This window comes from Acinonyx jubatus, chromosome A1 (assembly GCF_027475565.1).
Source record: "Acinonyx jubatus isolate Ajub_Pintada_27869175 chromosome A1, VMU_Ajub_asm_v1.0, whole genome shotgun sequence".
In the NCBI taxonomy this organism is placed as follows: Eukaryota; Metazoa; Chordata; class Mammalia; order Carnivora; family Felidae; genus Acinonyx; species Acinonyx jubatus.
Window position 1 is genome coordinate 182566489 of NC_069380.1, and position 144179 is coordinate 182710667.

General features: G+C 37.9%; 4 protein-coding genes, 1 long non-coding RNA gene and 1 pseudogene across 8 annotated transcripts; 2 read left to right on the plus strand and 4 right to left on the minus strand.

Moving 5' to 3' along the window:
• Positions 1-12631: 12631 nt before the first annotated feature.
• Positions 12632-30515, minus strand: MAT2B (methionine adenosyltransferase 2 non-catalytic beta subunit). 2 transcript variants are annotated; one of them, XM_015067011.3, is made up of 7 exons: positions 30354-30515; positions 21478-21672; positions 19051-19165; positions 18711-18863; positions 15644-15837; positions 14183-14296; positions 12632-13558 (listed from the first exon to the last, which is right to left on the minus strand). In XM_015067011.3, exons 1-7 carry the CDS (start codon positions 30381-30383, stop codon positions 13388-13390), a joined length of 972 nt encoding a protein of 323 aa, XP_014922497.1. In that variant the 5' UTR covers positions 30384-30515; the 3' UTR covers positions 12632-13387. The 2 variants fall into 2 exon arrangements, with proteins under 2 accessions (XP_014922497.1, XP_026889599.1); XM_027033798.2 differs by lacking the exon at positions 30354-30515 and adding an exon at positions 27932-28099.
• On the plus strand, positions 27702-30359 carry LOC113592592 (uncharacterized). 2 transcript variants are annotated; one of them, XR_003412488.2, is made up of 3 exons: positions 27702-27841; positions 28344-29527; positions 29735-30359. It is a non-coding gene; the product is annotated as an uncharacterized LOC113592592 (long non-coding RNA). The 2 variants fall into 2 exon arrangements; XR_008300474.1 differs by having other exon boundaries at positions 28344-28465; positions 28742-30359.
• Positions 30516-45202: 14687 nt separating the features above from the next.
• HMMR (hyaluronan mediated motility receptor) lies at positions 45203-80711 on the minus strand. 2 transcript variants are annotated; one of them, XM_027033785.2, is made up of 18 exons: positions 80491-80711; positions 76363-76461; positions 75818-75897; positions 72403-72447; positions 68868-69056; positions 67330-67416; positions 67141-67241; positions 65527-65601; positions 65215-65393; positions 64435-64583; positions 59777-59991; positions 56444-56560; positions 53815-53961; positions 53394-53546; positions 53204-53303; positions 52344-52520; positions 46568-46730; positions 45203-46065 (listed from the first exon to the last, which is right to left on the minus strand). In XM_027033785.2, exons 1-18 carry the CDS (start codon positions 80534-80536, stop codon positions 46046-46048), a joined length of 2142 nt encoding a protein of 713 aa, XP_026889586.1. In that variant the 5' UTR covers positions 80537-80711; the 3' UTR covers positions 45203-46045. The 2 variants fall into 2 exon arrangements, with proteins under 2 accessions (XP_026889586.1, XP_014922495.2); XM_015067009.3 differs by having other exon boundaries at positions 72403-72450; positions 80491-80710.
• Positions 80712-80934: 223 nt separating this feature from the next.
• On the plus strand, positions 80935-89356 carry NUDCD2 (NudC domain containing 2). The gene is made up of 4 exons (XM_015067010.3): positions 80935-81378; positions 83557-83605; positions 83811-83962; positions 86305-89356. The coding sequence occupies exons 1-4, from the start codon at positions 81190-81192 to the stop codon at positions 86386-86388; spliced, it is 474 nt and encodes a 157-aa protein (XP_014922496.1). The 5' UTR covers positions 80935-81189; the 3' UTR covers positions 86389-89356.
• Positions 89357-94251: 4895 nt separating this feature from the next.
• On the minus strand, positions 94252-101279 carry CCNG1 (cyclin G1). Its single transcript, XM_015067008.3, has 7 exons — positions 101049-101279; positions 99699-99962; positions 97724-97977; positions 97076-97154; positions 96898-96996; positions 96474-96668; positions 94252-95678 (listed from the first exon to the last, which is right to left on the minus strand). Exons 2-6 carry the CDS (start codon positions 99960-99962, stop codon positions 96477-96479), a joined length of 888 nt encoding a protein of 295 aa, XP_014922494.1. The 5' UTR covers positions 101049-101279; the 3' UTR covers positions 94252-95678; positions 96474-96476.
• An 11045-nt stretch (positions 101280-112324) lies between these two features.
• On the minus strand, positions 112325-114831 carry LOC106970379 (keratin, type I cytoskeletal 18-like; annotated as a pseudogene).
• Between the last annotated feature and the right edge of the window lie 29348 nt (positions 114832-144179).

The window sequence follows — 144179 nt, forward strand, 5'->3', positions numbered from 1 at the left end:
AAGCACAGAGATGTTACTTAATTTTCCCAAGGCAAAACAGCCAATATAGGTATCAGGATCTGCCTGTAAGCGCAGGTCTATCTTACCTAAAGCTAATGTTCTCCCCACTATGAGAGCCAGTGAAAAGCAAAAGTGAACAGTGTGGGTGGGCTCTGGGGCCAGATCACCTGGGCAGGAACCCTGACTCTACCAACTGCTGGCTGCAAGGCTTAAACAACATGCTTATCATCACTGTGTCTCCCATTCCTCCATGTGTAAAATGAGCACAAGAACAGTAAATACCCGAGAGGGTTATTTTGAGCCTAAATGGACTTATACAAGCAAAACAGTTAGAAATGTACTTAGCAAGTATTTTTACTATTATTATGTCAAATGCTGACTCTGGAGAGAATCAGGACAATCATACTTTGATGACAGATGAAAATTAACATGATCAAGCTGTAAATCAGAAGAAGGCACATCAGAGTTAGAAATAATGAGGTATGTACCTGTGATGGGATTTGAGGATGGGAGCGGGGAAAAGCTTACCAAGAGAAAACACGAACCGATGAAAGTGGATGAGAACATTAATGAAAACAAACTTAGAAATCAGAGTCGTCCTGCAGATAGGAATACCCTGAAGTTTGTTTTTCATTGGTTTGTTGTTCCTGTTCCCTGTTCTTTAAACAGAAAAGACATCACTTTGTTGAATGATCTCAAAAGCAATTGTGTAAAAAGTAAAGTCTACACAATGTGAACTCCTATGAGGGATTTAGTCCACCTTCCTCAGCTCAGGCAAAGGCTTCCAGAAACAAAGCACCAACTTTGATTCCTAAATGAGCATCAGTCCCTGTGGCTCAGTTACTCAAAGCTTCCAGCAGCACAGAACCTAATAGTTCGTGCTCCACAGCTGGGTTCTGAGCCTGGGGCTCCCAATGACTTTTTACAGAGCTTCATGATTGGTTTGCTTCCATGGGATTTGGATCAAGATGAAAAATGAGCCCAAGGTTATTTGGAAACAGTTCATATTTAAGAGACCTTCAAACACTTCACAAATAAAAAGTGGTCTATAAATATTGTATAATAACCCTAGATAACTTCCCACTTGCTAATGTTTATCACTGGGGGAAAATTAGCAATGGGCACACTCATACTTCAAAAGTTAGGAAATTGAGGATAAAATCCAAGTAGTTTGAAGAGTTGAAATCATTTTATTCACAGGGGAATAGCAGTTCATAAGGGAAGGAAATTGCGTTTGAATTTCTCAGCACTGTGATAAAAGTACTCTATCTAGATGATACCTATTTCTCACTGAGTATCCCTAGCCTCCAGCACCCAATCCACCAACCTCTGACCCTATTAATTCATTACTGGCCATCCATGGAGCTGGTCTGTAGTCACGGGGATAGGGTTATGTAGATTGAAGATCATTTATCTTTAATACATAATGTAAAAACCAAAGACAACAATCTTGTAAACACATAACTGAATGTCTTTTCAGTCACCATCCATCACCACCCTTTTGTGGCACTGCGGTTGACCCTGACCCTTTATTCTGGAACGAGCTGCCTTGTAGGGCCTGTTCCACATTAGGAAGTCAAATCGGTCATTTTTTCATTGCAGACCTGCTGGCTTAAAAATCAGCATTTACAAAGGAACTTGTGATGCAGTGAAGAGCCCAGAAAGAGATGTAATAAACAATGTTTTGAATTACATTTTGGACATTTTAAAATGCTCTGGGCTCAGTTTCATAAGGCATTTGCATTTGTAATGAAAAAAAAATACATCTCTGAGCTTCCAGTCTCAGGTTAACAGCCTCTTTTATGTTGTAAATTTTTTTCAGGAGCAATTACAAATTGTACACGGATTCATTATTTCTCAAGTACTTTATCAGGACATTTCCCCATACATCTAATTTGTCCTGTCTGAAATGTAACTTGACATAAGGGATTTTCTTAATTGCTTTTGAAGCCCTTCCAAGATAATCAACTGCTTTTTGGAGCATGATAAAAGACAGTAGACAATATTGCCAGTCTGTCTTAGGATCACATGCTGAAGTTTTTGAAGTTTTTGGGTAAGAGCAAAGAAAGGCAACATTTGCCTCCTAAACCATTCAGTATCTCCATTTTAATCTGACTTCCCTTACATGCAGCGGCTAAGAATAGAAAAAAGAAAATGTCCCCACCATTTTTATCTGCCCCATTGCAATGGCTGTCACTTTGGGAGTAGATGCAGTCAATATTTATGAAAGGACAAAAGGATAGTCTTTGTTATTCTCAAGAATCTTAACCAAAGATTAAATAAAGATTAAAGCAAAAATAAAATAACCAAATATGGGGAGGAGAAGAAATACTGTCAAAAGGTGGTTCCTTTTTTTTTTTTTTATTTTTATTTTTTAATGTTAATTTTTTTTTTTTTTTTGAAGGAGAAAGAGACAGAGTATGAGCAGGGGAGGGGCAGAGAGAGAGGGAGACACAGAGTCTGAAGCAGGCTCCAGACTCCTAGCTGTCAGCTCAGAGCCCTACACAGGACTCAAACCCATGAACCAAGAGATCATGACCCGAGCCGAAGTCAGACGCTCAACTGAATGAGCCATACAGGTGTCCCAAAAGGTGGTTGTTTCTGCTACCCTCCTTTAACATATGTAAGTAAATGATGGAACACTTATTTACATTAAGGGAACATTTTTACTTGCATTTTCAACTTGCCAATTCTAAATAATTTCATTTTTTAGTTACAGAACAAAACTGTGGTTTAATGACAGGCAGGATTATGGTCACCCACAGATGTCTACACCCTAATCCCCAGAACCTTATATGGCAAAATGGACTTTGTAGATGTGATTAAGGCCACTGACCTTGAGATGGGGAGATATTACTGGATATTAGGGGATATACAATCTAATCATATGCCTCCTTAAATTTGGAGAACCTTTCCCAGTCAAAGAGGAGACAGAGGGTTGGAAAAATTCAACATGAAGACTCAATCCACTGTGACAGGCTTTAAAGATAGAGGAAGGGGGCCACAAGCCAAGGAGTGTGGTGGCCACTAGAAGTTGGGAACAGCCATCAGTTTACAACTAGCAAGAAGGGACTAAATTCTATCAACAACCCAAATTGGCAGGAAACTTATTCTTCCCTAGAGCCTTCAGAAGGGAATATGGCCTGAAAACACTTTGATTTTAGCCCAGGGAGAGTTTTGTCAGACTTCTGACCTACAGAACTGTGAGATAATACATTTGAGTTGTTTAAGCTACTAGATAGGTGGTAATTTGTTAAAGCTGCACAGAAAAATCAACACATTGTCTACATAGTATAAGATCCAACTTTTTTTTTTTTTAAAGTAAACTCTATGTGCAACGTGGAGCCTAAAGTCACGATTCCAAGACCAAGAGTCATATACTCTACTGACTGAGCCAGACAGGTACCCCTGTAACATCCTTTTTATATATCCAGATCATACTTGAAGTATCCAACAAAAGATTTAATATTAATTGTATTATCATACAGCATTTAGCCCTGTGCAATGGAAATTCAAATACTGTTTGGTAAAATCAAATTAAATTATAATCTCACAGGGGCGCCTGGGTGGCTCAGTCGGTTAGGCGGCTGACTTCGGCTCAGGTCATGATCTCGCGGTCCGTGAGTTCGAGCCCCATGTCGGGCTCTGTGCTGACTGCTCAGAGCCTGGAGCCTGTTTCAGATTCTGTGTCTCCCTCTCTCTCTGACCCTCCCCTGTTCATGCTCTCTCTGTCTCAAAAATAAATAAACGTTAAAAAAAATTAAAAAAAAATTATAATCTCACAAATGGAAAACAAAGAATCTAGTGTCCTTTCAGGAAGCTGGCATTATTAACTTAAGGACACTGATTGGGACATTGGGTAAAGGATGAAAATTATTGGCTTTGTTTTTAGATCAACACTGTTAAGATGCCCTGCTGACTCTTAATCATCTCCTAAGAACTGCTCTTGGAAGGAATAGAACTTTTGTTTCTCAATTTTAAAGCTTAGCCTTGGCATTCTGTAATAAGAGGTCCACAGGACTTCAAAGAATTCTAGGTCTTTTCAACTAAAAAACAGTCCAAATACAATAGGAATCATGACTAACAACAGCATCACCTTTTCTAGGTGAATGCAGGCAATATTAATAACCAAAAATAAAATGGTTAGTTTGGTGCTTCATTTATATTAAATGATGGATAAATTCATCTAAGATACTTTTGTTCCTGTTGAAGCTAATCAACTTTCCCAAATACATATGGCAAAGAATAGCCATTCAAGTGAGCCAGGACATCACAAAATCTGTTATGGAGGCATTAAGCTAAAGAAAACGTGTTCAGTTCATAAAGTGGGTCAGGAAGAGATTCATGATCCAAGCCTATAAAAATCAATACAAGTAAGATGTTCCATTTTAAGATAGTGGATTGAAGACACGTATCAAATTTTGTTTCCTCCCAAAATCCCAGTGAAAGAAATTTTTGAACAAAAGTCAAGATAGCAAGGACAGAGAGAACAAGGAAGCAGACAACAGTAAAAAAATTTTGGAAGCTAGAAGGCAAAGAGGACTAATAGCTAACAATTTAACCAACCCCCCAAAACTGAATTATAGCCAATGGCTGGGAGAGCTAAGAACAAACATAATTTACTCTAAAAATCCTCAAAGTCTCGGGACCAGATAGATAACTCTGAATTCTAGGTGAGAGGGAAGGGGAAGAGTAAAGAGAAGTGGGTTAAATTAGATTCCCTGATCCCCTCCCCAACAACCCCAGATTAATGGACTTCTATTCTAGAGAGACTGGTCTGGAAGGGTGTGAGATGGGCAGGGTGAGGATGGAGGAACTGCAATGAAAAGGGGAGGATTAAGTGAATTTATGAAGGTTCAATGCTAATCACAGGAACTCTGAACTGTGAGGGAACTCACATCATCTAGCAAGGAACCCAAAACTGCTTAACCTGTATCTTGAGACTAGATCTCTACTGGATGAATTGCACAATCTTAAGAAAGCCTGTTACATGTAAGGTAAACTTGGTTCTATCAAAGGCCCTCAACAATTACTAATTATGGAATCTCTAAGATCTAATTAACGTAGTAGAACAGGATGGTGTGAGTGAATTCCTGGGTAGTTACGAGTGCCACCACCAGCCCCCAAGGCTAGCTTCCCTTATAGCTTTTAAAGTACAGTGCTATAAATATATTTTCCTCATTATTTACAAAACATTTTGTTCACTCTAGTTTACTGTATTTTAAGAACCCAGTATACAAAACATGTAACATACATGTTTGTAACATACATGTTTGTATTTGTAACATACAAAATACATATTAATCGGCTGTGTAATCAATAAGGCTTCCAGGGACATCTGGGTGGCTTAGTTGGTTAAGTGCCCAATTCTTGATTTTGGCTCAGGTCATGATCTCAGTTGAGATCAAGCCCTGAAAGGGGCTCTGCACTGGCAGTGCAGAGCCTACTTGGGACTCCCTTTCTTGCTCTTGCTCTCTCAATAAATAAACATTAAAAAAAACAAAACAAACAAACAAACAAACAAAAAAAACCCAGAAAATAAGTTTTGGGAAAAAAAAAAAAGACAGAAATTGGAAGTCTTGTGCACTATTGATGGGAATGTAAAATGACACAGCCACCATGGAAAACAGTATGACAGCTCCTCAAAAAACTGAAAAACAGAATTACCATATGATCTAGCAATTCCACTTCTCAGTATGTACTCAAAAGAAGAGAAAGCGTGGTCTTGAAGCAACACAGGACATCCACGTTCACTGCAGCATTATTCATAACAGCCAAGAGTTGGAAGCATCCATGGATAAATAAACAAAATGTGGCATATACATTACATTGGGGTATTATTCAACCTTAAAAATAAAAGAAATTCTGACACATTACAACAGGGCTGAATGTGGCGGATAAGCTTAGGAATCCCCTGGGCTTACACCAATGGGTTGGCAAGGCATAAAGAAATACAAAGTCATAAAATGCTCACACCCGAGTTTGGGTAAACCAGATTGGCATCCCAAGAATGGGAGGTGCAAAGGTGCCAGGATTAGGGAGGTGCAAAGGCACCCAAAATAGGGAGGGGGTGCAGAGCCCCCAAAAGACAGAGGGAGAGGCAAAGGCCTGAAATAGAAATGGTACAAAGGTGCCCATTACACAGGTATAGGAAATAAACAAGATTACATGTTCAGGGTGGAAGCACCTCCAATTTAGTACTGTAACAGAAAAGTTCCTTTCACAGTAGCATAGGGGCAGGTTAGGTAAATTGGTGAATTAAACTATGGACTGGACCACTGCACTGCAGGCAAAGCAGCCCAGAGCGGAGATGGTTAACAAAAGAAAAAGTGCTTTGTCAACCCTGAGGTTATATCCCCTATGTGTCTCATCCCCGGCTAGCTAAGATAAACAGAGGTGCTACCTCATGTCCGCTGTGAACAACCTTCCTCCCGACTGCCCAGCGCCCAGATTTTGTTTTGTATTAACCCAAACCCCTAACCACAAATATCCTTAAGATCCCCTTTCCCGGACATCCACAAGTTAATATTCACAGATTCATTATCCCTTTGTGCATGTCCATCGCCACGTTTGTAAGCCTTCTGATCCTAATAAAAACGGGGCAAGGACCCTTATTCAGGGCTCTTGTCTTTTCCTGGACATTAGCCATCTCTCGCTTTAATCCTGAGTCCACTCTTCTGCTGGCCAAAAGAGAACTTAGACTTAGAGTCTATGACAGATGAACCTTGAGGACATTAGGCCAAGTGAAAGAAGTTGGTCACAAAAAGACAAATACTGCATGGTTCCACTTATATGAAGTACCTAGAATAGTCTAGTTCATAAAGAGAGAAAGTAGAATGGTGGTTGCCAGGGCCACGGGGAAAAGGAAACAGGAAGTTGTTTAATGGACATAATTTCAGTTTTACAAGATGGAAAAGTTCTATAACTTTGTTGGTGAATATACTTCACTACTGACCTATACACTTCAGAATGGTTAAGATGGAAAATTTTGTGTTATGTGTATTTTTACCACAATTAAAAAAAAGTTTTTTTAAGTGAGTATAATGGTTAACTCTGGAGGGAGAGGTGGCACTGTAGTGGTTAATTCTGTGACAATTTGTCTAGGCCACAAAGTGCCCAGAGCAAACGTTATTCTAGGTGTTTCTGGGAGGGTGTTTTATTTTATTTATTTATTTATTTGGTGCAAAAAGGTGATTTTATTAAAGCAGGGGGACAAGACCCATGGGCAGAAAGAGCTGCCTATGAGGGTGTTTTAGAGGAGATTAATATTTAAATCAGTGGACAGTGAGTAAAGCAGACTGCCCTCCATCATGTGTGTGGGCCTCAATTCAAGTGACCAGCAGACAGCCTTCACACTCTATCTGCAATATCAGCTCTTCCTGGTACTACAACAGACTGCCTTTGGACTCAAACTGAAAGATTGACTCTTCTGGATTCCAGCCTGCCAGTCCACCCTACCAATTTTGAATTTGCCAGACTTCATAATCGTAGAGTCCATTCATTATCATAAGTTCTCTCAACGTATGTACACACCATATTGTTTCTGTTTCTCTGGAGAACCCTAATACACGTAGAATAGGAGAAAGGCATACAGTAGTTTCCCTTATCCAAGTGGGATATGTTCCAAGACCTTCCAGTGGATGTCTGAAACAGCGGACAGTACTGAATCCTATATAGTTTTTCCTATACATACATACTCGTGATAAAGTTTCATTTATAAATAAGCAACATAAAAGATTAACAATAGCTAATAACAGAACTATAATATACTGTAAAATAAGTTATGTGAATGTGGTTTCTCTCTCAAAATGTTTTACGGTACTCACCCTTCTTGTGATGATAGATGAGAAAATGCCTATGTGATGAGATGAAGTGAGGTGAATGACATAGGCATTGGGACGTAACATTAAGCTACTACTGTCCTTCTGACCATACGTCAGAAGGAGAATCATCTGCTTCTGGATCACGGTTGACTGCAGGTAACTGAAACCACAGAAAGCGAAACCGCAGATAAGGGGGGACTACTGTATAAGAGACTTGCTAAGGGATCCGTAATGTTCTATTTCTTAACCTGGGTTGTTGTATATGGTATTTATCATTATTCTTTAAACTGCATACACATTTTAAGCACTTTTGTATGTATGTCTTATCACAATTTAGAACAATTTAACTTAAATTCTAAGATTGGGATGAAACCAATCTATTTACCAAAGTTCATATCTAGGTTTCTTAACCCTTCAAATTTTTAAATAAATAACCTGGGCCTGCTAAGCCCATCTGTACCTGGAGATGATCTTAACTTAAATTGGTTTAGCTGACTTAAGTGGATCATGTGTGATGGATCTATAATGAATCACTAACAGTAATGAAGAATGCTTTGAGTTTGACATTTTTAAAGATGATTATCCCTCATGCTGCTGAGAGATGTCATCAAACTAGACAGACAACGGTGCCATTTCAGACTTTTTCCATCATCCATCCTTGTCCTCTAGTTCCTCTAGAATACTTCCAAAGGCCAGAACCCTCATCACCCTTTCAACTATCCAATAACTTAGTATGTACTAAGCACATAAAGCCTGATGGAGAGAATAAAAAATTATTCCCAGACCGTCAACATGCCCAAGTGTTTAACCTATCCTGGGTAACTTTTAGCATCTCACATTAAAACATTCTATAACCAGGACGCCTGGCTGGCTCAGTCACAACAGCATATGACTCTTAATCTTGGAGTTGTGAATTCAAGTCCCATATTGGGTAAAGAGATTACTTAACAAACTTACTTAAAAAAAACAAAAACAAAAAACATTTTGAAACCTCTATACCAAGTTTACATTTCAAAGGCTGCTTTTTTTGAGTTCTTTAACTGGGGGAAAATTAAAATTATTCAATATGTTGTATGTTTGTCAAAAATCAGAATGAAGATGGGACCCATGGAAAGCAAAACAATTGTGGCAATGAGCTGAGCAATTTCATGGCCATCTTTTGATATTAAGCCAATTGCAAAAAAAAAAAAAAAAAAAAAAGCCCACCCCACAACAATTTTTAAAAAGTGGGACAGGGGGAGCACCTGGCTGGCTCAGTTGGTAGAACATGAGCTCTTCATCTCAGGGTCATGTATGCAAGCCCCACGTTGGGTATGGAGCCTACTTTAAGTAAAAAACTTCAAAATAAATCAACTGCAAATACAGGAATTTTAACTTATCCAATTTCCAGAGATATAATTAAGTACATATAAATTCAAGTATTTTGCATTTGTGTGGCAAAATACAGAACTTCAGAAGCTGTTACACTAAAGAGGGTACAAGAATAATTTATCTTATTTAACATCTTTCAGGGGCACCTGGGTGGCTCAGTCAGTTAAGCATCCACTCTTGGATCTCGGTTCAGGTCATGGTCCCAAGGTTTCTGAGACTGAGCCCCACAGCAGGCTCTGGGCTGATAGCACATATGAGCCTGCTTGGGATTCTGTCTCTCGTGCCACCCCAAAAATAAATAAACTAAAAAAAAAAATCTTTTAAAATGTATTTCCAAAATACTAAGCATATGCTCACTGTATAAATTTGGAAAATATAAAAAATCACTAAGAAAAAACTACTCGTAATCCTACTTCTGGAGGGAAACTCCTATGTCTTATGTCAGAAAGTGCAGCTGAGAGTGTCTAAGCATAGGTTCCTCCACACACTCCCAAGCTCTTCCCCCAGGGACTTGGTTGAGTCCACTGCTGCTTTTACTAATTATCTGTGCTCTAGGCATTTCCACAACAGACCTGTGAAACAGGTATTATTCCCACTTAACTCTAAAAAGAAACTGGAACTCAAAGGAAAAATAACTTGACAGGAGCAAGTGTTAGAACCACATTGAAATCCAGATTTAAAGGTTCCTCTTCATCTACATTAATACTGCCCTCAAGCCAGAAAATTCTCTCTTGACTAACCTCCACAACTGAATTAAATCTGGCTTATTTACTACTAAGTATGATTTGGTTTTCAAAGAGATAATTTAATTTAGACTCCAACAGTAATTTCTCCTAAAGGTTTTATTGGACAGTTGGATGTTTCCTATTTCCACTTTTCTTCATACACTCAGATCCATTTCAAGCTCTTTTCCTATTTTGATAATGAATTTTTTCTGAATGTATTCTTATTCCACAGACTGATATATCCGGTACCTGCAGAATATACCTGTGGGCTTACAGGTCTGTGGACATATAGTAGAAAAGAAGGTCTCACAAACTTAAGTGCTTTATACACTGGGCTCACTGAAGGCATGCTCTAAAATTCTGACAACCTATAGCACATCATCAAAAAACAGATTAAATAAATTCTGGTTCATTCACTGATAGAATGGAATATATATGGCTATGGAAGAATACCTAGTTCCTTCTTTGGTGCTCTGCAGGTATGTGGTACTTCTGTGGCTGTTGGTGCAGTGCCTCATCAGCTGGGGGAGGGACGGGGTGGCCTCAAACAGGCCATGGCCTAGAGTTCAGGCATGCTCAACTGGCTCATGGAGGTCTATGATGAGGGTAGCAGAAGAACTTGGTGTGATCAGAATTGTTCTAATCAAAAAAATTGTGTTTTTTTAAGTTTATGTATTTGGATAAAGGGAGAGAGAGAGAGAGAGGAGAGAGAGAGGAGAGAGAGAGAGAATCCCAGGCAGGCTTGGTGCTGCCACCACAGAGAGCGATGCAGGGCTCAAACTCACAAACTGCGAGATCACAACCCTGAGCTGAAATCAAGAGTTGGACGCTCAATCGAGCCACCCAGGCACCCCCAGACGAATGGTTCTTATAGGTGACTTGAGCCAATTAGTAAGCATATTAAGAACAGTGGAGCTAGGTTTCTGTCAGAGAATGGAGCTACAAACACAGGAAAAAAAAAGAAAGCTAAAATAAACCCTGTGGGGCAATATTGGCATTGGAAGTATCAATGTGAATTTACAGTTTCTTATACGGAGAGATGTCAGAAGTCAAGATCATGAAGAGAAAACAACACTGAGGAACTGTTCCAGGTTGAAGCTGAAAAACGGTAAGAAATACTAGGAGTTATCGTAGATTGCATACTTATAAAGGACATTACTGGGAACAACTTATGTGAACAGGGTCTGTGGACTGGGTAATAATGTATCCATATTAATTTCTTGATTTTGAAGGTTACATTATGGGGTTAAGTAGAAGAGCATTCTGATTTTTAGAAATTATACACTGACGTTTAGATACTAAGTGGATGATTAAAAGGCATGTCTCTGCAACTTACTCTTAAATGGTTCAGGAAAAAACCATACTCTGTGTTAAGAGAAAGAAAAAATGATAGGATAAATGTGGCTAAATGTTGATAATTGGGAAATATGAAGGGGGATACAGACTTTCTTTGTGCTATTCTGGCAACTTTTCCTGAAGACTGAAATTTCAGGGGAACTGGTTGGCTCATTCGGCAGGGGCATGGAACTCCTGATCTCAGGGCTGTGAGTTTCAGCCCTACGTCAGTAAAGATTGCTTAAAAATAAAATCTTAGAAAAAAAAAGATCAAAATTTCACAGTGAATTGTAAAAAAAACAAAAACAAAACCAAATATAGACATTCTTTATAATATAGAATAAAGACATATTAATTTTTTTTAATTTAGTGCAGAAAAATGTGTATTAGCTACTATTTGTAGGAAGGGACAATTACATACATGTATGTACACACACATAGGTAGTGAGTGTATTCTTACAGATACAGAGTGTCTGCAGAAACATACAAGGATCTGACCTACATTGGTTTCCGCCACAGATGGAAAGTCAGTAGCTAAAGAATGAGAAAGGTTTTTTACTCTGAAACTTTTCAATTTCATACTTTGTGAAAGTAACAAAAAAAAATGCTTTAATTAGGTGGGTGCTTAAATTTAAGTGCCAGGCTGGCTACTTTAGAAGCATCCAGGGAAATTTTAAAACTAGATTAGCAGGCCTCAATTCCAGAAATTCTATTTCAGTGGCTCCAGGTTAGGGGTCAGATATCTCTAAAATTTCCTAATTTGAAAATATAACATGGTTTGGGAATTGGTGCTTTAACCAAATTACCCAAACCAGATTCTCTCTAAACTAAAACTCTAAGTAATTAGGAACTTAGAAACAAATACTTTTTGTCCAATGAAGGATACGATCATAACCTAGGGAAAGGATATTCTAGAAACGAAATCAGAAAATCTAAACCAGGGTTTGCACTGAGTCTTGAGTTGAAGTCAAGGCATTTACAAGTCACTCCACCATTCTGAATCCTTATTAAGGACCAAAAATATCCTTGAGGCTAAGGTCACCTGAATACTAGTTAGTATAGATAATACATTCAAATACTCTGTATTCCTCAGAAGGAACATTCTATGTAAATATGTAGCAAGACTACATAGTTATGTTTAGTTAAAAAAACAATCAGTTGGCAAAAGTAGACACAAGATCTGTAACATTCTGCATCTCATGTGGTGAGTTCACCAGTGTTCATTATTGGTTTATAAACTTCAATAGTAACTATATTTTCTTATCTGCATCAGATTTAACACGAGAACGTAATTTTTAAAAATGCAAGCAACAAAATAACAATGAGTGTAGATGTGCGGTCCTTACATTTAAAAAGTAAATAAAAGAAAACTAAGCATTACCATGCTAGCAGTACATGTTTATTATTATTCGTGAATGGCCCCGAAGACTTACAAGGCCCATGTTTATTAGTATAACCACAGATATGAAATATCACTTAGTGACATGGAGTGAAAAGGACAGTTTTACACATATTAAAAAAATACATACACATTCACACATAGTCTCTCTGTCAAGCGCTCACCATACACTGCTACAAAAGCAGGAGGCATCAAGCTGCAGGAGTTCCAATTACACATAACTTGTTGAAACATCTCAAGCTTAAAAACTGCACTTAGGTTGCAAAAATAAAGTTTCTTTCTTCAAACATTTTGATCAGAGCTCAAGCAATGCAAATAATGAACACCAATGATTTTCATACTACTTAACACACTTTAAAACATAAAAGGGTCGACAGTTGCAAAAGTCCTGAAAATGTAGAGGTTATAGGAATGAACAATGCATTTCATCCAAGAAAAAGTCTACAGTAGATCCGTCTCATCCTGGCTCGTAAATATTTAAGAATCATAATTTACTATACTCAAAGTTAAGCCAGAATAAACAAAATGATAAACAGAAAAATCATTACTTCAAATGAGGCATTACTGCCCTTAGTTTCTTTAGACAATTTCACTAGTGCAAGAGCATCATTTACCTGAAAGATCATGAGTCACAATTAAAGAGCACTCATACAAAACTATTTCCTTTTTTCTTTAAAAAGTGCCACATACTGTACTTCTCAATTAAAAAAAAAAAAAAGCAAACTGCACATACACTAATGAAAGACCGTTTGTCTCCATCTCTTGTCAATGAGGAAAGGCCAGAGTGATTCTTTGATTCCAATTCGAAATGGTGTTCGCTGGCCAATGCCCAAGGTCTCTAATTTGGAGCAGTCAAGCTGAGCATTTCTTGGACGTTGTGCTCCTAAGACAGGACTGTCAGTTATCTTTAAAGAAAAATAGAAACAAAAGTATTTGAAATAAGTAAAAAGCCCATGTTAAGGTTTTATATTCTCTATTTGACTCTGTCCTTACTGCAAATCGTCTGATTCCTGGAAAAATATACAAATAAACAATTAAGACAATACTTTTTTCTATAAACTTCACCAGTACTCATGGGCTTCCTTGTACATGATGATTTAGAGATAAGTAACAATATAAACCACCAGCAAACACGCAAAGTGAACTTTAATTAGTACTAGAAAATAAAGTCCTTCAATATTTTTAAAGCAACAAGAAAAATTGTATCAACAATACATACTATCGTGACAGATCTGGGCTTTCAACAAGTGAGGTTTTAAAATACCATGTACTGGGTGGCTCAGTCAGTTGAGCGTCCAACTTCGGCTCAGTTCCTGATCTCACCGTTAATGGGCTCGAGCCCCGCAACGGGCTCTGTGCTGAGCGCTCAGAGCCTGGAGCCTGCTTTCGATTCTGCGTCCCCCCATCTCTGTCCCTCCCCCGCTCATGCTCTCTCAAAAGTGAATAAGCATTAAAAAAACCATTTTTTTAACAAAATAAACAAAATAAAACAAAACAAAACAAAACAAAACAAAATGCCATGTACTTACAGGTCTTAAGTGACTGCTGGGGAGATTGAAAGCATCTGCGATTGCACATGCCATTTCATACTTAGTCATCTGTTCATTGCCAGACCAGTGAAAGGTTCCTTTAATTGATGGATCCTAATAAAGACACAAGAATTCAAAATAGGATCAACTTTTTCAGCTGAGCGGAATGGTAGGTGTGACAGAAAAGCTAATTTAACAGGTCCAAGAATTGAAACACATCCCTCCTTTCTGGAATGCTCTCCACAAGGTATCTAAAATCAAATTCCTATAAATATACCCAGCTAAACATGAGAAGTAATTTCTTGAATTTAGGCTTAAGAATTTTTTTTAATAAAAATATAAATGACTCCAATTTTATTTAGTGGGAATCCTAAAAATGATTACAGATTTTTATGGAAACAGGCCCATTTAATGAGTATTTCTAATTATTCTAAGAAGCTAAAACCAAAACTGTTAAGAATCATTTTGAGGTAAGTAGTCATAACATCATTAAATACTAGTATAGTACATATTTAAAATACAAATTTTTATGTGTTAAAAAACTATAGACAAACTTATTACTATTCTAAAATAAATCAGTCTCATCTTACCATGAATACTCTATTTAGTTCCGACTTTTTCATGTCTAAAACTAACTCCCATTCTAGTATCTAAAAATATTACAAATCATTCTTAAAAAGGCTGAAATTATAAATTCCTATGTAGATTCATTCTTCTTTGGCACTACACAGATCTTAAACAAAATAATTTTTTTTTTAAAAGATTCTATTTTTAAGTAATCTCCACACCTAACATTGGACTCAAACTCACAACCCTGAGATCAAGAGTCACACGCTCTACAGAATGAGCCAGTCAGGTGCCCCAAACAGAGTAACGTCTTAAAGACATTAGATTATTTTGTCATCCAAAGAAAAAATACAAGTTTCTAGTCATCTTGCAATAAAAGAATGACAGACAGGGTCCATAGTATATGAGAAATCAATTCAAACACAAGAGCATAATATTTTTACTATTTATAAATATAGCCTACTACTGCAAACCACTTTTGTTTGGTCTCTTTGTCATTCTAAAAATTTTAAATAAAAACTTGCAGTTGTTTCTTTATATTATTAATTAAAAACTATTATTTAAGGGGCGCCTGGGTGGCTCAGGCAGTTAAGCATCCAACTTTGGCTCAGGTCATGATCTCGAAGTTCGTGATTCTAAGCTCCACATCCGGCTCTGCACTGGCGGTGCAAAGCCTTCTTGGGATTCTCTCTCTCTCTCTGCCCCTTCACTTGTGCGCATGCGATCTCTCTCTCCCCCAAAATAAATATATAAACTTAAAAAAAACAAAACAAAAAAAACCTCAATGATTTTCCATCACTTTAAAACGAAAGAAATATTAGCAAAGAAAGCAAAAGCACTGTGACTTTCACTCAATGGTGGAAATCAGAAATTCTTCCTTCCCAAGATTCTCACCAGCATCCTCTTTTCTGCTAACTGGCGACACACAGTGGCTACATCTTTGACGTGTGTGGGGAACCTCTGCTGCCAGTGGTCCATGTTTGCAGACTTGTTACTGAACTGCACTTTATCAAACATAACAGTCACAGCACTTTCGTCAAGCTTTTCGACTTCTCCATACAAAACAGGAATTCTCAAAACAGCAGCTCCTACGAATTAATTAAAAAAAAATAATCTTTAAAAAAATCTTTTAAAGCTGACTGGTTCTTAAGTCCTGACGTAAAATGAAAGTATTCGGATTTAAACTAGATTGTAGGAAACTTGCAATGTACCAAAATGACATATGGCTTCTCTGTAATAAGGCCCATTTAGTAAATGTGATACTTTCTTTTTAATTTTTTTAAATGTTTATTTGTTTTTGACAGAGAGACAGAGCATGAGGAGGGGAGGGGCAGAGACACAGGGAGACAGAGAAGGGGAAGCAGGCTCCAGGCTCCGAACTGTCAGCACAGAGCCCGACGCGGGGCTCGAACTCACAGACCATGAGATCACGACCTGAGCCGAAGTCAGACGCTCAACGGACTGAGCCACCCAGGCACCCCATATGTAATACTCAGTTTTTAAAGGTCTCTGTCATTTGGGGTATTTTTATATGTTATTTTCAACAATCCTAGTAATGAAGAAATTCAATCGATCATGACAACTAAACACAGTAAGTGATCTTTGACTTATTAAAGAATAAAAAAATAAAAAATAAAATGCATTGAAGGCCATTATTAGGACAAGTGGGAAAATTCCTATATAAACAATATGTATAGTATAACATTATATTAATGTTACATTTCCTGAGTGTGATAACTACATTGTAATTATTAAGAACATTCTTGTTAAAAGCTAAATGGCATAGTAAACTATTCTGGGGTAGAATTCAACCAATTCTTGAATTTCAATTCTTGAAACCACTGAGTAAGGAATTATGATATATTTAGATTTTATGTTGGTCCCTAATGAGCTGTCACAACAGACTGGATAATTAACACCTTAACTGAAAATTAACAAACTTTTTTTCAAATTATTTATTTTATTTTTGAGACAGAGGTCACAAGTGGGGAGGGGCAGAGAGAGGGAGACAGAGGATCCAGAGCAGGATCCACACTGACAGCAGAGAGCCCAACACGGGGCTCAAACCCATGAACCAGGAGATCATGACTTGAGCAGAAGTTGGAAGCTTAACCAACTGAGCCATCCAGGCACCCCACAAAGTATTTTTAATTAAATCAACATATTGGATAACTCTGTATGGAAATGCATTCAAGGATGATTCCTGCATGATAATTTAGAATATTAAAAAAATATATATCCTGGAAATCTATATTAGAGGATGCTTCTCAAAGACAGTACAGTCTAGGGCAGTGCAAGGAATCATTACATCAAGTACTATACAGCCACTGACAGGAAAAAGATAACCCAGAGATGATTCACTATGTATTAAAATACAAATATGGGGGGAGAACCAGGTTATAAAACAAAACCCATACATTTTTAAAAATTCACAAAAATTGCTTCCATACCTAACCACATCTGGTGCTTCTCTGAGGCAGCATTATAAAAGAACTTCTGCTCTTGACTTCTTTTTAAAACCCTAAAGGGGCGCTTGCGGGTTGAGCATCCAACTTCTGATTTCAGCTCAGGTCACAATCTTGGGGTCATGGGATCAACCCTCTGTGCTGAGCTTGGAGCCTGCTTATGATTCATATTCATTCTCTTCCCCCCCCCTATATATATACACACATATATGTAAATATATAAAAATATCCATAAATATGTATTTGTAATTTTTAATGTAGTTTTCATTATAAAATACATAAATATATATAAAATATATAATATTTGTAATATATATAAATATATATGTGTATAATTTTTAATGTAGTTTTTCTTGCTTCCCTTTTTCAAGTTTCAAACTTCCTTACCATACATGTAGGCCCTGAAAAGGAAGAGGGTGGTTGGTTAAGCATCCAACTTCAGCTCAGATCATGATCTCACAGTTCCTGGGTTCAAGCCCCACGTCGGGTTCTGTGCTGACAGCTTGGAGCCTGAAGCCTGCTTCAAATTCCATGTCTCTCTCTCTCTGACCCTCCACCAACTCATGCTCTGTCTCTCTCAAAAATGAATAAACATTAAGAAAAAAAAGAGATTCTCTCTCTCTCTTTCTGCCTCTCTCCCCAACTCTAAAATAAAAAAATAAAAATAAAATAATGTCAGCTGTGCTGACAGCTCAGAGCCTGGAACCTGCTTCGTATCCTGTCTTCCTCTCTCTCTGCCCCTCCCCGTTCAGGCTCTCTCTCTCTCAAAAATAAATACTAAAAAAAAATTTTTTTAATAAATAAAATAGATAATAAAAATAAAAACCATACAAAAAAACCCAAATACCTCAATCTAGGAGAAATGATACTGACCTGTTTTTTCAAAGTAGGTTACAAATATTTATACTATTAAGACTTCTTTTCTTTATACAATATTTTTTTTTAAGTAAGTTCTACGCCTAATGTGGGGCTTGAACTCACAATCCCAAGATCAAGAGTCACATGTTCTATGGACTGAGCCACCAGGTGCCCCTATAAAATGACATTTATGTATATACTGTTACTGGAAAGTCTGGAAAAATTCATACATTCTTCATGATTTCTAAAATTCTTATTTTTCTTTTTTATTAAATACCTTCTCTTTCTCCAACGATTTATGCTCAATTTTTTCAAAATTTAAAAAACATATTTGTTTTTTAAAATATTTTATTTATTTACTTATTTATTGAACATTTATTCATTTTTGAGAGACAGAGACCGACTTAGTGGGGGAGGGGCAGAGAGAGGGAGACACAGAATCTGAAGCAGGCTCCAGGCTCTGAGTTGTCAGCATAGCGCCTGACGCAGGGCTTGAACCCACGGGCTATGGGATCAGAACCTGAGCTGAAGTCGGCCACCCAACCGACTGAGCCACCTAGGCGCCCTAAAAAACATGTTTGTATAGATGTCATATCATTTCCTCAAAGCAATCAGAGGCTAAAGAAATTGTGTCTTACCTAAATTGTTCTCTAGGACAGCCTTTTCTCCTTCTAATTTTGTTTTGCCATACAGATTTAGGGGACTTGGTACATCTTCCTCTCTGTAAGGTGGATTTGTTCCATCAAATACATAATCTGAGCTAATGTAGATTAGAAATGCTCCAATTAAACCTAAAAAAGAAAGACATGAAAAAAAATCATCTATTAAATTATTACACAACATTACTCTGTACTGGTATTCATAACAGCTATTCATCATATATAAAACAAACCTCTTATAAGCAATCTACAAAACTTTAATTTTATAAACTCAGCAATTATTTAATATTTCATGAAGACTTTATAAAGTCATCATTACCTGCTTCCTTTGCTAAATTCCCAGAAGCATCCACATTAAGTTGCGAAGCAGCATCTGGCTGATTTTCAACAACATCTGGCCTTCTCTCTGCTGCACAATGTACTATGACATGGGGCTGGAAGTTAAACATTAATGTATTTTTAAACCATAAGGAATAAAACAGGGGAGCTACAGCCTTCCAACAGTAACTCAATTCATAAAAAAAAAGTTTGTTAAATCAACATTCCTTCAACTAAAGAATCGCTATAATTTTTATTGTAGTTTTGTCATGCTTTCCTTTTTCAAGTTTCAAACTTCCTTAACATATACATAGGCCCTGAAAAGCAAAGAGCAATTTAGCAATCCCGAGGAAAACCAAAATCAGTGTCAACAACTATTATTTCTCAATCAAAATAAGCTTTGTCCTCTAATGTGGGTCGGAGAATAGAGCTAACATTAATGTAATTAATATGACCTTAATACTTAATAAATCTACATTAAAGGGAGAATACAAATTTCAAATTAAATTCATAAACTCAAATCTCTTAGACTACTTAACAAATGTCAACCACCCACAAAAACTAAATTCCCAGTTCATCATTTAGTATGTCAGCTGTATACTAAACACTGTGCAAGGAACAGGGGTTTCATAATCTAGTAGAAAACAACAAAAAAAGACAGATATGTAAGGAGACTATTTCAGTACAATTCTATTTCAGATAGAATGGGGGGTGCCTGGTTGGCTCAGTGGATAGAGCATGCAACTTTTGATTTTGTTGGGTTTGTGAGTTCAAGCCCCACATTGGGCCTACAGCTTACTATTTTTTTTTTTTTTTAATGTTTATTTTGGGAGAGGGAGACGGAGAGGGAAAATATGAAGGTGCAGGGGAGGGACAGGGGCAGATAGACAGACGGAGACAGAGAATTCCAAGTAGGCTCCGTGCAGCACAGACACTGACTCGGAGGCTTGAACTCATGAACCCTGAAATCAGGACCTGAGATGAAATCAAGAGTCAGATGCTTAACCAACTGAACCATCTAGGCGCTCTCTAGAACTTATTAAAAAAAAAAAAAAAAAAAATTATGTTTTTAATTAAAGATTGAGGAATGCATGGGGCATCTACTTCCCAGAGAAGCTGAACCAAGGTTAAGATTTGGTAAAACCACTGACACACAGGGCTCATGTACAAACATACCAAATGATCTCCTTCCTCAACAACTGTTAGAGGAACCATGACCTTTGGAGTTGTTTTAAAACTTCAATGTGCATAATCCAGGGTGCTTCTTCAGATGTCCTGGTCCCCACCATAGACTTACTGAATTAAAACCTCTGGAAGTGAGACACACCTAAAGAACAAGTTCCCCAAGTGATTCTGATGCGAGTGTCTCTTGGACCATACTTCTGAAAAGAACTTTAACTCTCAATTTGATCAGACGTAGAATAGAACCTAAATTTTTTCATAACTTTTCTATGGCAATGGTTAAGAGTTATTAACCTCTCTGAGCTTTCTTCACCTCTAAAATGGAAATGATAGTATCGATTTTGCAGTGCTGTAAGGTTTACAGATAATATTAAAAAAGCATTTGCATAGAAAGTGGTACTTAACAAGAGTACTTCACAAACATAAGCTTTTTATAAAATGCTCATATTTCCAACTTTTGTCAACCTATGTTTCAACCTAATCTTTTCAAGGACTACGTATACTTTGCATGCTTACAAAAAAAAAGTGCACTACACAATTGACCTTTGAACATGGATTTGAATTGCATGGATCCACTTATATGCTGATTTTTTTGTTGTTGTTTATAAATACAGTACTGTGTTTTAAATGTATTTTCTCTTCCTTATGATTTACTCAGTAATATTTTCTTCTCCCTAGTTTACTTTATTGTAAGAATACAGTATATAACACATATAATGTACAAAATATGTGTAATCAACTGAGTTATCGGTAAGGCTTCCAGTTAATAGTAGGCTATTAGCAGTTAAGTTTGGGGGAAATAAAATGTTATATAGATTTACTTTCTTTTTTTTTTTTTTTTAAACGTTTATTTATTATTGAAAGACAGAGAGAGTCAAAGTGTGAGCAGGGGAGGGGCAGAGGGAGAGGGAGAAACAGAATGGGAAGCAGGCTCCAGGCTCTGAGCTGTCAGCACAGAGCCCGACACGGGGCTCGAACTCACGAGCTGTGAGATCATGACCTGAGCCAAAGTTGGACACTTAACCAACTGAGCCACCCAGGTGCCCCTGTTATACAGATTTTCAATTGTGCAGGAGTCAGCATTCCTAAACCCTGCATTGTTCAAGGGTCAACTGTATATTATTGCTGCTTAGTAGGTTACAGCTTAAGTACAGTATTTTCCTTGAGAAAAGAACAATTTCTAAATCATCCAGACAATTCTTAACATAGTTTATATATGTGCTAAAATAAACAGACTCAACCATACCTGAAAATCATGAATGATGTGATGAACCGCTTCAGAATCCAAAAGATTAACCTGTTCAAATTTTGGTCTTGCTCTTCTAAAACCACAGCCAAAGGCATGCCAATTATTCTGCTTAAATTCTTTATACACAGCTCTGCCCAGAAGCCCAGTGGCACCAGTAATCAAAACCCGCCTACTGGGGAGGTTAACTTCCTCCTAAAAAAGTGAAGAAGGATAAAGATTACTCACTTTGAAAATATTCTAAGAAATCAGTCATCATCATTGTTCACTAAATACTTTGAGTCTAAGAAGTTAGCTTCATGTCCTACATCTATTAGACAACTCTTAAGTTAGAATAAAAATCAAACTGCATAAATAATTATATCACTTATTAAAAGTTTTATTAATCCTATCCATGAAAAAGAACCCAAAATGATACTGTAAGGATATACCTAGTCAATTAAATTCCAACCCGCCCCCCTGCCTTTTTGAAAAAAAAAAAATAAAGATTTTATTTTGGGGGCACCTGGATGGCTCAGTTAACCGCCTGACCCTTGATTTCAGCTCAGGTCATGGTATCACAGTTTGTGGGTTTGAGCCCCGCACTGGGCTCTGCACTTAGGGTAGAGCCTGCTTGGGATTCTCTCTTTCTGTCCCTCCCCTGCTTGCATGAGCACACTCTATCTCTGAAGACAAATAAACTTAAAAAGTATTTTATCTTTAAGTAATCTCTAGACCCAAGGTGAGGCTCGAACTTACAACAAGATCCAGATTCACATGTTCTACCTAATGAGCCAGCTAGGTGCCTTGATTTCTTATGTTAATAATGGAAAATCTTATTTTAATGATGAGTGATGTCAAAATGAACAAACAGCGATTTTAATTACATCCTCCAGTTTATAAAATGCACAATTAGTTTGAAGCTTACTTATTTTTTATGGCCTGATGAACTATTTGGCTGTATTCAACAATATACTCAAAAGTTGACATTTTTTGGTCTTCAGTTTGTAACCTCAACTTTTCTTTCACACTTCATTGATTTATCATATTTTGATAGGTCTGAGTTAAGGAATTCACATGTCACAGGCATTTATATGGAGGAAAAAAAAATGTGGTCTTAATAGTAATAATATTCTGAGTTTAACCAAACCAAATATTCAATTTTAACCAATGGTTTAAATTAAACCATTTCTAAATGTAATCAGTAAATGTTCCTGAGTTAACTCTAAATTTATCTCAACAGACCTGTTAAAACTAACATAAAAGGACAGGGACACCTGAGTGGCTCAGTTTCAGGTCATGATCTGGTGGCTCCTGAGTTCAAGTCCCACATCTGGCTCTGTGCTGTGGGTGCAGAACCTGCTTCAGATGCTCTGTCCCCCTCTCTGCGCCTCTCCCCCACTTGTGTTCACACACTCTCTCCCACTCAAAAATATATAAATATAAAAAAAAAAAAACTAACACGGGCACGCCTGGGTGGCTCAGTCGGTTGAGCGTCTGACTTTGGCTCAGGTCATGATCTTGTGGTTTGTGAGTTCGAACCCCAGGTCAGGCTCTGTGCTGACAGCTCAGAGCCTGGAGCCTGATTTGGATTCTGTGTCTCCCTCTCTCTCTGCCCCTCCCCTGCTCATGCTCTGTCACCTTCTGTCTCAAAAATAAATAAAACATTAAAAAAAAAAACTAAAAAAAACAACCTAACAGACAAAAGGACAAAAAAATTAACACAGATGAGAAAAAAAAAATAAACTAAAATAGTTTAAATTGATCTGTGTTGCTATTGTGAAAGAAAAAATTCCTTAGACAATGAAATTAAAAGGAACTACCTAGAAAATAAGTTGTTTCCAAAGCAGTTTAAAAAACTTCCCTTCTTCCCAAGATGTGTAACATCAAATTTCCCAGACTCTTGAATAAAATCAACATTTACTATTTAAAAAAACCAAAACAGGGGCGCCTGGGTGGCTCAGTTGGATAGGCGTAAGACTTCGGCTCGGGTCATGATCTCATGGTTCGTGGGTTCGAGCCTCACGTAGGGCTCTGTCTGTGCTGGCAGCTCAGAGCCTGGAGCCAGCTTCTAATTCTGTGCATCTGTCTCTCTTTCTCTGCCCCTCTCCTGCTTGTACTCTCTCTCTCAAAAACAAATAAGCATTAAAAAAAAATTTTATAAATAAATAAACAAACACCAACAAAGTTTTATTAGGGGTACCCAGCTGGCTCGGTTGGTACAGCATGCAACTCTTGATCTCAGGGTTGTGAGTTCAAGCCCATGTTGGATGTTGAGCCTACTTAAAAAAAAAAAATTTCTTACAGTTTTATCAATTTGAGGTCTTTTTATTTCAAGTCCTGTTATAATCATCTATTCTGAGCTGTCAAAAACTTTAAACAAGCATATGATAACTAAAGATCTTTCTTTTTTAGCCCTTCTGTCAGCAGAGTAACTTGGCACTATAGTTTAAAAAAAAAAAGGCCACCAAAATTATCTATTTATACCATAGGAAAAACCTGAAATGAAAGGGCGGATAGAAACAGTACAAAAGGTAAATTCTTGAAGATATTTTTTCCTTAGTGCAACCAACTTCAAAACATTTTAAAAGTTGAAGTGAAATTCATCTAGGCTCTCTAGTGTAAAACTTGGCTCTAAGCCAACTGATCTATGAAAACAAGGATTTCAGCCAACAAAATATTTTCTTTGAATTTTGGCACAAAAACAGCTCTACAAAGACTGAATTGTTAAGAAGATAAAACATGCCAAGTCTAGTAGATACAATCAGAAAACCATTTACACAGAATAAATACCATAAAGATCCCTGGGAAAATATTATAAAGTGGCTATAATTTGGTTTCTTCAGAGTTTCTCACTCTTTAGTACTTCACTTTATAGAAGCAAAGGAATATAGAACAGTTCTTAGGTCAGTGGTTTTTAGGCTTTACTATAGATAAGAATCATGAGTGAGGCTTTCAGATCCAGTACATCTGAGGTAAATCCTGATAATTTACATTTCTAACAAGTTCTCAGGAACGTGCTGATGATGGTGATTTGGGAACTGTACTTTGAGAAATGTAATCTTGAACTCCAGGGAAAATCCAAGGTTTTCCTAAAGATAAATTTATCTTATTCAAACAAGCCAAAAATTGTCATCTTTCTAAAAGCAACAACAAACTTTCCTTCTCTCGTGAAAAAAGAAAAACAACAAAAAGTCAAAGAACAAGCATCACGCATTCCACAAAGGTTATTAAACAATGAATCCAGATCTCTGCATTACTGCATTGATTCTGTGAAACACACTTTTTCCTCATTTTAACATCCCTGTTAAATGAATGAAATAGAAATGCATCTTATCACTGTCCTAGACTTGCAATGTTTTTTGCTTTTTAGTGCACCTTAAAACAAGAACCCAGATGATATTGTAATCAAGTACATCTTGGATTTGATGCAATATAGTAGTATTAAATTACAAGCACAGCAAGGCTCTTTGGGAATTCAATACACTTAACTTCAAAAAAGGGATGAGGTTACGAGGAAAAAATACCACCTTATATCCTTATCCTCTGGGGTAACTTGTACGGTCCCTAGAAGAAAATATGAAAAACAGTCCATGGTACCTAGTGGTCAGATGTCAATGCTCAAGAATTTTCTTTATTAAAATAGCAGAGATCTGAAGTGCAAGCATTTCCTAAAACAAAAATGATACTGCACTATCTTGTATTTGAAAACTATTGAGTGTTAAGTAAGCCTATATCATACCTTTTGATCATAAGATAACCTTGTTAAACATGTAGGGTAAGTATTTCCAAACTGAGGAATCTGAAGCCTAGAGATGTTAAAGGTTGTATGGAAAACGGGAAAGGTTGGGACCAGAACTTGCTTCTTGCTTCTACGGTCCAAGCCAAATATATAGAGTTGCGTCTTAATCCTTTGACCTTCTATTTGACTTCATAATGATTAAATTTTAACTGTTCTGCCACAAAATATGGTATTGGGAAGTTACTGAAATCTCTATTGATCGAATTCCTCATTTGGACAAGATGACTAAGGCTCCTCATACAATTTTAACATTTTCCACATTATCCTCAACACAGAGTAGACGGAGTCTGAAAGGAGTGAAAGGAGCTTCATTTACTTAAAGTGGTTTTTCCTCTTCACAGAGTTCTTTCTAGAGACTCAATGAGCACCTTCTGTCACCAGTGTAGGAGCCAAGACAAGGTTTTTCATTTGGACTGCAAATTTATTGGTTGTTAGCAAATAAAATATGCCTCACTCTGAAATTAAAAGATGCCTAACAAAAATAGCTCTTCTATTTTTGACTTTCTCTATCAGAAATCTACCTGAAGCTTTTTAAAAGCTGTTTTGATTATTTTATTTTCAAAAGAAAAGAAATATTCCTGTAAAAAGATTATTTTGGACTGTTACGCCATAAAATATTTTAGTCCTGCTAAACACAGAAATGTCCATACACTTCAAGGAACTCAGAATGAAGAATAAAAAGTTTTCTAGTTAACCCAAAACCACAATAAACAGCTCAAAAAAATCATCTGCCTGAAAAATCTACTTTCTTAATTTTTATTATCTTATGTGTAAAGTATCAAACATTACTTTGTTATTCTGAATATACTTGCCACACTCTGCATAAACTCTTACAACTTCAGAACTTCAAGTGACCAGATTTATAGACATCAAAAAATTCTGTGAAAATTTAAATACATATAAATAAATGCAGAACTACCACTTTTATTATGCTACCTAATCAAGTGATAACAAACTATAGGTAATGAGATAAATGGATCTTTCCAAATGGCCACAGTACTCTGGGACAATTATTTCTACTTTAGCATACTTGCATTAACTTCCACTAAAAATGTCTTAGCAAAAGACTAACATCTAAATAGAGATCTTCTTAAGTTTTAGTGGTAAACATAATATTTGCTATTTGGAACCTTTTCAATTTGGCAGTTTCCCATCCCGCCCTCCCCCCCGCCCCCCCCCATCCTCATACAACATTCCCCTGGAGGCAGATCTTTTGAGTAGACTGTACCGGACTCAAGACTTAACTCAAGATCCCCTGAGTACCTAGGCAACACTGGTCTAACTCCTACTGTTACCCTATTACTATCCTACAAGACAGTGTAAACAGGTACCAGTACAGTTGTCTTCTCCAACACAATATGCAAGGCAGTCCTCATTCTCACAAGTGAATTTTAATTCTGTATGTTTTGAGAAAGCAGCAAATATGTGTCAAGATTTAGCGTGGGGACACCTAGCTGGCTGAGTCTGCACAGCATACAATCTGAATCTGGGGCTGTGAGTTAGAGGGCCCTGATGGATGTACAGATTACATTCAAATAAAAAAACAATTAAAAAAAAAGATTTAGGCTGTATCACTTTTAATGACGGAAATCATGAAAACCTATTTTCATTAGTCTACAGAACTCCCACTGTGAAAAAAAGATTAAGCTTTACATACACCTATGCATATATATATATAAACAATATGTAACGTTATGTGTTCAGTACTTTTAGGAGCACATAGGAACAACACGCAAATTTAACTTAAACTCCCAAATCCCAAAGTGATTAGAAACACTAACTATGCTGTATCTTGAAAGCATAAAAATTCTGCATTATCAAAAACAGCCACCTCCCATACCGTCTCTTATTTTCATAAGACATTGGTCTAGGCATTAACATTTCTTTTTAACCCCACTGCTAGATAAATTCTAGCAGTTCTGTGGATTGAATGTGGGGAGGCCTGTAATGAAATATGAGAGAGAATGGAGGAAGCGCAATACCTGGGATAGCTCTCCCACCGTAACAACCTTCCTTTATGCAATCTCTGTAGCGGTTCAAAGCCCGAGAAAGTCAAAGAGATTTGTCGGTTCCAAGCCTACTTAATGAACTTGGGCCAAGGACTCACCCTACAAGCCTCAATTTTCTCATCTGTAAAATGGAGCAAAAATCCTCTCATAGTTATGACGATTAAATAATGCATGTAAAGTGCATAATACAGTGCCTTGCACAAAACTTAAAAGTTCAGTAAGTTGTCATCTCTAAAACTGCTATTTCTGAAAAGCCACTTTCCCCTACTTTCTCAGACATAAGAACTGGTAGGATCGAGGGATATGAACAAAGAATGAAAAAGAAATTCAGAAAGATAAAACCAAAATCGAAACGGCTCAGAAAAACGCCTCTTCGTTGCTGGGAGGGGAGACAGAAGACAAGAAAGTGAAACCAGACCTACTCCTTTCCTGCCGCAGGACTGGAAGAGCAAACACAAACGGGTGTGCGCCGAGGTAAACAAACTCGGTGGCGCCGCCCTCTCCTCCCGGAGCTAGGAAGGAGGTGCTGAGACGACTCAGGGCTGGGGGCTAGGATTGCTGCAGGATGCGCAAGGTAAACCACCCAAGCCCTCCCTCCCCCTCGACCTGGCTCGTCCCCCTCTGCACTCCCGGTTGCAAGAGACGCCCAGGTCGACTCCCTCACCTCCACTAGCCGGCAGCTCCCGGGAACAAAGTGGATAGAGAGCTCCTTCTCTCGCCCCACCATGCCCGCCGTCTTTGCGCCGCAGCCGCAGCGACCGCCACTTCCTCCAGCCCAGGATCGCCACGGGCCGCAGCTTCCTCACCCTCGGCCCGCCTCCCTAGGTCCGGGCCGACCCCCAGTTCACTGCTTCCGGCTTCCGCCGCCAAGGCCGCGCCCGATGATTGGCCACATTCCGTGAATGCCTCCGAAAGGGGCCGGGCAGCGTCCTGTACGCAGCCAGCCCACCCCCCCAACTCTTAAAGGGATACACAAAACAAAGGCCTTGGCCTTAGGCAATGAATACAAGTTTTGTTTTGGGGAACATTGTTTATTTTATGTACTATTTTCCCTCTTAGTCTCTCTTCTTGACTAGGGAAGGATTAAATTGGATCGCCTGAGGCTTCAAGTTTGCAGACTAAGCAGTGCCTGGGAATCAACTGAGCATAAAATACGTTTAGTAGGAGAAAACATTTTAAAGCCATGGGGTGTGTTTAAGTAAGAAGGGAAGGAGGGAGCACAGTGGACGTACAGCATTAGGAATGTTTTTTACAGAGATTTAGAAAGACGAAGAATAAAAATACAAGTCCTGGCATCTGAATCATTAACAACCTCAACAACCCATTTGTCGTTCTGGGATGCTAAAATGTAGTATGTGTCAAATTCCAAATAAATCAAACTATTTTTAACTAGTTAAAAAGAAGAGGGTAAGGGGAGGAATAACTTGGGTGCCTCTTCAAAACGCAGATTCTCGGACTTTACCTGTATTTACAGAATGAAAATCTGCGGTAATATAAAACCAGGGACTCTACATTTTAGTGGATTTAACAGGAGTCAAAACCCCACCGACCACCTTTGAGAAGCATCACATTAGGAACTGCCCCGTCAGGCTACGCCAGCCTGGCCTCCGTAACCATCGTAAATTAAGGACGAAACCAAGAGACAGAGTAATGTCTGGACCTTCGACCACCTGTATGACTTCTTAAAAGTAACAAATCAGAAACAACAGCTCTAAGTGTTGAGAACGACCTCTCAGGCAACTGGTTTCCTTCCTAGCTCAAAACAGCAAAATGTCTATCAGTTGGAATGCCTGCGAAATTTACTCAGGAAAAAAAACCCGCCATAGACCCTGTAGGGTTCGCCAACATTTCACCGCTCCAATCCGAGTGTTCTTATTCAGACATACACGATACCAAAACTGAAAAGTCGCTCACAAGTGTGACCGATGCTTGGGTTTTTCTTAAAAGGGATTCTTTTCATAATCCCTTTAGTTTACTTTAGAGCCAAAGACTAAGCAGCCTTTTGAAAAAGTTTTTGTCTGAGCCCCGTGAATTTCCTTTCTGCCCAACCCCCAACAAGAACTCATTTCTTTATTCGTGTTAACAGTCTTTTTTTTTTTTTTTTTTTTGGAACGGTGGGGGAAGAGAACCTGAGGCCCCTCGTTTTCGGAGTTTTATTTTTATGCAAGCTGCTACCCTTAATCAGTTTAGCATTATTCAGACAGTCCTTGAGAGGACTGTCCCAGCATTAAACATTCATAATCTGCAGACAAAGAGAAAGGTGAGTATGGGTGGGAGGTAGGAGAGGCAAATTTAAGATCCTCCTAATCCTCCTGCTTTAAAAACTGGGAGATTTTTGTTTTTTTTTTTTTTTAATTTCTAGATACAACGTTGCGATGCAACCTAATTTTTCTATTAATAAAAAAAGTAAGTGTTCAATGTGAATAAGATTTCATTGCATATTAATTTTTTTTTTTTTTTTTTGCAGAGCAGCCTTGTGTAGAGTTAGGAACAAGAGTTTTCTCACCTACTTTTGAGAACCTGGTCTGATAGCTCCCAGGTAAAACTTGCATATAGTTCTAAAGGTATATGTCCATGTATAGTTTTTTATCATTCTCTTTAAAGATGAAAGTTTCTTTGTGAACAAAAATGCCATTGTTGTAGACAATATCCAAGTTCGTGTGGTGGCTAAGTCTATAAATTTAAAGAGAGCAGCCTGGAGCTAAAAGTTATGTTAGCAGATTCAGTTCATGCTAAGACAAAGAAAGGCTGGAGCACACAATTACAGATAAAATCCTTAGTTACATAGAACCTTCACCTATATCATTGCATTTAATGTGGTAAATGAAGCTGCTGTTCTGTTTTGCATTTAATTTTTGTCAGTTAATGAGTCTTAGCTGAGCTCTCCATAACCTGGTTCCCAGGGTCAATATTTAAACTTGGTTTATTCTTCCATGTTCCAAAGTTACATGTTTTAAAGAAATGAATGACACCCCGTTTCTTTTTTTCTTCTTTTAACACACCTTTTTGGTTTTCACCATTCACTGGGATGCTTTTAAAAGAAACTAACTCCAGAATGCTTCATTTCTTGAATATCTGGCTCTTACCTGGTCCATGTCCTCCGGCATTTCAGGCATGATTCCAAAATATCTCAGGAAAACAGACTTGGGATGAGTCTCTGCCTCTTCTGCCTGGGTCTTTGTTCTGCCTGAAGAGAGCGCAGGCACGGAAAAACGTGAGCTTCAGCTTCACTCGACCTTTTAAATTAGCATTTTGATTCCAATCCCAGAATCTCATGCAGTTTTCCACATTGCAGTAAACTGGCAGCTGATTCCCCCTGGCAGTCTTGAAAATACCCAATGAGAAGTTTCATGTTTAACTGCCTGCCAAGTTAAGGTCCATTACAAAACCATTAGGAGAATCAGTGTTGTTTTGTTGTTTTTTTTTTTAAAGAAGAAACAAAGAAGCAAAAAAAAACTTCCTGTGAATACTTGTTGCAATTTTCTCTGGAAGAAGAAAAGCAAGAGCTCACAGATGGAAAGGCAGATCATGCAATTGATTGATTCCTATTCTGAAATATTTTATTCAGTTACACATTATGGTTATTACAACAGAATCTTTGTAAAGTTTTTCAGTGTTTTTCCTCCCAGTGTCTCCTCATTAACTATTTCAAAGGACATTAAAAGGCACTGGTGGTAACAGCTCCCGACAATTAAAATGCAGCAGGTCATTTCTATTAACACTGATCTGCCTTCTGACTGAGAAAATGGTAGATTGAGTAGCTTTAAGTTTGGCCAGGCATTAAGGACTTCTAGATCAGCAATTCCCAAATCTGTCTGTACCCCAGAACCTATGAAACTAAGTCATTCTGTAGGAGTTAAGTCCAATAATCTTATTTTTAACTATTTCAAGGACAATTAATATGCTCAGTTAAATTTGAACCATTGTTCTGGACTATGGTTCTGTAACAATTTAAGAACAATAAAAAAAATTGCCATTTAGATAGAGCTAACTCTATATTAACTCGTTATATTCTACACACTTAGGGCACACAGCACATAGTAAACTCTATGAGACATGCAGAAGGTCTATAAGTAATGGAGGACTATACAATTTCTTAAAATTGATAAATTAAAATTTATCAAAATAAAAGAACTTGTACCCATCAAAAGACAATATTAACAAATAGGCAAATCACAAACTGAGGGAAAAAAATCTTGGTGCATATATCTGAACAGGATTTCTAGTCAGAATATTTAAAGTACACCTGTTGAAACTGCTTGAAAGCATGAAGTTGAAGGGCACCTGGCTGGCTGAGTTAGAGGGGCATGACTCTAGATCTGGGGTTGTAAGTTCAAGCCCCACATTGGGTGTAGAGATTACTTAAGTAACTTATTTTAAAAACGCATAAAGCTGAACAAAAATCAAAATGGCTGCACGAATGCTTCAGCAAAGCTTGATTTTAAACTGAGTAACCCCTTCCCTCTCTTCCTCCAACCTTCCTTCCCTCCTCCATTCAGTAAACCTTCCCTTCTTAGCCTTTTGTTTCAGGAACCCAGTTCCACCCTGAAAACACATACACAATTCGTGTCTAAACTGGCTAGATCCTCTATTTCTCTATAAAATCCCCCAGCCTCTTTGTCTGCAGAGGGGGTGGGCAGGAAGGGGGCTTGCGGTTTTTGAAAGCCATGGCCTGCTGCAGCTGCTTTTACCCTGCAAAGCAATAAAGCTATTGTTCCTCTTTATTCCAAACTCTGTCTTCATGTTAGATTTTGGATCCGAAACACAGAGGTTGGTTATTGACAACACTACAACTCAATTGTTTTTTTTTTTTAAATCATTTAAAAAATGAACACAATTTTGGGACACCTTGGGTGGCTCAGTCGGTTGAGTGTCCAACTCTTGGTTTCGGCTCAGGTCACGATCTCACTCACCATTCGTGGGTTCAGGCCCCACGTGGGGCTCTGCGCTGACAGTGTGGAGCCTGCTTAGAATTCTCTCCCCGTCCCCCCCCAAAATAAATAAACTTAAAAAAAGGACACACTTTGAACACATACTTAACAAAGACAGAAAATTGGTCAGTAATTACATAAAAAGATGCTCAGCATATGGGAAATGCAAACTAAAATCATACTGAAATACTGTCACCGGCTAGACCCCAAGACCTGACCTTTACTACTTACCTGCTTATACCCACCGACCTTTGTCCCACATTTTTCCTTAAGCTCTTCTTTCCAGCTTATCTCTTAACTCAGGCAAAAGACCTGAAGAACAGAGTATCCCGAAACTGCAACTACCCCTCAAGCAGTATCAAATGGTAGGGCAAAGAATCTGCTGGCCCAGACCTCCAGACAAGTTTGAGCTCAATCCCCGACTCATGCCTGTGGAAATGGACCACTGAGTGATTTGTGGGGTGACTGACAGTTACCTTTACCTCATTATAATACTAAAATCTCCACCCGGTGGGGGGGGGGCGGTAGTGGGGAACAAGCCTCATTCACAGAACACACGTGTAGGCATGTTTCCTTAAGGCGCATGCACAATCTTATGTCTGCTTCTACATATGCTGATGAGGTTCCCCTTTCTACTTGCATCCTAACCCTGATTAAAAGGAATCCATTCACCCTTGCTCAGGGACTCATGGCTTTGGAAGCTATTCCCTGTGATCTCCTTATTTGCTGCAAATAAAGTTTACTGTGTGTGACAACTCCACTTGGGGTGTAGCTCTTACATCTTCAATATGCTTATCAAACTATAAGAATTATGATATGGGGGAGGCTGGCTGGCTGGCTCAGTTGGTAGAGCATGTGACTCTGATCTTAGGGTCCTGAGTTCAAGCTCTATATTGGCTGTATAGAATATTTTAAAAATTAATAATAAAAATGTTTAAAAATAATTTGCAATAGAATTTAAAAAAAGAATTAAGAGCTGTTCATTTCACTGTATTACTATATGTAATTTATACCTCAATTTCAAAACAATATCACAGCCATATTTTGGGCATTTGGGTCACAACCTTAGATTCAGTCAACAATATCCAGGATACTAGTTTGAGGTAGTGTTAACCATTGCATTGGTAGTGTTCTCTAGGATGCAAGCTATCAGCAGAAGGGGGGTGGGGGGAGGCACAAAATGTGTTTTGTTTTGCAGGACCAGTAGTTCCTGCCAAGCAGACACCTGGGTAGGTGTTTTGCCTGGTACCCCTTGTATGAGCCATTTTGAATGAATTTGGAACACACAATTCCCCCTGAGCTGTCCTGAAGTTACCTTTAGCTCATTATAATGCTAAGATCTTCTCCAATGGGTGGGGTTTTCCACCAGTTTTTGAACATACAATGTATGTTCTAACATGTTGATGTGCTAGGCATGTGCAATTGAACCAGAGTACCTAAGTAATAGAATATGCATATATGTTCCTTAATGCACATGCAAGCTCCCTGTCACTGCCCCCTAATACACTGAATAAAAGCTTCCTGTACTAACCCCATAGGGAGATAATGCTTTGAGAGCTATCCGCCCCCAACCCCCTCCTAACTTGTAACAAGTAACAAAAAGTTCTTTGCTTTCAAGCCTTCTTTGGATTGTGTTCCATTTCCACCCCTTGAGTTCTGTTACAGTACAAATGATGAACTAAATGGACAGTATTTAAATTTCTAAACTCATTAGGACCTAAGAAATGTAAGACTTTTTCCTTGATAGGATATGCACACTTTTTTCAAGTTTAAGAAATAGATCTCTAAATTATAATGAATGATACCCCAAGGGCAAGAGCAAGGGTTTTTGTTGCTTCTGTTTTATAACCTCCTCTTACCTCCCCACTCCTCCATTTTAATTTTTATTTATTTTTAATTTTATTTATTTATTTAGAGAGAGAGAGAGCAGGGGAGGGGCAGAAAGAGTGGGTGAGAGAGAATCCCAAGCAGGCTCATGCTGTCAGCACAGAGTCCAACCCAGGGATCTATCTCATGACTGTGAAATATGACCTGAGCCAAAATCAAGAGTCAGAAGCTTAACTGGCTGAGCCACCCAGGCGCCCCTCCTCTCTACTTTTAAAATACCCTTTGATTCCACTATCTCAGATGTTCCCATCTCTGTGACTCTAATACCTACATGAATGACTCTGTCCTAAGCTATGTTTTCCCATTTCCAGATGCCTAAAAGGTATCTTACCTGTATGTTCCTCTGGTATATCAAACTCACAGGTCCAAGAAACTAAAAGTAAATTTAATATTAATTCATCATCTTGTCCTCCAAATCCGATCTTCCTCTTAACCCTGAGGTTTGTGAGAAAGATACTTTTTATACTAATTAACTCATAGACTCAAATATGCATATGGGGATTTATTAGGGAATAAAGATAAATTAGAATTTAATCATTAAAACAACATAGTTGTTTCCTGGTTTCCTACCTCACTTGTACTAAAATAAGTTATTTTTAAGGGTTTCATAAATGTTTATTTATTTATTTTGAGAGAGAATGAGAGTGGGGGAGGGCCAGAGAGAGAGGGAGAGAATCCCAAGCAGGCTCCATGCCATCAATGCACAGCATGACAGGGGCTCAATCTCATGAACTGAAATCAAGAGTTGGTTGCTGAGTCTCAACTGACTGAGCCACCTAGGTGCCCCATTAAAATAAATTAAACATACTAAACATATTAACATATTAAAAAAGTTTAAAATGTGGGGAAAAATTACTAGAGGAAAATGTATATAATAATCTTGGTGGGAGGAAGTCTTTTATGAGCATATCATAAAATTCAGAAACCAACAGTGAAAATATCAACAAAGTAGACTATATAGATTTTGGTAAATATCTGCATAACAACAATAGCAACAATAATAGTGATAATTATCCAAGTCAAAAGACAAACTGGGAGAAAATATATATGATGCATGAGAAATCAAGAGCTAATTGCTATGCTATATAAGGAAGCTTGAAAGTCAGGGGGAAAAGAAAAACCTTAAAAGTCAACCTTTTAAAGTGTAGAATTCAGGGTGCCTGAGTGGCTCAGTGGGTTAAGTGTCTCACTCTTGATTTTGGCTCAGGTCATGACCTCAGGGTTGGTGAGTTTAAGCCCGGAATTGTGTTCTGTGCCTACAGTGAGGAGACTGCTTGGGATTCTTTCTCACTCCCTCTCTCTCTGCCCCTCCCCTGCTCACATTCTCTGTCTCTCTCAAAATAAAATAAACTTAAAAAAAAAATAAAGTGTAGAATTCAATGGTTTTCAGTATATCCAGAGCTGTGAAACCACCACCACTCTCCAGGGAACATTGCCAAATTCTTGGAAGTGGCCACTGAATTTCACAGGTTAGTGGAGGAGGGGTACAAAAGTTCAACCAAAGGATGAGGATAGTACAATATTTCTCAATATTGTAGAAAACTCTTCCAAACACTGGGAAGGGGTAAAGGCATGGGAGTGGGGGCGGATTTAACATCCAAGAAAGACTGAGTTTTGTTTTGCCCTGTTTTTTGCTTAGTTTTAAAAGGTCTACTATTAGAGTATGTTTGTATAACAAGGAGTGTGATCAATTAATTGATAGGAGGTATTATGGGTTAAGTTGTGCCTCCCAGAATGACATGTTGAAGTCCTAATCCACAGCACCTCAGAATGTGACCTTGTTTGAAAATAAGGTTGTTGTCCAATTCATATTTATGGAGACAGGGATGTAGAATTCTCCTGAAGGGAGACACTGCAAGTCTCGTGGTTTAGTCTGCCATCAATGGAGTGGAGGAGTATAATCCTGCCCCTGGAATTACCGTATTTTGAACAATAATACAAGGTACTGCAAGGAATAAAGGCAAGAGAATCTGAGGACACATATATTCAGTTGGAAAATTTAAAAGAGGAAAGATGAGGAAGTCCTGCCCATCTGTTTCAGTTTTCAGTTAAGTGTGTGGTAATATCATCAGCTGGGGGTGATGAGGAAGGAGGGGTACATGAGTCAGAACTTTGAGGAGAAGCCTCAAAATGAACGAAAATTGTACATAAGTAAGTTTTTAGCTAATGCAGATTTTTTTTTTGGGGGGGCGGGTCTTTGTGTCATCTAATGTAGGAGGATTTTAAAAACTTTTTAATTATAAAAATTTTCAAACTTACAGAAAAATTTAGAGAAGAGTTTAATGAACAAACAGCCTTATACTTTCTACCTAAGCTCTACAATTGTTTATTTCGCTATACTTGCTTTCTCTATATATATATGAAATTAAATTTGTTTTTCTGAAACACTTCAAAATAAGTTGTAGGCATCATGACATTTTACTCTTTCTATGTCATGACATTTTAGTCTTATTAAAAACATCAGCATTCATTTTCTAAAAATAAGGTCAGTCTATCATATGACTACAATGCCATTGTCACACTTAGGAAGATTCACAATTCCATATTATCATCTACATTGTAATTTCTCTAATTGTTCCAAGAATGTATTTTATACCTTAAAAAAAAAAAAAAACAACATACCACCAAGGTCTGCACATTTTCACATTTTGTTTGCTTTATTCATCTCCTTTTTTTTTTTTTTTCCTTAAGACTGTTTTTAGAGTGGTTTTAGGTTCATAGGAAAAATGAGCGGAAGGTACAGAAATTCCCCTTATGCCCCCTGCCAGCCCCTTGTACCTCACAGTTGCAGTGTCCCTCATTATCTACATCCCCCACAAGAGTGCTACATTTGTTACAGTGAATGAACCTACACTGACACTTTGCAATCACCCAAAGTCACAGTTTACATCAGTTGACTCTTGGTGTGGTACATTCTGTGGATTTAAACATATCTATCTTTGTGGTACCATACAGGGCATTTTCACTGCCCTAAAAATCCTCCGGGTTCCACCTATTCATCCCTTTCCTCCCCCAGTCGGCTCCTGGCAACCATTGATCTTTTTGTCTCCATAGTTTTGTCTTTTCCAGAATGTCACATAGTTAGAATTGTACAGTAGATAGTCTTTCCAGGTTGGCTTCCCTTACTAATATGGATTTGTTTTCTCCATGGCTTTTTGTGGCTATGTGGCTCATTCTTTTTAGCCCTGATTAATATTCCATTGTCTGGATGTACCACAATGTATTTATACCTTCATCTAGGTAGTTTCCAAGTTTTGGCAAATATGAATAAAGCTGCTGCAAACATTTGTGTGCAGGTTTTTGCGTGAACAGTCATACTCCCCACTGTTTCCTGCCCCCTACCCCGCCCCTCTCCCTGCCCATCACATTGGCTTTTTGAAGAGACGATACCCAGTTACCTGATGATTTTCTTCAAGCATTCATATAATATTTTCTGTAGAGTGATTTTTTTTCTTTGGAGACTTGATTATAGTGCTGCGTACGCATATTGTATCATATTAGGAGGCACCTGACAAAAAGTCATCCCAATATTAGTGGTGTCTTACCATTTGGTAGAGTGTATATATATTTGGTATATATATATATATATATATATATATATAAATTATTTTTTTTTAGTTTGTTTGTTTATTTATTTATTTATTGTTAGTAATCTCTACACCCGATGTGGGGCTCAAACTCATGACCCCAAGATCAAGAGTCACACACTCCACCGACTAAGCCAGCCAAGTGCCCCTGGTGGCACATTCTTTCACCATTTACAATTAATAACTAATCTTTGGGGTCCCACTTTCAAACCTGTAAGTATCCTGTAACCTAACAACTTTCACCTAATTGCCTCCATTGATGTTACTCAGCTAAGTCAATGAGTATATGGAGGTGGCAAAGTCCATAAGACTTAATGAGATTGTCTAGGGACAGAATGTTGATAAAGAAGAGAAGAGAGTCCAGGTTCAACTCCTTACTCCCTCCAATAATTACAAGTCAGGTACAAGATGGTGCAGTAAAGGAGTGAGAAAAGCAGCAGTTAGGTGAAAGGAAAACCAAATACATGGCATTGGCTCTCTGGAAAACAGAGCATTTCAAGAATTCACTGGAGAAATTGCCAGTAGTTTTGCAGAGGACTGGGGACAGAAACGAAACTACAGTGGGTTAGAATGAGAAAGACAAGGCAGAAAGAACTTACTACGTACCTTTTTCATAGGTGGCTTTAAATATCTCTAGCCTGGGGCGCCTGGGTGGCTCAGTCAGTTAAGTGTTCAACTTCCACTCAGGTCAAGATTTCATGGTTCCTGACTTTGAGCCCTGCATTGGGCTCTGTGCTGACAGCTCAGAGCCTGGAGCCTGCTTCAGAGTCTGCGTCTCCTTCTCTCTCTGCCCCTCCCCTGCTTGCACTCTGTCTCTCTCTCTCAAAAATAAATTTAAAAAATACTCAAAAAAAAAAAAAATCTCTAGCTTGCGCTCGTCAATAAGCACAACTTACTGTTTTTCAAAGATTTTACATTTATTTCTCTTCCTTTGGTCATCTCTCTGAATATGAGCTTTAAAGTATTGTGTAGTAAGATAAGATTTTGAAATCTTAATCTTTGAAATTTTTTAAAAATTTTATTTCTCGTAGCACTCTCTTAATTTTCTCCTACCCACCTTGCAGCATCCATAGAGCCAGAATTAGGATGGTTTAAGTGAAAATACACAAAATAGCAAATATTTGCCCTGCTGTTGTTATTCTCTTGAATGTACAGCTAATGAGGATTATGAAGTGGATGGGGGTAAGAGAGGCTCAGTCCTTTTTCCTGACTCAGGGAGAAGAGGTAAACATTGTGACTGAGATGGGAAGGGAGGGTATTGGAGCCTCTCTGTCATGATAGTCTCCAGAAAATCTAGTTGACAAAAATTTGATTGGAGATTAAGGCTCAGGTGACTCCTAATTTAAAGGAATATTGGGGACACCTGGGGGGCTAAGACGTTGAGCGTCTGACTTCTGGCTCAGGACCCTGATCTCAGGGTTCGTGAGTTTGAGCTCAGCATTAACTCTGCTGTAAGAACAGAGCCTGCTTTGGATCCGTGTTTCCTTCTCTCTCTGCCCCTCTCCCAAACTCTCTCTCTCAAAAATAAATACATAAGTAAAACATTGAAAAAGATAGACGAATATTGAATGAGTTAGACCCGGAGTCTCAACAAAAACTTTTGTAAAGAGAGTGGATGTCTTCATGTCTCTAGGTTCTGGGGCCTTCTGTTTTACATTGCCATCACTTTTTGGACCCCCACCCTATTTTCAGGGGATATTTCCATAGAAATCATGAATAACAGCAAAAAGAGAGGATCTGGAGGGACGGTTCCAGGGATGGTGAGAAAGGAGGCAGGGCATCCCAAACTGTGGACGATGCTTTCTTGTCAGTAGTGTGAGCATGAACTGGTATTTAAGGTTAAGGGCTAATGTGGATATACAGGGCCTGAGCTGAAGTACACATGGTGCTCAATTCCCAAGCCCAGGCTTCTGATCACTCAAATTTTCACCTGTCAGCCTCAGCAGACACAGACCAGATCCTGCATGTTCCTGGGAGGCAGCATGCCAAAACCCTTGAAGCAAAAGCCTAAAGGATTAAAACAGTCCAAAGTTCAGCCCTTTCCTTCTACAGATACCACATCCACACCTTCAGTACATCCTAGCCTGGCACTCCCTCAGAAATGTAATCCATTCATTTCACAGCTGATTTCTGAAAGGTCTGAACACTCTTCCCTAGATATACTTCTCTTTGGGGAGATCTGGGGCTGGGATGATGATGATGATGATGATGATGATGATTTTTGGCAACAGTACGGAAAGGTAACGTCACTGGCCTCTCACTCATGTAGTCCTTGATAGAATCCACTGTTAGAGTCATTTATTACCTTCTGTGCCTCTATCTTATTATTAAAGCTGTGCTACTTTTTCTTTAGCATAATGAAATCAGTTTGTAACTATATGCGCATAACTGTGATTCTTTCTCGCTAGACTGAAAGCTCTGTGAAGATAGGAACTGTCTTCATACATTTCTGTAGTCTCTGGCATAGTGATTATTAAAAAAAAACCTTGGTGGTTTTTTGTTTTTTGTTTTTTTTGAGAGAGAGAGAGAGAGCGCGAGCACAAGTTGGGGAGGGGCAGAGAGAGAAGGAGACAGAGAATCCAAAGCAGGCTCCAAAGCTGAGCTGTCAGCAGAGCCCAACACAGGGCTTGCACTCACAAACCATGAGATCATGACCTGAGCTGAAGGTGGATGCTTAACCAACTGAGCCACCCAGGCGCCCCAACCTTGGTAGTTGTTACATGACTGGTCAATAAGGATCAGTTACCATCTGCACATTCACTATTCCCAGATGTGTATGTGTTGTCCAGAGCCTTCTCCTGAGGACCCGTATATATAAGATTCTACCTGATATCTCCACCTCAAACTCAGTATGTTCCAAACCAAATGTGTTTACTTCACTTGGCAAATGGGCTCTTTCACCCAAGTTCTTTATCTCAGGGAATACCAAGGTCACTCATCCATTGTCCAAACCAGGCTATGGGCCATCTTCTGCTTTTATTTAGATTATTATCTTTTTTTCTTCTTTAAAAAAAATTTTTTTTTTAATGTTTGTTTCTGAGAGAGACAGAGAGAGAGAGACACACACACACACACAGAGAGACAGAGCATGAGCTGAGGAGGGGCAGAGACAGAGGGAGACACAGAATCTGAAGCAGGCTCCAGGCTCCTAGCTGTCAGCTCAGAGCCTGATGTGGGGATTGAACCCATGAACCATGAGATCATGACCGGAGCCGAAGTGGGACACTTAACTGATGAGCCACCCAGGCACCCCTTTTTCTTCTTTTCCTAAAGCAAATAGACAGTATCTAACACATACTAGGTACCAGTAAATATTACTGGATAAATGATCTGACTTCTGGTCTATTCCCATAGAATTAATTTTCCACGCAGCAGAGTGACATTCAAAAACATATCTGATGCCCTTTAATAGCTCACCATTGTCCATAGGTTAAAGTTCAATGTGGGGCTTGAACTCATGACCCTGAGATCAAGAGTCGGATGCTTTACTGACTGAGCTAACTAGGCACCCCAAAGATCAAATTTCTTATGTGTTTTCTCCTTGTGATTTGCGCAGTCAGATCTACTTATCCTTGCAGTTTAACTTCTTGCCATTTTTCTACTGGTGATATTGAATGTTGTTTCTCAAATGTGCCAAACTCTTGTACTTTCCCATTTGATGTTACATTTCTAGTGAATCCTCTTATCTATGATCCTTCTTTATCTGACTCACCCCTACCCATTTCTTCAGGTCCTGGGTCGTGCTTACCTCCTGACCTGACTTGGATGGGCTTCCAGACTCCACTAGGTCACTAAGTACTTTGCAAAGTAAGATCTTAGTTAACCCCTTAGCTCATCAGGGACTGTATTGCCTTTTGCTACCAAACAATTTTACAGGGAATATTCTTATACTGAAGGCTTTGGATAGATATCTGAAAGACAAAGTCCTGGGAGAAAATTTCTGGGTCAAAGAGCACATGTTTTTTTTACTTTAACAGATACTGTCCAGTTGATTTTTAGTAATGTATCTATAGTGCATCATCATAGTTTTTTTAAATCAGTTTTTAAAAAAGTTTATTTATTTTTGAGAGAGAGAGAGAGTGCATGAGTGGAGTGGGACAGAGAGGGGGAGAGAATCTTAAGCAGGCTCTCCACTGTCAGCCAGACCCCACCGTGGGGCTTGAACCGTAAACCATGAGATCACGACCTGAACTGAAATCAAGAGTCAGATGCTTAACTGACTGAGCCACCCAGGTACCCCATCATCATATTTTTTGATCATTGTTCATCTGATATGGAAGTATCGGCATTTCATTTTACTTTACATTTCTTGGATAATAAGTAAGATGTATCTTTTCAAAATTAAAGAACATTCACATTTCTTCTAGGTTCTGTCTGCATAGATCTTGCCTACTTTTGGACTTTTAGTGTTATCCTTATTCATTTATAGAACTCTCTAATCAAAAGAAATTCTGCTTTGCCTATCATATGTGTTTGTCATTTGATTATGGAGCTTTTCTTCATCCAGATTCTTTTACTTTTTATGAAATCACAGCTGTATTTTGGGGCTTCATAGTCTTTACAAAATTTCTCCATTTTGAAATTATAAAGACACTCACATTGTCTTGTACTATGATTAGATTTTTAAATTTAATCTATATTTTATTTTTGGTTTGAAAGTGAGGTGAAATATACAACTTCTTTCCTCTATATGGAAAGCCAGTCATCCTGAAACTATTTATTGAATAACCTACATTTTGAGGAAATTCCACCATCGATTATTTCTATTTTCTTTAAGTAGAAATAGCTATCAGTGGCTAAGAGGGAGATGCTGAAGTCTGAGGTTTGAGGAAAATTAAAAATGGGAAAGAGGGGTGCCTGGTTGGCTCAGTATGCAGAGCATGTGAATCTTAGTCTCAGGGTCATTAGTTTGAGCCTCATGTTTGGTGTGGAGCCTACCTAAAAAAAAAAAAAAAAAAAAAAGGAAAGAAAAACACAGAATTGTTTGGTGACATCAAGAGCCTACTTAAGGTTGGAAAGCAGGACATGGTCACTATCTTTAATATTAGAGGATTTTATTTAGTACTGTTCAACAGTCTGGGTACAAAAGCATAAGATGCAGACAATTGAATTTGTACAGTGTTGAATTTTAACAGGAATGTGGGAGGAAATACACAAAAAGATAGAATAATGGACCGTTACACCTAACATAAATAGTAAAGTGAATTAAACAGAAGGTGGTCTGGTAAGAATTTTAGGATAAATTATCATCCTAATTGCTGTTATTTATTTTGCCCACAAATCTATAATTTGGGTATTTATTTTGCCCATGAATCTGTAATTTGGGTAGGGATCAGCCCAGGCCATTCATTGCTGTTCCACATCACCTGGAGCAGTTGGCTTGAAGGAAGGGAATCAACAAAAGATGGCTGGATTCCAAGATCAAGTGTCCAAGAACACCTTGGAAATACTGTATCATCTTTGATGACTGTGGTAAACAAAACAATGGTTCTTTCAATGATGTCCACATAGTAATCTCTGGAACCTATGAATATTACTTTATATGACAAAAGGAACTTTCCAGATATTATTAGAGACTTTGAGATGGGAAGATTATACTTGATCAACTCTGTGGGTCCAATATAATCAAAAGGTCCTTAGATGGAAGCAGAAGGTCAGAGTAAGAAAGATGTGACAATTGAAGCAGGGGTTGGAGTGATGCTTTGAAGATGGAAGAAGGAGATATGGGCCAAGGAATGCAGGCAGCCACTAGAAGTTAGAAAAGACACGAAAATAGATTTGTCCCTAGAGCCTTCAGAAGGGACACAGCCCCACCAACATCTATTTTTTGGCTTCATAACACTCATTGTAGACGTCTGACCTCCAGAATTGTTATATAATAAATTTGTGTTCTTTAAAGCCACTAATTTTGTGTTAATTTGTTATAGCAGTAAGGCAGAGTTTCTTTCTTTTTTAAAGGCCAAATAATATTCCATTGTATGTATTTCCTTTATCCATTCATCTGTCAGTGGACGTTTAGGTTGTTTCCATAGCTTGGCTAATGTGAATAATACTGCAATGGACACAGAAGTGCAAATACCTTCTTGTGATTCTCATTTCAATTCTTTTGGATAAATATTCAGAAGTGGGGTTGCTGAATCACATGGTAGTTCTATTTTAAATTTTTTGAGGAACCTCTATACTATTTTCCATAGTGGCTACACTATTTTACCTTCTCACCAACAACTGTACAATTGTTCTAATCACTGGGTTCTACTCCTGAAACCAATACTACACTGTATGTTAACTAACTTGAATTTAAATAAATAAACCACAAAAAACAAGGGTCCTAATGCTTCCATATCCTAATATTTACTTTTTTTTTTTTTTATAATAACCATCCTAACAGGTATGAAATATTGTCTCTTTGTGATGACTAGTGATTCTGAGCATCTCTTCCTATGGCTGTTGAACACTTGTATGTCTTCTTTGGAGAAATAACTATTCAAATTCTTTAGCAATTTTTATATTATATTATTATTTTGCGTTTATTATTGCATATATTATTATATCGTGTTGTAATTTCTTTTTTTTTAATTTTTTTTTCAACGTTTATTTATTTTTGGGACAGAGAGAGACAGAGCAGGAACGGGGGAGGGGCAGAGAGAGAGAGGGAGACACAGAATCCGGAAACAGGCTCCAGGCTCCGAGCCATCAGCCTAGAGCCCAACGCGGGGCTCGAACTCACGGACCACGAGATCGTGACCTGGCTGAAGTCGGACGCTCAACTGACTGCGCCACCCAGGCGCCCCTCGCGTTGTAATTTCTTACACATCTTGAAAATTAACCCCTTTGATGTACAGTTTGCAAATATTTTCTTGAATTCTATAGGTTCTTTTCACTTTGTTGTTTCATTTGTCATGCAGAAAATTTAGTTGGATGTAGTCCCACTTATCCACTTTGCTTTTGTTGCCTGTGACTTTTGGTATGAGAAATCAGCACTAAGACCAATGTCATGAAGATTTCCTATTACATTTCTTCTAGCTGTTTTATACTTTAAGGTTTTTGAGATGATTTTTATATATGGTTCGTTCTTTTGCACTTAGATATATTTGTTGAAGATATTATCCTTTCTCTACTTATATTCTTGGCACTCTCAACTAGTTTCTGGATTTCTCACAAGGGGAATTTGTCTATGTATTATTGCTGAATCAGTATGTCTGTGGGGAGAAGGCAGGTCCAAGGGTTCTATTCTGCCATCTTGCTAATGTCATGTCTCAGTATGGTATGTTTTAACATTGCTTTAATTTTCACTTATTTTTGTCTTTATATTTGAAGTGCATTTTTTTTATAATTTCTATATTTCTTCAGAGCTGTGACTTATAATATCATACCAACTTTGTACATCAGTTATTTTAGATGAAGATTCACCATTTCTACATAATATACTACCAAGTATGATTCTGGGGACAAGATAGAGAGGGGAGAGCAGAGACAATAAATATACCTTAAATAAAAGCATTAATGTAACTTCATATAATACAAGTTGAATAATTGGGTAAATGACTTAATGTGTGATTTTATTTCATATTACAAAAATATTAACCAAGCAGCCAGTAGTCAGATGGCAAGCACTCTATAACAAATTCTGTTGAGGTTATGAGCATAGGTTTTCAGAGTGTTACTGAATCTAAGAATTGACTGCAGAGTTTGTTAAAAATGCGTATTTTCAAGCTAAACACCAGATTCTAATTTAGTAGGACTGAGATAGAGTCTAGGAATCCACAAATTGTTGACCAACTTAGTGACCCTGGTAGGAGACAAAGAGATTACTATGGAGTTAGGCATACACTTATTTATTTCTTATTTGAACTGGAAAAATGGATGATGGGTATGATAGAATGAACCTTGTTAGACAATCAACGGAGAGGCAGGAACGGGCCAACGTGTTTTAGCCTAGCTTAAGAGGCTCAGATTAGAAAAGGCCTCCAGTATCACACCAAAAAACCTATGGATTTGAATCTTGAAACCAAATAAGGTTTCAGAGTAGGGGAATAATAATCTGAGTGATTTTTAAAGGAACGTTGATTTGCTGGGATGAATTGTAAAGATGGAAGGCCAGTGAGGTTTAGAATGAGGTGATAAAGGTAAGCATCAAGGGGAGGTACAGACAATAGAAAAAAAAAGTCAGAAGTCATATTGGTAAAAATGTTGAACTTCCATTTACATACGTAAGGATAGGAAGTTAATATTAAATACATTAAAAATACTCATTACAAACATAATAGTAACAGCAACAATAGCAATAACAATAATAAAAGCAGTAAGAATGAAATAATCTTTAACAGGTCTTTCAGATGTTTACTTGCATCATTCTTGAAACTCCACAGGAGCTCAACAGCAGTTTGTATTGCCTGGAAGAATTATTAAAAAGAGGTGTTAGTAATCTACATTAAAACTAATCTATCAGCCATTATAAACTAAAAACAGGCATTTCCACCTTCTGTAAGGCAGGTGAAGCAATATTTTGTACCATAATTATATTTTTTCATTCACCATTAAAAAAAAAAGTTTATTTATTTATTTTTGAGAGAGAGAGAGAGAGAGAATACAAGCAGGGTGGGGCAGAGAGAGAGAGAGAGAGAGAGAGACAGAGAGACAGAGAGACAGAGAATCTGAAGCAGGTTCCAGCCTCTGAGCTGTCAGCGCAGAGCCCAATGCAGGGCTCGAACCCATGAATGGTGAGATCATGACCTGAGCTGAAGTCTTAACGCTTAACCCAGATGCCCCAATATGAATTTTTTATATCAGAAACTGTCAACAAATTTTCACAGTTCATAAAAATGGACAATTTGTGATATGCTGTGAAAGCAAATTCAAAGGAAGATGACACTTATCCATTTATTCATTTCTTACCTTCTTTCAATGGGGTTTTGAGAGCAAAATTTTCTTTACTTTCATGAAGAAAAGCCTTTGAAGGATCAAAGTGTTTGATACCCAGAACTTTATTCAATTCCTCCTGAAGTTTTGTTTCACTTTGTTTTTTCTTAGCAAGCTGAGAGCGGAGTTTTGACACCTCCTATGTAAGAGAAATATAGACAACAAACAATTACTAAACCTCATGTTGGTGAAATGTGTTATCAGTGTTACTGACAAATTTCCCAAGGTGCTCATGTATCAAACCAAAAGGCAAAAAATCACTACTAGATACAGGCTTTAATACTACAAATTATAAAATGACACTGAACAGGTGTGACAAAGGGGATAATGAGACATTTCAGTCTTTTTGCCACTCTACAGATACAAAGCTATGTTTCCGATAAAAGTTCATCTCCAAATTAAATGCTGAGATGAACTTGTGGCATGATAGCAAGAGAAGCTCCAGTAACCTGCTTCCTAATGAAACTAAAAATTATTAAAAAAAAAAAAAAAAGGCAACCATTTAAAGTCTGTAAAAATGGTTCTAAGGCAAAACAGGCAATGAAGAAACATCTATTCAACCAAATCTACAAAAATATGGTAAAAAAAAAAAAAGGTAAGGGTCTGTGGTATTTGACCCAAGTCTGCTCCCTCTCTCGCAACTCCCAGTTTAGCAAGGTGGGATAGACAGCTGCAGGCAAGAACAGGGCCCTCTGTTTCTCCAGCTCCCACTCAGAGGCTTTTCCTGTTGCTGAGGCCACATCCCAAACAAATGTGGTTGAGAGGTGAAGGATCCTTTCTTCTGTGCAACAGGGCTCTACCTTAGGTGCTGTGTGCAGAAAATGCTGGGAAAATGCTGTGTGCAGAAAATGCTGATCACCTTTGCTGCCTTGGCTCATAAGGTGATGATTCCATGCCAGGAAAGGCAAGCTGAGAGAACCTGAGAGTGCTCTCCTTGCCCCTCTCCCCCACGTCTGTCAAGCACTCAGTTCCCAGGCCAGATGTCTCATTCAGAGAAAAAGCTTGTCATTTTCTCCTACTTCAGCTCCAGAACACTGTCTCAGAGATTTTATCTGGGGGAGCAGGGGTAGAGAAGTAGACTATAAAACACATAGTTCCTAATTTCTCCCCAAAGGAACTGACTTCACTTGCAACAGCATTTGGAGAAGTTCAAGCTGGAGGGTGCTGTGAATAACAGTCAAGGTGGTGGCGCAAGGGAGCTGGGAGGTGATTTAAAATACAGGCAAAGCTGTAGGTTTACAACTGGTGAATAAGACAGCTGGGAGAAGTCCTTCTGGGGTCAGCACACAATCAATCAATGACCTAAGACATAATTCCAACAAAGGAGCCAGAATTCAACTGGATTAGTTTGAAGAGCAATTTATACTCCAGGCACTGTTAAGAGCAAAAGTGACTAGTTATCCAGTTTAACGTGTGATGAGGGAAATAGAGGAGACAGCTCTACCAAAATCAGTGTCATCCCAGGGTGACCGTGGGCACACTTCAGACTGAACCTCCCTGAGCAGCAGTATCAGAGGCACTACGCTACTGGGGGGGTGGGGGAGGAGGAACAGACTTCACTAGCACAACCCAGCCAATTACTAAACAAATCAACAAGAAAATAACAACACACCTTGAAGGAAAGGGCTGTAACCAAAGGTGCTACAACATATAATCTAAAATATCCACTTTCCAACAAAAAAGGCAGGAAAGCATGACCTATACATTGGAAAAAAGCAGGGAACAAAAACTGCCTGTGAGAGTAACCAGATACTGGATTTATTCAAAAACGGTTTCAAAGTAGCCATTATAAATATGTTCACAGAACTAAGAGAACTAAAAAAAAAAAAAAAAAAAGTGTGAATAGTCAAATTACTAGAATCAGAAATGAAAGAAGGGACATGGTGACTGACCTTACCAAAATAAAAAGGATTACAAAAAAAATACTATGAAGAGTTGTATATCCATAAGTCAGATAACTTAAATGAAACAGAGAACTTCATAGAAAGACACAAACTACTGAAACTCTCTCAAAAAGAAAGTCAGTATGAATAGACTCATAAGAGGAGACTGGATAATAAAAACTACCCCCACACACAAAAAGCTCAGATCCAGATGGCTTCACTACTGAATTCTAGTGCACAGTCAATGAATAATTAATACCAATTCACAAACTATTTCAAAAAATTGAAAAGACAAAATCTTTCCCAACTAATTTTATGAGGTCAGCATTGATACCAGAACCAAATAATACCAAAAATATTGTATGAAACCTGTAGACCAATATCTGTCAGGAATATGGACGGAAAAAACCTCAGCATATATTAGCAAAAGGAATCCAGCAATACAAAGGGAATTATGCACCATGGCCAAGCAAAACTGATCAGAATGCAAGGTTAATTTAATATCCAAAAATCAACTAATTTAAGAAATAAACAGAATGAAAGTCACATGATCATCTCAACAGACACAGAAAAGGTGCTGGACAAAATTTAATACCCTTTCATGGTAAAAACACTAAAAAAACCAGGAATAGAAGGAAATTTTCTCACCCTGATAAAGAGTATCTGTGACAAGCCTGCAATTAATAGTATACTTAACAGAGAAAGTGTGAATGCTTTCCCAAATCAGGACCAAAACAAGGATCTCCACTCACACCACTTCAACTTTGTCTGGAGGTTCCAGCCAGGGAACTTATTAGGCAAGAAAAAGTAATCAAAGGCATTCAGGTTAAAAGAGAAGTAAAACTATCTCTATTTACAAATGATCATCTATACAGAAAATCCTAAGGAAACCACTAAAAATCTATTACAACAAATAAATGAGTTCAGCAAGATTGAAAGATACAATTTCAGTATACAAAAATCAATTTTATTTCTACACACTTGCCAGGAACCATCTGAAAATGAAATTAAGAAAACAACTTCATTTACAATAACCTCAAAAAGGATAAAATACTTAGGAACAAGTTTAACAAAAGTGTAAAACTTATAATTTCAAAACTCCAAACCATTGTTGAAAGAGATTAAAGATGTAAATAATTGGAAAAACATCCCATGTTCATGGATCAGAAGATGTAACATAGTTAAGATGGCAATTGACCCAAACCTATCTACAGATTCAACATAATTCCCATGTGAATCTCAGATGACTTCTTTGTAAAAATTGAATAGCTGATTCTGCAATTCATATGGAATTGCAAGGGACCCAGAATAGCCAAAACAATCTTGAAAAAGAAGAAAAGTAGGCGGATTCATGCCACCTGGTTTTAAGCATTCCTTTCCTTTCCCCTTTGCCCTCTCTCCCTCATTTCCTTCCTTCATAGAATCCTAAGTAGGCTCTATGACATCAGTGCAGAGCCTGACACAGGGCTTGAATCCATAGAACCTGAGTCAAAATCAAGAGTCGGATGTTTGACTGAGCCATCCAGGTGTCCCTACCCTTTTTTAAGGTTATTTATTTATTTATTTATTTATGCATGCCTTCTGGTTTTAAAACTTACTACAATCCAACTGTAATTAAGACAGTGTGGAAGCACAAGGATAGCTATATAGATCAGTGGAAAACATTTGAGACTCTAGAAATAAACCATAAATATGTGGTCAGCTGATTTTCAACAAGGGTGTGCAGATCATTCATTGGAGGAATGAATAGTCTCTTCAACAGATGGCATGAGAACAACTAGATATCCACATGCTAAAGTATAAAGTTGGACACTTACCTCTCACTGTATACAAAATCCTCAAATGTATCAATGAACTCAATGTAAAAGTTAAAACTGTAAAAACCCTTAGAAGAAAACATAGGGATAAATCTTCAAGATCTGGGATTTGGCAAAAGATTGTTAGAGAATAAAGAACAAGAAACAGAGGAAAAAATAGATACATCGGACTTTGTCAAAATTTTGTGCTTCAACAAACATCAAGAAAGTGAATGTACAGAATGAGAGAAAATATTTTCAAAGACTACATGTGATAAGGAACATATACATAATATATAAAGGACTCTCATAATTTGTTAAAAAAAACAATAATCCAAATAAAAATAGGCAAAGGATATACACAGATATTTCTTCCAGGGAAGATATACAAATGGCCAATAAGGACATGAATAGATGGTCAGCATCAGTCACCAGCGAAATGCAAATTAAAACCACAATTAGGTATCTCTTCATATCCACTAGTATAGTCAGAATGAAAAAGTCACATAACAAATGTTGGTAAAGATATGGAAAAACCGGAACCCTCATACTTTATAGGTGGAATGTAGAAAGATATAACTGCTGTGGAAAACAGTTCCTCAAAAGATTAAACATTAAGTTACCCAATTACCTAGAAATTTCACTTTTAAGTACAACCCAAGAGAAACCAAAACATGTCCACACAAAAACTTGTACATGAATGTTTATGGTAGCATTATTCATAACATTCTGAAGATGGAAACAAGTCAGATGTCTATCAACTGACAAATGGATAAAAATATGACATATCTAAGCAATTAAATATTATTAGGTCATAAAGAAGAATGAAGTATGGACACATGCTATACTACATGGATGAACTTTGAAAACACTGCTAATTAAAACAAGCAAGCCACAAAAGACCACATATTATTTGAGCGCACAAATAGGAAATATTCAGAATAGGGAAATTTATGGACAAAAAGTAGTTTAGTAGTGGGAGGGGTGAATGAGGAGATAAGGAGATGATAGTTAAAGGGTAAGGAGTTTCAGTCTAAGGTGATGCAAATATCCTAAAATTGTGCAGATGGTTGCATATTTGTGAATGTACTAAGACCTACTGAGTTGTATAAAACTCAACTTTAAATGGGTGAATTGTATGATATGTGAATTATATCTTAATAAAGCTGTTAAAAACAACTTAAACGATTAACTGCTTTTTTAAAGTAATCTTATGACCCCAACATTAAGAGTCATGTGCTCTACCCACTAAGCCAGCCAGGTATCCCAAATGCTTAACTATTTTTGAATACTGCTTATCTTTATATTTATTTATACCAAGGATTTTGCTATTTTGCAAATAGAAATGGATGTGTAAAGCTATGTGAATTCTTCCAATTACACTGGTGATAGTTTTTGAAAAAAAATTTTAAAGTTTATTTTTTTGAGAGACACAATGTGAAGTGGGGGGTGGGGAGGGAGAGAGGGGTGGGGAAGGGCAGAAAGAAAGGGAGACACAGAATCTAGAGCAGGCTCCAGGCTCTGAGCTGTCAGCACAGGCCCAACGCGGGGCTCAAACCCACAAACTGTGAGATCATGACTTGAGCCAAAGTCAGACGCTTAACCAACTGAGCCACCCAGATGCCCCTAGTGATTTTAAAAAATGTTTAAAAAATGTTTATTTTTGAAAGAGTGAGAATGTGTGAGAGTGGGGGAGGGCTGGAGAGAGAGAGAGAGAGAGAGACAGAGGATCTGAAGGGGGCTCTGTGATGACAGCAGAGGCCCCAGTGTGGGGCTTGAACCCACGAACTATGAAATCATGACTTGAGCTGAAGTTAGGTGCTTAACTGAATCAGCCACCCAGGTGTCCCACTAGTGATTTCTAATATACTAATGAAGTATTTGGAAAACCTGAGAACATAATACCCATCTGGTCAATGGTCTAAAATAAATCCATAATTCTCAGATGGATTTTCCCCTATAAACTTAAGTTTTCCTGATATCAAAGTTCTTTGTTGAACTTAAATGTTACAGTTAGAATAAAAAATACCCCACCCTGATATCTTCAGTAGGACTAAGTGTTATTTTACAAACCGATTTGAGTTGGCTATTTTCATCTTTCAGTTTCACAACATGCTTGATTTTTTGCTTTAGATTTTGATGACCCAGTAATTTAGCATAAGAATCTCTTAGTTTATTAAGCTGTTCCTGAGCTGCTCCATGTTCATTCAACAAAGCCTGTTTCTCTGCTTCAAAAGCATCCAGCTGTAGCTGAAAAAGAGGTTTTTTATAATTAGAAATGTTAAATTTACTTGTCTCATAGAAACTACAGAGGAAAAAAGAAAAAAGAAACTACAAGGAAATTCAAGTACAAGAACATAAAAAACAATGGACGAAAACAGATCATGCTGACATATTCTCAGGTTCTCCATAAATTCTGGCTCTTTCAAAAAAACTTTTGTGTATTTCATTTCAAAGGTCATTAAAGTAGGGAGAAACCCATGGAAAGAAGGCCAGGAGCCAGCCTACTCTGTATATCATGTGCATCATCACGTTATAACCAATACTGCCCTCCCACTCTTCTTAAGGGTCAAGATTAGCCTTTATCCTTTTTGAAGATCAGTTTATTAATTTGAGAAACACTGAGCAAGATTGTAACAAAATAAGCATCAAAAATTTACATAGATTCATTATCAAAAATTTCTATCAGGAGAGCCTTCTAAACTATTAACTTTAAGTCTCTTATGACAAGGTAGTTCTTAGCCTATAGAAAGCGGCATAAAAAATGTCTGCAGAATAATTTAAAAAAATGTAAAGTCCCCTTTAATAGGGAGTTAAATCGGCACTGGAAATGCACAGCAAAATGATCTTTCAGTAAAATCATGTCACTGTTGTGACTGTGACAGGGAACAAAGTGCCTAAACCAAACACAAGTGAGTGTGGTCCTGACAAACCTGGAAAGGTTTTGTTTTATTATACAGTTCTTTATAAAGGAGATGCCACTTATTCATTTCCTCAGTTAATTCTGCCACTGTGTTTTCTTTTCCAGCTTTTCTGTAAGGGAAAAAAATGAAATTAAAAAACATAGTGTGCTAGAAGAAATAACTGAGGTTATGTGGCAGTCCAGTTCTAAACCTAGATTACCTTGCTTCTTCCTCTTCCAGTTGTTTCCTAAACTCTTCACCTTGTTGCTTGAGTTGGTTCTGCAAATCAGTTATTGTTTTAAGAGAAGAGACTGTGATTTCTTTAATTTCTGCTTCTTTAAGTGCTGATTTGGTCTGCAGATCTAGAAGCATCCTTGGGTTTGAGAGAGGAGAGTCCACTAAACATTTTATAGCCATTTAGTAACTTCCCCCCTTTCTTTTACTGAAAAAACAAATGAAAAACACAACTCAAGGAACTCTTCAAGAATTTCACCTTCTTAACTGTGCAAATTCTTACTTTGCAAATGAGGATCACCCAAAGCTATAATTCCCTGGATCACTTCGTAGCTGGCTTTCAACATTAAACTGTCTTAACAGTTCTAAGGCTACAAGTATGGGCAGGTTTTATTTTTCCCACATACCTTGCATATTCTTCATTTGCACTCTCAGTTGCCAATATCTGATGTTGAACGTCCTCTGCACTTTTCTCGGCACTGGCCACTTTTTCCTGAAGTGCTGAATTTTTCAGCTTAAGATCTTCTATTTCATTAGCTGTTAATGCTTTATAACTAAGTAAAAAGAAAATTAAAACAATATATTATACAATATAAACTTTGCAGTTACACAGATTCAGTGTTCTGAGGTACTAAGGAGCTTATATGGCATAGGCTGTTCATTCAGAAAAAAAAAAAGTGCCTACTATGTATATGAAGTATACTTAACATGAAAATTACTCCAAAATGAACAAATATATGATACCTGCAAATATGGTCACAGAGTTATGGTCTTATGGTAATATATGGAAATTCCTCTCCAGGCCTTGGCAAGAAAATGGGAAATAATATGTATAATTAAATTTGTGGTATATGTTATGAAAAAAACTTTAGAAAACCTTAAACTGCAAAACAGGGGAACGTACTTTCTTTGGTGATTCAGAAAAGGCCTTTCTAGGGAATTTATAGTTAAACTGATGTGATGGACAAAGAAAAGTTATCTAAGGATTTAAGGAAAAGTATTTCAGAAGGAAAAGATGCATATGTGTTCTGAAGCAGGTAGAACACTGCATTAAGACACAAGATTGGAGTCTACCGAATAAGAGCGGCCGGCGCAGATGCTAAAGCCATGGGCCAGTAATCACCATGGTGCACATCAGCCCTGGTGAGTGAAAAAGAGGGTTAGACTAAGGACTTGGCAGTCGAAAGATGTGAAATCTCTTTTGAAGGCAAAATCTGAATTTCACTAAATACGTTGGATATTGGGAGAAAGGGAGAGAAAGTGATTAAAGATGACTCTAAGATTTACAGAAAGAGAAGATGGGAAGATTAAGATGTCACTGACTGAAATAAAAAAGAATGAGAGAGAGGTAGAGAGATAGAAGAGAAATCACAAGTTGTTTTAGACAGGTTAATATTACACGGTAGTGAGATATCTGCTTGGAGGTGTCAAGTAGGCAGCTGGATATACGAGTATAAAGCTCAAAGGAAAGATCTGGTTTGAAGAAATGAATTTTAATACTATTGGCATACTGATGGTGAGTGAAGTCACAGAGTGGCTAGAAACCTCCTAAGGTACTATTTCTCAAAGTAGCAGGAAGGGAAATCCCTTCACAAGGTTGAAAACAGCACTAAAGCATAATATATGATATATATGTCATAATACATTATATCACTGGCTGTGATATTTGGAATCTTGAGGTTCAGGGAATTCAGAGAATTTGGTAGCACAGTGTTTTGGGAGAAAGGGAAAATTTCTGGGTGATGGACTGGTCACTCTGGCTGACATGTTTCTAGAAGTGAGTGTGTGCATTTGTTTGAACAAGTCCTGGGCTTTCGCAGTGATGGTGGGAGAGGAAGAGTCTCCTTGCGGCTGCACTTCTGTGAATAGTTTTCTCCCCTGAAAGGACAGACTGTGGTAAAGAAATGAAAATAAATTGAAGCAATAAGTCCAAAGATAGAATTAGAAAATGTTAAATTTCCTTTTTAAAAAAAAAAAAAATTTTTTTTTTAATGTTTATTTATTTTTGAGACAGAGAGAGACAGAGCATGAACGGGGGAGGGGCAGAGAGAGAGGAGACACAGAATCGGAAGCAGGCTCCAGGTTCTGAGCCATCAGCCCAGAGCCCGACGCGGGGCTCGAACTCACGGACTGTGAGATTATGACCTGAGCCGAAGTTGGCCACTTAACCAACTGAGCCACCCAGTGCCCTGAGAATCTTCTATTTAGATGAGCTATAAAGATGAGTGGAATTTTGGATTAAAAAAGGGTGTTGGGAGTGAGAGGTGCTGGATAGCTGCAGGAGGAAGTTGGGGGGAGCTGTCAAAGGAGTTAATAAAATTTATATATTTTACTTTATTATTTTTTTAAAGTTTTTTTTTCTAAATTTATTTTTATATTTTGAGAGAGAGAGATAAAGAGAGAGCGTGCATGTGTATGCAAGTGAGGGAGGGGCAGAGGGAGAGGGAGGGAGACAATTCCAAGCAGGCTCCATGCTCCACACTAAGCACAGAGCCCCATACAGGGCTTAATCTCAAGACCATGGGGTCATGACCTAAGCCAAAATTGAGTCAGATGCTCAACTGACTGGGCCACCCAGGCACTCTGAATTTATGTATTTCAAAGATAAATGAACATTAACATGTTTTAATACAGATTGGAAAAAATCCAGTAGAAAGGCTGTAAAGGATAAGTGAAACATAAAGTCACTTCTCCTGTAACAGGTGGGAAGATAGGATGAGCATAAAGGCAGGTGTGTTTACAGGCAGGGTAATGAGATAAAAGCTTTAGAATTCTTCATGAGGAAAATAATGGTGTCAGAAGAGTAAGACCGAAGGGCCAAAGGATTGAGAGTTCATGAAATTTGAAGTGGATGGCAGGAAAGGAAATTCCTATACATAAGATTACCAGGTAACCCTGAATGCCCATTTATGGTTGGTCTTTATGGAATCTACAGTAATACCAACTATCTGTGTGATTGTTTTTTCAGATTTTTCTAGATAAGCACCCCTCCCTACTCATATCATACTTGAGAGTGTAGGCTCCGAATAAAAATACCTTTCAAATTGAGCAGTAACATCTCCTAGGTTTTGCACTGTACTCTGATACCTTTCCTGTAAAAGCAGGGTGGCTTGAGCGTGAGCAGTGTTACTTTTCTCTAGTTCAGCTTCTTTCCTAAGGAACAATTAAAAGATAAAAGGCTAATTACAAATCATATTCTATGAAAGCGGATAGTATTTACCTTTGGCACTGTGAATCATGTGTCCAATGTCTGTATCTGCATAAACTACTGGACCGTTCAGATCTAATTTTATGACCTGCTTCTAATAGCATGTTTATTTATGTACTAACTTCTCTTCTGGCTTCATCTTATCCTTCCTGCCCTTATTTTACTTTCATTTTCATCCTAATTTACTCATTTCTAAATTTATCTTTTGACACTATATGCACGTATGTAGGTAGTTTAAACATTTTTTTTTTTTAGAAGAAGGTAGGGTAAAAAGACTCCAAAACACAATCTTAATGGCAGCAGCCAAATTACCAGCTAAAAAGCTGGCTGACTGAATAAAGTGTCTCTGCATTTAAGAAACACTCTTTAACTACACTTGGTATTTCTTTGAAAAAAGAGTTGATAGCACTATGTAGATTTAACTTAAAAAAAATTTCTTTTAATGTTTATTTATTTTTGAGCGAGAGAGATAGAGTGCGAGCAGGGGAGGGTCAGAGAGAGAGGGAGACACAGAATTTGAAGCAGGCTCAAGGCTCTGAACCATCAACACAGAGCCTGATGTGGGACTCAAACCCATGAACCGTGAGATCATGACCTGAGCCGAAGTTGGACTCTTAACTGACTGAGCCACGCAAGTGCCCTTAGGACTATGTAGATTTATTTTGATTATTTCAGTAATCCATATATGAAATTGTTATTAAAAAAATATTCAATAACTTATTTGGTGGATTACTTACATAGACAAAATAGCTTTTAAGTCATCTTTATTCATATATATTACAAACCTCAGAAAGTTTTTGAAATATTAACATTACATATTACCAAAATAGTGAGAAAAATTTTGAGATATACACATGAGCTTGTAAGAGACCTTTTAAAGAACATATAGAACTAAGAACTATAAATAAGAAGCTTTATTTGCTTATAGGCTAAGTTGGACACAGATAAAATAAATGGAACTAATCAAATTCCTTCTGTAATGAGCATGGGATTAAAAAATACACACACCAACAGCTAAAAGCAATCACATAGTACTAAAGGCTTTATAATAAAAATATTCTCTTCCCTGCCCCACAGAGAAATCATTTCCAATTTTCTTATTTTTTCTCTTATGCCTAAGATTTCAGGTTGGAAGGGACCTTAGAGATCACGTTATTAAAATCCCTTTATTTTATATCTGATGAAATAGTAAATTAGGGGCGCCTGGGTGGCGCAGTCGGTTAAGCGTCCGACTTCAGCCAGGTCACAATCTCGCGGTCCGGGAGTTCGAGCCCCGCGTCAGGCTCTGGGCTGATGGCTCAGAGCCTGGAGCCTGTTTCCGATTCTGTGTCTCCCTCTCTCTCTGCCCCTCCCCCGTTCCTGCTCTGTCTCTCTCTGTCCCAAAAATAAACAAACGTTGAAAAAAAAAATTAAAAAAAAAAAGAAATAGTAAATTAAAGAAATTAGAATTGTCTTGCTTAGAATCACACAGCTGGTTAACAGATCCAGCAATAAAATCCTTATCTCCTGACCTTTGCACTGAATTCCTTGAGTTGAATAAATGATTGTCTCAACTTTCTTTCCTTCCTGAAACTGATGTCATCTACTCAGTTTCTTAAAGTGCCTGCTTCCTGAGAATGGTTCCAGTATAGAACAATTCCCTAAGAATACTCTGGTACTTCTCCCCGCAAAAGCAGGCATATAAAAAACCTTTGTGTCCTTTTTATCACCACCACAAGAAAACAAAAAAAAAAAAGATTTTAACAAAAGTATCCAACAGGAGACAGATACACAGTTGTGAGATATACTGTGTATACAGTCCTGTAGACTCATGTACAGTTCTTGGTTCCTTGCTAGAAATATTTTTAGTAATGAAATCTTAAGCAGTCAAATAATGTTAATTATTGTAGATACAGTTTGAACTCAAGAATCCACTTGGTATTTTAACCTAAATAAATGTAGTAGAGAAGGATGCATAATGTGATGAAAGTAATACGGAAATAGCAATAAAAGAAAAGCCTGAGGGGCACCTGGCTGGCTTACTTGGTACAGCGTGCAACTCTTGATGTTGGGGTGGTGAGTTCAAGCCCCATGTTGGGCATAGAGCTTACTTTAAAAAGAAAGAAAGAAAGAAAGAAAGAAAGAAAGAAAGAAAGAAAGAGAGAAAGAAAGAGAGAAAGAAAGAGAGAAAGAGAGAAAGAAAGAAAAAAAAGCCCAAGATCTCTTAAATTTCTTATTTTTGAATGTTGCCCAGGTTCGGTTGTTTTTTTTTCTCATTTTGTTTTCATTGCTACTTCTGAGTATTTGTGCTCCCTTAGAAAAGGTAATTAAAGGTATAACTTATGCTTATGCTATGTAAACTGATGTACACACAGGGAAAAAATGGAAATGTTTCTTATTAAAGGGTGAGATTCTTAGCCTTTTTTCTAAATCTGTTATTGCTATAATGCTGATGTCCAACAATTTTAGACAACGTAACAGCAGTAAAGAAACCCCAAATTTTGAGTTTGTTTATTAACAGCCTTTTAAATTAAACCTCTTGCCTAAAAAAAAAAAGAAAGGGCAGGGGCGCCTGGGTGGCTCAGTTGGTTAAGCATCTGACTTCAGCTCAGGTCACGATCTCACGGTTTGTGTGTTCGAACCCCGTCGGGCTCCATGCTAACAGCTCAGAGCCTGAGCCTGCTTCGGGTTCTGTTTCTCTCTCTCTTTGCCTCTCCCCAGCTCATGCTGTTTTTCTCTCTCAAAAGTAAGTGAACATTTAAAAAAAAAAAAAAAGAAAGGGCACAGCTTCTGATTTTGGCTGTCATACTTATTTGTATGCATATTCTATGGGTATACTTTTTTTGAGTTTTATTTATTTATATTTAGAGAGGTGGGGGGAGGGGCAGAGAGAATCCCAAGGAAACTCTGTGATGTCAGTGCAGAGTTTGATGCCAGGCTCAATCTCACAAACCATGAGATTGCGACCTGAGCTGGAATCAAGAGTCAGATGCTTAACCAACTGAGTCACCCAGGTGCCCCTCTATAGGTATACTTTACCTCTCTGTGTCTACTCCTTATTTGTAAAAGAATTCCAACCTTACTTACTTGCATGACTGAAGTGAGATTGCTAAGAGAATGTACTGGAAAGCATATTTTTACATCTGAAGTCATATGAGACATGAGATCTTATTGATACCAACCCTTTCAGCTTTTCTTCTAGGAGTTTCAGTTCCTCAGCTCTAGATTTTGTTTCCTCCTCCAATTGTGTAATCAGCCTTTCAGCTTGTTCCTCCTTTTGCTGTAATTTATCTAGTTCTTCCAGTGTTTGCTTTAATTCTTCCTCAAAGAGATCTCTCTCTCTCATCATTTCCTCTTGAAAAGAACCTAGCTTCTGTTGAAGACTGGAGGACAACTCCTACATCCAAATAGAAACCACCAAAATAATATGAAATGGCATCAAGAGATTTTTACTAATGACAAAAAAAAGAAGTACAGAAAGTAAAGTATGAATACTAAATTCAAGAGCCTCAAAAAAACAAAAACCTTTGAAAAATACGGATATCACCTGCATCTTGTCATTGATTATATTCTGCACCTTGTTAACAATGTGGTAAATGTTTTTTCAGTTTTTCTATGCAACACACACTCACACACTTCTTATAAAACTAAAATTATATTCTACAACTGACTTTTAGCATATTTTTCTCAGAGGATACCACAGAAAAAGTGTACTATGATTTTGACAGTACGTAAATATATTTTAAAGTTATATAATATACAGGGGCACCTGGGCGGTTCAGTCTGTTAAATGTTCAGCTCAGGTCACGACCTCATAGTTTGTGAGTCCAAGCCCCACAATGGGCTCTGTGCTGACAGCACAGAGCCTGTTTGGGATTCTCTCTCTCCTCCGCCCTCTGTCTCAAAATAAACATTTAAAAAATAAAGTTATACAATGCACAAATATATCAATACTGGGAAAAAGTTCTAACATTAAAATAAAGTGAAGACACAAATAAATGGAGAGATTCTGTGCTCATGAATTGAAAAAATTAATATTGCTAAAATATCCATGCAACCACAGCGATCTATAGATTCAGTGCAATCCCTATCAAAATGGGAATTTTCACAGATATAGAACAATGGAATAAGATAAAATTCATATGGAAGCACAAAATACCCTGAATAGCCAAAGTGCTCTTGAGAAAGAAGAACAAAGTTGGAGGTATCATACTCCCTGATTTCAAACTATGTTACTCAAAATAGTATGGTGATGGCATACTAACAGACACATTGATCACTAGAACAGAATAGAGCATAGAAACAAGCCCACACATATTAATTTATGATAAAGGAGTCAAAAATATACAAAGGGGAAAGAACAGTTTCTTCAATAAATGGTACTGGTAAAACTGGAAAACCACAAACAAAAGAATAAAAGTGCACTACTACCTTAATACCATTCACAAAAATTAAATAAAAATGTATTAAATGTAAGACCTGAAACCATAAAACTCCTAAAAGAAAACGTAGGCAGTAAGGTTATTGACATTGTTCTTGGTGATGATCTTTTGGATAGAACAGCAAAGCAAAGGAAACAAAAGCAAAAATAAACAAGTGCGACTACATCAAACCAAAAAGTTTCTGGGGGTGCCTGGGTGGCTGAGTCAGTTAAAGCATCCGACTTCTGCTCAGGTCATCATCTCACGGCTCGTGAGTTCGAGCCCCATGTTGGGCTCTGTGCTGATAACTCAGAGCCTAGAGCCTGCTTCGGATTCTGTGTCTCCCTCTCCTGTTTCTGCCTCTCCCCAGTTCACTCTGTCTCTCCCAAAAATAAATAAATGTAAAAAAAAAAAAAGCTTCTGCACAGGAAAAGAAACCATCAAGAAAATGAAAATGTAACTTACTTACATGGGAGAAAATATTTGCAAATCATATATCAGATAGGGCAGACAGGGGTTATAGCCAAAATATATAAAGAACTCTTACAATTCAAAAGCAAAAAACCCAACTCTAATTAAAAACTGGGTAGCAGATCTAAAGAGGCATTTCTCCAAACATCCAGATGGCCAACAGGTACGTGAAAAGATGCTCAACATCACTAATCAACAGGGAAATGTAAATCAAAACCATAATGAGATTCACCTCATACCAGAATGGCTATTATCAATAAGACAAGAAATATGGGTGCCTGGCTGGCTCAGTCAGTGGAGCATGTAACTCTTGATCTTGGGGTCTGAGTTCGAGCCCCATGTTGGGCACAGAGATTACTTGAAAAAAAAAAAGACAATAGACAGTAAGTGTTGGCAAGGATGTGGAGAAAAGGGAACGCTTGTGCACTGTTGCTGGGAATGTCAATTGGTGCAGTCACTATGGAAAAGAGCATGAATGGTCCTCAAAAAATTAAATACAGAATTGCCATACAATCTAGTAATTCCAGTTCTAAGTATTTATTTGAAGAAAATGAAAATACACACTTGAAAAGATTATGCACCCAATGTTCATATCAGCATTATTTACAATAGTCAAGATATGGAAAAAACTTAAATGTCTACTGATGGATGGATGAATAAAGAAAATGTGGTATATATACACACAAATTGATTATTATTCAGCTATAAAAAAGAAAATCTTGTTATTTGTGATGCTATGGATGGACTCTGAGGGTATTATATTAAGTGGAATAAATCAGACAAAGAAAGAACAATATTATATGATCTTATTTATATGTGGAATCTGGAAATAAACAAAAACCCAGCCATAGAGAACAGACCGATGGTTGCCAGAAGTGGGGGTGGGTAAAATGGGTGAAAGAGTCAAAAGGTACAAACTTCCAGTTAAAAAATACTTCAGTCATAGAGTGTTATAGCATGGTGACTATAGTTAACAGTACTATATTGCACTTTGGCAGTTATTGAGAGTCTTAAACACTCCTCAGAAGAAAAAAAATTTGTAGTTCTATATAGTGATAGATGCTAACTAGACTTATTGTGGTAGTAAGTTTGCAACATATACAAATGTTAAATTGTTATGTCATATACCTGAAACTTACATAATGTTGTAAGTCAGTTATACCTCAATAAAAAAGCAAAAGCAAAACCCAGTGTAGATGTGCCCAGGAACACTCTATGAAAGAAAACAGGGCCCTTTGCCTTTAAAAAGAACGGTCAACATATGGGGCGCCTGGATGGCTCAGTCTATTAAGTGTCTGGCTTTGGCTCAGGTCATGATCTCCAGATTTGTGAGTTCAAGCCCCGCATTGGGCTCGGTCTTGACAGCTCAGAGCCAGGAGCCTGCTTCAGATTGTGTCTCCCTCTCTCTCTCTCTCTCTCTCTCTCTCTCTCAAAAATAAACATTAAAAAAAAATTTAAAAAGAATGGTCAATGTAAATAAGCATTCTCTCCATCCTGTACACTCCTAACAATGCATTTAGGAGACACATCTCTTAAATACTAAGATACAAGAAAACATTTGAAAGGTCTGCCAACAGTAACTGCAGTTGTGGGACTGGATGGGACAAAAAATAACAAAAAACAAAAAACAAATGAAGTGGAAAAATGCTTCTGACTATACCACACCCCAATCCTAGTTTCCTCATTGTAGAGATAACCACTAGTTTTGGTATATATGCCTTCTAGTCTTTTTTACACATTTATACACTTAAAAAATACATACATATAAATGATATATACTACGTATGTAACGAACATTTAAAAAAATCCTAAAAATAGTTGAGATCTTCAAGTCAGTATATATAGATCTATTTAATTCCTTCAGTTGTTGCAAGTTGCCCAAAATATAATATTTCGCATCAGTGCATTTACCTGTTTGCTCCACTCTCACTAATGTGTTCTGTATTATCAAATATTTTAAATGTTTATTTATTTTGAGATAGAAAGCACAGCTGTGTGCCTGTGCACACAAGTGTGCATGAGTACGGGAGGGGGAGAGAGAGAGAGAGAGAGAGAGAGAGAGAGAATCCCAAGCAGGCTCCACACTGTCGGCACAGAGCCTGATGAAGGGCTCAATCTCACCACCTGTGAAATCAGACACTTAAATGACTAAGCCACCTAGGTGCCCCTATTATCAAATGCTTTAATGTGTGCCAATCTTGTAAGGGGAAAAAATTATTTCCATTTCTTTGATTATTACAAAGGTAGAGTATTCGTGTTTACAGATTATCTGAATTTCTACTGAGAATGATAAATTTACATGCTATGCTCATTTTTTTAATAAACTTTCTTCTCACATAAAATATTTTTTAGGTAATCTGGGTTTTAAAAATTTTTCAGTTTTGTTTCACATGCATTTAGACACTATTTTACAACATAACTGTAAATGCCTAAGTAGTAATCTAACACAAGAATGTGCCAGAAAATATTAAAAAAAATTTTTTTTTTTATTATGTTTCTTTATTTTTGAGATGCAGAGAGAGCATGAGTGTGGAGGGGCACAGAGAAAGAGAGACATAGAATCTGAAGCAGGCTCCAGGCTCTGAGCCGTCAGCCCAGAGCCCCAATGCAGGGCTTGAACCCACAAACTGTGAGATCATGACCTGAGCCGAAGTTGGACACTCAACCGACTGAGCCACCCAGGTGCCCCTATGCCCAGAAAATATTTTTAAACTATTTTCTTATTTTGGTTTATTAGTTGCTTATAATTTTTTCACATCATCAATAATGTGGTGAATATTTGTGTGGCTTAACAGCATATACACGACTATTTCCTCAAGATAAGACTTTAAAAATAGAATTGTTGGATCAAAAGACATATATAATTTAAAGGTTTTCAGATACACAGGGAAATGTATGACATATAACAAGCAAAAGTTTTTCCTTTTTTTTTTATTGTAGTATACTACCTTCTCTTGTTGCAGAAGTGAATCACTTTGCAGTTCTTTTTGTCGTAACTTTTCATGTTCTTCCTTTTCAAGAATAATTTTCTCCTTTAAGTTTTGCATTTCAGAATTCAGAGCTTCATCCTGTTCCCTATCCCTGTTGATGAGGTCTTCTATACAAATGAAAATGCTGTATTTAGATACATGTATTTAGAGAATGTATTGCATTTAGAGAAACTGGATTTCCATATACCCATTTTTTGCTGTTAGCATGTTATACAGATCAAGTATTTCCAAAGAAATAAAGCCAAAACATAATTCTGAAGTTTGTATCATTTACTACACAAAATGTAGTGCATATCCTATGGTATGTCTTCTCAATTTAAATGGCCACCCAATGAGGAAGTCAAGAAATGTACCACTGTATATATTTCAATCAAGACAAGCAATATATTGAAATAAACAGAAAACAAACATTGTAAAAGACAAACATTCTCATATGGGAATAGGATTTTAATGTTATTTCCACAATTTTTTAAAAAACTCTTAAATACAGAGAACAAACTGAGGGTTGATGGAGTCAGGGGTTGAAGGAGGGGTGGGGGAGACGGGTGATGGGCATTAAGGAGGGCACTTGTTGGGACAAGCACCGGGTGTTGTATGTAAGTGATAAATCATGGGAATCTACCCCTGAAGCCAAGACTACACTGTATGTTAGCTAACTTGACAATAAAAAAAAAAAAAGTTTGTTTTAATACAGCAGTACAGTCTTTACATACTGTACATGTTACTTATGTTACATACCTTTTTCTTTTTCAAGCAGCTGACACTTAGCATTTAGGTTTTCGACTTGTTTAGAAAGCATAGCAACATTTTCCTCAAGAGATTGCTTAAGGCTTAAAACTTCATAATTCTTCTCTTTCAAATTTTCTTCTAACTGGGCAATATCTAGCTTGTATTTTTCCACTTGATCTGATGCACAACTACAGTAAAACAAATTATTTTGAAGAGCACATAATTTAGGCACAGGGAAAATTAAACTAAAAAGGATGAAAATGATGTATTCATCACTATTCAACAAAATAAGGTCCAATTTAAAACTACTATTAATATTACCTAATTTCTTCGATGTATTCTAAGAGTTTTTCTGTTTCGGATTTTTCATCAATCTTGTCCTTCTCTATTGAAACACTGAAAAAAATTACATATATGAATACTCACAGTAGTCACACATAATGTTTAATCTGTACCAGATACTGCTGTATCAGATAGGCTATCTCTAGACTCCAAATCCTTAATTCTTATTTTCTGTGACCTCTTAAGTTGACAATTTAGTATATGCAAATAGGAAACTGAAGTTTTTTTTTTAAAGTGAGAAAGCTTTCCAAATAAATTCTGATAAATTTCATGATGATGAAAATTGCACCTATAACACTCCAAGTGTTAGAAATGATCTTTCTTGTAGCCTTCCCAGTCCCCACCCCACCATCACACATACAAAATAGCCTTTGTTCTAGGTTGATTTTTATGCAATTACTTTGGTGTTTACCTCCTCCAAACAACTCAATTTAAAAAATGAGCAAGAAAGTTAAAGAGACACCTTACAAAAGGATATATTATATATATGAATGGTCAGTGAGCACATACAGTGAAGCTCGGCCTTAGACTAACAAAATTACAAATGAGATACTATTTCCTACCTACTAAAAGGTGGAAATCAAACAGACTGACAATATCAAACCTTGGAGACGTGGAACAGTTGCACCTATCACGCATTGCTAAGTGGGACTGTAAAATGGCTCATACAACCACTCTGGGTTGGTTGGTTTGTTTGTTTTAATAATTTACACATATACTACACTACCCTATGACCCATGTATTCCAATCCTAGATGTTCATTCAGGAGAAATAAAAACTTATGTCCACAAAAAGATATATATATAGCGGACTTATTCACACTATCAGAAAACTGGAAACACAAATAATGATCAACAGAGGAATAGTAAACAAATGGAGGTATATTCAGATAGTGGAATACTACTCAGAAATAGAGAACAAATTATAATACAACAGTATAGATGAATCTTAAAATACTATGTTAAACAAAAGAAGACACACGCACACACACACACAGTGATAAACACCTCCCATCCCCACCCTCCAAAGACCAAACTAATTTATATGATGGAAGTCAGAAAGTGGCTTCACGTGTTGGGGGCCTCATAATGGGGAAGAGCAGGGGAGCAGGAAGAGGCAGGAAGGAATTTTCTGAGAGGATGGTAATGTTCTCTGTCTTGTTTGTAGGGTGATTACAGAGGTGTATACAATTGTCAAAAGTCATCAAACTGAATACTTATGATCTATATATTTTTTGTAGGTAAGTTACAGCTCAATCATAAAAAGGAAGGCTAGGATTATACATTAATCACAGCTTCTTATACCAATATTCCTCAGTTTTGGTCTACCATCTCCATAAGATGATGCTACTACAAAGATGAGGAGGCCTTTCCTCATAATTTGTACAAAAGATGGACAAAAGTAATACATTTATACATCTTTTCAGCATTAAATGGGAGTGATCAGGGCTCAGCTAAAGAAGAGAAATAAGGCAAGCAGGGAGGCAATGAGAGAAGTATGGAGGAAGGTTAAGTCTCAGTAAACAAGAGAGAGGTGAGAGAGGGAAATCAACAGTTATACTTAAACAATTTCTCTTTCTTTTTAGGCACTCACAGTTTCCCCTCCAGTTGTGCTATTTTCCCCTGAGACTCCTCAAGATTCTTCTGAGTGACCTGTAGCTTCACCTCCATGCCTTCCTGTTTAGCCATCATACTCTACACAACAAAAATAGGTGTTACGAAGTAGAAGTTGTTCAGGTCCCCAGATCCAGACACAGCAAAACTCACCAAAAGTATCACTCACCCTTATCTTTGTTTCTCTCTTGTTTCTAAGTTTCATTAATTCGAGGCTTAGAATTCTCATAGTCTTCTGGTTACTATCTTCAGAAAACTAAGTACAAGAAACATATAAAAACATTTAGATATATTTTCTGTTAGATCTTATATAAAATCACATAAATATTGATTATTCTATTACTGGGACTATTATTTACCTACAACATATTCTGGTAGAGAAAATGCCTTTGATCACACCAGGATTACTGATTTTATGTAACATTGCTACTGTTCTTGTCCTTCTTTTTGATTAATGTGATTTTCTGACTTATTTATTTTTATTTTACTTTTTCTAAAGATTCTATTTTATTTAAAAAAATTTCTTTTAACATTTATTATTTTTGAGAGACAGAGAAAGATGGCACAAGCAGGGGAGAGGCAGAGAGAGACAGATACACAGAATCCAAAGCAGGTTTCAGGCTGTGAGCTGTCAGCACAGAGCCTGATGTGGGGCTTGAACTCACAAACTGTGAGATCATGACCTGAGCAAAGTCAGATGCTTAACCGACTGAGCCATCCAGGCTCAGCTAAAGATTTTATTTTAACTAATCTGTACACACACACACACACACACACACACACACACACACAGGGCTTGAACTCACAACCCTGAGATTAAGAGCTACATGCACCACCAAGTGAACCTTCCAGGCACCCTTTTCTGCTTACATTTTAAAGCTCCTTGGGTAGTTACCTACCTCTACATGCTGGAGAGTCCACTGCAAGCCTCCAAAACAAGCTTCTCAGAGAGGATTTTGTAATATGTGCTTGCTTAACAAAATGCATCTAAACTGCCTAGTCTATTTTGAAATATGTAGACTATACAGTTCATCCCAGGCCAACTAAATCAGAATCTCCCTGGATGGGGCCCAGGAATCTGCTTTTTTCCCTAAGCTTGATTCATATGCATCCTCACTCAAAGAGCTCAACACGTTACAGGCTCTGAATAGATGACTGCTATTAAACTGAACAGCGACGTACAGCCTCCTTTTACTTCTGACAAAAGCAAATGACTGTACTATGTCCTTTATGATCTATTAGTATAATATTATTAATAATACTAATAAATAAAATATTTATAAACAGAATATCTATTAAACACATTTAATCCACAAATTTATTCATTTCCCACTTCAATCCCAAAAGGATTTGAAATGGAAGCCTGCTGTCATGTGATTATTTATTTCAGAGAAAGATCTAGTGACTTCTAGACATAAATTCTACAAGTTTTATTAATGCCCTTATTTATTAGGAGTGACTTTGAAGGAGGGTGAGAAAATGTCAGACATTAAAACAAAAAGCAACTTGTTTATCATTTCTTATGTGTCAGATACCATAATAAAAAAGACAATGATAATTCTTCTTGGAAGCAGCTTAACATTTAAGGTACATTTGGTAAAGGAAAAAGGCTAAACTAGAGCCTAAAATTCTCAAGATATAAGAAAAAAAACCTACAACATGTTTATAACTTATTCAGTTGTAAATATTACCATGAGATTTAAATACCTTTGATTTTAGTAGCTCATTAGTCCTGGTTAATTCAATAAGCTGTTTTTCTAGTGAAGCATTACTTGCAGAGAGAGATGTTTTCTCCCTGACTGCAGCATTTAGCTTAGCCTCTGTCTTCTCTAACTCGGCTTCCAGATCCTGGATCCGCTTATCCTGAGCACCACGTTCCTGCACGAGAACACGAATCTGGACGGAAACAAGGTGATAAATGAATGATTTACCAATACAATGCCAATGTAACTAGATGCTACTGAAAATAAAACATTCAAATTCTAGAAAAAGCTTTGTGACATGATGTTGTTAAATATTCTGATTTCACTAGCTGTTTGAATATTCATATGTTTTAAAAATCTGTAAGAACTTAAATCTGTAAGCATTTTAAGAAGAGAGGATTTTAATTGTTGTAAGCTTCCAGGTATAATTAAACTGTTCACTTTTAAGGTATTTCTACCTATAAGAGTTCTTCTTTTCTCTAGTTCTAGTTATATGAACTCAAATTATAGTTTGAAATGCTAACTATCTTTTTTATTTCAAGAAGGCAGAATGGGGCTTCTGTGTAGGATATAGTAAGCACTACAATAGGAGTGATCAGTAAGCCACCACTCTTGTTGCAATTATGAGATCAAAACCAAAACCAAAATCAAAACCACCTGACAACAGAAAATGTGGAAGTCAGGAGACAATGAAATGACTTGTTTACTATAAGGGGAAAAGTACCAATCTAAAATTCTGTTCCCAAGGAAAATATCCTTTAAATTTGAAGGTGACATGACGATGTCTTACGAGAAAAGAACAGCTGAGAGGATTTGCCAATAGCCTGCAGAACAAAAGGTACTAAAGGAGTGTGTATGCTCAACAAAAATGATCCCAGATATTTACAAGATTTGCACTTTAAATATAAGGACAGGGGTGCCTGGGTGGCTCAGTCGGTTGAGCATCCGACTTCAGCTCAGGTCACGATCTTGCGGTCCGGGAGTTCGAGCCCCGCGTCAGGCCCTGGGCTGATGGCCCAGAGCCTGGAGCCTGCTTCCGATTCTGTGTCTCCCTCTCTCTCTGCCCCTCCCCCGTTCATGCTGTCTTCTGTCTCAAAAATAAATAAATGTTAAAAAAAAAAATTAAAAAAAAAATAAGGACATAGAGAGACATAATAATGGGTCAGGAAAGATCTACCATGTAAATATTAAACAAAAGAAAGATGGGATGCCCTTATTAATATGATACAAAGTAGACATTTAAGGCAGAAAGTATCATTAGCGATAAAGAAGGAATTTTATAATGGAAAGGTCATTTCAAGAGGAAGATACAATCAAATTTGTTGTGCAACTTTAAGTTCAAAATATACAAAGCAAAATGTATATTGTGTACATTACATAGGTGTATGTATGAGGTGGAAATGAGAAAGTACCTCTTTCTCTAGCTAATAAACAGACAAAAATATCAGTACAAAACTTTTAAACATATTGAACTGACATATATAAACTGTACCAACAAGTGCATATACATTCTTTTCTAGCGCACATAAAACATTTACCAAAATAGATTATTTGTTGGGTACAAAAGCATCGAAACAGCACAGTTGTATTAAGTCACATGAAGTATTTCCTACTCTTTCTTAACTGACTTTGTGCTGATACTAATCTCAGTATTTAGGCCAAAAATGCTTACCTAAAATGTATCAAACACCATATGTATATATATGGCTATGAACTAGATGCTAGCGATTGAATGAGCTTTAAGGTTCCCTACCAGAAGATTCTCTACGCTTATATTATTGGTTTATAAACAACATTTATAGCAAAATATTATAAACTAGGAAAAAGAACACCGAGATTATCTTTACAGGTTTTTGCAGTTAAGGAAGTTTAAGCTTCAAAAAAAGGGTTTGTACACTCAAATGCCTATGTGGCCAAGCAGATAATATAAATAAGTAGAGAGAGCCAGGTGAGGACTGAGGAGCAAATGTGGAGTATAAAGGAGGCAGCCCTGCAAAGCCCTAGCATATTGTTGCCCTGTAGTGGAAAGTGGAAACAGTGTCCTCAGATCGTCTGATTTTGCAACATAAGCCAGAAATCTGAATGTTTTACATGAAATGTTACTTTTTAATATTGATAATTAATTCAAATTAAATAAACAAACAACAAATACTATGGGGCTTAAATAAAAAAGAGCTCTATTTGTAAAAAAAAAAAAAAAAAAAAAAAAAAATCTCTATTCTAATGGTGCCTGGGTGGCTTAGGCAGTTAAGCATCTGGCTCTTAATTTCGGCTCAGGTAATGATCTCATGGTTGCAAGATTGAGCTCCACATAGAACTCTTCACTGGCAGTGTGGAGCCTGCTTAGGATTCATTCCCTCTCCCTCTCTCTCTCTCTCTCTCTCTCTCTCTCTCTCTCTCTCTCCCTCTCTCTCTGTGCCTCTCAAAAATAAATAAACTTAAAAAAACCTTTCTATTCTAAACGATTAAGAAACTGATGCAAATTATCAGTTCTAATCTTGGCACTGCCACTCACTTACCAGTTAACTGAGACTCAGTTATCACCTCTCTAAGTATTAACCCCTACATTGTAGGCATGTATCCTCAATAAAATGATGGCCAGCATAATTAAATACTAAAAGAATCAGAGCAACCAGGGCAGAGATTTGCAAAGCTATCTTGATGTATTCTTGGTCCTAAGCTAACATTTAACTGTAATCACTGGAAAGTTTTAATATGTCATAAGAATATGTACACTAGAAAAAGAGTTGGTCAGCAATGTAAACATGGAAAGAAAACTGCTAGAGAAGCAAAACTGGTAGTGACCATCTTACTCCTGCTTAGGGAAGTAAGTGGACTCTTTAGGTCAGCATTGCTCAGTAGAGACTTCTGCCATGGTGGAAATGTACTGTATAGTATGGGAGCCACTCACTAGAGTGCTTACAGCGCATTTAAAATGTGACTAGTGCAATTGAACTATTGAGTTCTTACTTTTACTTAATTTAAATAAGTCTCAAATGGTGAGTGGCTACCATACTGGACAGGATAGCTCCAGATTTACCCTCCAGCTCCATTTTATCCTTAAATAAGGCATATATAACTTACAGAGCAGAGGATGTGTAGGATTAGCACAACTCTTTCACAATTCAACTAACCTGCTAGGATTTCATGCTAAGAAATTCTCTAGCTAGTCACTGTCTTAACATAAACATTAGCATACAGGAAGAGTGTGCACTGAGTAAATGTAAATATTTGACACATGCATAATTGCAATATAGCAATATATTAATTTTTAGTGATCAATTTTTCATAGAGTGGGTAATCTTGAATCTGCCCCTAACAAACTTGACACTGTCAGCATACCACACTGACCACCAGGCTCCGAAACTTAGTATCTAATGAAGCTAAGGAATAGTTACCTCGCAGGCACTGGTCTGGACAGATTATCTGCCTTGCTACGCAACTCCCCAAACTGCAACAGAATACCTGTCTCTTAACTCTAAGTCACTCTGCATTTTATAGCACATTTATTTTTCAATTAAGTTGAAAGCATTGCTTACCTCTTTTTCTAGTATCTTCAAATCTTTATCATTCTTTTGAGACTCCTTCTATTTAAAAATCAAAGAACAGAGATAAACAAATTTAAGCACCACAAATATCACAGCCAAATTTGATTTTTAGCTATAAAAAAAGATTAAAGAGTTCAAATTCTTTTTCCTTCCTTCCTTCCTTCCTTCCTTCCTTCCTTCCTTCCTTCCTTCCTTCCTTTCTAACTTTACCCCCAAAGTGGAGCTCAAACTCATAATCCCAAGATTAACAGTCACATGTTCTGTTGACTGGGCCAGCCAGGCGCCCTTTTCTTCTTTCTTGAAAATATAATTGATTTTATTAATTGATTCATGCATCAGAAAGCATTCCATCTAGCAAGTAGACGTGAGCTGCCTCCCAAACAGTTAATTTTTATTTTAAAACTTTCCTGTGTCAATTAAACACTTTGTAGGAGACTTACCTGGTAAAAGAAGGAGTGGATTCTTTAAGTCTTAAAATATTTCAGGTTTAAGTTTTCACCCCCATAGATTATTAGGCTTTTCCTAATAAGTCCAGGGAAAAGAACAGGTGGCGCTTTACGAATAAAGCTACTGAGCGCTTTCTTTCTAATGTTAAACAGCAATACATTTTGAATATTTAATTATGCTATCCCAGAAAGAAAACAATCTTACAAAGAAAAATCAACTTAAACTCTGATACGCAAAGAGTAAAAAAATGTGTGTGTGTGTGTGTGTGTGTGTGTGTATGTATACACACACACACACACAGAGAAATAAAAATTAAAATGGTATAAGATGATTTAAAAAAAAATTTTAAGCCTATTTATTTATTTTTGAGAGACACAGAGAGCATGAGCCAGGGAGGGGCAGAGAGAGAGGAAGAGAGAGAATCCCAAGCAGGCTCAGCACTGTCAGTGTGGAGACCATAGTGGGGCTCGAAATCATGAAACCACGAGATCGTAATCTGAGCTAACACAGAGAATTGGATGCTTAACCGAATGAGCCTCCCGGGTGCACCAGTAAAAACTTTTATTTTTGAGACAGAGAGAGACAGAGCATGAACGGGGGAGGGTCACAGAGAGAGGGAGACACAGAATCTGAAGCAGGCTCCAGGCTCTGAGCTGTCAGCACAGAGCCTGACACAGGGCTCGAACTCATGGACCGTGAGATCATGACCTGAGCCGAAGTCAGACGCTTAACCGACTGAGCCACCCAGGCACCCCAGTAAAAACTGGTTTTAATCTAATTATTGCCTTCATTCAAAATAAGACATATAATTTTGGTCTATGTCTTTTATATCCAACAGCCTTTCTGATACAATGGCCCTAAACTGAGTATCTATCTTTCCCATGTTAAATGGAAGAAAATGGATAAATATATTGAATGCAACCTGTTTTATGTACTTCTAAGTTGGGGAGGGAGGGGCCTACATAACTATCATATTTATTAATTTCCCACCTGATGGAATTTTCTATCAAGGAAGGCCTATTATTTAGGGGTTTTACACAAACTTGTATGTAATTTAGTTTTCTAAAAGTTATATAATTAATTTAAAATATCAGAACTGTTTCTTCAAGAAATTCAAGTCAAAAGACTTAAATCAGTTTCTTTTTAAATATTATTTTATTAAAAAATTTAATTCCAGTACAGTGAACATACAGTGTTCTATTAGTTTCAGGTGTACAATATAGTGATTCAACACTTCCATACATCACCTGGTGCTAATCAGAACCCTTGCATCCTTATTCCCATCTCCTCTTTCACCCATCCCCACCCCACCCCCCCACTTCCTCTCTGGTAACCATCAGTTTGATCTCTATAATTAAGAGTCTGTTTCTGGGATTGTTTTTTTTTCCCTTTGCTCATTTTCTTTTTTGTTTCTTAAATTCCATGTATGAATGAAATCATATGGTATCTGTCTTTCTCTGACTTATTTAGCTTAGCATTATATTCTCTAGCTCCATCTATGTAATTGCAAATGGCAAGATTTTATTCTTTTTTATGGCTGAGTAATATTCCAGTGTGTGTGTGTGTGTGTGTGTGTGTGTGTGTGTGTGTGTATTTATTTGAATCAATGTGTAAGAAAAGACTGTCTGTATTAGTGCTGCCTAATAAAAATATATCACAAACCACATATGTATTTTTTTAGTAGTTAATTTAAAAAGTAAAAATTTTAGGAGTACCTGAGTGGCTTAGTCGGTTAATCGTCTGACTTTGGCTCAGGTCATGATCTCACAGTTCATGAGTTCGAGCCTCACGTTGGGCTCTGTGCTGACAGCTCAGAGCCTGGAGCCTGCTTCAGCTTCTGTGTCTCCCTCTCTCTCTGCCCCTCCCCGACTCTGTCTCTCTCAAAAATAAATATTAAAAAAATATGTACTTTTAAATAAAAAGTAAAAAATTTTAAAATATATTTTACTGTACCATAAATGTAAAAAAGTATTATTTCAACATGTCATTAGTATGAAATTATTATGAGACATTTTGTATGTTTTGTACTAGGTCTATAAACTTTGGTTTGTATTTTATACTTACAGCATATCTCAATTCAGATGCTTAAGTTTCATCAGAAATAGCCATCTATATTTAGACTTCATAAAATGTACAGATGAAAAAGTAGATGCACATTCCAAGTTGTTCCAAAAACATTTAAGTTTTCCAAGAATAGAATCAAGTATCAGTTTTTTATATATTACTTAAAATTAAATAGTATCAAAAATTTAGCTGTTCACTTTGAAGTGCTCGATAGCCACATGTGGCTAATCACTTCCATACTGGATAATGAAGCCCTATAAAACAAGAAGCTTAGATAATCGCTAAATAAATGAACAAGTCTAAGCCTTGGTTTCCCAACTCTGAATCTTTTCCACATTTAACAAATCACTCTTTGCAACTCCTTAAGAAAGTACAACTTGCTTTATAAACTAATGGAAACAGTGATAATAAATAGGCTGTTGCACAAGCCGCAACATGAAGTTAAGAATTTAATGTCCCACCACTCCTTGGCAGTCTTTGAATAGCAAATAAATCTCTTTTAGGCATTACAATACTTTTTTCCTTTTTCTTCAATATTTACCCTTCTGCACAAGTAAGCAAACAAAACCAAAACAACTCAAACAATGATAACTAATATATCAAAGCATTGCATACTTTTTAAAGGCTTACTAGGTGTTATAAAATTTATCTAGATAGAGAAATGACTGAGAAGTGGAGACCATTTTGTAATTCTGAACTCCAGACACATTTAAACAATGTATGTAGTAATGATGTAAACATAAATCTTGCTAGAGTCCTAATGATAATATTTTTATTAATTTATAGATTTACTTATAACCTTATACACTTAACCCATTCTAGTCAAATAAAATAACTTTTGGAAATGTTTTCATGATTTAGGTACTAAACCAGCTAGAATATCAGAGTTCCTCACCTTTAATCCCAAAGTCTTAACTTTTCTTGCTGAAGCAGGCAAGGTAATATCTTTGTCAACATTAAGATTTTGTTGAGATTCTAAAATAAAATAAATTGTACAGATTTTAGTTGGCACTTACATGTTTGAAACACAGACAAAACCCAATTTCCAAATTTCTTATTATAATTAGTGAAGTAGTATTAAAGTTATTTTTTTCTGTCTGTGTATGTCCAAATAATTAGTTGTACAATAGTGTTTACACATCTAATACTTTTCTGATTTTCCTAATATTCCCTGATGGAAAGTTAAGGTGATTACCAAAAGGGAAACTATGTATCTATGTGAGTGTCTTGCTTAACTTTCCTGGTTACACAACAGTGAAATGATTAAAGCATTAGTCTGCAGTTGACTCTTTTGTAAATTCATCAAATAAGAAAATTTAAATATAACTGTAGCTTTGCATTTTTAGAAATACTATAGCATCTTTTAATTTAAATACTGTTACTCATAATTTTACAGCTTATGAGATCATATAACCATTATGTTATTTGGGAATCTGTTACCTTTCTGTTTTTTAAATCTTTGTGATTTCTGAAAAGATACCGGTCCTTTCAATACTTCTGAAGTTGTAACATCATAAGCACCTGGAGATGGTGCACAACCTACAGGGAACATAAAACATTAATTAATGTCTCATCTTATGCTACTTACGATCTTAAGTTAAAAATATGTTATAGTATAATGAGTAATATAAATGTAAAATGCCATTAATAAATTGTTTGTTTTTTCAGGAGTTCCTGGGTGGCTCAGTTGATTGAGCGTCTGACTTGAGCTCAGGTCACATAAAGCCCTGCATCAGACTTGTTGCTGTAAGCACAGTGTCCACCTCAGATCCTCTCTTCCCCTCTCTCTGTGCCCTCCCCCATTCATGTGCTTTCAAAAATTAAAAAACAAAAACAAAAACAATAAAACCTAAACTTTAAAATAGTTTGTTTTTTCAAATGTAAAAACTTGATATTACAAAATAGGCCTCTTTATGAAGAAAACATCATTATCTTCCCAAATGATCTTTATTTCAATGAGTCAAAGGAACACAGGCAACTGAGCAAAACAGCAAAGACAGTCTTGAAATAAACATCAGGAAAGAACAAGCAACACGGCTTTGTTATTAAGGATTGAATATAAGAAAAAAAGATTTGGAATCAACCCTACCCAAAAAGAGTCACAGGTAATTACCATCAGATTCTAGAAATGAATAATGATCATTTTATATGTACTCACACAAAGATTCCAATACTGGGAGCTTTTAGATCTAAATGTGGTCAATAAGGGGTTGAGGTAGTAGATTTCCAATCAGGAAAGAGTCTCAAAATGAAGTACAGAATTCAATGGGGCATCTAAGGTAAAGGCAGACTTAGAAACATTAGTCTTGGCTAGCTCAGATCTCTCACACTCCATCAACTGTTTACACCCTGGGGTAAACAGGAGGCTGACAGCGGTTTCCCTAAAATCAGTTTAAGGGTCGCACATCTTAAAGCACCTACGTCACCCATTTGGAATAGGGATCAGCAGAAGCAGCGCAGAACACATCATATTTTAAAGTAACAAGAGACTTCAAAGAAAACTGCCGGCACTGTTGCCCTTTTTGGGGAGGTGGGGATGAGTGTATGCAGAACGTGTGGCTATTCTTTGCTCCCTGCTTTTGTTTTTTATCTACAAATGTTTGTTTATTTCCTTATTTATTTAGAGTATGAACAAGTGGGGCAGGGACAGAGAGAGAGGGAGAATCCCAAGCAGCTCTATGTTGTCAGCACTGAGCCTGATGAGGGGCTCAAACTCACCAACTGTGAGATTATGACCCAAGCTGAAACCAGGAGTTTGATGCTTAACCGACTAAGCCACCCAGATGCCCCATAAAAAAGTTTTTTTTTTAAGCTGTAGGCCCAAGCTGGGGCTTGAACTTACAATCCTGAGATCAAGAGTCACATGCTCTACCAAGTGAGCCAGCAAGATGCCCTGCTCTCTGCTTTTAGGAATGTTTCTGTGGCAAAGTGTGAGGAGCACTGGTCTAGACTTGTCAGAGCAGCCAGAAGATAAAATGCTGTTGAATTCTTGTATTCTGGTTCATCATTAGGTCTACACTCTCAAAAGGGGATATGGGCCAGCGAAAGATCAGATGGCATACAGTGACTAAGCAGCATCACGCGAGTTGAGAACAATTAAAATCGCACTTAACAAAAACTTCCCTAAAGAGCAAAAATCCCATTTGATACTTATGGGGATTTAGATTCAAGAATTAGGTTGAAATCCAGGCTTTGTGAGACTGTAGTATGTGCTATTGTCATGCTCTGGGTCTTTTCCTTACTAACGCTTAAATGTACGACATCACAGATACATATGACTTGCTAGAAATGTGGGGAGAGGGGACATTAGACAAATGGGATGGGATATCCTGGGAGATAACACAAGCTTTCTGGCACAACTTCTATTTTGATCAACAATAATCGGAAGCTAACACAGGCAGTCAATACTTGTAAACAAACCAAACATTTTATGTATTACATTAAATAAATGCTTCAAACTTCCAGATCTCTTTATTTTCTATTTCTTCCACCTCGAATGGACAGCCCACCTTCCAGTTTGCCTGGCTAACTCTCACTTACCTTTCAGATCTCAGCCTCTTCAGTTTTCTCTGAATCCCCAAATCAGGTTGGAAACCTCCCTCCATAGCAGCCTGTGAATAGTGTTCTTATCAAAGAACTTGACACTTTTGTAATGGCTTTTAATACACTTATCCATCTCCCAAATCAGATAATGTACTTATTCATCTTGCAAGTTAGATAAACTTGGTTGAAGTTAGAAACTCTCTTGATCATGCCTGTATCCCCAGTATTTGGCTCAGGGTTGAGTTTGGCAGTATGGTGAAGAAAACATAGAAAGTCACTGGGGATGTCAGAATGGGAATAGAGTTTTGTAATTCCTCCAATCAGGCTTCAAATCCAGCCTTGTATGCCAATCAATGGACATTACTATGTGCCAAGTACTTTCAGTCATAGGGGAAAGATGTGAACATTATACTCTCTGATTTTCTAATCTAGCTTTAAGACCCCTGGAAAGTTATTTTTATTCAAGGCTGAATTCCTCAGTTGTGAAACAGGAATAAAAGAGTATCTACCTCATAGTTGTTGGGGTTACTGGAGTAATAAGAGAAATCACTACAGTGCTCACATATGCAAAAGCATCAAATAAATGATAACTATTATTACTCCTGAAACTGTGAATCTGAAATATTGTAACACTGGTAAAGGCAATTTAATCTATTATAAAGAACATAAAATTCTCCTTAAAAGACACACTGCTGAGAGAATTTAGAGAAGGTTCTTTGAATATCCAGGAAATATACATTCCCTGAATCTCTTAATTTAGAAAATATGCTTGTGCTGATCCATTTGTCACTTGGCTTTTGTTTGTGAACAAAGTGATTCTTATTTCCACTTGCATGTTGGCTGGCAAGTTAAAGATGTAACAAATGATCATTAAAAAGTGTATATTATTGGAGAGCTGGGTGGCTCAGATCATGATCTTACAGCTCCGGAGTTCAAGCCCCGCATCAGACTCTGAGCTGACAGCACAGAGCCTGCTTCAGATCCTGTCTCTCTCTCTGCCCTCCCTTGTCTGTGTGTTTCTCTCAAAAATAAACGAAAAAAACATTAAAAATATGTATTATAATGGGTAACGGATAAATCAGGGGCTTTGATGTTCAGCCCTCCCCCTCACTTGCTGCTCAGTACAGTTACAAAACTCCTCCATTTCTTCAAGTGTACAATGAGGACAATATCAGTACCTTTCTCACCTGGCTGTTGGAAAGAGTAAACCAGACGGAACAGGGAAGACCTTAGCACAGTCCCTGCATACAGTTTGTGTCTACTGAATGAGTGCCTCACCAACCACATCTGAGTCTTACGGTTATTGTGCTTATGCCCTACAGTGGTTAAGAGCACAGGATGGATTCATGGAGGCCGGGTTTCATGTCCTAGTTCTGCTAGTTTGGTTGTGTAACGCTGAGCAAATCTAAGTCTCAGTATTTTTGTCAATAAAATATTGAATAACAGGATGACCTCTCAGGAATGTTGGACAATTAAATTAGAATTAACTGTAAATACTTAGCATGGTACTGTTGATATTACCTGTTACTACTTCATTAATAATGTTCTCAGTAAGCGCAGCTACCATAATTTTACCCAAAAACTGCCGTTCCCAATCAGCATTCTTGTATTCCTGAGTGGAATATCTACAAGAAATCCACAAGTTCATACGAAAAAGCAGTGGTCATTTTTTTTTTTTTTTAAATAAGTGAGGCCTTCTGGGCTTGACCACCAAATAGCTTCCTTATCCCCATCCCCTTCCCTCTGCTTTAGTTTCTCCACAGACTAATTGTTTATTGGCTCTACTGTCCATTTGAATGCAAGCTACTTGGGCAGGGACTTTGCTTCATTCGCTGCTGTATCCTTCTCACTCTGAATAGTGCTAGGCATGTAGTAAATGCTTCGTATAGATCCCAGAAAAACTAGTCAGTTGAAGGAGACCCATCCTAGCCCTAAAATCGCCTATTTGCCTCTGATGAAGGGAACCGAGAGGGGCAAGGTGCGTGACACCATATCCCATCCCCCAGCTCCTTTCCCTGTACGCACCAGAAGGGTCATTGAATCGTTTCAGGGGCGCCTTAGGAAAGGACATGTTGACGACCAGCTCCACAAACCGAAGGTCACTAGCGGTCCTCGGCAACTTCCCGCTGCCTTACAGCCTACTCGCTCCAAATTCAAATCTCCCCGCTTATTCCCCGCCCACCTTCACGTCAGCAGGTTCGAAAACCAAAACCCTGGGCACACCAATCCAGGACGGGAACAGCTAAAGAGCATGCGCACCTGGCCTCGCAGCCTGTAATTAGCGGTTCCGTGAGTTCCGGTTACTAGCCAATAGGAGACTATTACTGCCTCCTCCCAAGCAGTGTCCAATCATTCTTGGCGTTACTCAATTGTAACTTACAGAAGAGCAGCATTTGCGCAAGCGCATTTCATAGCTGAAAAGGTCGGAAGTCCGCCTTTGGCGTCATATAGGTGGCAGTGCAGTGAGTTCTAGTTTCACTGGTTCCAACCTCCTCTCGCCGTTCCTTGGGTGTAAACCCCCCGGGTTTCAGTTCTTTCAAACCGGCTACTGAAAGGGTCCTAAATGGCCATTGAAAAGGAAAAAGGAATACGCTGAGACGTCGCTTACGTCCCTGCGCATGTGCAGTGACCTGAGCGGACTGTCCAGGGCGTGGCCTAAGCGTGGACGCTCCGCGCGTGCGCTCACCTCGCTTCTTGTGGCTGCAGCTGGGAGGCTACTGGAGTATGTCGGCCCCGTTTGAGGAACGCAGTGGGGTGGTTCCTTGCGGGACGCCGTGGGGTCAGTGGTACCAGACCTTGGAGGAGGTGTTCATTGAAGTTCAGGTGCCGCCAGGCACTCGCGCCCAGGATATCCAGTGCGGCCTGCAGAGCCGGCATGTGGCGCTGGCCGTGGGTGGTCGCGAGATCCTTAAGGTAGCGGCAAGTCGGGGCTTGTGCCCAGTTTCTTCCTGGACTCTAAGTCCCCGAGTCCTAAGGTTCAGGGTTTCCGTGGAAAGACTTGGAAGACCGAATGGCTCCTTGCCCGAAAGAGCTATAGCATTGGCCTAGTTTTGTTCTGATCGGAGCCCCCACTCAAGGCTGGTCCTGAGTTGAGTGGAGATTTGAGGAGCCCAATTTTCTGGCTTTCTCAACCAAATGAAACTGCTTCTTTTGTTCCTCTGCGGGTCTTTACCTGGATCTTTAAAGGAACAAATGTTTATCGTACATATATTTTCGTCCAGGCACTGATTTAGGTGCTAGGAGGTCAGAGGTGAATAAGACGTACGTTTCTTGCACACAGATTGTTCTTGTAGGGAGGCATAATTAAACTAATAAATGTTTAGGAAGTCACGGAAAAGTAAATTAGAAAATAAGGGATAAGGATATAGGGATGAGGATTCAGAGATGATATCAGGTGATTTATTTTTTCATCAAAATGAGACAAAAATCTGCATGTTTGTGCAGTGGTCAAGCAGATAGTCTAGGGTTGTTTGGAGAGAATAATACTTCTTTTATTCTCATCATGCTCCTTAGATCTGAGAACTGCATTTTCCTGGATAAGCTTTATAGTTAAATTCAATTACGTCGAAGTTGGACTTCTTTCCCAGATTACATACTCACGATGTTTGACGATAGTGTAGCGAAGGGAGATTCCTTGATGTAGGATACCTGGCTCTGCCATTTCTCTAATTTTGTAACCTTGGGCAAGAGATTATTCTGTGTCCCTATGCCTTCATCCACAAAGTGTGATAATTATAGTACCTTTCTGATAGGGTTGTTTTGAGCATTAGGTGCTATCCATGGGAATTAAGAGTTTGGGCAAGTGCCTGGTATGTAATGAGTTTACATGCTAGCTGTTACTGTTATTTCTAATATGGAAGTGCTTTAAGTGCCTCAGAGAAAAGGAGAGAGTCATGTGGAAGACATTGATTTATGTCAGCTTGGATTTTAATGACCTTTCTGAATAGTTGTGCAGTTCGTGGTTTCCTGAACAGTGGTTTAAGATTACCATTCAAATTTCCCTTAGTAATTTCAGAACTTTAGCAGTGACTTTAACAGTAACTTTATTTACAATTTAGCAGTAACTTCAACTTCAGGATTTTAGATACATGTTTAGACTAGTAAGATTTTTTTCTCACTGGTGTTGAAATAGGAAAAAATGTGTTTGCTTTATGTGGCATTTTAATTTTATTTCCTAAAACTTAAATTTGGCAAGTAGCAACAAATCAAAATGGATTTGAGCAGATGCATTCTCTTTTAAACTTATGTTCTGTTGATTTCTTTCTTAAAACAAGTTTCATCACAGCTTATCTGAAATCAGAACTACAGTATGTGCTTTAAAAATTTTTAGTGCTACATTGCCCAACAAAGAGATTGAACCAGATTTTTCAAGTTTATTTTAAAAGACAGCATTTCTTAATTTCAGCAGGGAAGCTCTTGTAGTTCATTTTAATTGGTAAAGTCAAAGCATTTCAGATATTATTTTCACATTTGGCTGCTAAGTGATCAGTGATATTTATTCATCTCCTGAAAATTAAGGAGATCTGATCTTTCTTTTGAGAGCCCTGTGTTGTCAGTAAATATTCCAAGCAGTGTAAACTAGGTTGCATTTCACTTGCTATGAGGAAAGATAGGGTTGAACACCTATCAATATGTTGAAATGGTATAAAATTTTATCTCCCTACCATAACCAAGCTAGACAACTAACATCTGGATTAGATAGGAAATTAGCAAAGTTGGGGCACTTGGGTGGTCAGTTAAGCGTCCAATTTTGGCTCAGGTCATGATCTCACAGTTCGTGAGTTTGAGCCCTCATTGGGCTCTGTGCCAATAGCTTGGAGCCTGGAGCATGGTTTGGATTCTGTGTCTCGCTCTCTGACCCTCTCCCACTTGCACTCTGTCTCTCTCTCTCTCTCTCTCTCTCTCAAAAATAGATAAACATTAAAAAAAATTGTAAACAAAAAGGAAATTGGCAAACTCTTAAATCATGAAAGTCTTATAAAAATTAATGACATTAATGTTTTCAGTACATAGATATTTCATGTACTAAAATAAACATTTTTATTTATTTATTTATTTTTTTGTACTAAAATAAATATGTTTATTTTTCAGGGCAAACTCTTTGATTCTACAATAGCTGATGAGGGAACATGGACTTTGGGTAAGGGTGATCTATAATTGTTGGAATCTTTTTAAAAATTAATCTTGTCTTCAAACTTAGTATGTTTCTTCTGTGGTATCAGGTTCTTTGTCTTTGCAGCTCTGGAAGATAGAGTGATAGAAATGTATTGTAAATAGTTACCTAATGATTTTTGAAAATATACAATTTTATGATGAACTCTAATTTCTTTGTGTTTTTTGTTTAGAGGACAGAAAAATGGTCCGTATTGTTCTTACAAAGACAAAGAGAGATGCAGCAAATTGTTGGACTTCTCTTCTAGAATCTGAATATGCAGCTGATCCTTGGGTGCAAGACCAAATGCAGAGAAAACTTACATTAGAAAGATTCCAGAAAGAAGTAAGTCAGATGAGTGTATGAATATGTATTGTTAAGCATTTTAAGATCATAGAAAAATTATTTTTTGAAATTAAAACTCAAATTTGGTTACAGAAAAATCACAAAAGTTCTTTAAAGGAGTTTTTAAAATTAAATGGTTAGAAAAATTACTGGTCTTTTTTTGTAGATTTTAGTTTTTCAAAATTTCTGGGGAGGGTTTTGTTTGTACTGCCATAGTTTATAAGTTTAAATTTATTTAATGTACACCAGTAATGCACGAGTGAACTCATAAAAATTTAATTAGTATAGACTTACATAGTGTAAAAAAGTTATAGGTTCCTTTCATTAACATCTCTCCATTTCTTGCTTCTGTTTCATTTTTATCTCATTGATATATTGGCTTGCTGCTTTGTTTGTAACATAAATGCAGGATCACACTATATGGATTGTTTGTTTTTTTTCTCCTTCTAAGTGCTTCAGAATGTTTTCTCGTTTGACTGTATCATCGTTATTTATTTAGCTCTTCCCTTTTGATAAGATTTGGATTTTTCGATTTGTATCTATTTCACAGTTTGTTCTTTCATCTTTTTGAAACTATTCCAGTGTTCCATTAATTTATCTAGGAGAAGAATTACTGGATCAAAGCACTCTTCAAATTTTGATGGATAATTTCTATGTATATAATGGTGATTTCCTAATTTGTATCTCCAGTCTAGACTTTTCTCCGAAGTATTGGACTCATGTTTTCTAGTTGCATATTCAGCATCTCCACTTGTCGATCTGACCAATCAGACTCAACATACTCAACATGAACTTCCTAACTTCCTCCCACACTTGTTATACCTCTAGCCTTCTCATCTTGGTTGATAGAAACTGCTTGTTCAGAAATGGGAAATCATCCTCCATTCCTAGCTCTCCCTCACACACTGTATCCAATTTGTTAGGAAACCTTACTGGAACTAACTTCCAAGTATATTCATAATTTGTCCACTTGTCACCACCAACTTTCCAACCACTCTGATCTGGACCACCTGTAATGTCTTGCCTAGGTTACTCTAATAGCCTTCTAATGGTTTTCGTCTACCCTTGCCAAGCTGCAGTGTTCTCAAAACAGCATAGCAGTCCTTTTAAAAATGCAAGTCAGAACACATCGCTTCTCTTCTCAGAACTCTTTCACTCTAGTAAAAGACAAAGTTTTTTTTCCAGGCCCTATCTGATGTGGTCTTCCATGATCTCCCTGACTTCTTCTCCTGCAACTGTCTGCTTCAGTCATTTTACCTTAGTCATATTGTATTACCTTAGCCTTTTTGTATTTTTGAATATTCCAGGCCATTCCTTTTCTGTCCTTTTGACTACAGTGTTCTCCCAAAGCTTGGCTGACTTCTTCATTGTTTTCAAGTCATTGCTCCGTAAAGCATATTTTGATCTTTGATCATCCTATTTAAATACTATAATCTCATTTCCCTTACTTTTCTCGCCCTTCCTTCCTTCCTTCCTTCCTTCCTTCCTTCCTTCCTTCCTTCCTTCCTGGCGCTTGCACCAACTGCTAACGCTCTGGATCAGGGGCTGGCAAGCTATGGTCCATGGGTGAAATCTGGCCGACTCCCAGTTTTTGAAGTGAAGTTATACTGCAATACAGCTATGCTTGTTCTTTTGGTATTTTCTTTCATATAGCGATACCAGACTTAAGTAGTTATGGCAGAGACTATGCGGCCTTCATAGCCTAAAATATTTACTACTTGGCTCTTTACAGAAAAGTTGGCCAACCCCTCTACTAGCTAACTTACAGTTTTATTGTTTGTGTTCTCCTATAACAATGGCAGCTCCACCAGTGCAGGGATCTTTGTTTTATTCACTCTTGAATTCCACATGCTTCTAATGGTGTCTTCCAAACAGTTGGAACTCAGTAAATGTTTGTTGAATAAGTGAAATGCCCTCCAAAGAGACTGAAGCATGAGTTAGTACTTACTTCATAGGATTATTATGAGGATTAAATATGTTAATAAATGCATTGCTCTTAGAACCCTGCCTGGCATGTAGCAAACTCTCAAATGATGCTAGTTATTAAAATCTATTTTCACACTTTATACTAAGTATTGTGTTTGTCCATACACTTGCCAACCTTTTAATATACGTATCGATCTTCTAAACATTTGTAGATCTGAAAATTCAAATATACCTTCTAATTTTAAGTTCTGTTTTGGTGATTACAGTGAAATTTGGTATCTTTTCACATGTTTATTGGTCATTTAGATTTCCTGTTTTGTCAGTGGCTAGTTCATGTCTTTACCATTTCCCTTTTGGGTTACTTATACTTTTCCTTAAAAGTCTTATTTTATCATAATTTTTTTCATGTCTTTTAGAATCCTGGTTTTGACTTCAGTGGAGCAGAAATCTCAGGAAACTACTCTAAAGGTGGACCAGATTTCTCAAATCTTGAGAAATAACCACTACTTTTTTTTTGCTGCATTCTGTGGATCTCAGCAGATGTTGCCAACTTAATCAAAGGAACAGATTATGTGATGGAAGGAAAATGTGGATACCTGCAGTTAACAAATTGCAAAATATATTTAACTATGGTTCTAAAAATTGTATTCAAATATGAATTACATAGGAAACATCTTAAATACTGTGGAAGCTATTCTACTAATAGAAAGTAACTTTTTTTTTGGACTTGTTTTTTTGCTCAGCATGAAGTTTTATATGCTGCATTTTACTAATTTCATATTTAACCTGTATTTTTAATACAAAAAACATTAGGGTATAGATCATGTGAAATGACCGGGTGCCTTCAGGGACAATTAAATTTTTCTTTCAATAAGTGTAATGCAGGAATAATGATCAATAAACTTTTCTAAATAGGAATTGTGGACCCCTATGTCTAAGTATACCAGTTCATACAAGGAATTATATTACTGAAAAAAGTTTTAAGAAAGGAAAAGTCCACAAATATATTCTGAGTAATGTAATTTCAAGAGTTAATGAAAATTTCTGAAGTAGCATATTATTCCTTGGGAGATGACTGTCAAGAAATTTGAAAAATAGTTAGAAACCTAACAATAGGAATGGATTAATACAAAACAGAAGCAGTAAAGTGAATGTGGTTATTGGGTGAGTCCTTTGTCAGTGACAGAAAGCAAATTATGGTTAATGTTTATAAGTAAGTGACATAATTTTGCTCTTCAGTGATCCAGACACATAAGTATGGATTGTCTTAAAACTGTGATTCATTCTTTTTATGTCCTTTGAAATTTAAAAATATTTCTGTCTATATTTTTTAAAGGTTTTATTTTTAAGTAAGCTCTATACCCAGTGTGGGGCTTAAACCCACAACTCTGAGATCAAGAGTCTCATGCTCCATCGACTGAGCCAGCCACCTGCCCCTAAGAAATATTTTGAACAGTCCCAACATTTAGAAAAGTTACGTGTAAAGTACGCAAATTGTTTTCTTCCTGATCTGTTTGTAAGTTTATGATACGATGCTGCATCACCTCTGAGTACCTTAGTGTGTATTTCCTTCAAAGAACATGCTCTTACATCACAACAATACAACCATTAAAATCAGGAAATTAGCATTGATACCTTCTGACCATCTAATCCTCACATCTTCATTGCATTCAAGTTTAACTGATTGTCCCAGTAATGTCCTATATAGCAAAAAGATCCAGTTGGAATCATGCCTTGCCTTTAGATTAGATGTCAGGTGTCTTTGGTCTACTTCAATCTGTACCAAGTCTTCATTTTTTCTTGACTTTTGCAGCCTTGGCACTTTTGAAGATTACAGGCTAGTTTTGTACAATATCCCTCGTTCTGAGTTTTGTCTGATACTTCTTCTTGATTAGATTCAGGTTATGCATCTTTGGCAGGAATGTTACAGAAGTGATGCCACGTTCTTATTGCATCCTGTCATGAGTTAGTAACTTTAATTTGTCCTTTTTCTGATGGTCTTTACTTTAGATCACTGAATAAGTAATGTCTGCCAGTCTTATCCACAGTAAAGCTGTCCTTTTTTGGTTTATAGTTTTGTGGGAAAGTAGTTTCAGAGTACTACCTTGTTTTTCATCAAACTTCCAACTTATATCTATATGGACTCATGATTTGCTACTTTGTTCAGTGGGTTAAAATCTATTGTTACCATTACTGTGATGCTCACAGTTTTTCTTGATTTGGCCAGGGGAAGACCATTCTAGGTGACTTCTGTCCTTTTGACATGTCCCATCATTATTTGAGTAATTTCTTACTCCCTTCCATGAGATATAACAGACTTATGGTTTCCCTGCCCTAGCTCAAGAAAAAGCCATTTTTTTTTTTTAACGTGCCCTGTTTTTTTTAAATGGAGGATGGTATTTAGAAGCCAAGATTGTGTGCTGGTGAGCAATTGCTGTTGGTGTGTGGTTTTGTTGCTTATATATATCTGTATTTATTTCTATATGTATATTTAAAACCATGAGTTCACACTTACGCTTTCATTTCTGATCCCGTGGGGTTCATTTTTCTTTTCTCCCTTCCTATAAAACAATAACAGTGAGAAGCCTGATTTCTATATTCTTAATGTATTTGGTTCCCTATACTAGGTCATCTTCTCATCTTCTCATGAATTCTTTCTTTACTCTGCTCAGGCTCCCGACACCCTGCTCCAAGCAAGGATATCCTCACCTGCTTGCACCCGAACACCCTATTATGGGCCAATGCAACCCAGCCATACCCTTTGTCAAAATGTCTACCTTGTTCACTTTACCCAGTTACTTTAGGAATTAATTGCTGGGGAAGAGGCTTTTTTCTTCTAATTGGCTTCTCTTCTTGACATTTAGAAAAAAAAATACTTTGAATAAACAGTAAATTTAACTCTCCTGTTCATAGTTTTATAAATTTTTAAAAAAATATTTATGTATTTTGAGCGCGAGCAAGAACCAGCAGGGGAGGGGCAGAGAGAGAGGGAGACAGAAGCCTGAGCAGGTCCATACTGTTAGCGCAGAACCCAATACAGGGTTCGAATTTACAAACTGTGAGATGATGATCTGCGCTGAAATCAAGAGTTAGATGCTTAACCAACTGAGTGAGCCAGGTGCCCCCATAGTTTTGTGAATTTTTAACATATTGATTCTGTTCATAAGTTTTGTGAATTTTAACATGTAGAGGTATGTGTAAGCACCTCATAAATCAGGAGACTGAACTCTATGCCCCACACTGGGCTCAAATTCATGACGCTGAGATCAAGTAGACCCATGCTTTACTGACTGAGCCAGCCATGCACCCCAAGAGGTTAGTTTAATCATCACAAAAACAATGCTCTTCTTTGTAGTCATAACCCACTCCTAGCCTCAGACCCTGGCAACCACTGGTTAAGACTGTCTCTAGTTTTGTCTTTTCAAGAATGTTACAGCAATGGAATCATACATAATACTAAAAAGAAAACCCAGCTTTATTGAAAAATAATCCACATAGTATACATTTCACCCATTAAAAGTATAATTTCACCTCAAAACTCATTCCTTTTAGCTATCAACTCTCTACCTTGATGGAACCCCCAGCCAAGCAACCACTGAATAATCTGCTTTCTTTCTCATAAATTTCTCTTTTTTGGACATTTCATATACATGGAATCATAACATGTGGTCTTCTGTTACTGGCTTCTTCACTTGACATAATGTTTTAGTTGTTTATCCGTGTTCTAGTACGTCAGTATTTCAATCTTTCTATATGGCTGAATAATATATATTATTCAGCTGAATAATCCGTTGTATAACTGCCACACATTTATCCATTTGTCAGTTGATAGACATTTGGGAGGTTTTTACCTTTAGGCTATTATTAGTAATAATAGCCAAAACATTCAAGTTCAAGTTTTTATGTGCGTGTATATTTTCATTTCTTACCTAGAAGTTCTATAGAAATTATGTCTAATCATTTGAGGAATTTCTGGATTGTTTTCCAAAGTTGCTACACCATTTACATTCCTACCAAATATCTCCACATCTTTGCCAACACTTTTTATGCAATTTTTGTTTTTTATTTTAGTCATCCTAGTGGATATGAACTGGTATCACACTGGTTTTTTGTGTTTCCCTAATGACTAATAATGTTGAGCATCTTTTCTTGTGCTTATTGGCCATTTATATATCTTCCTTGGAGAAATGTTTATTCAGATCCTTTGCCCATTTTTAATTGGATTATCTTAAGAGTTCTTTATATATTCTGTATGCAGTCTCTTATATTATTTGTATGTATTTTGTTCTATTGTGTAGTTTTTTCACTTTCTTGATGGTGTCTTAAAGTGTGAATGTTTTTAATTTTGATGTATTCTAATAGATCATACTTTTGGCATCGTGTCTAATAACTCTTTGTGCACTCCTAGGTTATGAAGATTCTTTTCCAGTGTTTTCTTCTAAAAGTTTTATTGTATGTTTTACATTTAGATCTGTCACTTTTTTTTTTTGTATAAGCTGTGAAATCTAGTTCATATTTTTGCATGCGGATGTCCAATTATTTCAGAATAATTTATTGAGAAGGCATTTCATTCTTCATTAAATTGTTTTTGCACTTTTGTCAAAAATTAGTTGCTATTTATATGGGTCTGTTTTTGGTCTTCCTATTGTATTCTATTGATCTTTGTGTCTGTCCCTTCACAAATACCACACTACCTTAATAATTGTAATTTTGTGATAAGTCTTAAAATTGGGTAGAAGATTCCTTAAATTTAATTCTTTTTTAAAATTGTTTTGGCTGTTTTAACTTCCTTTGCCTTTCTGTATACAAAGTTTAGAATCAGCTAGTCTATATCTACAAAAAAGTCCTGCTAGGGTTTTCATTGGAATAGCATAAGTCTTCAATCCATGAATGTGGGACATCTCTCCATTTAGGATCTCTTTGATTTCAATCATGAGCCTTTTGTGATTTTTAGCTTGTAAAGCATTTACATCTTTTGTTAGATTTATTCCTAAGTGTTCATTTTGTGGAGCTGTTTTAAATGATACATTTTTTGAAATTTCAGTTTCCAATTGCATATAAGTAGTGTATAGAAATGTTGATTTTGTTTGTTGACCTTGCATCCTGTGACCTTGCTAACCTTTCTAAACTTATTTCTAGGGTTTTTTTTGTTATGAATTCCTGGGATTTTCTTCATAAACCACAAACAGGAGGTTTTATTTAATCAGTACTACTCCATAAGTCTATTTGTTCTTGCCCTATTGCACTTGCTATAAGAATAGAAGTGGTGGAAGTGGCCATCTCTGTCCTGTTTGATTTTCAAATTTTGATTTAATTTTCAAATTTTGAACCTGCTTGTATTTTCCCACATCCCAGACTTGGTCATGGTATTTTACTGCAGTTTATGTATCTGGATTTGTTTCTTGAAGATTTTTGTGTCTGTTCATCTGGGATACTGGTCAGTAGTTTTGGTTTTTGTATTATATTTATCTTGGTTTGCTACCAGGGTAATGCTAGCCTTATAAAATGAGTTGGGAAGTGATTCTTCTACTTCCTAGAAGAGATTTGTAGAATTTGTTTTGCCTTCTTTCAGTGTTTCATGGGATTTTCCAGTAAGATTTTAAACAACAAATTCAGTTTTTTTTTTTTTTAACTGTTTTAGGTAATCTTTGCACCCAGCGTGGGGCTCAAACTCATGACCCCAACCAAGATCAAGAGTCACATGCTCTACCAACTGAGCCAGCCAGGCACTTGAATTCATTTTTTGTTTTTAATTTTTAATTTTTTTAATGTTCATTTATTTTTGAGAGGGAGAGAGGAAGAAAGAGAGAGAGCACGAGTGGGGAGGGAGAGAGAGGGAGACAAAATCCAAAGCAGGCTCCAGGCTCTCTGAGCTGTCTGCACAGAGCCCGATGCAGGGCTCGAACTCAAAACTGTGAGATCATGACCTGAGCCAAAGTCAGACACTTAATCAACTGAGCCACCCAAGTTTGAATTCAGTTTTTAAAAACAGAACTTACTCAGGTTATCTAGTTTTAGTTTACATTATTTTAGTTTAGATCTGGTAGTTTGTGTCTTTTCAAGGAACCAATTCATATAACTCGATGTGCATAGTTGTTTGTGTTAGGTCCTGAGTGTCCTTTTAACATAGTGGTACCTCTTTCAGGCCTGAGATTGGTCATTTATGTCTTTTTTGTCAGTCTTGCTAAAGACTCATCAATTTTATTGCTTTATTCAAAGAACTGGTTTTTGGTTTTGTTGATATTCCTTATTGTTTTCAATTTCCTTGATTTTTTTTTTTAACCCCTCCTTTTTTTATGACCATTTTCCATCTGCTTGCTTTGGGTTTATTCTGCTCTTTTTCTAGTTTCTTTCTGTGGAAGGTTATTGAGACTTTTTTTTTTTTTTTCTTAATAAAAGTAATTTGAATGTGAATTACTCTAAGCACTAGTATAGCTACATTTCATACATTTTGATATTTTCATTGAGTTCAAAATATTTTACTCCCTTTAGACTTCCCTTAGAGCCATGAATTATTGAGAAGTCTGTTGGTTTCCAGGTGTTCGTAGATTTTCCTGTTACTGTTCTTAATTCCTAGTTTATGATCAGAGAACATACTTTGTAATTTTAGTTATTTTAAACTTCTTAAGCGTTGTTTTGTGACCCAGGATATGGTCTGTTTTGGTGAATGTTCCATGTCTATTTGAAAAGAATAATCTGCTATTATAGGATAAAGTTTTTTATGTCAGGGATTCAGTTAGTTGTGGGTATTATTCAGTTTTTGTATATTCTTGCTGATTTCCTAGCAGTTCTATAGATTACTGGTAAGTGTTTAAGTCTCCAGATGTAGTTGAAACTTTGTCCATTTCTCTTTTCAATGCTGTTTTGGCTTCTTGTATTTTAAGTTCTAATGTCAGGTGCACACAAAGATTTTATTCCTGATTTTAATTGCTCCAACATCTATTTTGTCAAATTGACACAAAAAATTGGCATATCTGTTTTTATCTTTATTTTTTTTATGGATTCTCTACCCCCAGTGTGGGACTGAGACTCATGACCCCAAGATCAAGAGTTGCATGCTGTACTGAGTGAGCCAGATGCCCTCCTCCCCGCCCTAAATTGACATCTGTAAATCAAGCCTATTTGGCTTATGTTTACTCATTTTCATTTATAAAAATTACAGATTTTAAACTTAGTAAGCAATAACACATCTTATAAAAATCATTTTATTAGTAAAAATAGGAAAAGTAAATCCCATAGTATTATTTTCTGATCATGATGGTGGCACTGAAGTTCATGTGGCCAGAAAATAGTTTTCAGTTGTAAAGTACACAATTTCATAAGTCCATGTAATTGTCTATTTTGGGAGGTAATGTGCAGTGGTTAAGAGCACGGCCTTTGCCTGGATTTAAATCCTCATTCCCAAATATCAGATATGTGACCTTGGGTTAATTGCTCACCTTTTGTGTGGCTCCAGTTCATTTGTAAATTGGGATACTCTGATTTGATTTGGAGGATTTGAGATGATTCATATGAAACATGACAGTAGTACCTGACAGTAGAAAACTATCATTGCTAATCACAAATGTTAGATCTAGAAATGTCTGTTTTTATATTTTTAAGTAAGTACTATGCCCAACATGGGGTTTGAATTTAAGACCCAGAGATTAAGAGTCACATGCTCTATAGACAGAGCCAGCTAGGCCCCCCAGAAATGTGTTTTTAGATAGTATGTTACATAATTTGAAATACAGAAGGTTCAGGTGCCCTTTTGAAAACTAACACTGAAAAGAGGGGTTATTAAGTATGTCTAAGCTAAGTGCAAAAGGAACTTTCCTTTATTAACAGTTTTTGTATCAGTAACTCCTTGCAATGTTCATTGTCTTCTTAGTTTAATTAACATAATTGCTTCAAAATCCTGTTGTTTCAGTTCAAATTACCAATTGATCTAAGCAGGCTAACACAGCACCTGGTTGTTAATCTGTCATTACCAAGCACATTGCTGGAATGCCCTTTAAAGTAAGACAGTTTGTACAGAACTTCAAGTGGGCTGAATATAAGGGTGAATTTGTACTGAGGATATCCACAGTAGTCATGAATCTACATGAGAGAAGTAACCAATGTTGCATAAACACCACCTTTTTAATGCACATTAAAACATATTTGTCCTAATCTTGTCTTCTAAAAAGCCATTAGCAAGTAAAGCAACAATTAGGTAAAAGCCATACTATTAATTGAGATTTTGTTCCTGCTACTGTGCATCTTACTTTCCTGCTAAATTTAAATTTACTGAGTGGAGATAGCTTTTTATTGTGGTTCTGGCATCACACTGCCAAAATAGTTAAACCAGAAGAGAAACAAACACAAACTACCCAGCAAAGGAATGCATGTCAGTAACTTTATTGAAAGATAAATCCCTTAGTACCAAAACATAATGGTAGTTGGTTAGGCTGCCTTTGCCAACTCAGAATTAATCACTGATGAGGTCAGATTATTGAAATAGATGAGCCTTTTGGGAAAACTGAGGTTATCCACAAAACACAGTTTACAAAACTATAAGATATATTATGGTTCTTTGGCTTATTTTCCAGGCACATTTACCCATAACATGTCAAATTTGGGTAGAGCCATTCTGGATGGACTCAGGCTATTACTCACTGCACTGCGTAACTGTTTACAACACTTAATGCCATAGATCTCCTTATAGACTTAATAGAAAATCCTGAATACTACCTTAGCAACTTCATAATTATGAAGACATCTCTTACTTTTTTAATGACTTTCTTTAGGCACAAGAGGGACAATTAGTGAAAGTATATTCTCTTCCTTTTAAAATTCTAAATTAGCAGTTCTTTTTTTAAATGTTTATTTATTTTTGAGAGAGAGTGCGAGCATTGGAGGGGCAGAGAGAGAGGGGGACAGAGGACCCAAAGCAGGCTCTGCACTGACAGCAGAGGGCACGATGCAGGGCTCATGAACCGTGAGATCATGACCTAAGCCAAAGTTGGATGCTTAACCGAATGAGCCAACCAGTACCCCCTGGAATAGCAGTTGTTATAAAAACAGCCCTTGGTAGAAGCTTACGGAGTGTTAAATCAAGTTTTTGGAGTGAAGTTAATTTATTTTGAATTACACAAACCAGTTTTTCTTGATGGGATTAGACGGAGGCAGTAGATATTGTATAAGTTTTGTCATGGATACAAATATTACCTGTTTTTAGAAAAAATATTAAAGATAACCTAATATGCCAAAATGACTAGGGCTGTAGTTTTGCTTTTATAAAATGCCCTCAAATTTAAATGTGATTTCCAAGTAGCAATAAAGTCCACATCTCTGGATTATCTGTTTGCACTACAGGTACCAAGAAACCATTTTCACTGCCTAAAACAGTAACCCTTATTATGCCTTAAAAGTGCATTTGTGAATTGTTGGTTTTGATGTATACCTCATAATTTAGAATTTAATTAGGTTACCACTTTTAATACCACCTAAATACAATATACTGACCCAATCTACAAAGTTGGATCAATGTTTGAAATGAGATTCACAGTTAACCTTCCCAGGCCTGTTATTAACATTTCACATTTATACTCTTAGCTTTGATTTGTATGCCTCACAGATGAATTCAAATTTAATTAGAATTCCACTACAGCATGTTAAATTAGGTAGTTTTCCCAAATCTGAGAACATCAATGCTAATCTCGTTGTGATGTTTTGAGGCTTCACAGCTTAAATCCATTATAACATTATGGAATCCATAGCTCAGGATTGTGGAGAAAGGCTTCAGAGAAGTATTGTCATTGTAACAATCCTATTTAAACAAAAAATCAAGTTATTAGAAGTCTACAAAATATAAATATTAACTATTAAAAATCAACTGTTCAATTGAAGATTTATAATCATATCATACGTAGATGTGTTAATATTTAGTTTGAATAGGAAAAAGTGAAATCACCACTCAGGTAAATTTAGATGGCACCAATGTGTATCGTATCAGTGACAAGGTTTACATTTTTTATGCATATAAGTATTTTCCAGTGTTCTAACTGCTATAGCAATGGTATACAACTACAGCACTGAGACACCCTGGCAGTTTGCAGATACCCAGTGTGGAGATCATCTGCCATAACTTACTTTAAGAATAACATCCAATTTCATACTGATTTTGTTTATAAGTCAATAGTCTCAAATTACTTCATTTATGGTTGAAACTTTTGATCCTGTTGTCCTACTCAGGCTAGTGTTAACTTTAAATGTGCAAGAACTTGAGTCTACATAAAGCAAAATGAGGTGAAAAATACTGTCTTAGTGCTTCTTTTACAATTCAGCTTATTAAGGTGATTTTCTAAGCTGATAATTTAATGAAGTGGCCAATGTGCATATCAATGATTGGATAAATTCCTTACTCTCAGGGCATTCTATTTTAAATGTAGTACATGCCCTCAAATATTAGCTAACTAGATCAGTGAAGTCATTTTCTCCATTGCTATTTTAATTCCATTGTTTATTTTGAAAATAATTCAGATTTTAATTCCTCAACTCTAGAATAAAACTATAGCATTAGAAGATTTTCTCTGTATGGAGAGTAACTGTGAACCAAATTTACCAATTAAGGGACCATTTCAGGAATTGTTGGAAGGTGGGTTATTCTGTAGTAACTATGTTTCAATTGCCGTGCTGTACGTCCAGAAACAATCCATTTCAACTTTTGAACATTTGGTTTGGAACACTTGTTTGATGAATATTCAGTTAAACACTTGGATACAAGCTCTTGCCAGAAGGTCAAATCTCTGCCACTTATCTGTACATAAAAAAAAAATTATCAGTCAATAAAAAAGTCCTATAGTATTTAACTATAGCAATAATTGTCATCTTCCTAACATGTGTCTTTCCTTGTCAAATAAATCTGAGGATAAGCTACTTACGTTTCAAACAGACACATGACATCTCATTTTACTTCAGGAGATAGTACAAGTGGTTTAGTTTCTTTTACAGCTGTTAACACCATTTAGGCTATGACCTTGACATACCTTGGAATGTGTCTGAAGACATTCTATTCCTTCTGTTAACTCTACACACTTCTGTGCTTGGATCTCCAGTGCAATGATAGACAATGCCAACACAGAAGGCTAAAAGATAAAATTTAAAGTAAGTATTGAATAGAAAATAGGTATATAAATAGGTTTAATCTTTATATAAAATATTTACCTTTGCTTTAGAAAATATGATCCTGCAGTGGCATGCCTTAAGCTGAGCTTCTAGTCTTTCAAAATTAAGACTATTCTTCCTTTAAAAAGAAAATGAGATTAATTTTATATAGAAAATTTAAATGTAGTCACAAGAGCTTTTTAGAACACTGAAATCATTTTAAAGTAAAGTTTATGCACACTTACCACAGAAAATAAATTATTTGAAGAATTCCTTCAATGGCATTAACTTCTTAAAGATGTCATAAATGAATTTTAAATAATTGGTTCCCCCTTCTTGAAAAATGTATCATGCCACAACTATCCAGTTTTTTAATCTATTTCTACACCTACTAAAGTTCTTTTTCCATAAATCTGTTAGATGCTTACTTACTAGGTTCTATGAGTTAACTAGTCTATAAATGGAAAATGTAATAAAAAAATGTAAACATGTCCTTTAATCCTAAGAATTGGCCTTCACAGACTTCAAGAAGCTGTTGACAGCTTCTGCTGGATAGTGAAGTGAAAGTGCTGAAGGTGTCATTTTGTTTACTCTTTTTCCCCTCATTTTACTTATTTTCATTAGAATTATCCCAAGATACTGATTATTTGCAACATCCAGAATACCATTTTGATTTCCAAATCTTTGGGCAAAACAAAGGTCACATACCTTTCAATTGGCAAGTTCTCTTGAATGAGTGAATAGTAGAGTTGCAGAAATTGAAAGGCAGTAGTAGCTTTGACTTTCCAACACACCTTCTCCAATACAATCTTTTCCATTCTCATCAAGTCTGAAACTGTGAACCTATACTGGCTTATTCGGATCAAGTCAGTTGCCAATGGGACATTCCTTTCCTCTTCTATTGATTTTACAGCCAGATAGAAGCAGCTCAGCCCAACACACCCAAGGTGTTTGGGTTGTACCTAAAAAGACAGTAAGCCCATTTCTTTAGCTTATTTCAGTTAAAAAAACCATAAAGGATAATATAGAACTCAGACCCATCATTATGACAATGTATCTTTGAGGTTTATTTTTCAACTGTGAAGGACCTAACAATATCCAATCATACTTCAACTACAGCCGGTCAATGCTATGTACCTACTTGGAACCAATTTTGGAGAAAGTGGACTAAGTTTCAGTGTAATGTTTGGCTTCAGCCCATATGAAACTTTTTTTTCCCCCTTTGTAACTCACTGTAGAACTGTCAGCACTGTGTTCTAGTTGGGCCAAATAATTAACTGGTCAAAGGCTTCTGTGAGGACTGAAACACCTTTACAGTTTATGCACAAAATTTCTTTCTAGGATGATGTGTTTTTCCAGGCTGTTTTCTTTATGTAATGTGTAAAATAGTTTTTAAACACTTTAGCACACACTGTTTATTCTGCTTCTAAAGCTTTACCCACTCCCAGTCTTTTATTTATTCTTTCCAGAATACCGACAATGTAACAGTGTCAAGCTTCTATCCACCCTAAATTCCAGCTTAAACTAAACTTTAAGAAGCTTGTACCAGTGTTTGTACCCTTCTTTTCTTGGAACCCCTCTAATATATTTATTCCTCTTTAGATGTTTAATTTTATTATACTTTGCATTGTATAAGTTATTGGCGCAAACATTCTCCCATAAGATTATAATATTTTTAAGGGACAGATGTGTATTATTAATCTGTGCAACATTTATAGATTCAAAGGTAGTGTCCAAAGACTAATTAAACTATAGTCTGTCTGAGCAAGTTTTTTGAACCATCCAATTCAGCAAATACTGAGTTCTTTCTGTATATGATGTGTTGTGAAGGACTAAAAGATGAGTTTCATTCCAATTGCTGTATCATCTCATTCACTAATGACCATGGGCACAGAGAAGGCAGATATATTTTTAACAGTTAAGCAAGCTCTGAAAGTTACATGGATGTCCACTTATCCAGTATAGGGAAATAATTACATATGTGTTCCTCCTTCAAAAGATACTGTCTTCCCTACTGTATGCAAACTGATGTTGGAAATGGCAATTATAAGCAAGATCTGAATAGGTCTAGGGCTAAAACAATTATAACTCTATATATGACTAGAAATTAAGATACTCTATTGACCAAGTGGTTCACAGCATCAAAAAAACAAAAACAACAAAAACAGCAAAAAACCTCTCTCTTAAGTAGGCTTCACGCCCAGCATGGAGCCCAGCTTCGGCATGAACTCCTGACCCTGAGATCAAGCCCTGAGTTGAGATCAAGAGTCGGACGCTTAACCTACTGAGGCACCCCAGTGCCCCAAACCTCTAATTCTTAACCACAACCTAGCATTCGGCCTCTAACAAATTTCTTTAAATTTAAAAACAACAGAAATAAATGAAAATGCCCAACCAAAAATTTTTAAAAAACAACAGCCACCTCTCATACTGGGAGTCTGCAATTATTTGTTATTAGGTTGTTTTTCAATGTCAGAAGTTAAATCTAATGATGCATTCCTCTTGATTCTAAGGAAGAGTATTCATCAATGCTGTAGCACACAGAATCATCACAATGTTTTGGCTACTTGATGAATACAAAAAGGTCAAGTTTATGAATACCAGCCCAAAGCTAGCTATTCCATCTCCAAAACACACTGAGCAAAATTAAGAAATACTCTGTGTAATGTAGCTTTAAACATACCTTCATTTTGGACAGGAATCTGTCCAGTAAATTCACAGCTAGAGAAAATGTCTCCGTGTCAAAGCCAAAGAACTGAGTTAGACTAAGAAGATCTTTTACTTCAAAGTCCCTTAGCCTTGCAGTCATTCTGAGGCCATTATCGTGTGCAGATTCGATTAGTCTCAAGCCGCAGACCTTTGGCTGACATCTCGACTCCTGTTCCAACAGGGCATTCAGCTGGTGTAGCAGTTTCTGAGAGTCAGTTGTTGTCAGTACCTCTATCATCTATATATAGAACAAGGCACAGAAAGGAGTGTTAAGAAAAGCCCTTCCTGCCTTCAACAGAAAGCCAAGCAGTTTTTACTCGTCTCCCCCCCCCAAAGCTGCTAGTGAATCTAAGTCCTTGCAAAGTGCCATCTGTTACCCCCAACCCCATCCCACCAGTTGGTCACATCCCAAATTGTGAGTTTTCTACAGGGTGGGAGCTGTGCCTTAAAAAATTTGCAAACCTTCAAGAAATTCTTGTTCAAGCCATTCACTGTCAAGAAATAACTATGAATATCGATGCTGCAAGGGTGAAATTAGATGGTAGTATGTATTCTGCTATATATTAGCAACAAGGAACTGTTAATGTTAATTTTACTTAATCTCTAGTGCCTCATCTGTAAAGTGGGTATGACTATTATTACCTACCTTATAGGCTTGTGTGGAAAAATGAAATCACCTAGGTATAGTGCTTAGCACCTATAGTAAGTACCTAGTAAACGCGGGACAATAATAACTTATTTCTACGTCTGTAAAACGAGGTAACAATATTGGTCTCTGAATGGCTATTAAGATGATTCACCTAGAGTTTTGCACAGTGCGTAACACACAGCGCTCAATAATTGATAACTGTTATTGGTGTCAGGAAAGGAAGCTTAAAGCGTGCTATGGGAACACGGAGTGAGGGCAGGAGGCTAATTTAGTTGCAAAATGAATTTAGGAGTTTCATTAATTTAAAAGCCGGTATTCCACAGCTACTATGTCCTGGCCACAACTAAGCCCCGGATACAGGGCTACCTCCCATACACCAACTGAAAGACAGGGAGGCAGGGGGATCTTTAAAGTGGGGCGACGGACGCAGATGAGGAACCACTAACTTTATGGGTCCAGCTCTTTTAGCCCTGGGCTGGTCCCTGGGGCCTGGCCAACCTGGCGTTAATACTTCTCAGGAGGTCGGGTCTGGCCCCGCCCCTCCAAGCTCGAACTAGCCTGGACTTGTTGCTTACAGCAGCGGGAGAGTTAACTGAGGAAAAGGGCGCGGGCCGAACTTACCCCTCACCCTACGCCCCCAACCCTGCTACCTAGCACCCCGAAGTCCCAGCTCACCTTGACCGCGACTGCGGCTCCTCGGTGGTAACCTCCCTCCCCGGGCCTGCTCTCACCTCACCCCAGGATATCAGATCCGACAAGCCCACGAGGCGAGAGGACTCGCGGGTAAGAGGTGAGTGGCCCGGGGAGGGGGAGCCGTCCTGGGTGGAGGTCTCCGCAGCGCCGCCCAGACGACACTGCCCACCACAGAGTCAGCTCGGAGCCGAAGGGGCCGCGCCTGACTGCCCGGGTAATATATTGGAGGGCGGGGCTTTCCCGAGTCGGGAGGGGGAGGGGGAAATTTTCGCCCCTGATTGGTGTAGTTCCTTTGATGGATGGCCCCAGCGGTCCAAAGAGGGCTGGTCTGTGGAGGAAGAAGTCTAGCCAATCAGCACACACTTCCCATCAGAGTCAAATTCTCCGCCCCTTGAGACCACGCCCTACTTCCTCTAAGCGTCTCTCATTGGAGAATTTTCTAAAGCGTCTTCAATGAAGGGAGGTCGAACTAAATGCTGCACGCCCCCTGTCCCGGGTAAGGTCTCCTCTGGCAACCGGGTTGGCCAGGACATCCTTCCAGAGTGTACTGGGAGTTTTTGTTTCCTGTGGTTTAGTAAAGTGGTTCGGCCTTCTCTTTTTAAAATTACAGTGGCTAGTTACAAAACACAAAGTAAAGCCTTGATTTTTCATTACAGATGGAGAGTTGGTGTATTTTCTATGGGGTGGTGTATTAAATTTCATAGGTTTCTTCTTGTGAGCTTTGGATATCAATATTTCTTGCCTTAATTTGCTTTTTGTATAATTTATCAAAGAATGGAGTCGGGGTAGGTACATTCTTGGTCTTTACCAATTTTCTGAATTTTGTTTTTTAACAAATTGAAAGAGAAAAGTTGGTAGCTTTTTAAGGGCTTAAAATGGAAGGTGTGTGGTTGACTCCTAAGAGGAATACATGGGGAAATAGTTGTAGTAACTATGAATCTAAGTCCACAGATCCGTGTGTGAAGTGAGCCCATGCCATGTTGGTGGGAAAATAATTGGCCTGAAGCCTTCCTGGACTCCCTTCCTCTTTCTCTCAGTCACAGATGAGAAGGGTCTGCGTTAAAAGGACCTGAGGTCTGGTGAGCAAGGAGTCAGTTATCAGTTCTCATGGACTGTGCTGGGATGTCTCTGTTCTCATGATCTATTCCTGGTTAGTGGCCATCTGGGCTGTTAAAAGTAAAACTCTGAAAGATTTACTGGTATTTCTGCTCTTTACGGTGTATTTTCTTGAGGCAATGCCACAGAACCAAGTCCTGAAATGGGGGCAGAGTTGTGGAGAGAAAGGGGGAGGAGAAACTGGGGAGAAAAGTTAATATTTCAAAATAACACCTCAGCCACAAAATCATGTTAGTTGACAAAGTGCAGCCTTTCAAATGGGGAAGGGGCCTTGGTCCTCCTTGAAAACAAACTTACATAATGAATATAAATGGACAATTTAAAAAATACTACAATAATGTGTGAGTTTACAAATGTACATGTTTGTCTTTTGGCTTTTAGTTACAGCATCATTCACTGATATCTATTGAACACATAATACGTGCCAGTGGAGAACAACATATATTGGTCCCTGTCCTTGTGGAACATGTAAGGCTTGTGGACACTATGAACACATAGACTTTGGAATAAAACTTTTTCAAATCATAGGCTACTAACTAGCTATGTGACTTTTAGCAAGTTATTAAATCACATTGAGTTTCCATTCTTTTTTCAAAAATGGGAAGTAAAAGCACCCTCTTCATAGCATTATTGAGAAGATTAAAGCAAAATACATAAAGAAGTAGGCAATATGCCTGGAACAGAGTAAATACTTGCTAAATAGTAGCCTTTATTATTAAATTACTAACATTTCTTTCGAAATGTCTTGCTTAACCATACATTTGTGTTTTCTCTATTGTCAGATTTAGTGTTCTCAGCCTAGAATCGGACTATTAGAATATTATTTATTTAAAATTAATAAAAGTATCTAAGTTGCATGTATTATTTTCTATACCTATTATACTTGAAATTTTCACATGAGACTCTAGGTAATATATCATTATTTATGTAAAAATGTTTCTCTCACATTAGGATCTTATTATTATTATTTTAAAATCTGCAATTCCCTACATGAAAGAAATTGTTTCAATAGCGCTAAAGAAACATTGATTAAAAATAACTCAAGTCAAATGGATATTCCTTACCTTTTCTCGTTCCCCTCACCCCGTCATTTTTATTCATAATATTAGAATACAATCATTTAAATAATTGAAAAGACCTAACTATAAAAATGTGCAAATGTACCACCCAATTATGTGCTCTTGTGAAAGAAAGAAAATGAGCCGTTCATTAGTTATGATTTTATTTTTATTTTTATTTATTTATTTATTTTTAAATGTTTATTTATTTTTGAGACAGAGAAAGACAGAGCATGAATGGGGGAGGGTCAGAGAGAGGGAGACACAGAATCTGAAGCAGGCTCCAGGCTCCGAGCTGTCAGCACAGAGCCCGACGCGGGGCTCGAGCTCACAGACTGTGAGATCATGACCTGAGCTGAAGTCGGATGCTTAACCGACTGAGCCACCCAGGCGCCCCATGATTTTATTTTTAAAGATGTGTAGATTTAATAATGAGTTTCTGTCAGGAATAATTCAAATGACTGGCTTCTAAGGTATTTTCTAGGCTCAATGATATATGCAGCTGCCATCTTCTTACTTTCTTCTCCGTCGACAGTTAAGTGCAGCAAGAACCAAAGCTCAGAATAATAGCCTTGAGGCTGGGCAAGAATCCCAGGCAGTCACAGGAAGATTTAATCATATTCTCTACATTTTAGACTGCAGAAGTGCCTTTGAGCAACAAAAATTATAACAGGTATAACCGTGGTTGTATGTCAAATGCTGCCATGACTCATAGGGAAATTCCTAATTGGTTCTGTTTCCATCCAGGAGATTGGAGGAGGTTTTGCCTCACCCTCTTTGGGCTCCTTGACAAATGTCCAGAACTTTTGGATGTAGACTTTTCCAGTTGTGATAAGGGACTAAGAAGTGAGGATGAAAAGGATCTCAGCTTAGTACCTTCCCCTCTGTTTCCTGATCCTTCCTGGAACGAATTATTACAACCCCTACTACCTCCAGCTGTTCGCTTGAACATCTACTCAGTCCTGTTTGTATGAAGACAGCTTGCTTGTCAGTGGCTTTTTTTGAGTCTTTACTAGCTCCTAGGATACCAGAGAAATTGTGTATCGTCTGGGTGGTGGTGGGGAGGCAGGACGAAGGATCCGTGGAAAATAGATTAGTAAGGTCAGGTTTATCTTGCCCTTCAGAGATTCTCACTACCTCAGAAAAGGTAACCGCTTTCAACTAATTGGGGTTTCATTATATTCAAAACACCTCAACTTTGTTAAGTAACCACTGCTTCATAAAGGCGCTGGGAAACGTTAGAGGGAGATCTCCTGTTCTCTAGCATTTAGTTTAATGGTCATAGATTCTGTTGACTGCAGGGCTAAAAGCCAAGATCAGCCAATAATAAAAAGAGTTTTCAGGGCATCTGGGTGGCTCAGTCGATTGAGTGTCAGATTCTTGATTTCAGCTCAGGTCATGATCCCAGGATCATGGGATCGGGCTTTGCATTGGGCTCCTTGTCAGACTCCCTGCTGAGCATGGAGCCTGCTTAAGGGTCTCTCTCTCTCTCTCTCTCTCTCTCTCTGTCTCTGTCTCTGTCTCTCTCTCCCTCTCTTTTCTCCTCTGCCCCTTCTCCTGCCCCCCCAACCTCCTGCCTGTGTGTGCCCCCTCTCTCTCTCAAAAAAGTTTGTATTTGTCATATATTTACCATGTTCCAGGTTGTATGCTGAACTTAAACCCATGTGATCTTACTTAGTTCTCTAAAACTCGGATATTATTATTATCATTATTATTATTATTCAGAAATGAGGGATATCTTGTATACTTTCTATTTACTAGCTACCATTTACTGTTTACTAAATATACTTTATACATAACTTGAATTTGGATTTTATTACATTAAAAAAAGTTTTTATTTTGGAACATTTCAAACTCATTACCTACCTTCAGTAGCTATCCACATTTTGTCCATGTTGTCTATTTACTTTCTGTTTGTCTGTCCATTCAACAAATATTTACTGAGGACTTTGGAGGTGTCAGACCATTGTATTTTGTAGTCCAGAATAAAAATGTTATAGTTCTTGGGGCGCCTGGCTGGCTCAGCCATTAGAGCCCGTGACTCTTGATCTTGGGGTTGTGAATTCAAGCTCCACATTGGGCATACAGCTTACTTAAAAAATAAATGAATAAATAAATAAATTTAAAAAATGTAATAGCTTTTGGGCCACAGGGTGTGTTGGTTGTTGCTCTCTGTGAAGATAGGGGATGGAAGGAGAAGCTGGGTCATTGTTTTCCAGGTGCATCTCTTCTTTAGTCTGAAGGCCACACTGAGGGGGTCTCTGTGGTCTTCTGCTTTAGTAGGAGAGGTTGGGAATGGGGAGGGATAACAATTCCTTTCCTTTTAAAAAATTTTTATTTATTTAACATTTATTTTGAGAGAGAGAAAGTCAGCAGGCAAGAGGCAGAGAGAGAAGGAGAGAGAGAGAATCCCAAATAGGCTCTGCACTGTTAGCACAGAGCCTGATGAAGGGCTCAGTCTCATGAACCATGAAATCATGACCTGAGCCAAAATCAAGACTCTGCGGCTTATCTGACCAAGCTACCCGGAAGCCCCAGTAATTCCCTTCCTTATTTAGGTTTCTGCCTAGGCTGCTACCCTGTCTTCCCCAAAGCATGTGCGTATACACATACACATCTAAACAAAAGGTTTTGACAGAGTTGAGGTTTGGCAAATGAAACATTGCATTTGCTAATCTTGCTTTTTTCTTCCTTTGCATTGTACTAGAATAAGGTTATGTTGTAGGTCAGAACTTTTGTTCTCTACATTAGCCTTAAACTGTCCGAGGCCTTCCTTGCTTCATGTCACTACTTTCCTCATTTCTTTGGCCTCTTAACTCTAATTCCTGATCTGAGCTTTGAAAGATTTAGCCAATGAAGAGGCTGGTGCAAAGGGCATTCCAGACAAAAGTAGCAGTATGTTCAAAAGTCTCCAAGGAAAGAGAGGGTGAGTGGCTTTCTACAAATGGGATATAGATTACTCTGGCTAGAGGTTGGAGGGTGTTGAGCGGAGGTGTCTAACAATGAGATGGGGAAAGAAACAGTTGTTCATCCTAAAGGGCCATGTATACCATTCTTGGAATTTTGGAGTTTATTCTATAAGTTTTAGGGAACCAACCATGGAACTTAAAGAGAATACCACAATTGGATTGTGATTTAGAAAGACCACTGGGCAACAATGTGGAGGCTAGGAAGAAGGAATCAAGAGTGTACTTGCGAAGAGTAGTTGAGAGACCATTGCCTTAATCTAGGGAAAAAGTGACAGGATTGAACTGAGAAGTAAGAAAGTAAAAATGGGAATGGAAAGAAGGAGATAGATTTAAGGGACCTTTCGGGCTAGAGCTGGTGGATGTGGAGACTGGTTAGATTTGATTGGCCAGGGGATCAGGAAGAAGGAAGAGTTCAGTAATAATGTTCAGATTTTTGGTTTAAGTAACAGGTTGAATGGTGATTCTATTTATGTGCTAAGATCAGGGAATACAGGAAAAAGACCAGGTTTGTGGAGGAAATATTTGAGCCAGTGATGCCTGAGGATAGCGATGTCCAAAAGACATGCAGAACAACTCTGGGTGCTCCAGATAGCTGTGGGCTTCATCAGAATATAGGGGATGATTTGAGTTATGGAAATAAATCAGGGAGAAGAGATACAGGAGAGAATGTGTTAAGGAAGCAAGAGAAAAGTTTTCAAGGAGAGAGGGAGCACCAGTACTTGATGTTGTAAAGAGGATAAAATGATGTATGAACACAAAAGAGAGAAAATGAAATCAATGAATATACAAACCATTCTTTCAAGGATATTGACTGTGAGGGGTGGAAGCAATGGGCAGAGGGTGCACATGATATTGAGAGAGATGTTTTGCTTTTCAAAGATGAGCTAGATTTGCACATGTTTAAATGATGCCTGGAAAGAGCCAGCAGGGAAAAAGAAGCATCTGACCACTGGAACAATCTAAAGCCTCATGTGACACTAGTCAATTTACATTTGGTCAGCTGTATTGTTATAGAAGCTTCTAGTCAAATACTCACAGATTACAATGGAAGCGAACATCACAGAGGAGCAGAAATTCGATGTATTTAGCATGCTTGAAATTCTCTAAATAGATGTTAAGAAACATCACTAAAAGCTTCATATATGTTTATGTTTTCTACAATTGTTTTATGTTCATGATTTCCAGTCTGAAATTATTTAAAGGGCTCTTCTTGATTTAAAATATTCTGGCTTGTCAAGTTTAGGAGCATTGTATCAGTGTTGAAGAAAGAGTAATAAATTAAAACATGCATTTTATGTGCCCATGTGTAGTTAAAATATGATGGAACAAAGCTTCAATTTGCTTAAGCCTTCTAAAATATCTAGCTTTTTGTTGGAAGTCGCCCATGCATAGATTTAGCTCAAATAGAATAAAAACTTCAGGCACATTATTGAAGTTTCTATTTTTAATGGAGATATGCATATATTTACATCCTGCAACCATAAATACAGTCTATGTGAGCATGAAAATACTTGGATGTGATAAATAATACTGCCAAATAGCATTGATACAGATTTCTCTATAAGACATTTCCTGCCAATCCTTGCCTGGTAGAAGAACTTTCAATAATTAATTTGGTTGAGACACAAAGGACAGACTACATTTTGGGTCTGTTTCCCTCCTTATTAGTTCACAGCCTCAGTGCTTTCATATTTTAACAGTTCGTCAAAAGTTGTGAGGCTTAATTGAACTAATACATGGAAAGAGAACATGTAAGAGCTCAGTAAGTATTAGATATTATTATTGTTATTATTAGCATTTTTTATTCATTTTTGAGAGACAGAGCGCTAGGTGGGGAGGGGCAGAGAGAGAGGGAGACACAGGATCTGAAGCAGGCTCCAGCCTCTGAGCTGTCAGCACGGAGTCCGACGTGGGGCTTGAACCCATGTACTGTGATGTGAGATCATGACCTGAGGTGAAGTTGGATGCTTAACCGACTGAGCTACCCAGGCATCCCAGTTATTATTATTTTTACGTAGGCTTCAAAACCCAGCACAGAACCCAGCACAGGGCTCGAACTCATGACCCTGAGATCAAGACCTGAGCTAAGATCAGGAGTCTGATGCTTAACCTACTGAGCCACCCAGGCATCCCAAGTGTTAGATATTATTATCTGTAGGTTTAAATAACCTTCTGAGAGATAAATTATAACCCATAGCACTGCTGACATCAATGATTAAGTGTATTTAAACTGAGTAATGTTATCAAGACATTGCCCTTCATTACTTACAATAATAAGTTAGCCTTCCAGTTGTTTTAACCTTGAAGCGGGAATTCATCTCCTAATATGCCAGATATAAGAGCTCAAAAACTGGGAGAAGTTGGCTTAATATAAATCTAATAAACATAATCCAATATTGTAGGTTTTTCTTTAGACTTCCTTCTGGTAAGCATTTTCCTTAAGAACTTTCCTTAAGAAACTTTTCATTAACGTGGAAGTGTGTAATGGTTCCCATCAAGAGGTAATGGCATCTTCTGTTTTAAGTAAACTTCATCATTGACAAAGGAATTTCACATATATTTTCTTGTCTAAACTTCCTAGAATCCTTCCCAGAGTTTCAGGGCAAAGATTACGTTTTAGTTTGCTAGGTTGTCATGATAAAATATCTCAGACAGAATGAATGGCTTAAATGACAGAAACTTATTTTCATATAGTCCTGGAGGCTGAAATCCAAATTCGAGGTGTCAGTAGGTTTGGACTCTCCTAAGGTCTCCCTTTGGCCTACAGATGGCCACCTTCTTGCTATGTTCGTACATGGACTTTTCTCTGTGCTCACATCTTGCTGGTGTCACTTCTTCTACTTATAATGACAGCAGTCATATTGGTTTAGAGCCACACCCTTAGGATCTCATTTAATTTTCTCTCATTAAAAGGCCCTATTCCTAAAAATAGTCACAGTGGGGTTAGGACTTCAGCACATGAATTTTGAGGGGGACACAGTTTAGTCCATATTTTCTTGGAGAGAACAGTAAGGCCAGAGATTTTTCAGGGTCACTTGGCTTGTGGTTAGCTTTTCATGATCCTATTTTTCCCCATCACACATCTCACATTTCCTGCTGAAATTATTTCTCCAGAAATGCTTTCTTGATGGCATGTATTTATGAAATGATTTAAATTCAGAAACAAAAGAATGGTATTTTATTCACACCTAAAATCCAAGTTTAGAATTTCTTTGATTGTATTTTTCTCTATTCAACTGAACTGACTGTCTTGGACTTCACTATTGTTTATTTTTAGATGGTCATTTCACAATAGCTTTTAGACTAGCTTGAGAAATTAAGGGTTAGCTTATTCTAATAGTCCCTAACTCACAAACCCTTCAACAAAAAACACTTTAAAAAGGGAAAGAACCTGTTATGAAATTGCTAGCAAGGGATGTCATGTTACAAACCCCTCTTGGGCCATGAATTAACTATTGCTGTTTCAGATTTTCTTTTTTTTTTAAATAGAGGAATTAATAGAGACATCTTATGAGTATCAAAACAAATTATATGTCCGCTGTGCCCTCCCTTCACCTTTTTGGAGGCTGGGGAAGCCAACAGTAAGGTGCTGGAAGATTTGGTTCCTGGTGAGATCCCTCTCTCTGATATACTTATAGCTACCTTTTAGCTCTAACTTCACATAGCAGAGGGGGGGTTGGGGTCCCGGGCCCTGGGAGGATGGAAAGGCAAGCTCTCAATGAACTATTGGGACTTCATCAAGATAAAAAGCTTCTTCACAGTGAAGGGAACAATCAACAGAACTAAAAGGCAACCAACAGAATGGGAGAAGATATTTGCAAATGGCATATCTGATAAAGGGTTAGTATCCAAAATCTATAAAGAACTTATCAAACTCAACACCCAAAAAACAAATAATCCAGTGAAGAAATGGGCAAAAGACATGAATAGACACTTCTCCAAAGAAGACATCCAGATGGCCAACCGACACATGAAAATATGCTCAACATCATCATCAGGGAAATACAAATAAAAATCACGATGAGATGCCACCTCACACCTGTCAGAATAGCTAAAACTAACCACACGGGAAACAATAGATGTTTGTGAGGATGTGGAGAAAGGGAAACACTCTTGCGCTGTTGATGGGAATCCAAAGTGGTGCAACCACTCTGAAAAACAATATGGAAGTTGCTCAAAAAGTGAAAAATAGAGCTACCCTAAGATACAGCAATTGCCCTGCTAGATATTTACCCAAAGGATACAAAATTACAGATTTGAAAGGGACCCGTGCACCCTGATGTTTATAGCAGCACTATCAACAATAGTCAAACTATGGAAAGAGCCCAAATGTCCATCATCTGAGGAATGGATAAAGAAGATGTGGCATATATATGCAATGGGATATTGCTCAGCTGTCAAAAAGAATGAAATCTTGCCAGTTGCAATAAAATGGATGGAGCTAGAGTATATTATGCTAAGTGAAATAAGTCAGGGAAAGAAAGAAAAATACCACATGATTTCACTCATATGTGGAATTTAAGAAACAGAACAGATGAACATATAGTAAAGAAAAAAAAAAGAGAGGGAAGCAAACCATAACAGACTTTTAAGTATAGAAAACAAACTAAGGGTTGATGGAGGGAGGTGGGTAAGGGAGGGCTAAATGGGTGATGGGTATTAAGGAGGGCACTTGTTATGATGAACACTGAATATTATATATAAGTGATGAATCAGTAAATTCTGCTCCTGAAACTACATGTTAATCAGAATTTAAATAAAAATTTGAAATAAAAAAAAAAAAGAAAGAAGAGCTGTCCAATCCCATCAACTGAGTCCAACCTTCCTCACCTCATTCAAACTTAATTATCTCCTACAGACCCCACCTTCAAATCCATCACATTGAGGAGTTAGGGCTTTAACATATGAATTTTTGGAGAGCACATTCACTCCATAACAGAGTTGTTTCTACTTTTTGTTTGCTATGAGTAATTCTGCGTTCATGTACATGTTTTTGTGTGGATATATATTTTTATTTCTGTTGGGTATTTACCTAGCAGTGGAATTGATAGGTCATATGCCAGCTCTATATTTTGAGTAATTACCAAGCTTTTTTTCTAAAGTAGCTACACCATTGTCCCTCCTCACCAACAATGTATAAGGGTTCCAATTTTTCCACATTCTTGTCAACACTCATTATTTGGTGTTTTGATGATAGTCATCCTAGGGGCTGTGATGTGTTATCTCATAGTTTTGTTTTGCATTTGTCTAATGACTAATAATGTCGAACATCTTTTCATGGCCTTACTGGTCATTTTAATATCTTCTTTGGAAAAAAAATGTTTTGCTCATTTATTATGGTAAAATATTCATCAGATAAAATTTACCACTTTTAAGTGTACAGTTCACTGGCATGAAGTATATTCAAATTGTTATGCAACCATCACCACCATCCATCTTCACAACTTTTTCATCTTCCCAAACTGAAACTGAAATTCTGTGCCCATCAAATAAGTCCCCTTACTTTGATCCCCAGCTCCTGGAAACTACAATTCTACTTTTTGTCTATGAATTTGACTATTCTAGGTATTTAATATAAATGTTATCATACAGTATTTGTTATGTTTGTGACTGGCTTATTTCACTTAGCATGATGTCCTCAATGTTCATCCATATTGTAGCATTGGCCAGAATTTCATTGCTTTTTAAGGGTGAATAATATTCCATTGTATGTATGTACCCTATTTTGTTCACCCATTTATCAATCAAAGGATACTTGGGTTGTTTCCACCTTTTGGCTATTGGTGTGATGAACACTGGTGTATAAATGTCTCTTTGAGACCCTGCTTTCAAATGTTTTGAGTATATTGAAGTGGGATTGCTGGATCATATTATAATTATATCTTTAATGTTTTGAGAAACTGCCATACTGTTTTCTATAGTGGTTGTACCATCTTACTTTCCCACCAACATTGCACAATGGTCTAGTTTCTCTACATCTTTGTCAACACTTGCTAATTTCTTTTTCTTTTTTTTGATAATAGCGAACCTAATGGGTGTGAAATTGGATTTATGTGGTTTTAATTCGCATTTCTCCAATGATTAGTGATGTTAGACATCATTTTATGTTCTTTATTTTATTCTCGTTTCTTTGTTCAACTGATGTTTATTAGGTGTCTGGGCACACAGAAACAAAATACATGATCCAGGATCTCCAGAAGCTCTTAGCAGAGTGTAGTCTAGTAGTAGTCATCGTCGTCGTCGTTGTCATCATTGTCTAATGCTTAAATTTCTTGGAAAAAATTACTAACTTGTCTGAGTACCCACTCTCTCTTCTGAGTAAAAGTAATAACACCCATTCCACAGGAATGGATGTTGTGTCTTTTTGTGTCCTTATTGGTCATTTGTATATGTTCTTTGGAAAAATATCTATCAAGTCCTTTCCCCATTAAAAAAAAATGTTTATTTATTTATTGTGTGAGAGAGAGAGAGAAGGAGAAAGAGAGTGAGCATGAGCAAGGAAGGGGGAGAGCGAGAAAGAGAGAGAAAAAGAATCCCAAGCAGGCTCCACACTGCCAGTGCTCAGCTCAACGCAGGGCTTGAACTCACAAACCACAAGATCGTGACCTTAGACTAGATCAAGAGTTGGAGGCTCAACCGACTGAGCCAATCAGACACCCTACCATTTATTTTTAATTTTTTAATTTTTAATTTTTTTTGTTGACCTCTGAACTTTTTATTGGCCTCCTGCTCTCCATAGGTACCCTGCTTCTGCTGCTTCAGTGCCTCAGAACTTTGGTATCGTTGGTCTTAGGACCTTGCTGTCCACAATCCTGTGGGTGGTGGTCATCTAGATGGTTTACAAGGAATTGCTGCTATCCAGGGCATCACCAAGACTGAAGTCCTACCTGTGTTCCAGCAGGCGACGGTAGGTGGTGATCTCAGCCTTCAGCTTAAACTTGACATTGAGCAAGGAAGGCCTCATACTCTTGGCCACTCTCTGCCACTGCCCCTCTGCCTGGGCTGGGACAGCTCTGACTCCAGATGCAGCAGGACCCTGTTGAGTTGCTCCATCTGCATCATGTAGTGGGCCTCCACCTCCCAAGCTGTTCCCCAAGCTGGCCTTCAGGTTTCTCATTGAGTGCAGGTTGATTTCCAAGGTCTGGGCTGTACGTCTCAGCTCCATGAGGGTCATCTCAACTGATCCTATCTTAGTGGTCTGTGAGGTAACCACTGTGGTGCTCTCCTCAATCTTCTCAGACCAGTACTTGTCCAGCTTCTCTCGGTTTTTGAGCCAGTTCATCATCCTGGGCCCGGATGTCCGCCATGATCTTGCTGAGGTCCTGAGATTTTGGGGGCATCCAAATCCATGGTCAACCCAGAGTTGACAGTTTGGTTTTGTAGACCTTTTACTTCCTCCTCCTGGTTCTTCTTCATGAAGAGCAGCTCCTCCTTGAAAGCCTCAATCTCTGTCTCCAGCTGCAGCCAAGTGACATTGGTGTCATCAATTACCTCACAGAGGCCATGGATGTCACTCTTCAAAGACTGGCACATGGCCAGCTCCATCTCATACTTGACTTTGAAGTCATCATTAGCAAGATGGGCATTGTCAATCTGCAGAACAATGTGGACATTGTCCACAGAATTTTCAAAGAACTGAGCCTTGATGGTCTTGAAGTAATGTCCCCAGTTTCTGACCTGGGGTTCTTTCTTCTCTAGGTGTTTCCAGATTTTGATCTCCAGTCTCTGATTATCAGCCTCCACGTTCCTCACCCTCTCCAGGTAGGAGGCCAGATGGTCATTCAAGTCTTGCATGGTCTCCTTCTTGCCCTGGATTTCTCCTATGCCCACCAGACCCCTGGCTATCCTGGTGGCCATGTCCCAGGCCCCCAACCATCCTGAAGCTAGAGTAGCAGGATATGGAGATCCAGGAGCTTGAACCCTCAGTGCCTGCATAGACCCCGGCTGCACTGCTGACTGGCTGAACCTGGTGGCTGGGCGACTGCACTGAGCCCAGGGACCTGTAGTTGGAGGAAAAGGTAGAGCAGTTGGTGAAACTCATGCTGTTCCAGGAGTAAGAGGAGAGGCCAGGAATCAGGCTTGGGCCACCACCCATACCATTTTTAAATCAGATTTGTTATTGTTGAATTCTAGGCATTCCTTTTATATTTGGGATATTAACCCGTTATCATATACAGTAAAACGTAAAACCTTGGTTTGTGAGCATAATTCATTCTGGAAACATGTTTGTAATCCCAAGCACTTGAATATCAAAGCGAATTTCAAGAACCAATGGCCCAGTGTGATCATGTGATATTTGGCATCATATACTACTCATATTGCAAGACATCACTGGTTTATCAAGTTAAAATTTATTAGAAATGTTTGCGCATCTTGCAGAACAAGTTACTCACAATCCAAGGTTTTATTTATATGATTGGCAAATATTTTCTCCCATTCCATAGGCTGCATTTTTACTCTGTTGATAGTGTCCTTTCATGCACCAAGGTTTTTCATTTTGATGCAATCCAGTTTTCTATTTTTTTTCTTTTGTGGCGTATGCTTTTGATGTCACATCCAGGAATCATTACCAAATCCAACGTTGTGAAGCTTTTCCCCTGTGTCTTCTTCTAAGAGTTTTATAGTTTCTCTACCCAACATAAACAGAAAAGGTTTTGCTTTAGATAAATCATTTCTCTTCTTCCTTTTTCTTTTCATGTTTTAATCCCTCATGTTCCCTATATTTACCACAAAGTGGCTAGCTAATCTGAGAATTTAACCTGTACCAATATTAATGTGTTTTTCCTATTGGTTATTTATGGCTACATTAAACAACAACAACAAAAACTACTTCAAAGCTAAGTGACTTAAAACAGTGATGCCATTTACTTACTAACAAATCCATACTCAGCCAGAGTATACTAGAGTGGCTCAGAGACTGATAGCTGTAATTCTCTGAAGGGTCACTCACTCACTCACCTGTGTGGCCTTAATGCTGTCTGGGTGGGACTTCAGCTTTGGTTGTAACCAGAATACTTGCATGTGATGTTTCCATATGACTGCTGGGCTTTCTTATAGCCTGGTGGCTGGGTTCCAAGGGTGAGCACATAAAGAAAGAGAGATAGAGATTAGAGAGCAGGCAGGAGCCATATGGTCTGTATGAACTAGTTTCTGAAGTCATGCCACATTCCTTCTGTTGTTCTCTATTTGCCAAGTAGCCTAGTCCACTTCAAGGACAGGGAAAATAGGCTCTGCTTACTGATATATGGCTGCAAGGTTCTGGGAGAGCATTTAAGGCCAGGAATATTGCTGTGGCTATTTTTGGAAATACAATCTTCATATCTCACAATGGCAATATACAAATTCTGAAAAGGCAATATTAAAAATCTAAAGAAATGATTGTCAAAATGGGAGTTTCAGGCAATAAAACACAGTTTTGGCAGAGATAGTTGGACAGCCCTTTCAGTAACATTAGGTAGGCAACCACATATTCTATAATACATGGACCAGTTCAAAAAGGGAACAATGAGCTTTTCTAAGGACTATGTGAGTCAAGCTGTCTATGCAAAGTCTTGCAAAGTAGAATTTATTTTTGAAAACTCACTAATCTTAAGATTTGAAGAGAATGTTCTAGTAAGTTTCCTTATCATTGCTGCTTAAACTTGTGTAGAGATACTGTCATCCAGAATGGTCAGGATGTTATCAGTGTGGGTTCTTTTTTTAAATTCTGAAGCTACCTAATTATAAAATTAGTAAAGATTAGACAGTTTGAAAGATGAATGTTGAAAAAATATTATGTCAAGGAAAGCAGAAAAGGACATGGATTTGAAGGTCATCTAGAATTCTGTGGAGAGTGATTCTGTTGGAACTGAGTGCTGAGAATATCAACAGTGCCTTATTCATGCTGTTTTTGAACTTAAGGTCTAAGTGATTTACATTTGGTAACCAGATCTTATTATTATTTCTACTATGTACCTGTCGAGAAAGTTACTCTTAACTGGGGGAAAAAGAACTACTTCAAATTTATACTGTTTGTCACTTTGCCAATCAGAAAGTTCTACAAATGAATACTTTTGATATTTTTTGCAAACTCTAGTCTAATTACCAGTACCAACTGCTGACACTCACTGGAACAGAGCATTAAGTGAATATTGGGTTGTGACAGCTAATTATTCTGATTTAAGAAGGAGTCTCTTTCTTCATGCTCTTAGTTACAGACTGTTATAGTGAGACATTGTTTTTCTTTGTTTACTCCCATGAGTTTTAGGTTAATGATTAAGTAAACCCTAATACTATCAGTTAACCAGAATGTTTGACTAACTCTCCCTTGTCATTGCCCCAGACAACAGAGCCTTTATCTTATATGTAAGCTCAAGACCATTGTGGTAGGTACTGGGAGTTCTTGTTACATAAGTGCTGACGCAAGTTACCCCCAGTTACACTAGTAGACATAATATGAACATATTCACTAATGAACCAAGCACTTATGAAATTAGTCTCATCTCAAAGATTCTTTCACTCATTAACACTTGTGTCTAGCCCACCCATCAGGTCAATGTCTTTGTCAAGCAGAATATATAATGTAAATAGGACACAGATGGATTACAAAATTAAGTTGCAAACCTTGTAAAAAGGATGATGACAGGATAGATAATTCAGAAGGGAATGATTTGAATATCAAAGGATAAGGAGGGGCCCTTGGGAAAATTGATGAAACTCTAGTATATTTTGCAAAAATTTGAAAATTGAATATGAAGGAAATACTGACTTAGGACTCTCATCAACTTTATCAAAAGAATCATGCCAGAACTAAAACAAAATCAATCCTTAATTCATTTTTTGTCTGTTGTATTAGGACATATTTGTAATTACAAACTAACTTTTAAATATAAGATAAAATTACAATCTTTGGTTTCTCTTCTCATTATGAATGTTTCTATAAAAATTTTTTTCTCATTATTTAATATGAATTTCTATTCCACTTTTAATAGATGTTGTTTTCCTGTTATTAATTATCCTCAGATAATGAGGACATCCTAAATCAATGCTCTTCATGTTGGTAGTTTTCTAAAACCTATATTCAATTATTTATTTATTTAATGTTTATTTATTTTGAGAGAGAGAGAGAGTGAGAGTGAGTGAGCTTGAACAGGGGAGGGGCAGAGAGAGAGGGAGACAGAGAATCTCAAGCAGGCTCTGTGCTGTCAGTGCAGAGCCCAACACGGGGCTTGAACCCATGAACCATGAGATCATGACCTGAGCTGAAACCAAGAGTTGGATACTTAACTGACTGAGCCACCCAGGCACCCCTAAAACTTGGATATTGAAACATTAATTCTCTCTCCAAGACTACAATCCTGTAGACACTTCCTAGTCCCAAATACTAGAGTTCACACCCTCCTTTAAAAAAGTTTAGAATTACAGCAGATTTCTAGAATGCTAGAGTCTGACACGACCTAACATGTCACTGTTAAGTGACAAGGCACCTCTGCAGCCCTCTGTTTTCTTGTGGAAGAAACTGAATTGTCGTCTTGTTCCCCCGTAACTGCTCCAGTAACATTGATTCTGTTTTCCCTGACTTGCATGTGTGATCTAAACATAAATTCCTCTGCTTGAAATGTCTTCCACCTTCTTTTTTCTGCCCTTCTCAATCATTATGGCCCTTTAAGATAGTTTTCAAACACAGCTTCTTCAGTAAAGAACTCCCTAGTTCCCAAAAGAAAAACAATTTTTTCTAAGTTTTTACATCATTGGTCTTATACATTTGACAGTTATCATCTTTGTCTTCTTAGCACTTACAGTAACAGCTAATACCATCTACTTCTGTGACTCAAATCCCCTACCCCACTTTTCATCCCTTGCTTATGTTCATTAGAGACAAAGCACTGAACATTGTAACTGCCTCTTCTTGCATTTACCTTAATATTTTATTTTGTATTTTTAAATGGACTGTGGGCAATCATTCATCTAAGAGCAATTTTGCCCCCCAGAGGACATTTCACAATGTCTGGAATATTTTTTAAAGTTTATTTATTTTTGAGAGAGAGAAAGAGAGAGAGTGAGCGAACGAGCATGCACAGCTGGGGAAGGGCAGAGAAAGAGAGGGAGAGAGAGAATCCTAAGCAGGCTCCATGCTATCAGCACAGAGCCTGATGAGGGGCTCTATCCCACAAACTGTGAGATCATGACCTGAGCTGAGATCAAGAGTTAGATGTTCAGAGCGCCTGGGTGGCTCAGTTGGTTAAGCATCTGACTTTGGCTCGGGTCATGATCTTGTGGTCTGTGAGTTTGAGCCCCGTGTTGGGCTCTGTGCTGACAGCTCAGAGCCTGGACCCTGCTTCTGATTCTTTGTCTCCCTCTCTCTCTGCCCCTCCCCTGCTTGCGCTCTGTCTCTCTCTCTCAAAAAATAAATAAACCTTAACAACAACAACAACAAAAAAGAGTTGGATGCTCAACTGACTGAACCACCAAGTTGCTCCTGGAATAATATTTGATTGTCACCACTGGGGAAGAGCTATGTCTTTTAGTGGTAGAGTCCAGGGATGCTGCCAGATATCTTCTAATGCACAGGAAGGCCCCACAACAAAGAACAGTATGGTCCAAAATGTCAGTTATACTAAGGTGATTGCACGTAATGACCTCTACTGTGTTAGTGATCAGACAACTGGGGATATATCCCCAAACCTTTTTCAAAAATTATTATAGAACTTCTTAGTGAGCATTCATTTTCTCCACCAAGGGATCCTCTAATATTATGCCTGCAGAATAAAAAAAAAAAGTTTAGCTGACAGTGTTTTGGGAGTGAGATAGGGAGGGGGAATTCTTAGTCCCCCTGTTTCCAGTTAGGTGCCCTACCCCTTCTCTCCTCAGTGCCCAGTGTTCCAGAGTCCAGGATCTCTCTGCTTCAGTGTCTTTATAGAATAAGTCCTGCAGTGTCCTGTGGTGGTCTGGGAAAAGTAAATTCCTGACTGTGGTGTGGTCATGGGGATATGGGGGTTTAATGACTCCTTATACAGATTTTTAAATGATCACCACATCTCACTTTGTTTTCTGAGGTACCTGGAGCCTTCAGTTCCTGTGTGCTTCTCTCTTCTCCTTTTCTCCCTTCCCTACCCTTACATCTGTGTCCTTCCTTCCTTCTTCCTTTCTTTCCTTCCATCCCTCCTTTCCCTCCCTTCCTTTTGTCTTTCTGTCTTTCTCTGACTGAATAGGTTTCCTTTGGGGGTATAATCTTTTTCCTGAAGTCAGGTTTTAAGCTTTCTCCACTCTGGTGAATCAGTTAGCTTTTCATCTTTCAAAAATGTGTTAACTTCTTCATCAGCTTCCTTCCATTCTCTTTGCATTTTAGAATGATATTGTTTGTATTTATTTTACTATTGATTTACTATTGTATTTATTTTACTATTGTTTACGGAACACCTGTATTCAGTCAGCCACCTTAGAAGAAGTCCAAAGTGTCCTTAGTCTTTTTTTAAAAAATATTTATTTGTTGAGAGAGAGAGAGAGAGAGAGAGAGAATTCCAAGCAGGCTCTGTGTGCTGTTAGTGCAGAGCCTGATGTGTGAGATTATGACCTGAGCTAAAATCAAGAGTTGGATGCTTAACCAATTGAGCCACCCAGTTGCCCCCAAAATGCCCTTAGTCATTTTGCATGGCTTTGGAGTATTGAATAATACAAGATTGCCATAAAAGAATGAAGTGATTCTTACTCCAGAGATTCATTTTTTCCCCTTTTTTCTGGCATAGGGGATGCAATGTACATGCAAAGGCAGATAACCAGAGAGCATACACATCAGATCTGGGACAGCAGTGTTCACTGGAGAAAATTCATAGAGACAGAAGTAGCAGGCAGGTTGTTAACTTCTGTCCACTCATTCTAGGGCAGTACAGAAGTCTAGCAAAATCAGTATTGCCAGGAAGCAGAATTCTGGGGCTACTGAGCTAGGTAGGCAAAGTCCCTTGTGCACCATTTACATGGTAGCAGTGGAACTGCCCACCTCAGGGGGTCCTGCAAAAGCAGACAGTGAGGATAGTGGCAACAGTCACAATGGACTGAAGATTAGATGACTTCTGTTGATTTTTCAGGTGCTGGTAAGCTCCCAAGATTCCCATGTAACTCTGGAAAAGGAAATGATGACAGAGCTGGGTTAAAGGGAAATACATGCGAAATTTCTTACACACTTGGACAATTAAGTGTCACATAGAACATGTATGTTTGAGATGTTGTCCCCCTGTCTCACTATGGCCTGACTTAAAATGAAACTAGGATGTTTTTAAGGCTTGTTGAACCAAAAGAGACTTGATCTTTTTCGCTGCAGAGAGGGCAGACTATTTATTGCTATGAAAACTTTAGTTTGTTGGCCCTTGATGTTTACAACTACGGGGGGGGGGGGTGGTGGGGCATTATAGTGTTCGAGAAGTAGAAGTGAGTTTAAACAGCACAATGGGAAAAGGGGTGAGGGCAGGTTGAGTCTAGATGATATAGACTAGTACGGGGCAGGCAAAGACTAATGGAGCACATGCTCTCTCCTGTGGTCCCTGCTTTCTCCAGGAACCAGGTTATTGTGCAAAACCAAACTCTGCATACTGAGCAAAACAAAGCAGAAAGATGAGTTCATTGCAACAGTTTTGACGTGCAAGCCCAGAAACTCAAGACTATGGAGCAATGAGTTCCAAGTTGCTCACAGACTGAAGGACTTTTATAGGGTAAATGCAGAAGTTATCTGGCTTGTTCAGCTGATTGGTTGCCAGGTGGTCTTTTTCCTTATCTGGAATAGGGTGGCTGAGTCAGGGCAACAAGGAAGTCCAGAGATGCTGTGAAGAGCCTTGGTGTTTGGGGTTTGGCTGGCATCCTCTGCTGATCTCTGAGGAGAGTTGTGAATTCCTGTGAGGTGAGGTTAACTTTTGTTCTTTTTTATACACCTGCATTGACCGTCTCCATTTTTCCCCTGACATAAATGACTCCGTTTGAGTTTGGCTCTACATTGTCATTGCAGGAACTGGCTCAGAGAGGACCTGCTTCCCTTGCCTCTCACGTCTTATGTTGATCAAGGGCTTCCGGCTGTGTTGGCAGGTGTCACAGAGGAAGGAGGATCACGGATGTGTGAGCGCCACATGACTTATTCGGGGAAATGGATCAAATCCAGACTGGTGAGTCCTGTGGCTCGGGGTGTAGTACGAATGACATTTCTGGGGGTAGGATGATGGGGGGATTTGGTTTGGAGGCTGAGAAGGACCACCTTCAGGATAAAATTAAATCTTGGCTAAGATAGATCATGTGTTTCAAAGTAAGTAGACTGAAGAATTCTTTCTTGGGTTAAAAATATCACTGTTTTTCTTCTTTTCATTTGAAATAGCTTATTTTGCAGTTATTTATGAAAAGATGCTATGAGCAAACAACATTTCACAATTAAGTACTTTACAGGATCTGTCAAAGAAGATAGAGAGTATCTTACTAACAAGTGAATGTTCTCAAAAGCCTAGAATTCAACCATTTAGATACCATCCTGTGTGCTAGCTATGAAGTAACTGTGATTTTAGCTAAAAAGAAAAGAAAAGAACCCTTCAGTGAATAGGAAGTAATAAAGAAATTCTTTAATGCAAATTGTATTTGCTTTATATATATGTGTGTATATATATGTATGCATATATCTGTGTGTACATAGTATGTGTGTAAGTATACATGTGTATTTATATATGTAAAATTTACAACAGGCAACCTGTGGCAAGTTTGAGAGGGCAGTGACATGTACCAGAGTGGGTGTAACTGTTCTTAACCATCTCTTTTTTCCATATTGAAGCTAGTCCCAGAACAATGGCCTAGGTGCCCCAGTGCCAGTAAACACAATCCTTCTGGAACTCTCTGGCTCCATTTTTGGTGATGCCACAGGGTTGTGGGCTTGGTTTTGTTAAAGTAATTACACAAGCTGGCCATTAGACTGGGGTACCTCTAATGCTTGATAGCCTGCTGAGCAAACCAAAACCTGAGCCGGGGCCAATGCACTGGAACCCGAGAAAATCAAACTGAAGAACAATCACAAACAGCCAACCAGGCATTCCCAAATAAGGCAAGCACTTAAGCTATCACCAATCAAATAATTTTCTTCTTTGCTTCTAGGTCTCCTCTCTAAAAACCTCTCCCCTAGTGCCTGTCAGTGGAGCAACTCCTAACCACTGACCGTTTGGCACTGCCTGATTCCAATCAATGTCTGCTCAACTTAAGTTTTGAAAATGTTAAGGTGCCTCAGTTTAGATTTTAACAGTTTTCTTTCATTGCAACATAGTGGCAAAGAGCATTGGAAGTTGAGGGAGAAAATAGGGAGAACAGGCCTCAGAGTCTGTTTTGGTCTGAGGCTTAGGAGAAAGAAAGCTTCTACCTGGTTCAACTTGATTATTAGATTTCTGCTCTTGAGATTGGGTTCAAGGCCTGGCTGGTATTAAAGTGTTCCTTTCCTCTCCTGTGTCTGGTTAAGAGCAATGATAATAGCTATTATAATTCTCCTATTTCTGAGTTTGCTGCCTGTAATAATATCCAATACCTCTTAATATGATTCCAGTTTCTAACACAGCATAAGATTCACAGCCCTGCACAAGCCAGTGATATCCTACCTTTTGAGTTGATTTATTGGTTCTATCATTAGATTTCTTGGTGTCTTCAGAACACATGATTTTTCTTATGAATGTATTTTATTGTCAATTGGCTTATATACAACACCCAGTGCTCATCCTAACAAGTGCCCTCCTCAATGCCCATCACCCATTTTATCCTCTCTCCTCCCCTATTGACCCCCAGTTTGTTCTCTGTTTTTTTTTTTAACTTTTATTTATTTTTGAGACAGAGAGAGACAGAGCATGAACAGGGGAGGGGCAGAGAGAGAGGGAGACACAGAATCTGAAACAGGCTCCAGGCTCTGAGCTGTCAGCACAGAGCCCAACGCGGGGCTTGAACTCACGGACCGTGAGATCATGACCTGAGCCGAAGTTGGACGCTTAACCGACCGAGCCACCCAGGCGCCCCTGTTCTCTGTTTTTAAGAGTCTTTTGTGGTTTGCCTCCCTCCCTCTCTGTAACTATTTTTCCCCCATCCCTTTCCCCATGGTCTTCTGTTAAGTTTCTCAAGATCCGCATATGAGTGAAAATGATACCTGTCCTTCTCTGACTTATTTCACCCAGCATAATACCTTTCAGTTCCATCCATCTTGTTGCAAATGGCATGATTTCATTCTTTCTCATTGCCAAGTAGTATTCCATTGTATACATAAACCTCATTTTCTATATCCATTCATCAGTTGATGAACACTTAGGCTCTTTCCATTAATTTCGCTACTGTTGAAAGTGCTGCTATAAACATTGGGGTGCAAGTGCCCCTATGTATCAGCACTCCTGTATCCCTGGAACCTCCGCACTGTTTTCCAGAGAGGCTGCATCTGTTTGCATTCCCACCAACAGTGCAAGAGCGTTTCCATTTCTTCACATCCTCGCCAGCATCTGTTGTTTCCTGTTCATTTTAGCCACTCTCACCGGCGTAAGGTGGTATCTCAGTGTGGCTCTGATTTGTATTTCCCTGATGATGAGTGATGTTGAGCATCTTTTCATGTGTGTGTTGGCCATCTGAATGTCTTCTTTGGAAAAGTGTCTATTCATGTCTTCTGCTCATTTATTCACTGGATTTTTGTGTGTGTGTGGGGGGGAAACACATGATTTAATGAGATTGTACCTTTGTGCTTTCCATTTTCATTGACTAGCAGCTTACTTTCAATTCACCCTTCAAGGCTGTTTTAGTTTCCTGGGGCCACCGTTACAAATTATCACACATTTGGTGACTTAACACAACAGAAATTTATGCTGTCACACAGTTCTGGAGGCCAGAAGTCCAAAATTAAGATGTTGGCAGAATTGGTTCCTTTTGGAGACTTTGAGCCCCTCTCCCAGCTTCTGGTGGGGGCCAGAAATCCTTGGCATTCCTTGCCCTGTCACTCCAGCTTCTTCCTCGATCCTCACGTGACCTTTTCCTCATTTCTCCTCTTCTCAAGTCTCCCTCTTCTTTTAATGTTTATTTATTTTTGAGAGACAGAGAGAGACAGAGCACGAGCAGGGGAGGGGCAGAGAGAGGGAGAGACACAGAATCCGAAGCAGGCTCCAGGCTCTGAGCTGTCAGCACAGAGCCTGATGCAGGGCTCGGACCCACGAACCGTGAGATCATGACCTGAGCTGAAGTCGGATGCTCAACCAACTGAGCCACCCACCCTCCCTCTCCTATCTTTTAGAAGAATACTACTAGTCATTGAATTTAGGGCCCACTCTAAATCCAGGGTGATCTCATCACAAGATCCTTAATTACATCTGCATAGACCCCTTTTCCAAATGATATCACATTCACAGAAACTGGATGTTAGGACTTAAATATATCTCTTGGGGGGGCATTATTCAACCGATTACAATGGCTTAACTCACTTTTCTTGCTGAAGACTTTCCAGAATGGTCCACACTATTTCTACCTCCCCCGTGATCCTGTGGCACTATTCTAATTGTTTGTGGGCTTGTAACGCATGAGAGATTAGGTGCTCCTTAGATTTGGTGTTCCTAGCTCAGTGCCTGACCGAAGTCATAAGACCTCAGTGTGTTGGTTGAATTTAAACAAAGCATTGCTCACGTCACATTGTTATTCTAAGGCTGACTTACAACAGCAATAGGTTATTCAGACCAGAGCTACTCACAATTCACTTTGAAATCAATGAGCTTCTTCCAAGGCCAGATAACGTCTGAGTGAGAAAATATCTTACTCATCACTACTCATCTTTTTTATGTCTTATGTATGGTGCCAAGTGGAGAAGGCAACTGTTCATGTGATACTTATTCATTCAACAAATACTGGACACCTGTTCTGAGCCAGGCCCTGCCCTAGGCATTTGATACATGATACATATGCATATGATACAATATGCATATGATAAAAAGTAGTCAGCACCTGGACAAGGATGGAGACATGTGAGCACTCAACTTACATTATATTATAGTAATGACTTGGGTGCTGAGGGAGGTGCGGGGTGCTGTGAAATTCCTAACATGAGCCTGGAATCTAGACTGGGGGACAGGGAAATTATCTGGGAAGAAGTGATTAACATAAATAAGGAGCAGTGAGGACTTGTCATGGTAAGGCGGTAGGGCTGAATGCTTCCAGGAGAGGCATGTGCAAAACTGTGGCAGTGAGAGGGAAGGTATGACATGTTTGGCAAATGGTTGAAGATGGCAGGGGCAGTGGTTCTTAAACGTCGGCTGCATCAGAATCTCCTGGAGATTTGTTAAATGTAGACAGCTGCGACTTACCCCAAACGTTCTGTATCAGCAGGCCTAAGAAGGCTGAAGAATTTGCATTTCTACCAAGTTGTCAGGTGATGCTGATCCTGCTTATCTGGGGACCACACTTTGAGAACCACTAGGCTAGAAGGAGCACAATGAGTAACGTGCAGAACTGGGTAGAGTGGGATGGACATAAAGTAGGGGCTAGATTATAAAAGGTCTTGAAGGATATGTTTGAATTGGGTCCTGAGGTCCATTGGAAGCCTTTGATGGGGCTGGATAGTGATACGCTTTTGATGACTGAAGTCTATATATGAAGAATCTGCTAGAGGGGGCAAAACTGAGGGAGACTGTTGCAGGAGTAGAGGAGAGAGGCAGCGGTCACTAGTGCAGAGGTGGTTGTGGGGATGGAGAGAATGGATGGATTTCAGAAGTATAGGAAATAGCATAAGAAAGTCTGTAAAGGAGCTCCTTTAAAAAGTGAAATTCTGTCATTAGAAGTGGGGACTAAACTGTGATCCCCCAGACCGATGGCATTGTATCATCTGGGAACTCGTTAGAAATCCATGTTTCCAAAAGTGTAGCAATGGGGTCCAGTATTCTGTATTTTAAAAAGCCCTCAGGATGATTCTGATACCTGCCATAGTTTGACAGCCACTGCCTTGAAGCAATTGTGTCCTTAACTGAATGCAGAATAAAACGAAATGCAAAATAGAAGAAAATCCAAATTAAATAAAAATTAAAGTGCACATATCTCATGGAATGACCTTGCATTAGGAAATTTTAGAAATAACAGTGTAAATTACTCAGTCTTTTCAGGGTGATAGGTGGCTGACCTAGGTTTTGACAGGATGGTGGGGCCAAGACCTTTGGAAATGTGGGGCACAGAGTTGAAGAGAACTCAAGGAAAATGTGTCAGTAGCTTTACTTCTGTGCTCAAGGAAGCTGGCACTTTGCTGCCAATCAAGTCTTGTGTGGAGGAGGTATTTTTTTACATTAGAAGCCCCTTTGGAAGGATTCATAGCTCTGGTTCTTAAATACAAGGGCTTGGTGTTCATTCATTCAACCACTAGATGGCAGCCTCGGGCCACTTTTCAAGCACTCAGAAAAATCTAAATTTAGGAGGAAAAAAAAAAAAAGCCAAGAGTTTGGAAAGGATGCCAGCTCATTCGTTTCTATCTGGCTCGTGGTTTTGACATTCTATTCCTTTGGACTTCTTCCATTAATTATGACACTCAAAGTTTTTTGTTCACTGAGAGGCAGAGAGCCAAAGCTTTAATTAAACCCGTGGGGGCACTGCCTCGGTAACCACCACGCGCCAGGCACTCTACATAAATTGTTTCATTTCATTCTCATAACATCCTTATGAACTAAGTATTATTACCTCTCATTTTACATTGGAGAAAACTGCGGGTCAGAGAAGTTTAGCAATTAGCCCAAGACCACCCAGCCTAAAGGTAGAACTGAGTTTGGAGCCCAGGTTAGCTTAACTGAATGGTAAACCATTCTCACTAAATCCTTGAGAATTAGTAGGTTTTTTGCAATCTCAGTAAATTACAGCTAGATTGAGCTCCAAGTTTTCTAAGATAGGAATCACACATAAGGTTTTAAAATAACTGTTCTCCATATTCCAACATTAGAAGTTTCATTGAAAAGAAGAAAAAAAAAAAGAAGTTTCACTGGTTTTATTTGTGGGATGGCATTTGAGTCTTTTCTAGATTTATTATAGAAAAGAAATCAGTTTAGTTAGGATTTAGAAATAAAAATTTCTGATTCCAACTGGATGTTATAATTCTGACGCTTTTGCTTCAAAAATAATAAAAATTTAGGTATGATTTTCTTATGGCATGCATCCCTTTCTACTCTGTACTATATTTGTGTTCACAATAAAATAATCTACTTCCCTGTGAGTCCAGGAAGATAGGATCCATGTCTGAGTCATTTCTTTATATTCTTGCCTTATATTGCTTTTATTGAGTTTGTGTGTAACCAGAATGCATCTAATAAGGGCAGAGAAAAAATAAATGTACAATAATCCATATGAACAAAGTACCAAACTTTTTTGTAAAGACAGGATCTGTTAAATGCCTTGCTAAGCCAACTTGGAGCCTGAGGCAAAAGCAGCTTTTTGGTGCCTCCTTAAATTTTGCAGTCAAGATGGGTGCCTCATTTGCCCTAGTCCCAGCTCTGGAAATCCTCTTAAGTGCTTGTTCAGAAAGGTTTTCTCAACATATAGCCAATAAAAAATTATTGAGGGACTACTATGTGCCAATCATGATGCCCAACTTGCCAAACGAAATGGGGAGTAAAAATGGACCTAACTTTTGCTCTCATGGAGCGTATGGAATATACTTCTCATAGGTGGAAAGCATTATTATGTAGTAATTGACTATTAGTCACTCACTCCTTTGTTATAAACAGGAAAAATAGGTGGCAAACTGAACCAGGTAATGGCAATTTAGTGGAGCCCTATTTTTTTTTCTGAATTTTATAACTTCTGAGTATAATTTATAGATTGAGATCAGACAGCATTCCAAAAGACGGTTATTATCTGTTGAAATAAACTGTTGTCCTTAAGTTTTCTTCTCTCATTAGTATTCTGACCAGGAAGATGAACACATTATCATAATTAAGGACGCCCTACATTGCTTTTCAGTTTCATCATGGTGATGAGCATGAATTTGGGGATGGTCAGACTTGAGTCTGTGAGTTTTTAAGAACAACTGGTATCATAATGCTGGGGTTTGCCTCCCAGCTTAGCCATCTGCTGGTTGGGTAACTTTGGAGAACTTATTTAACATCTCTGTGCTCCTGATTCCTTATTGGTAGAAGGAAGATAATAAGAGTAAATAAACTAATCCGTGGAAGGTGCTTGGAACAATTCTTGGCTCACAGTAAGTGCTTAATATATATGTGAGCTTCTACTAGTTATAGTGGCAATAATTCATCACCTGGATCTTGTCATTACTTGCCTTATGTAAGCTTCAGTTACCTCAACTGGAAAATGGAAAAAAAAAAATATTATCTACATCATGATGCTCTTGTGATGACTAAGTGAGAGCATAAATGGAAATCACTCTGCTGGACATGTAAGTACTCAAAAAAATTGACCTTTTTTTCAATGTCTCCTTAAACAAAGACTCTCCAAAATCCAATAGGAACTATAGATTATTCATGTTGTATACTTGATGTTGTTTCATAGCATCTAGGACGTAATAGGAATTCAGTAAATGTTTGATGAAAACATGTGGAAATGTATACATATTAGAATCATAAAAGCCCTTAGGTAGCTGGAGTGCGCATGTAATTGTGAAGTAAATAAAGGTTATTTTGCGTGTGTGTGTGTGTGTGTGTGTGTGTGTGTGTGTGTGTATGACAGACAGAGAGAGAGAGAGGGAGGAGGGAGTGAGATTATACCTATCTAGGAAAGTACTATGGTCTGATGTTCGTGTCCTCCCACATTCACATGTTGAAATCCCAGTGCCCCATGTGATGGTATCAAGAGATGGGGCCTTTGGGATTAGGTGACAAGGGCTCTGCTCTCAGGAGTGAGATCCATGCCCCTATAAAAGAAGGTCTAGAGAGCTAACTCACCCCTTCTACCTTGTGTGGACACAGTGAGAAGCTGGCAGTCTAACCTGGAAGAGGGCCTTCCCCAGAACCTGACCATGGGGGTAACCTATCTTGGACCTTCAGTCTCCAGAACTATGAGAAACTAATTTCTATGATTGATAAGGCACCAGTGTGTGGTGTTTGCGACAGCAGCTTGAATGGGCTAACACCAAGGTAGATGAGGAACTCCGCTGAATCCTAGTGAACCTTTTTGTGCTTCCCTTTCTTGTATTTACAAAAGATGCAAAAGGAAGCTTCAAGAAGATAATGCAGACTTTTGCAAGTTCAAAAGGATATCCCCAGTTCTATGGCTATCAGTTTCCCTGACAAATCACCCAAGTCAAGTGGAGTTATTCAGATAGCTATCAGGATAGAGTAGTTCACTGGAGAAACGTGAAACCAAGCAGCACCCGATAGTGGTATTTCCCCCCCTCTTCTTGATCATGTTCTCAGCTTGGCTCACCCTTTTATTTTCTTTCCATATCTTTTTGAAAAGTTGGAGGAAAAAAGAGGTCAATCAATATTTACGTTGAAGATTAAAAGCTGTAGCTTTCTTAGCGTACATCTTTTAAGCTGATGCCGTCGATATGAGGATGCCTGGACACCCCAACCCTTGCCATATCCAGAAAGGTTTTGTCTGAATAACACTGCCAATTAAATCTTATTGAATATCTGACAATGAGAGAGCATCAGTTTAGGTTTGGGGAGTTCAGGCTGTAGTGTTTTTATATCATAATCTCAGGATTATTGGTCCACTGAAAAAAAGAAAAATTCCATTCTCTAGAATTCTCTAGAATTCTCTAGAATTTTACCTGGGCCTGTTAAATAATCAGTCGGATTAAATTATCCCCTTAAGAGAAGAAGTGACCGTAGTCTGGAAGGTAGGAGTGTGAGCTCTTTGGTCGGCTTCTTGGCTTTTAATGTGGCTTGCACTGTTTGCCAGCTGTCAGATTTTACAGCTTGCTTAGACTTTAAGTGTCAGTTCTCTCATTTATAGGATGGAGAGAGTATCTGCTTCATAGTGCTGCTGTAGAAATTAAATGAAGTAATGTATGTAAAGCACAGTGTTGGCATATTACATGTGCTCGATAAATATTAATTATTGTCATTGCGATTCAGCTGATTGGGCATCAGAGGGCTGCAGCCACTTATGAAGTCACTTCTGAAAGGTGAAAAGTCAAAGCATACATTTTTTCCAAGGTCGCTATTTTGCAAGCTTTAATATTAATACACTCAATTCAAGGGATGAGCTTCTGAAAAATTGGATAGCTGAAGAGGAAAATTACCTAATCACCAATGTGATTTAAAAAGGTTGCTTCAAATGACACCGAATGCTAATACCAAACTGTGTGGAAATGAGAATATGGATATCCTATGCCCTGGCTTATTTTGTCTTCTCATTTACACCCCACATACACTTTCTCAGAAAGTATTGATAACTGTGAGCCCTTTCACTGTACGTATATATAAGAAAGTATAGTGTGCAACCTGTTTCTTTGAAACCGGTTATGACAATTTTAACAAAAGATTCTGGGGTATCAGAAGTTTCCAAATTGTTGAAAACAAAAGAAACATAAATTTAAGGTAAAATATTTGAATATAGCCACTTTCACCACCAAATGAAGGTGCATGAATATTTGGTTTAGGTTGAGGAAATAGATACATTTCTGGCTACTGTATATAATATAAACTAAATTGAGGACTAATGATTGTGAGTACCTACTATTTGGTAGATTCTGTCTTTAGGTCTGTCAAAATTATCTCATCTCCATTAAGTCTTTCACCGAATAGGGTCAACAGACTATTCATTTCTCTATTCCATAGATCAAACATTATGTATTTTGTTTTTATGCACAATTGCAGTTTAATCTGCCGGTGGTTTTACTGTAGAGGAACGATTACCTATGGAAAGTGATCAGTTCTAAATCTGACTTTTGAATGGATCAGGCACATGCAGGAGTGATTTATCTACTAAGAGATTAGGGTTTATGGGCTTTTTTTAAAGGGCTATGTTTGAGACCTGAAAAAAAAAATTCTTTTAATTGGCTCAAAAATACAATAAAAAGCTAAAAAATCATAACGGAATAAATGTTGAACCAGATATTCACAAAACACAATTATTTTGTCAATTATAATAATTCTGAAATGTATGTCATAGAATTTCACTCAATTTGACAACCTTTTTTAGATTAATTTTCTCACCTCATAGGAATTTGCGATGATTACTGATATAAATTTGCTGTATAAAGCCAGATAGTTTGATGAAATTTATAAAATGCTTAAGAATGTTTTTGTAGCTGGGGTGCCTGGATGTCTCAGTTGGTTAAGTGACCAACTTTGGCTCAGGTCATGATCTTGGGGTTCGTGAGTTCGAGCCCTGCCTTGGGTTCTGTGCTGACAGCTCAGAGCCTGGAGCCTGCTTCAGATTCTGTGTCTCCTTCTCTCTCTGCCCCTCCCCTGCTCATGCTCTGTCTCTGTCTCTGTCTCTTTCTCTCTCAAAAAGATAAAAAAAAGACATTTAAATAAATTTAAAAAAAGGAATGTTTATATAGCAAAAATTATTTTCATTTTTAAGAAAACTTTTTAAAAATATTTATTTATTTTTGAAAGAGAGAGAAACAGAGACAGAGCATGAGCATGGGAGGGGCAGAGAGAGGTTGACACAGAATCTGAAGCAGGCTCCAGCCTCTGAGCTGTCAGTGCAGAGCCTGACATGGGGTTGGAACTCAACGAACTGCGAGATCTTGATCTGAGCCGAAGTTGGAACTCAACCGACTCAGCCACCCAGGTGCCCCACAAAAATTACTTTTAATGAGGCATGTGGGGTATATTTTCATTTGATTCATTTATATGATGTGAGGAAGAAAACTCTAGATGTAAGAGTAATACGGCCTTGTGGTAGTTTCAAAATACCTGGGCAGGCTTTTATTTTTAGCTTGCTGTCTCTTTCTACATGGCCAATATGGTAGTGGTTAAGCAGTATGACAGGATTACAGACTAAAAGCTAACAGCAAGCTCCATTTGTGCCTGTCCCATCATTAAGTCGACAGAAAATAAGCAAGGTAGTTGCTTTTCAGTCAGTATTGTTAGCTGGGTACTGTACTGCTGTAATGGTCTGTCAGCTCTGATTCACTCATATAGAAAGATTAGAAGAGGGGGAAATGCCTTTTTAATCATTGTCCTGGGAATCGACATGCTCTTTCTCTGTAACCAAACAAGAACGATCTAAAGTGCAAGTGCTCATCTCTTGAATCGCAGATGAGGCTCCATTTTCAAAAGAAACACAAAACTCTCCAGTGCAATCACCAAGCTTGATTTTTAGGAGCCTTAACGTTCACCTGGGATCAAGCTGAAGCCTCAGGGTGGGACTTGAAGCCTTCAAAATCCACCACCGTGATAAACTTGCACCCTGGAATGCTTTAATTAGTTGATTCATTTTTTAAATAATGAGGAAAGAAAACCAAGTGCACTGAGTTCACAGTTTCTAACTCTGTAACTGAAGACAAATAGGAGTCGGTTCATGAATTCCTGACACTAGATCAGAAATTCACTCTGTGTTCTTGCTTTGCATTCTTTTGCTCACTTTTCCAACGAATATGTGTTAGGCTTTCCTGGCTGCTGGGAACAAGGCTAGGCCCTAGGCATGTAGCAGAGAACAGGTCAGATAAGTAATGTTCTCCTATAGCTCATGTAAATGACACCATCTGGTCATTCTGAGTGGAACGGGAACAATTGAAGAAGTTACAGGGTTGTTGGATAGTAAGTAACTGGCGTTTACAAAGGAAAGTCTGTGATGTTCTCTGGGAGAAAGTGGAGCTTGAACCAAGAACTGAAAGAAGAATGAGCCAACTAATTGACTCGGTGGGGAAGAGTGATGCAGGGAGAGGAACAGTAAGTGCGAAGGTTTAGAGGGGGAAAGAGATGCTCTGTCTTTCATGAATGACACAGCAAGGAAGGAGCCAGGGGAAAAACAAAACTAAGGGAGAGCCCCAATTAGATAAATCTCCATGATTTATTTGATGAATACTGATTAGGAGGCATTTTACTAAGTACTTTTAGCTATCTGAAGATTAAGTCATAGTCCTTATCTTCAAGGAGTTTACATAGTAAAGGTCATTGTTTCCCTGGTAGAGATTCATTCTATAAATCAGTGAACAAATTCATATGCTGCTAACATATATTTCAAATTGAACTTATCCTAAAAAATGTAGAAACAGACTGACAGACAGGAAAAAATGGTTTGGGATTGGACTGTTAAAGACACAGATTTATGGTGTTCTAGAAAGCTGAGCAGTTGCCCTTAGACCCACAGTTATTTTGATCACATGGCCTTAAAAATCTCAGATTTCCTCTGCTATGTGACTCCAGAAGGGGACTTAAACTCTCTAAGCTTTAACTAAAACATCTGAAAAATGGAGGTTTTGGGTGGAATATGGCTACTGATTCCAACTGATTCTGGATCTGAATGACGTGGCCATATAACTATGGCCAACTAATTGCCGAAAGGAAGGACACAGTCCCCATGTGGGCTGTTTCTTCTTGGTAGCATTTTCTTGGTGAAGTTGGAAGACTACAGTACATGTCACAACATGAAGTGTTAATTGTTCATTTATTGTCTTGTCCAGTTACTGTTGTAATAAGCCCTTTGATACAATTGTTAAAAACATTCCAAAAAATACCCTATGTTATAGGTATTTTACCCCCCATTTCACAGATGAAGAAACTGAAGTTTAGAGAATCCAAGGTAATTTTTCAAGTCAATAGCAGAGCCTGATTTTGAACCCGAGTTTGTGTTCTCTCCATTATACCCAAGGAAAGCCCAATCGCAGGCAAAGGGATAGATGACGTTTAGATATCTCTTCTGGTACTTTTAGGAAGAACTACCTAAATGGGACATCTGTTATAATCTGGAATGGTTGCTAAGAGGAGCTGTAAGGCCTTTAAAAACAGAATAGCTATTTAGCCAGAAGGGAGAAAAGAGAAATCAGGCAGAACAAGGCACTAGCATTCACTGAGTACATACTTTGTGCTAGACTCCACACTACACACTTTGAGACATCTCATTTAAGTCTGCCAACAAAACTTTAGAAGGAAGTGTGACTATTCCCTCATAGATTGGGGGTGTCAGTCCTGACAAAGAAAGCAGAGCCTAGAAGTTAAGGAACTTGCGCTTGGACAGCTAGCTGGTAAGTAGCAGAGCTGACATTCAGACTCCCATTTCTTCAAACCCCAAACCTGGGCTGTTTCCACCAAGAGAAGCCATGTTTTAGACAGGAAGATCAATGATTTCTAGATGTTTCTTTTGTTCCTAGTAATTTGTTATTTTATTTTATTATTTTTGTTTTGCCCTTTGGTCATCTATGTTTTATTTTAATTTTTTATTTCTGTATTCATTATTTTTCACATATACAAAACATAGCTGATATATGTTTTCCTTCCTTTACTTTTTGCTCAGCTCATTTAATATACCCTTTTTTTCCCTTTGGTTTTCCCTTCGCTGTCTATGACCAAAAGCTGATTGATGAAAAGTTAACAGTTCTCTAGTTAACATATTAAATAGACTTTTATCCTTCCTGCCAGTGTTGAGGCAACTAATTATCATCCCTGTTTGGGAGCAAGGAAAGTTGACCTCAGAGAGACCAACAGAGCCCTTCAAAGAGAAAATGAAGAAGTGGGGTCTCCCAACTCCCTCAGCTCCAAGCCAATCTGATATAATTGCCTGAGAACAAGGACTCAAGTACTTGGAGTCTTCACAGATAGAAAGCCTCAGAAATAATGATTACAGCAAATCAGGGCTCATGAATATGCAGCTTATTTCTGCTTAGAGACACTTGAGTTATCGAAATTAAAAATACAAAATTATGGATTGCAAAGAAAGCGGCAGGGATTTTTTTTATTTTAACAATTGGAAAATATCACTGGAAATGAAGTCTTCCTGCCAACATGAAGCACATTATAATCATGCCAGGGAAATGATGCTTTTCTAAATGCTTGTTTTAAATAGATTTTTCCCCAAAATTCTGTTTAAAGATAGACTACGGAAGCTTTAACTCATATGATTTTTCTTTTTGTGGATTTCAATTTCAAGGTTATTCATTTTGGGACAGAGTCTAATACCATCTCATTCACAAGATGTTTCCTATAGTTAGCATCTACCCTCGAAAGCCCTGAACTAACACAACTTGATTTTGGTGTCTTTTTCTTTCAGAGGTACCTCCCTTTTTTCCAGGATCTCCTTGGGTGATTCTAAACCGGGTGTGGCAAAGACCTTCCATTCTTTAGGCTTGACCTCCCAGACCTTATGCCATGCTTAGACCATATCTTCTTCCCCTTCTAGTCCATCAAAGTGAGTTGTTTTGTACTGTTTTTATTCCGGATCTTTTGAGGCAATGTGGTTAGTAAACATAAATGTACATGTAAATGTTTTATAATTTGTTACGTTACTCTTGTTTTTTTACAAGTTAATTTCACAAACCCCATTTTCAAATGTCTGGACTTGCAACACCAGGCTGCTACCATGTGGTTAAAATTGTTTTGATTACGTGGGTTGAACTACTAGACGTAAGAACGTAAAACGAAAATCACTCATTTAAAATTATGTGTGTATATGTGTGTGTGCGTGTGTGTGTGTTTGAGGAAATAACTAAAACAAAGCACAGGATTTAGTAATATAGAGGATGTTTGGCAGATATATAGCAGATGTTTTTCCATTTTCCTCTCCATTGACTATGGCAAATATTTCTAACAGCCAAGACATCCTTTTCTGACTAAGTTAGGATGAGACCTCAGAATCCTTCCTAACATAGCACCTGAAGCAGTCTATAGCAATTAATAGGAACTAGCATTTGGGATAAAATCATGTATGTTTCTTAATATAGAACAAGCTCAAAATAGCAGTAACAAACCAAGGCTTTAAGCCGTCAGGCTGGTAAGCTGCTGCTGGGATGTAGGAATGAGACAGAGATGACCTTTAGGGGTGAAGTCAAGGTAGGATAACAATGTGGTATGAATAGAGTAATTCAAATGAACCAATTTCAAAACTGAGAGGCAGTGTGAAGGGTGGGATCCTAGGGAAGGTTGGTATTGCAGAGAGGCAATGCCAAGCCTGAAGTGACAGGAGTGTCATCTGGGGGAACTATGTAGGGTTGGGTAGGAGATAGAGCTAAAATTGAAGGGATTCCTTGAGGCTTTGCAGTCTTATTTCTGTTCCTAACCTATTGACCTCAAAACCTTTTCCAAATGCTCACCATCTACTTACATAAGACACCTTGGCATTTGCCATTTTGAATGCCAGTTTAGCATCATAGTTTAGCATCATCTATTATGCTCTTTGCATTCCTAAGTGGGCTTCTGCAATTGGGTAAATAGCCCTGTTTTCTAAAAAAAGACAACAGAGACAAGAACAGGACCACATGCATCTCCTCGAACCCTCTTGTTTCTTGAAGGATGCAGATAAGATTACTTAACTGCATTTAATATGCCTGCCTGTAACCCCAAATGAGGTTGAAATGACAATAAGTCTCAAACTTTCTAGGCTGCCTTAGGACCAGTTGAGAACTGCTTTCACTGCATGCTGCTTCTTGCTACCTATTCGGGAAACCATTAAATTTCATGTTCAGATTGACCAAAACATAGGAGCTAGGGACCAAATAGTTCTGCCAAAACTAAACATTTGCTTATATAAGAAACTTGTTGGAGTTATGGGGTCAGGGATATCAGCTTTATAATCTCTTTAGTAAAAGTCCGATTCCCTTCCTTGTCTGAGTGGGATTTCAATGTATCTGGAATGGAAAAGTTGAAAAATAGAGGCACCTGGGTGGCTCAGTCGGTCAAACCTCCGACTTCAGCGTAGGCCATGATCTGGCAGTTCGTGGGCTCAAGTCCCACATCAGGCTCTGTGCTGACAGCTCAGAGCTTGGAGCCTGCTTCGGATTCTGTGTCTCCCTCTCTCTCTGCCCTTCCCTGGCTCATGTGCTGTCTCTCTCTCCTTCAAAAATAAACATTAAAAAAAAAGTTAAAAAGTCTGGATATTCTCCCAGGCAGCTACTGGTCTTGACATTCACCTGACATAGGCACATAGATAGATGGTTTGAATTGCTGTATTTGCTTTTCCAATGTCATCTCTACCCTGCCTCCCCAACCCCCTCCCCCCCACTACCACTTTCATAAGAAGAAACATGAACCCACATGGAACTGAAAGGGAAAAGTCAGTCACACACTGAAATCCACATTGTGTCCAGATTGTTTATTAGATAGTCCCAGGTTAGGGGAGGAAAATCCTGCCTTTGTATGGTCTCTTCTCTATGGGCCAATGAACAGAGACTGATGGAGGTGTTAAGCCTTGTTGGTCAAAGTGGATCTAAACTCCTTTACTTGAAATCAGGTTTACTTCACAATGATCAACCAAAGTCTAGGATTGAGACCACTATCTGGATACTTTAGGTACCATACCAGGAAGGAACCTAATTTTGCTTCTACTAATCTGATTTTACTGAACAAAACATAGGAGAATCTTTGGCCTCTGTTGTAAAGATATTTAAACTTTAATTTCTAACTTTTACTTGGTCTGGGGAGAATAGACTAAACCATTTTTTTTTATTAAGATGAATGCAGTAATTACAGATTAAGTTTCTCAGAGATAAAACATTCCCTCTTTTATTTCTACTCCCATGATGTGAAGTTTATTGCTTAGCGTATTAGTTTTTTACAATTGGTGTAACAAAGTACTTCCAATTAGGTGGCTTAAAAAAAACCAGAGGTTTATTATTGCACAGTTCTGGGAGTTCGGAGGCCAAGATCAAGTGTCAGCTTGGTTGGTTTCTTCTGAAACCATGAGGGAGAGTATGATCCATGCCTCTTTCCCAGTTTCTGTAGTTTTCCAGCAGTCTTTGATATTCCCTGGCTTGTTAGAAGCATCTCCCTGCTCACTACCTTTATCTTCACATAGCATTCTGTGTGTGTGTGTGTGTGTGTGTGTGTGTGTGTGTGTGTGTGACTCCAAATTTCCCCTTTTCATAAGGATACTAGTCATATTAGATTAGAGCCCATGTTAATGACTTTGTTATAAATTAAGTACCTCTTAAAGACCCTATCAGTAAATAAGGTTACATTCTCAGGTAAGGGAGGTAAGGACTTAATGTATGAATTTTGGGAGGACACAGTGAAACCTGTGATACTCAATTATATTGTGTGGATTGCTGATATACATGTGCATATATAACTGTAAAACCCTAATCACAATCAAAATGCCATTGCTTTCATTAAGAGGAACTTTTCAAATATATTTTCCTCTTCCTAATTTGAAGTGAGACAGTCAGAATTTATCAATGTCTATCCAGTATTGTGTTGGAACTGTGTAGTAATCCTTTTTCCTCTCTGGGAAATAGAACTGGATGGACAGCTGGCTTCAGAGTTTGCATGAAGAGTACATAATCCTACTTATGTAACCCATCGTGTTTGCAAAATCTGCACTGCAGTTTTTGAGAAGGAATGAGATGTTTGAAAATAAAATCTGCTGTGCAGGAGTGGAAAATGTATCCATTCTTCACATTATTTTTGTTGTCTATATTTTTATTTTGCATTCTCAAGAGGTATGTATCCTTGCTTGAATGCTTTGCCTTTGCTACACATGTAAGGAATTCAGAAAAAGTGAGATGTGGCAGTAGGTCTATTCATTGACCTTCTTTGTGATCTGTAAGTTGTTTAGCCCCTCAATGATTATGATATCTTAAATCTTTTTTTTTTTTTTTAAAGAGGGAGAGTGAGTAGGGGAGAAGGGCAGAGGGAGAGAGTGAGAGAATCCCAAGCAGGTTCCACACTCAGCATAGAGCCTGATTGGGGGCTTTATCCCATGACCCTGGATTACAACTTGCACCAAAATCAAGAGTCAGATGCCCAATCAACTGAGCTACCCAGGTGTCTCTATGATTTCTTAAGTCTTGAGTTAACCAGGCTAAATAGAGGTGGGATGAGGAAACAGTGCATTAGGAATGAATTGAAATTTTGCTGCCCTTAAAAGTCTGAGGGTTCATTGATTAAATTGTAATTCTGCAAAAACCAAAAACACAAAAAATTAGTCATTGTATCCATGTGCTAGTCATCTGTTTTTTCATATCTAGTTAGAATACTTTTACTCTCCTTTTTTTTTAATGTTTATTTATTTTTGAGACAGAGAGAGACAGAGCATGAGTGGAGGAGGATAGAGAGAGAGAGAAGGAGACACAGAATCCAAAATTAAGCTCCAGGCTCAGAGCTGTCAGTGCAGAGCCTGACATGGGGCTTGAACTCATGAGCTGTGAGATCATGACCTGAGCTGAAGTCAGTCATCCAACCAACTGAGCCACCCAGGTTCCCCTACTCTGCTTTTGATATACAGCACTCTTATCCCTTCTTTTGTAGGAACTGTCATTCTTTCATTACAAGTGGTTCTTTTGGGGATGACTATGATAATAACTTACTTCTTTGGGCACTGGCCAATCATATTACCCTATCAGCTAGTGAAAATGATTAGACAAAAGGTGGGCATGTGAACAAGTCAACCAATCAGAGACCTTCCTTGGGATTTTAAATACTAGTAAGGAGGTTTTGTGAACAAGAATGTCTCCGTTTTGGGTTTACTAAGCTGGGATGACTTAGTCTTATCTGAAGTCATAGGCTCCTCAACATCTTATGACAGAAGCCTCTGTATGATAGGAAAGGATAACACACACATGACACACAGAAGGAAGGAGAGAGATAATGAAATTTTCATTTGAATTCTCAGAGGTCAGTTTCATGTCTGAACTTTTAAGTTTCTTGAGTCAATAAAATTGTCTCATTGCTTAAGCTGATTTCAATTGGTGTTCTGTCAGTTGCAACAGAAATTATCTTTTTCTAATACAGTCAATAAAAAGTAAAAGCAGTAATACTTATATTAAAAGTTCAGGGTCTCTGCACTGCTAAGGAAAACTTTCTGCAGATAACAATATTTGAAAGGTATTGGTAAATAATGTATTTTTCATAATTATATATTTTTCGAATTGAAGCTAATATTTTTAATGGAGTTACTTTTCTTTCCTGTTACCACTTGGGATCTTACTTTTTAGTTTACTCTTGTGTTTCCTCATAATTTGAGGGAACATTCAGACTAGTATCCAGAGCTCTCAAAAGCCATCTGGAAGACAGAAGGTCTTTAAGCTTATACTATACCATCTGAAATGCTTGTTTTCCAGTTATCCTTTAGGACCAGCTGAAATGCTACCTTCCTTGCAAACTCCTCCAATTTGCTTAGTTAGAAATGGGTCTCCACCCATATGTCCCCATAGCATTCTATGTCTTAGTGACACCAGCCCCATTCTGCCTTTTTTGTGTGTTCCAGTGTTATGTAATAAATCACCCCAAATTAATGGCTTAAAATACCCACTATTTTATTATTTCTCATCATTTTGTTGGTCAAGAATTTGAATAGGATTTAGCTGGGGGATTGTTCTCCATCTGTTGTTGACTGAAGTCACTTGATGGTATTAGCTGGTCTGGTTTTGAAGGTGGAAGACAATGTCACTCACCTGTGTGGTGCACTGGAGGGGTTCCTATTGTCTCTTCTCTGCCTTTTTGGGTTCTCTTCTCCCTTACCTCTTGGCTTCATGCCTTAAAAATACCCTTCCTTTTATTTGAGAAGAGTTTCTGGAGGGAGCATGTATTTAATCTAGTATTTTTACCTGGAAATCCCCCAAACCTAAGTTTACAAAGCACTTTCACATGCAGTTTCTATATTCTCTTTACAAGAACCTTTTGAGTATATGCCTTAATCTTTTAAGGAAGGAAAACTTAAAACAGACAAGGTAAGTGTTTTGGTATTGAAACTTTTTTGGTTTCAAGGAAAAGAAACTCAAGTCAGTGAAAGTAAATATCACGTGTCCATTTTCTTTAAATATCCTCATCAGACTCCCAGTCTATACTTATGGTTTTGAAGGTTGCTCTCGGTACATCATCTAGATTCATCTGATTTCTGGAGCTGGGGTATTCATTAGAGTTCCCAGATAAAATAGAAGATGCCCAGTTAAATTTGATCTTCAGGTATACAACACATCCTTTTTAAATAAGGACATGTTTCAAATATTTCATGGAATACTCCTACTAAAATTAATTATTATTAATTATTGGGGTGCCTGGGTGGCTCAGTCGGTTAATCATGACTTTGGCTCAGGTCACGATCTTGCAGTTTGTGAGTTTGACCCAGCGTCGGTCTCTGTGTTGACAGCTCGGGGCCTGGAGTGTGCTTCAGATTCTGTGTCTCCCTCTCTCTCTGCCCCTACCCTGCTCATTCTCTGTCTCTGTCTCTGTCTCTGTCTCTATCTCTGTCTCTCTGTCTCTTTCTCAAAACTAAATTTAAAAACATTAAAATTTTTTTTAAAAATTAATTTATCTAAAATTCAAATGTATCTGGGCATTCAGTATTTTTATTTGCTAAATCTTGCAACTCTAGTCTGCTTAGGTCAGCACAGGGTCTATTCATGTGAAGACTGGTTGGATTTTATAAGAAAAATAAAACACCTCCTGGTGCTTGGGTGTTGACTATTTATAAACCTGGAACCATTCTTCAACAAAATCTATTTCCTTTTTAATTTTTTACCATTATCTTGTTCCCTAACCACATGTAAACTGGATTGAGTAATTTTCAAATTATTTTCCAGCAACACTGTCATTGCCATGCATTGCAATAAAAATGATAGCTCTCATAGCTGTCATTTATTGGGTTTTTACTGTATGTTAGGCATATTACTAAATGCTTTATATGTATTTCCTCACTTAATTCTTACGCTAATAGTAGATAATATTAATATCACCTTATTTTAGAGGAGTGGGGATGGGGGCTGAGGGTCATAAAGCTTAAATGATTTGCCTGACTAGTTAGTAAGTGAGGTAAGGGGCAGTGGAATAGTAGTGCCCCATCTTTTTCCTGAGAGCAGTCTTGAAAAAAAAAAAAAGAAAGAAAGAAGGAGAGCATCTTACTGTGAATGTATTGGTAAGTTTTCTTTTCAGGGACTTTGAAATTTTATTTTGTTTTGGCTATGAAAAGAATCCAGATCTCTAAGCTTATGGTCTCTTGTGCCATCACGGCACTATACCAACTCTCCTCTCTTAGTTGCTCATCTTTGCAGGCTTGTTGGACAAATTCAAATTCCAAAATAGAAGAGAAGAAGCAAGCCCAGAAGACATTGACTTGTACTTCATTCTCCCACAGAACAATGCTGGGTGGTTCTATTCTGCAGGACTAAGCCTGGAGACTCACTATATTCATTGTTCAAGGCAATTGATTCACCCTTGAGAAAGCAGGCTGGTAACTGAAGTTTGTTTACACAGTGACTCAGCCTCAACCCAGAGTTAGGTAATAGATCTTTATTAACTTTACTTTCTTAGAAAAAGAACCGACTAAGTTCTAGATGTGGAATGGTTGCAGCATTTGGAGGTCCCTATAAAAACTTCAGATTTTGTCACTCAGCATTTTTAAAGATCCCTAGTATGACTTTTTTTTTTTCTCATTTTAGTCTTTCATCACTAAAAGAAAAGAGATGCAGCTTTCCTTTTGTACTGAAATTTATCACCAATATCCTCTGGGTCTAGAGTCAGTGTGTGTGTGTGTGTGTGTGTGTGTATGTCCTCTAATAGGGCCTACTATGTGAAAATATTTTGCTAGACACATCCTTTCCCCAGGTTTTTTTTCAATTAAAAAAAAATTTTAACATTTATTTACTTTTGAGAGAGACAGAGAGAGAAAGAGAAAGAGACAGAGCACAAGCAGAGGCAGAGAGAGGGAGACACAGAATCTGAAGCAGGCTCCAGGATCCGAGCTCTCAGTACAGAGCCCCACATGGGGCTCAAACTCATGAACTGTGAGATCATGACCTGTGCTGTAGTCGGATGCTTAACCAACTAAGTCACCCAGGTGCACTGAGGTGTTTTTCTTTTTTTTAATTTTTGGGTATGTTTGTATTTATTTATTTATTTATTTATTTATTTATTTATACACTTATTTATTTTTTTGAGAGATGGAAAGAGACAGCATGAGCCGGGGAGGGGCTGAGAGAGAGGGAGACACAGAATCCGAAGCAGGCTCCAGGCTCCGTGCTGTCAGCACAGAGCCCGATGCGGGGCTCAAACCCACGACCATGAGATCATGACCTGAGCCGAAGTCGGTCGCTTAACTGACTGAGCCACCCAGGCGCCCCTATTCATTTATTTTTAAGTAATCTTTGCACCCAGTGTGGGGCTTGAACTCATGGCCCTGAGATCAAGAGTTGCATGCTCTACTGAATGAGCCAGCCAAGCATATCTCCTCCACTCTTAACAAACATTTATTCTACAATTTGAGATTGTAATTGAAAATGGAGTAGTAGAAGAGGCTGAGAGGTCTTTAAACAAAAGGACATTTAACTATTTCCAGATGGGTGGGGAACTGGGCCTCTTTATAATGGGCATGCTATATCTCTTTGTGGTGAATAACCATAGCTAATCTGAATATGTCTCTGCTTTGGGAGACAGGCTGCTGGAAAGACTAAGGATTGTTCAGACCCTGGCACTAGTCAGCTGTGTGACTTTGAGCAATTCATGTAACATCACTGGATTTCAGTTTCTCATTTCCAAAGGAAAAGATTTGGGTTAGTTCACTGTTTCTCAAACTTCAGTTTCCACATGTTCTTTTTCATTTTTTTCATATGTCATTACACCTATACTACTATTGAGCTAACATTTATAAAATGGCTCTTTTTTCTTTTAACTGAGATTAAAATATGAGGGATGAAGATAACATTAAAATATTAAAAAATATAAAGAGAGAAGTAGGTAGGAGAAAATAGAGGAAAAGAGTTTTCCAGAACAGGTGAGGGGAAGACAGCTGGGCTTTCTGTAAGTTCTTAGGAAAAGAAGTTTGGGCTCAGAGATGAAGGGGATGGAATCTAGGGAATAGGGGGAATATCAAACTAAAGAGTGTTCTAAATTAAAGAGATATCAGTAGGGACTTAAGAAAGAGGAATTTTGGAGAAGGAGGGCTATTGCCTGCCCGCCCATGTTAAAGCATGCTATACTTTCCCTCAGCTACTTTTT

Bases quoted from the DNA above. Each gene is read 5' to 3' on its own strand.
- MAT2B (XM_027033798.2), bottom strand. From the start codon at position 27,994: ATGGTGGGGCGAGAGAAGGAGCTCTCTATCCACTTTGTTCCCGGGAGC. The intron at 21,673-27,931 runs GTGAGGGAGTCG...TCACTTTTTTAG, and splicing joins GGAGCTGCCGGCTAGTGGAG to GAGGAAGTTAACCTCCCCAG. The intron at 13,559-14,182 runs GTAAGTACATGG...TTTTCTTTAAAG, and splicing joins CCAGCAGTCACTTAAGACCT to ATAACTGACAGTCCTGTCTT.
- HMMR (XM_015067009.3), bottom strand. From the start codon at position 80,536: ATGTCCTTTCCTAAGGCGCCCCTGAAACGATTCAATGACCCTTCTG. The intron at 75,898-76,362 runs GTAACAGATTCC...ATTTTATTTTAG, and splicing joins AAGATTTAAAAAACAGAAAG to AATCTCAACAAAATCTTAAT. The intron at 56,561-59,776 runs GTTGGTATCAAT...ATTGTTCCTTAG, and splicing joins CTAGAAGAAAAGCTGAAAGG to GAAAGAAGCTGAACTAGAGA.
- NUDCD2 (XM_015067010.3), top strand. From the start codon at position 81,190: ATGTCGGCCCCGTTTGAGGAACGCAGTGGGGTGGTTCCTTGCGGGACG. The intron at 83,606-83,810 runs GTAAGGGTGATC...TTTTTTGTTTAG, and splicing joins TGAGGGAACATGGACTTTGG to AGGACAGAAAAATGGTCCGT. The intron at 83,963-86,304 runs GTAAGTCAGATG...CATGTCTTTTAG, and splicing joins TAGAAAGATTCCAGAAAGAA to AATCCTGGTTTTGACTTCAG.
- CCNG1 (XM_015067008.3), bottom strand. From the start codon at position 99,962: ATGATAGAGGTACTGACAACAACTGACTCTCAGAAACTGCTACACCAG. The intron at 97,978-99,698 runs GTATGTTTAAAG...CTGTCTTTTTAG, and splicing joins GATTCCTGTCCAAAATGAAG to GTACAACCCAAACACCTTGG. The intron at 96,997-97,075 runs GTAAATATTTTA...TTTATCTTTTAG, and splicing joins TCATATTTTCTAAAGCAAAG to CCTTCTGTGTTGGCATTGTC.